The following is a 144,179-nucleotide window of genomic DNA, read 5'->3' as shown; positions in this document are numbered from 1 at the left end:
ATGAATCTCAATTTCCTGCTGTGCCTCTAATTTGCTGTGTGACCTTGGCCATGTCACTCAATGTCTGCATGATTCAATATTTTAACCTGTAAAGCAGTGGTAAAAAATCATTAAATTATACCTCAGACCCTTAATTGTGAGGAATAACTAGTAAAAGTGGTTGAAAAGTACTTTGAAAATGTGAAGTCCTGACTGACAGAAAAGGGAAAATGGGCCAGCTTCTAGTGCAAGAGGGAATGGGCTTATAGGACTTACCTGGCAGGGACAGATTTAAATTAGACATGAGGAAAAATTTCCTAACACTGAGTTGTTAAAATAGACTACTTCTTTGACTTCCATGGCTTTCCTGCTGCTTCACATTTTATTAAATAAACGTCAAACCCCAGGCAAGGTTTGTGTAGAAGCTATAGAAGTCTTGTCATTATTCATAAATCTTACATAAGCCATGGCCAGGGCAGAAACAACTCTAAGTAAAGGTAGACATGTCCTTTATCACTTGTCAGGTTAGTCTCTACTGGGTAAAGTTAGTCTTCTCCTCAATATTTGACCAGTTCTCAATTCTTTTCTTTTCTGTAGAGCTCTGGTCCCCCAAAGATATCCCCCTCCCCTGTTGTTACTTTTACTTCTTTCCCTTCACTGCCCTAGAAAAGAATCTGCCAAATTCTTTCACACTGAAGTGTTTATCATTAACAAGGCTTCCAAGAAGTATTTACATTCCAATGCAAGGAGAGCTTTGTCATAATATTTAATTTCTGATTTTGGAATCAGGCATTTATGAGCAATTAGATATCAAAAAGGAAATATTTTATCTGAATTCTTCTGTAAGAGGGCAAATCACACTATTAGTGGGGTGCCTTCTCTGCCAACACACTGCAAATCTTGGTCTGTTATCTCCTATATCCTTTTATTATCAGGTTTATCAGATATTTTCCTTGTGTATAATGTAAAAAATTGTTAACTACTTAAATGACCTTCTTCTTAGAGAAAAAATAGCAGTGATGATAAAGTGATATAGAAAAAAATTTTAAATGCATGTCATAAAGGATGAAAATTATGCATTTAGCTTCTCTTTACTATATGAAGCATTTGTACTTGCAAACCATTTACTGGAATTGTTAATACTGACTTCTTGTATCTTAGCATTTAACTCCATTACCACTAGAAGTTTTAATTCCTCCCAAACAACATATGCAAAAGCATCCAGCTAAAGTATTCAATCCGTTTCAGTGACACTGAAACAAAATTTTAGATGACTTTAGTTTTGCTAGTAATATTTAGAATTTTAGTGAGCCATAAAATATAAAGGACAATATTACCTTATCACTAAGTTAGAAGTCTAGCATTGCCTTTCTGTAGATTAAATACTGCAAGAAATTGAATAAAATGTGATGAATTGTGTAATATTTCATTTTAGATTGACAGAGTTAAAGAGCTTTTGATGTTTTATCAGAGAATAGAAGCCTGAAGCTTTTAACAGGTTTTGGTATCACAGTGGGATAAAACTATAAATTTCCATTGATTGATGCTGTGAGATCATTCTGGTCTATCCACACTTTTTATGTTGCAAAACCCAGTAGTTTTGTTTCAAGTTTAAAGCTCCCCAGTGATCCATCACACAATGAAGCTCCCCCCAAAGAATTTAGAAAAAGTATGATTCTCTGGTTAAATCAATGGAGAACACATAGTCTTTGCTGCTCACAAATCTAAAAGTTATTTTTATGCCCCCTTTTTTTTTAACCTGTTGACCCATGAGGCGTGTTATATTTTGTTTGGAAGTTCTAAATCGTGACCATTCCATTTTCCATTGTAAAGTGATAAAACTGGAAAGGCTTAAAATATAAATCACAGTAAACTTTAAGCTTCTGAACTATTGTCATGGTTAAATCCAATACCAAGGTAAGAGAGACCTTTTTGGTTATACCTTGAAGGAAGTTTCCCCCTGTTGTTACTCTTTATTTTTTTCAACTTCTCAAAACTTTTGTACATATTTATCTATCCTCTCTTTTATTGCTTCAGTTTCTGGAGAGGTGACACTTTTTCTTGACAAGATAAATCCTTTAACTTGTACCTTTGACCTTATCTTCATGTCACTTTTGGAAGACTATTCTATTTCTCTTTCTCTGTGTGTGTGTGTGTGTATCCTTCTCTCTCTCTGTCTCAGCGTCTCTCTCATTTTCTCTCTATCTCTGTCTCTCTGTGTCTCCCTCTCTCATTAATCTTCTCTGTCTCCTTATATGTCACAACTTACATGTCCAAACATACCTCAAGTACACCTGACCTTAAAACACTTTCACCTTCACTTATTCCTGTTGTTGTCAAGTGAAAACACTGCATATCTCTTTATCTTTCTCTTCTAAACTCCTAGTGTCTTCTTAGATTATTCTTATCAATTCATCATTATGCAATTATGTGTAATATGATTTCTGACCCCATTAAATCATTCTGTCAACCACTAAATCCAGTGCTGTTCTCTTAGTCTCCAACCCTGAACTAGGGCAAGATACTTTGGGCTACATTACCAGAAGCACAATTGGTAGGGGACACCATTTCCATCCTCTTGTTAGATGCTTGCCACTCAACTATCCCAAATCCTGCCTTCTTCTGGTGTATCATCTTCTGCTTTTGCATGGCCTTCATCCAGAACTGTCTTCCAAAAACCTGTTACTCTTCATGACTTGGGAAACTTGTGTTATACAAGAGGAGCTAGGATTAATGTGAAATTAGTGTAGGAGGTATAATAATGAATCGAATTGATATTGGTAGAAGAGACAGTGCATTTTGGTCAACTCTTTGACATGTCCCTACAATTAATTCTTATATATTTGTCAAATGGAGGTAATAATACTTAAACTACCTATCTCAGAACATGGTGGAAAGAAGAGTATTTAGTAAAGAGTTAATGAGTCTCTACATATATCAAAAATACACACATATATCCATACATATACACATGTGTGCATATGTAGGGACATACATGCATATACTCATGTATATGTTTACATATATATGGACTATGTGTTTATACCCACATATGCATGCATAAGAACTTTAACAGTAAGATTGTGTTTACTTTAAAATATATTTTGCTTTTTGGTTTATTATATAGACAAAAAGTATAAGCCTATATGTGTACAGTTCAGTCTATATGTGTGTGTGGCTTTTGTATGTATATGTGAATGAATACTAGTAGAACAGCTGGGGTATTCTTTTCTCATATGTGTGTCCCCTAGAAAAGCTACCTAAGTTTAAGGTATTCTATGGGACTTCAGTAACTCAATACCATAGTTTACATGCTTCAGTGTGTTTATCAATTCATTTTTTAACCAATTATCAAGAGAAAATAATTAATTCAAAGTAAAAATACTTAATGAAATTGCATAGTAAGGAAAATAACAAGGGAAAAGTTTCCCCGCCCATAAGTCCAGCATGTATGTTCATACAAATGTATACGTTATGAGTAGAAAGAGTGTACATGTGCAGGAATTAGGATGCCTACAAAGAACATATATGACTGGGAGATGTGGAGGAACAACTCATTCTTCATTGCTGCCTAGTCACTGATATTTTATTATGATTTCATCATGCTACTGCTTTTGGTCCTACTTCCAGCCAAGTGCTACCTTCTGTCGTGACTATAACATGGTCATCATGTCATATGTATGCCACTCCCCTTTGAGTATCTTGTCTCTGCCATTCCCTTATATCACTTAATCTGTAAGTCTCCTCTCTTCATTGGATGTATAATTCTGTTGGTATTGAAGTAGCTACCGGACTAGAACCCTTACGCTATTTTCTGGGCTCTATTTAGAATTGTCTACTGCCCGTTTCAACTCCAGGATGCTAGTAGTGACAAGAAAATCTCCACTGCAAAGGGCAAAGTGGGAACTCTTTAGTCATAGCACAGAGCTAGCAAAAAAGACAGACAGAGTGCCTTTAGACTAAAATCATGTATATAATTGTTATGTGTTTTCTCTCCCATTATAATATGAACTCTTTGAAAGAATTGACTATGTTTTCACTTAATACAATGCTTTGTCCATTATATACACCTAAGAAATAGATGTTGACCAATGATGTGACTTTTGGATATTGAAGTTTTCGTGTTTGCTAATGCTAAATTCATACTAAAATTTACGCACACACACACACTCATACACACACACAGACATTCTAATTTTGTTTTAAAATCATCTGATTTAAAGAGTGAATATTGTTTTCATCATTCCCCTTCTTTGTGTAAATTCAGTTGACAGGCAGAAAGGGCTTAAGGCAGGGACATGTCACAGTCACCTCCATACTATAGTGAGGCATCGCAGTAAGACTTTGCCTAGCCCAGTGATACTAGATGTTATAGAACCAGCCTAGCTAAATTCAGAGACTCATTGGCAGCAAAATAATGATTTTTTGAGGAGTTCAGTGGCTATAATGATTCTTAAAGATCATGCAAATTATAGAGGTGTAGTCAGAATTGATAAAAGGAGAAAAAAATTCTCTCTAAGAAAATCACAAGTCCAGGAGTATTCAGATAATGCTTTAGCATGAAACAATGGATAGAACATTGACTTCAAAAGTCTTGGATGCCTCAGTTTAAGTTGACTCTTCTCTTAAGGATCTCACATTATCATGGAGGAGAAAGCATGTAAACAGCTCTGTATGTATAAGATATGTACATAATAAATTGAAGATCACCACTTGAGGTAAATCAGTAGCAATGAATGGGAGGGGTGAAGAGAGAACACAGAAAGGCCTTTTGAAAAAGTTTGATTTGAGTGTTGAAGGAAGCCAGAAAATCAGAAAGATGGAAGTGAGGAGAAGTATTCCAGTTGGTAAAAAGGCATAGAGTTGGGAAATGTACTGCTATGTAGAGAAAAAGGAAGAAGGCTTGTGTCATTGGGTCATAGAGTACATGGAGAAGATATGTAAGAAGGCTGGAAAGGTAAGAAGGGGAAACATCATAAAGGATTTTAAAAGCTAGACATTTTTCTATTTGATCCTAGCTATCATATGGAACCACCAAGGTTTATTGGTGGAGAGGAGAGAAGTGGTTATATACTCAGACCTGTTCTATAGGAAATTCACTTTGGTACCTGCCCGGAGGATGGGCTAGAGGGATGATCATTCATTCAGCCATGTCAGATTCTTCATGACCCCATGAACCACAGCACTCCAGATCCTTCAATCCTGTACTATCTCTTGAAGTCTAAGTTCATGTCTGTTTTTTTCCATGACACAATCTATCCATCACATTCTCTCCCATACCCTTTTCCCTTTGCTTTCAATCTTTCCCAATACCAGGGTCTTTTCCAATAAGTCTAGTCTTCTTATTATGTGACCAAAGTATTTAAGCCTCAGTATTTGATCTTCAATTAATAACCTAAATTAATTTTTTTAACTGTTGAATGATTTGATCTTCTTTTCATCCAAAGGATTCTCAAAAGTCTTCTCTATCACCACAATTAGTGTCAATTCTGCAGCATTCAGATTTCCTTATAGTCCAAATCTCAGAAACAAACATTGTTACTGGAAAAACCATAACTTTGAGAATAGTAGACCTTTGTCAACAAGGTGATGAATCTGCTTTTTAGTATACTGTCCAGATTTGCCACATTCTTTCTTCCAAAGAGCAAGCATCTTTTAATTTCATGGATTCAGTCATTGTCTGCAATGATCATTGAGCCCAAAAATATAAAATCTGACACTGCTTCCTTTGTTTTTCTCCTTCTATTTGCCAAAAAGTGATGGGACCAGTTGCTAAGATTTTTTTTTAATGTTAAACTACAATCCACCCTTTAGTTTCCTCTTTTATTCTCATCAAGAGGTTTCTTAATTCTCCTTCACTTTCCACCATGAGAGTGGTATTTTCTGCATATCTGAGATTGTTGACATTTCTCTTGGTTACCTTAATTCTAGCATCCTGGCATTTCACATGATGTACTCTGCATATAAATTAAAGAAAAAAGGTGACTATATACAACTTTGTTGTATTCCCTTTCCAATCTTAAACCAATCAGTTGTTTCATGTTTGAGTCTAACTGTTGCTTTTTGGGCCCCATACAGATACCTCAGGAGAAAAGTAAGATGATCTGGTACTCCCCTTTCTTTGAGGACTTGTCATAATTTGTTGTGATCCACTCAGTAAAAGGCTTTAGTGTAGTCAGTGAAACAGAAGTAGATTTTTTTTTAATTCACTTGCTTTCTCTATAATCCATCAGACACTGGCAATTTGGTCTCTAGTTCCTCTGCCTCTTTGAAAACCAGGCTGCTCTTCTGGTAATTCGTGGTTCATATATTGCTGAAGTCTAACACATACAATCTTAAGCATAACTTTGCTTTTATGTAAAATGAGTGCAATTGCTCAGTAATTTGAATATTCCTTGGTGTTGTTCTTCTTTAGTATTGGGAGGTAAACTGATCTCTTCCAATCCAATGATCACTGTTATGCTGTCCAAATTTGCTGATATATTGAGTGCAGCATTTTAATTGCATCATCTTTTAGTATGTTAAAAAGCTCAGCCAGAATTCTGTCACTTCCACTAGCCTTTATTGTTAACAATGCTTAAGTTGCACTGGACTTCATTTTCCAGTATGTCTGGTTTTAGATCAGCAAGCACACCATCAATGATGATGTTAAGGTCTTTCTTGTATAGTTCTGTATATTTTTGACACCTCCTCTTAATTTCTTTTGCTTCTGTTAAATCCCTAACATTTTTTGTCTTTCATGATGCCAATTTCATATCCATCTTTTCCTTATATCTCTATTTTTTAAAGAGATCTCTTGTCTTTCATATTTTGTTGTTTTCTTCCGTTTCTTTTCACTATTTCTATTTCTTCACTGAAAAGAAAAGAGCAAACCACTCCAGTATCTTCCGCAAGAAAACCCCACAGTTAGTATTAAAATGATAAAGTAGATGGCACTAGAAGATGTGCCCCTCAGGTCAGAAGGTATCCAGTGTTCTACTGCAGAAAAGCAGAAAGCAACTCCAAGTAGCTCCAGTATTAATGAAGTAGCTGGGCCAAAGCCAGAAGGAAATTCCATTGTAGATGAGTCTAGTGAGAAAGGAAAGTCCAGTGGTTTAAAGATCAAAATTGCATAGGAACCTTCAATATAAGATCCATGAACCAAGGTAAGTTAGATGTGGTCAAACAGGAAATGCAAAGATTAAACATTGACATCTTGACATCTTGTATATCAGTGAACTTAAATGGATGCAAAGGAATGAGTTTAATACTACTGTGTGAAAGAATCCCTTAGAATAAGTGCAGTAGCCCTCATAGTCAATAAAAAATATGAGAAGAGTAGTACTGGGGTATACTCTCAAAAATAACAGAATGGTACCTGTTTCAATCCATGGCAAACTGTTCAAAATCACAGTAATGCAATTCTATGCTCCAATCACTGATGTTGGAGAGGCCAAAGCTGATCAATTCTATGAAGTCCTACAACATCTTTTAGAAATAAAACCCCAGAAGATGTCACATTCATCATAGGGGATTGAAATGCTAAAGTAGGAAATCAAAAGATAATTGGAATAAAAGGCACATTTGGCCTTGGAGTATAAAATGAAGCAGGACAGGTAACAATTTTGCCAAGATAGCTCACTTGGCATTACAAACACTCTTTCAACGACCCAAAAAGCAATTAATTCTACAAATGGACATCACTGGATTATCAATGTAATAATCAGGTTGATTATATATTTTGCAAACAAAAGTGGAGAAGCTCTATTCAGTCAGTTAAAACAAGAGCTGGAGCTGACTGTGATTCAGGTTATTAGCTTTTTTTTGAAAAATTCAGACTTAAGTTGAATAAAGTAGGGAAAAGCATCGGACTATATAGGTATACCCTAAATAATATCCCTTTTGAATATCAAGTGGAAGTGAAAATAGATTTAATTCATTAGATCTGGTAGATAGAGTGCCTGTTGTTATTTGTCCTTAATTCTCAAAGGGGACCAATGATGTCACAAGAGTGATGTCTTGACTTGAAGGTGACTGAATTAGATGAACATGAGGCAGTACTGTGCAGTGTCATTGGCCTCACTCTTTCCTCCAGTCATCAGCATCCAGTGGCAAGACATAAGTCGAAACTGCTGGTGATGACCCAGGATGCAGTGAAAGACCTTGGCTTTTTTTAAGCTCAGGTCTTTCCAAGTCTCAGTTTGTCTCATTCAAAGCTCATTCAGTGATTAAGGGCTACATAAGAATTGAGACAAAAATGACCTAGATTGCCATCACAAAAAAGTCAATTTCAGAGGAAAAGACCCACAGAGTTTCCCTCCACAACAGGAAACAATTGCTATTAACACTCATACTCAGCTATCAGCACCCAAACAAGGAACAAGAGAGGCTAGAGTGATTTGCATTTAAAGGCAGAGGAGGAGGAGGGAGAGAAGGAGGAGGAGGAGAAAAAGAAGGAGGAGAAAGAAATGGAGAAGAAGGGAGAGAGAAAGGAGAGGAGGAGGAGGAGGAGGAGGAGGAGGAGGAGGAGGAGGAGGAGGAGGAGGAGGAGGAGGAGGAGAAGGAGTAGGAGGGGACATAGCACCATTGCTGAACTTGAACTAGCTGATTGGGTCCTGGTTATCCTTCATTCCTAAAGAGGACCAGTGGCATCATGAGGGTAAATAGATTTAAGGGATTAGATCTGGTAGCTGGAGTGCCTGAAGAGCTATGGCCAGAGGTTCACAATTTTATACAGGAGGCAGTAACAACAACAACAAAAACACATTTCAAAGAAAAGAAGAGAAAGAGAGCAAAATGAATGTCTAATGAGGCTTTATAAATAGCTGGGGAAAGAAGGGAAGAGAAAGGTAAAGGAGAAAGGAAAAGATATCCAACTGCATGTAGAATTCCAGAGAATCAAGACAGAATCGAAGAAGAGATAAGAAGATACTCCTAAATAAGCAGTGGACTGGAGTAGGGAGAGACTTAAGGCAGGGAGACCTGCTACAAAGCAATTTCAATAATCCAAGAATGGGTTGCATCTGAAGAGTGGCTGGAGAGATGTTTTAAAGGTAAAAATGGCAAGACTTATCAACAGATTGGATGTATGGGGTAAATGTGAATCTGGAGGATTTGAAGATGGCACCAAGGTCAGCCAAGTGTTTGGGAGGATTATTTTGCCAGAAGGTTTTGTTTGTTCACCTTTAAACAGCTAATGCTTTCCATTCTAAGTGACTCCTTATGCCAGTACTTGGTGTTCTTGTTTATTTGTTTATTTGTTTTTTCCCTCAAAATTATGCCAGTATTCCAGCCCTTGGCACAATACCTGACAAATAATGAGAGCTTACTAAATGTTTGTTGATTGACAGATGACTTCTGAGTCTTTTTACTTATTAATTACCATGGGTCAAGTTGTTCTTTTATAACTGCTGCCAAACAGTTTTGATAATTACTACTTTGTAATGCTTAAACAGAGCAATGGGTTAGGGTTAAGTCAGGAGGACCTGAGTTCAAATTCAGACTCAGACACTTGCCTGCTGTGTGACCGTGGATGAATTATTGAACCCTGTTTGTTTCAGTTTCCTCATTTGGAAAGTGAGCTGGAAGAGGAAATGACCAACCACTCCATTATCTTTGCTAAGAAAACCCCAAATGGGGACATGAAGAGTCAGACATGACTGAAACAGCTGAGCAATAGCCACCAACAACTTTGAGTGTACTTTGAGATGTGATAATTAGGTCCCCTTCCTTCCAACTTTTTTTCATTATTTTTTGAATCAGAGTCCTTCCCACTTCTGTTTAATCCACCTTCTCCCACCACTTAAAAATGTTTAGTTATAGGTAAAATTTTGCCCAATAGGGTCATTGGTTCAGATTCATCAACTCTTTTCACTTGTAGGAAAATTGTGAAATATCAATCTATAATATTCTTTTTCACTAAGTTATAGAATCCATAAAATGGGAAAAATCCCAGCTACTTCCAAAAGAGAGTTTATTTTTTCTGACTTCATTCTCCATGTTTAATGTGCCACTCACTGGTCCTCTTTCTTTTATATTCCATTCTCAAGGATGAAACACATAGAAATCAGAAATTGCTATGACTGAATACACTTTTATCTTATTCTAGCTTTTAATATTAACTGAAAAGAAATGTAAATAGATTTTTTAAAACATAGTAACATATGATCTATTGAGCAGGGAAGAGAGGCAGGAGGAATAGGTGTGGATCGAGGCAGCAATGTCATGTTTTAAGGGATGCCCAAACGACAGAAGCTCTGCCCTCTTCCATACTTTCTCCAGTCTCTTCAGCTCTCCCTCCCTCCTTCTCTCTCTCTCTCTCTCTCTCTCTCTCTCTCTCTCTCTCTCTCTCTCTCTCTCTCTCTCCCTCTCTCTCCCATTTGAGATTTGTCATTCATGGAAAGGTTACAGTGTCTCTTTTTAAATGCAATTCCATCAAGCAATAGCCTTCAATACTGAGAATGTATATCTCCTTTGAACACAAAAGAATGCACAAGTACATATTGTATCCCTATAATACAGTAGAATTCAAACTCCTTGAGAACAGAAGCAATTTCATTTCTGACTCTCTATCCAGATGAACTCTGGTATTCATTAAATAAATGCTTGCTGAGTGGAATTATTGAGTCTGCTTGTAGGAATGATTCACTCAAATCCAGACTATGTCTCTGGAACCAAGGCCATGTAATCAGCACTCAAAACTTGTTTTCCTACCTATAGAATGACATCTGCCTTTATTGTACCTTAGAGATGATAATTTACTAGACTATTTCAATATAGATTTTTTTAAGCTAGTGTGCTCTTGGCCCAATTTGAAACTTCTAACTACATGAAGGTAAGTTATAAGGATTATGTTTAGGGAACATATGGAGAAAAATCTTTTTATATTTTAAGGAATGTATGAAATGAGGGGATGTTCAAGAAAAGGAAAAATAGAACCAATTGATTTGGAACCATATTTTACTTAGAAATCTCCGACCTGCATCAAAGAAACAGTAAATTTATGGAGTATTCTTTAAATAATATAGTAGATAGACTCCTACTGGGTCATGTATTTCTCATGTATTTAATGTGAATGTGGGGACTCATATAAGTTTGGCTTCAAGTTAGTCATAGCTACATCTCCATCAAGTGAAGTTACTGTTACTTATGGGAAAACAAAACAAAAAAAAGTAATATATCTAATACCTTTCCTTCGAGAATATTTGAAGTCTGAGACTAGATGTACTGGAAGGTATGTGTTACATACGGTGTGTACAGTAGTAATCAAGTGTACTGGGACATTTGCACCTGGCATAAGTTCTATTGGTCATTAATAATTTTGAAATTGTTGTAACTTTTATTACCATTCAGGACAAAAATATGGAAACATGAATTCTGCTATAATCCCCTCAGTGTTATACAATTGCAAATCATTTCATTAGACATTAATAGCCTAGATATAAATATACTAACAAAGTATTTTTCAGTCTATCCACACAAACCCATTTCTCTTAAAAAATTCAAAACACACAACTCTACATTTAATAATTATTTTGTAATGATTGACTAGTTGATTTCTTTGAAGCGTTTTGACATATAAAGCATGATATGTATACTAGGTCTAATAAAATGATTTTATACTCATCTAATAGTTGGTATTTTATGCAGATATTTTCATGAGAGAACAGAGCCAGAGGGAACTTTGAAGAATGTGAATAACAAAGATGTAATCTTTTCTTTTAGTCTATAAATAGAATGTTGGACGACAGTAGCATGTCAACATGATAGAACTTTACCAAGTAAACAACACTGTGGTTTAAAAACAAATCAAAACAAAATAACTTTTGGAAAAAATATTTGAAATAATTTTTTTTTGCATTCTCATGTTTTTTTCTTTTTTAAGCAAATATTTTGTCATTACTCATCCCTTTTTTCACATATACACTTGACCATGTGGAAGGATAGTTATAGAGTTGACTTATTCAGGAAAAAAAGAGAAAATGAAATTTGCGTAGTAAGAAAATGAGTAGAAAAAAAGACTGGCAATAAGTGATCACACCCTATTCAAGACAACTTGTTACACATTTTGTGGTAATAGCATATCACACTGTATGGAGACTGTTCCTTTATAATGGGTTAATATTTTTTTTTGTTTTAAGTAGTAATATGTTTTGATTTGTTCATTCAATAAACACTTACGAAGTGCTGACAAAATAGAAAGCACCGGTGCTAGGTGGTGTAGAAGATTTGACATGACTTGACTTGGTTTTCAGTTAAGGAGGGCTGTGCAGGTCACTAGCTTCACTTCTTCTCCAGAGTCATCTGAAACCAGTGACCAGATATTCATCAGGATGACTGGAGATGACCCAGAATGAGGCGATTGGGATTAAGTGACTTGCCCAAGGTCACACAGGCACTGAGTGTCAAGTGTCTGAGGTGAAATTTGAACTCAGGTTCTCCTGACTCCTGCACTGATGCCCTATCCACTGCACCACCTAGCTGTCCCAATATGTGGGTGTTCATCCTTCATTTTGCCAATGAAGACCATGCCAGCAGAGAAATGATGACATGACATGCACTTGACTTTGTTTTGAGTGAGGGAGGGCTGTGCAGGTCACCAACCTCACTTCTCTTCCAGAGTCATCTGAATCCAGTGATCACATATTCATCAGGATGACTGGAGATGACCCAGGATGAGGCAATAGGACTTAAGTGACTTGCCCAAGGTCACACAGCTAGTGAGTGTCAAGTGTCTGAGGTGAGATTTGAACTTTAAGTCCTTCTGACTCCTGCCAGGTGCTCTATCCGCTGCACCACCTAGTTGCCCCTATCTGATACGAAGTAGGCAATTATTAAATATTTCCTTCCTTCCTTCCTTCCTTCCTTCCTTCCTTCCTTCCTTCCTTCCTTCCTTTCTTTACTCATTATAAGGAACTTGTTTAAAAATGTAGACAGCCATTTTGTTCTACAACTCATATTTTTAGTGAGAGTTCTTACCTAAGGATCCATTAATTTAAAAAAAAATGATAAATGTTTTTTCACTGTAATTGAATATATTTGCAATCTTCCTGCCCATTTTATGCATAAGGACATTCTTCTGAGAAAGAATCTACGATTATAGCAAAAATAACAAGGATCTCTATCTTAGAGAGTTGTCTGGGATACTCCAAGATCAGCTCTTGATCATGATACCATGATGCTTTTCCATAGTAAATGTAAATTTCAATTGATTCTCATTGCAATTTTCAAAAATTAGTTTTATTGTTTGTAATTCAAAGAGAAAAAAATAAGTCTTTTTTTAAATCAAAAGAAAGGTTTTTGCATGACAGCCTCTATGGTACGCATTTGAATTATGCATTACATATGAAGAGCAGAGAGAATTGGGAAAAAATTACCAAGTGCTATGAGAAGGAAGACCTTCAGTTGATCAAAAAGGACATTATTCATTATTGAAATAAATATCATTCACCTTTTGACTATAGATGTTATGTCAAAAATAATAATTTTAACTCAAATATTTTTTCAGTATTTTATAATATACATAATGGTTTATTTATCTTTGTAAATCTTAGGAAAGTGTTGTGAGTGACTTTAATATCCTTTAATAGCTTCAAATACCTATAGCACTCAGAAAAAATCACAGATATTTTCATAAACTGTTTAGATTTACTAAAATGCGAATGTTCCCAGAGAGATTCTGTTCAAATAAATAATTTTCAAGTATGGAAAGATGACAAGTCCCATCTAAATGTATGTGAAGCATTTGAGAGTGAGCTACTTATTTCTACTTGAACATTTCCTATTCCAAACAAATCAGCCAAGCATGGATCCTCAACACCAAATTAATAATCAAATTCATGATATTTTGGATATCTGTTATTAAAAAAAAAAACTTTTTACCTGTATCTTCATAACAACAGTACAACTAACTGAAAAATGAAAAGTCAAGTTGATTGTTTATTTCATCTTTATAATAATAAATAATCCATTTAGCTGAATTATTTTTCTTATTTGAATTATCCAGTAATTTAGTTTACGTCAGCTCTAGGATTTGTTTTAATTCCTCTTCAAAGTGAAACCACATTTGTTTCTTTACTGGCTGATTGAATTTCTGCAATATTTGGTCAGTAGGTAGATAGATACTAAGCTTCTGTATACACACATACACACACACACATCATACAGTTGCAAGTGATTTCTGCTGCAGTGGCTTGTGTAACCTTTATGGTTGTGACAGTGATTAAAGTTTACTGAATGCCTTTGGCTACATGAACTGTCACAACCAGCAACTGACAAATGTAATTCTAGAACTCACCTTCTGGGGAAGAAGAAAACTGACCCTAAATGCTTTTCTAAACATAATGTTTTTTAAAATTGTTGAAAAACGTGCATTGAAAGCAAATCCAAGATGTGAAATAGAAACTAATCTTCCCACCTCTTCCAAAAAAGAAAAAATGAAAGAGAGAGAGAGAGAGAAAGAGAGAGAGAGACAAAGAGAGAGAAAGAGAGAGAAGGAGGGAGGGAAGAGAAGAAGAAGAAGAAGAAGAAGAAGAAGAAGAAGAAGAAGAAGAAGAAGAAGAAGAGGAAGAAGAAGAGGAAGAAGAAGAGGAAGAGGAAGAGGAAGAGGGAGAGGAAGAGGAAGAGGAAGAGGAGGAGGAAGAGGAGGAGGAGTAAGAGAGAAGAAGAGGAGGAAGAGAGAAGGAAGGAAGGAAGGAAGGAAGGAAGGAAGGAAGGAAGGAAGGAAGGAAGGAAGGAAGGAAGGAAGGAAGGAAGGAAGGAAGGAAGGAAGGAAAAAGGTGGGAAGGCAAAGGGAAAGAGGGAGAGAAAAAAAGCTATAATTACTTTAAAAATCCTTCCAAAATGAAACCCTTTTACAAAACTCTCAGTTAAAGAAAACATAGTTTTATCTGTATTTGTTTACAGGACTGTTATATGAAATATCCATATGCATTGTCATTATGAAGGCCTAACAGGAATTAAATGTGGGTATTTTATTAAGCAGCATGACAGTTTGCAAAAATACTGTCATTTGGGGGATAAAAATTACCTAACAATAGTACATTTGGATTCTTTAAAAGTGTGATAGCTACAAGATTTTGAATGAAATCATAAATAAGAAAATTAATTTTGCCTATTGACTGCCTTGTGAACTGAATGAATTTGTTTTTCATTTTAGCAATTAATTGAAATCTGTGCCGATTACCCTTCATAAGATCTTTTTCTCCTTCTCTCCTTTTGCCCACTGCATTTTGCTGATATTTGGATTTGAAGTCATGTTTATTTATTCCTTTGCACAGACTGTGGCTAGCTGCAGTTTAGTGTGCACCTATATTAAGCATTCCTGCTGTTAGATTAGGGGCACTGAAAAGAGCTTGGCTCCTGCAATAAAAACTCCACAGGGAAATTGAACACAGTCTGTGAAACTAATTTTTCTTTTTAAACCCTAGGAGTGTTTTAAGAATATCTTTAAGTAGAAACATCTAAATTATTTGTCTCTTCAAGCCTTGTTTTACACAACGATTCATCCTAACCAACAAGAATGTCAAAAGATTTCAGTGATGTGCAAAACAACTGTGAATGGAAATAACTTAAGAATGCTTGATAGCACCAGTAATTCTGGCTAATTGTTCTTAAAGGCCATATGTTAAAAATAACATCTGCAATAATGTCTTAAGAAAAGTGCTGTGCTATGGAAGACAGTTGAAATTCATCATTAAATAAAGCTCACAAATGTTATGTGTCATTGCTATGCATACACAATCTGAGTATACATTTTTAAGTACATATTTACCCAGATGTGTGATATGACAGAGGAAAGATTTTTGTGATTTTACTCTAGCAGGTTCTGAATTAGATATGGGAACTTTATTTGGAAGAAATGGATAATTCGGTCCTCAAATTATATTCACAGAAAAATCTAAGGAGAATGTGTATTTTTTGATTAATTTCAAAACTTTCTGGGCTTATCAAATGACATGGTTTTCATCTTTTATTGTTGCCATCAGCAAGCATGCACAGTTGTTCATAAAGCATCTGAGTTTGTTTAAGGTTATGGTGAAGAGACTGTTGCACCAAGAACTTGAAGATCCAGGTTCCAAAGCCAACCATGCCATTAACTTTCTGTGCAACCTGCACAAATTACCTAATCTCTAAAGGGCTCAGTGTATTCATTTATAAACTCACGTAGCTGTAGATGGCTATTTGCAAAGTGGAGAAGTGGCATGATTGTGGCATACTTGAATGAGTAGCTGTATTGGAGTCTTGAGGCCTGATATCAGATTCCCACTTTGACATTAGCTTGGTGATCTAGGGCAAGACAGTTAACTTCTCTTAAATTGTTTCTTTATCTGTAAAATGGGGATAATAAAAATTTCACTACCTACTCCACAGGGTTGCTATGAGAAAAAACACTTTCCAGATCTGAAAGTATTATAAAATGTCAATTATTGTTATTTATTTCTTATATTTTTTGGTGAGATTCAGATAGAAATTTGTTATCTCCTATTTTTCTGTTGTATCTAATGTACTGCAAACATTTGTTTTTCACTGGAGACATGTATCTTGATGTTGTCCATGAAAGTGAAGTGATTAATAATTATTTTTTGATTCATTCCTTTTTTAACTCAGAGCACTTACTGAGTTCTATTTAGATGAGATAAAAATTTATATAAGACTAGAGAGAATTTTAATGAGTTTAAACTACTTCTCTGGAGAAGCCCATGTTGCATGTCAGTTATTCTTGACATTACTGTGTTGGTGGCATGTTTGAAATAGAGAACAGTTTCCCACAGATCTCCACTTGACATCCTTTGTTCTATTTTATATATTTGCAGTATGTGAATAAGTCATGAAAACAAGATTATATTAAAGATGTTGCAATAATCAATAAAGACTTTGTGGAGCAGAAGTGTCAAACAGTGGACTGCCTGAATGAGATTAAACTGTAATTGGGAAATATTTAACAAAGTAAAAAATATATTTAATGTCATTTATTAATATTTTATATTAACAATAATATTGATATAATATGTAAATAATATTTAATAACATTATTAATATTTATAATACATAAAAATAATAAAACTCAGATATCATATTTTAAATTAAATCAATATTCAGTCCCCAGGGTCCTTTATGTACAGATTAGTGTATATTTCTATTTGAGTTCTATACAACTAGATGTGTAGATGTTGTGAGTCATTTGAATGGTTTGCTTACCAGCAGCTGAGATTTTGGACACATCTCTTTTTTTCTCCCTCAGTCTGTTACTATCCTGTAAATAGGTTTTTTTGCGACAAGAAAAATTATGCATATTAAGTACATTTAGCATATAGTTGGTGTATATTTAGAGAGCTCACTAGTATTCTATATTTTGGTATGAGAGGCAGTTAGCTGGCACAGTGGATAGTGAACCCTGCAACTGGAATCATGGATACCTGAATTAAAATCTTGTCTTAAACGTTTGCTAGCTGTGTGGCCCTGGGTAAGTCTCTCTGAACTTCTGTCTGTATCAACGGCAATTTTCTCAACTGTAAAATTTGGATGATAACAGCACCTACTTGGCAAGGCTGTTGTGAGGATTAAATCAGATAATATGTCTAAAGAGTTTAGCACAGTGCCTGGCACTAGCAATGTGTTACATAAATGTTTATTCCCTTCCTCCTTCCTTTAGTGGTAGATACCTGATGTGTTCTGTCAAGAAAGGTGGAATAAGAAATATTATTGTGCTATAAGAAATGACAAACAGGCAGACCAGAAAAACCTGGAAAGACTTATATGAACTGATTCTGAGTGAAATGAACAGAACCAGGAGAATACTATGCACAGTAATAGCCACAGGGCATGAGGACTATTTCTGATAGACTTAGCCCTTTACAGTAAGGACCTAAAACATTTCCAAAGGACTCTTGATGCAAAATGCCATTTACATCCAGAGAAAGAACTATGTAATCGGAACACAGAATGAAGCAGATCATTTTCTCTTGTGTCGTGTTTTATTTTGGTATGGTTTTTGTAATGGTTTCTCCCAATCGTTTTAATTCTTCTGTGCAACATGACTAATGTGAAAATATGTTTAATGAGAATGTATGTGTGGAACCCATATAAGATTTCATGCCATCTTGGGGAGAGAAGGGAGAGGAAGGAGAGAAAATTTAAAACTTATGGAAGTGATTGTGAAAAATGTAAACAAATAAATTAATTAAATAAAAAAAAGTTTCTCATGAAAGTAAAACAAAAAGGTGGGATAAAGCTTGTGTCTGAGAGAAATATGCTGAAGTGCTTTACAAATAATTCTTGAACTAGTGAAAAACTTTTGGGTCAATAATTTTGAATCTTATCCAGACACCACCAAATTTCAGTTTTGTGAAGAAGCTACCTTTGCAGCCATCTGCCTAGGCAAAACTGTTCCGCCATTCATTGCATTACATTACATTAATGGTTCACAAGTTTACTCTTTCCATTTTCATCCAAGTTGCACTCTGTTGTGTGTAGCTTCTTATGATCATGTAATAAAACAGATGATTTACACATTCTCTTCCTTTGGAGCGTACCCTGACTTTTGTTTTTAATTGAAGAATGAGGAAATCTAGAATTTCCAATATGTTTTTTTTCCCCTTGGATTCCGTTTGACATAATTCTTTTTGTTGCCTTTAACTTTTCCATTGAATGTGCTAGCAAGATATTGACATAAACTTCCAAGACTTTCCCACATCTTCAGTTGCTGTCTCAAGTCACCACTACCTCCTTAAGAGAATATCTTGAGAGCTCCACCTTTGCTATGGTTCTCATTATGGCAGTAGCCTCCTCTGCCTCCTCCTCCTCCTCCTCCTCTCTTTCTTCTATTCCCTTATTCAATTTCTCATTGTTGAAACAGTCTTTTGTTGTTCAAATTTCACTTCCTTTATATTTGAAGGTGTTTCTCCTATACTTAAACGGTATAGAAAAGTATAACTTGGTATTGAAACTGTTACATTTAAGTACTGTTTGGCTTGGAGTTTAAAGAACTGATTTGTTTTTAACCCTGGAGCTGAGTTGTAGTGTCTCTCAATTTAAGCTATTTTTTAAAATATATTATGAAATTTTAGAAGATTCTAACGAATTATTTCTTTTCTTTTTTCTTTTTTTATTATTTTCTTTTTTTTTCTTTTTTGTTTTTTTTGAATTGCCATGTGTTTCAGGGACATCTATTAACTTTTATTTCTTTTGTAATCTTAAAATTTATTTAATTTCAATATTCATTTGAGTTTTAGATGCTCTTTTTTCCTTTTATTTCTCCCCCACTTACTTAGAAGGCAAGCAATAGCATTTCATTTATGCATGTGAAGTCAGGAAAAATGTATTTCCATATCAACCGTATTGCCAAAAATATAATTAAAAAGTAGGAAACACAAATAATGCTTCAGTCTACACTCAGAGTTCATCAATTCTCTTTCTGGAGCATATTTTCTTTAAATCATGGTTCCTTTGAAATTGTCTTAGAACACTGAATTGATTAGATTAGTTAAATCTTTCACAATTGATCACTGTGGTAATAGTGCTTTACCATTTATAATGTACTCTTGTTTCTATTACCATCAGTTCATTTAAGTCTTTCCAGGTTTTTCTGAAACCATCCTGTTTATCATTTTTCAGAGCGCAGTCATGTATTACAACCTTTTCAGTCATTCCTCAATTGATAGGTAATCCTTTAATTTCTAATTAATTTATTATTGAAACTTCTAACTTCAGCAACATTTGTTTTGGCTTTATAATGTAATTATAATATAATGTTTTGGCTTATATGTAATTTGTGTTTAGTTTTTTTAGTTTAGTTTTTAACACTACTGCCTTTTGCTTCTCTTCCAACAGATTTTCTTTCAATTCAGTAATTTTTGTTGATCTCTTTTAGATTTAAAGATAAATTCTCCATTGTTGATTCAAAATTTTCTAATATGATAATGAAATTTCTTAACTGTGAAATGAAAGCTCTAAATTCTGACACACACATATGATGTACATATATGTATACATATATACACACACACATATATACATCCATATGTATATATGTATATGAGACCTATGTAGTCCTTTTGATTATTTATTACTCATCACATCCTCTTTTGGGATTTTCTCTGTTGATTTGCACACTCAGCATTTACTGAGGATTTTTCTCTTGAATCATTCAGTATTTTACCTTTTGGTTATATTTTCTCATCAATTGCTTTGAGTCTTTTCAGTGGAAGGATGGAGGATTTGGGGAGTTAAAATACTTTACAAAAAGGCATTAACCTACTCTCTTATTTTTTCATGTAACTCCTGCTCTGAGGAACATTTGCATCATACAGTTCATGTTGCCAATCCATTTAGTCCTATCATGAGGGCACAAATCAACAGAATTTCTGGGTTACTGCCTTGGCTTCATACATAATGGTCTTCAAGAACACAAAATCCCTGTTATAATATCACTGTGGTGAGCATCCTTTGACATTTCCACTGATCCCCTCACATACCATAGCATTAGTGTTGGATTGGATTTTGAGGGGAAATATTATTATTATTATTATTTTCCTGCCCTGTTAAACGCTTCTCTGACCTGAATTTCCATAGAGTATTGTTCAATCAGCTTTAGTCAAAATTGCTGTTTGTTTCTTTTAAAAATGCAAGTCATAGACCATAGTATTTAGATCTGGTCCATACCTTAGAAGTAATTTAGTTTAAGCTCCTTGTTTTGCATTAAGAAAACTGAGGCTCAGAAAGTTGAAGTGATGCTTATTTTCTTAAAATTCGTAAGTAGCAAGTATCAGTGTTATCTTCTAAGCTTGTGTGTATGTTCATCCCTCATTGCTGAAGAAGGCCATGCTGTCAGAGAAATGATGACATGACTTGCACTTGACTTTGTTTTGAGTGAGTGAGGGCTGCGCAGGTCACCAGCCTCACTTTTTGTCCAGAGCCATCTGAATCCAGTGACCAGATATTTATAAGCATGACTGGAGATGATGCAGGATGAGGCAACTGGGGTCAAGTGACTTGCCCAAGGTCGCACAGCTAGTAAGTGTCAGGAGTCTGAGGTAAGATTTGAACTCAGGTCCTCCTGACTCTTTCACTGGTGGTCTATCCTCTGCACCACCTAGCTGCCTCTATCTACTAAACAGAAAGCAGTTAAGATGCCAAATTTTCTATTATATTTCTTAGGGTTTGTTTCTTGTCTCTACACTTTCCTTTACTTTTCTATTTTCACCACCCTTGTTCAGGTTCTTCCCACTCTAATCTACTTTACATTTCATTGCTATAGTAATTTCCTAAGTGTAACTTATATCACATGAATTCTGTAATTTTAGAAAAATAAAACTTTGCTATATTCCCATTTTCCATTATAACAGATTTAAACTTCTTTTCCTAGATTTGAAGTCTACCTTATTTATCTAACTTTATTTCCTGTCAGGCCAGTTTCCTCTCTTTACTTTTCCACAGATCTACAATGACCATTCCTATTGTCTCCTTTACATGTGTATACTTATCTTATCCTTTTCTGTAATGACTTCTCTCCTTGTCTTCTATTTAGGTTCCAGTCATCTGTCAAGGTTTAGAGTTTACCACTATTATGAAGTTTTCCATGATTACTCCAAACTTCATTAACTTTTTCTACAGAGTTCACCTTCTTTTACAAACATTACTTCTTAAATCTCTATCATCCATAGTTTTTATAATGGGCTTAAACACAGGTAGATTCTAGGACTAATAGGTGGTGGGGACCTTAATCTATTTTATTCTTGTCATTTTACAAATGAATAGACAGAATCCTAGATATGAAGTGACCTATGGAAGTAACAGAGAGTATAGCTGGAATTTGAACAGAGATTTTTACATTCCCAATCCAGTGATGTCTCATGATACTATGTGCACTCTGATGATCTACATGTTTCCAGTGATAAGAGACATAGAAGATATGAGTTAAATATGGGTCTTTTCTGACTGGGTAAATGAAGAATGTCAATATAGTAACACATTTTTAGAATTATAATTCCTTACCTTGATAAACAGTGATCAGAAACTAAATGTTTCCATGTTCATTTAGAGATTCTGTTAACACCTATAGTATTATTGCTTTTAATATACCTCAAACTATGTCTAGAACACTAGATGATTTGTAGGTTCATTGTCAACAGAAAAGAAAAGATAGCAAAAATAAAATGGAATGGGCTTGAATTTTTGCTAGTTGAGACTTCAATATGTTCAAGTTCATACTATCTCTCATCAAAGTAGCTATTGCCAAAAGCCATGAAGCATATGCCTCTGATTATGAACAATTCTTATTTATTACCTTCCATAAATCCTCCATGAAGAAGATTCCCCCAAATAATGGAGTCTTTCCTCTGAGTCCTTTACTATCATGTGGATATCAGTGAAATTTTTCAGAAACAATGACTGAATTAGTACATTTTTAGATAAATCTAGTCACTATTCCTGAATAACTTTTTTAAAGTGTCTCTACTTGAATATAAAGGAAAGGAAGATACAAGTGTTCTTTGAAAAAGAATTGTAAAGACAAGAATGGAGAATTCCAAAACAGATTGGTTTATCTAAAATTACAACAAAATGAAGATAAATATAAACTCATCAGAAGATCTAGATGATGTCGCAATTGTACTGTGGCTATATATTGTGTTAATACATATAGAAAACATAAAATGTTTTACCTTTCTTCCCCTATTTTTTTTTTTATATTTCAAAGGTGGCTATCTACATTAATAGCCTGAAGAAATGTTTCAGGAAGATATGCACATGAAAAGTCTAGAATTCAGTTATCAGTGGAAATACAATGACCTTGCATAAGGGCTTTTTCTCCCTTCCATTCATTTGCAAAGCAGAACAAAAATTTTTGGAATTGAAAAACTGTAGGGGTTATGAATCGCAAGTGCCCTTAGTTTCCTAGAAAAGTAAGTTTTAAATGGATGGAGAGTAAGAGAATTTAGCATGTGGAAATCAAGCAGTGAATTATACAGATATTCTTATCCTAAATTACAATGAGATAGCCCTTGGTGACTAGGGTAAGTGATTCTGGCAAAGACTGAACTACCTACCTTCAAGAGAGGATTAAGTCACTAAAGATCCAGAGAGTTCTAGTTCTTGGCAGCTGAGGAAACAGACTAAGCTATCACAGGATTGATCTGTTGGGTGGCAATTTTCCTTTGCAACTGCAGTTTTTTAAAATCTCTATCGAAAGAGGCAACGTTGAGACTGAAGTGGTGAGACAGAGAATGACAGGAGCAATAAACAGATACAATAGACAGAAAATGCTTTCCAGGATTCAGACTAATTTTGTATCAGCAGGGTATTTCTACTTTTCCCCTGGCTTGCTATTTGACTTATTAAGAGAACCTAGAAGATAGTAAAAAAAACTAAGCATACTTGGAAAAGTTGCCAGAATGATGATGAACCACATCTCTCTTGGTTTCTCTCTTTTTTATTGTTGTCTGAACACTGTCAGCATTGTTTATCATTATCTGCTTTATTCTCTTTCAAAATTGCTTTATGATTGCTTGCATTTCAAGGACAATTACTGAGAAAAAGATAATTTTATTGCATTGTGAATGGTTTTTATTATAGTTAATGTACATAAGGGAACAACTAGTCAATAATTATATGGTATTCAACTGGCCAAAAAGTGAATCTTTGCCCTAATAATAGGCTTGGAGTTATTAAATACTAGACTGCTTTGTGGGCAGCTAGGTGGCATGATGGATATGAGTTCTGGGTCTGAATTTAGCCAGACTCATGTTCCTGCATTCAAAACTGACCTTAGATACTTACTAGCTGTGACCCTGGGCAAGTCACTTAACGCTGTTTGCCTCAATTCCTTGTTTGTAAAATGAGAAGGGAACAGCAAAGATTTCCAGCATCTTTGCCTTGTAAACCTTAATGTTCTCACAACAAGTCATACATGCTTGAAAAACAGTGCTATTTTGCTGGTTTGCCTCTATGGGATTGAAATAAAACCTTAGTCTTGCTTGAATTTGCATTTTTCTTATTATTTGTGCCTTAAATCATTCATTCATGTGGTTGTCAATATGTTGCAATTTTTCTTTTGAGATCTGTTCGTTCATATCATATGATTACATTTCTATTGCAGAATCCAATTAATTTTATTCATTTCTTTAGTGACCCTTTAATGCATATAATTTTTATTTTATTGTGGTCCATACCACTGTTTAATATTTCTGCTTTTCCACTTTTGCTTGTGAGTTTTAATTCCCTAATATATAATTTTGGTCTATGGGCATTTATGTGCTTTGTTTTTCTTCTCTTGGAAAGTCTGCTTAATAATCATTTGCTAATGAATGAGGCCACCCCTTTGACTGGAATGGTTCCATCACTCCTGGACCTCTTTACTATCTCTCTTTCGTGACTGCTTTTCTGTTCTTGGCTCCTGAGATAATGTTGCACTTTTTAAGTAAAAGCAGAGATCCTAAACAAGAGATCTGCAAAGCTTTTCGAGGTATGGTCTCTTGGCTAGGCTCTGACAATATGTGGCAGGAGAGAAAAAGGCAAAGCTTTTCATTCTCCTGTCATCTCTTCCAACTAATGGAAACAAATTCTTCTTTGGTTCACTTGGCTTTTTCAAATAGAAGACTGGAGAAGCTGTACCTTTCTTTCTGTAGTCAAATCTGCTAAGCAGCAGATGGCAGTGAAAGATGTAAGGTTGCTTCCTGGGGCAAAATGGTGTTCTCTTCTGAGCTCTGCTTTGCTCAGATCTCAGCTGTTCTGAGCTTTCAACTCTTCTTTGAGTTCTAAGCTCTATCATCACCCTGTTTCATATCAAGGACTCTAGTGTTATGTCTCACTTTTATTTCATAGCGATAAATCAAAATCTACATTTCTGCCAGCTAAGCCATAGCTAGGGAATATGCATGTGTCCTAGGGTTGCTAAACAATTAAGGTCTTCTAGCTACTAACTTCAAAGCCTAGAAAAGCTGAGGCTGGGAAAGAGGACTCTATACACTTTTACATTGAGTAAGTGCCTGGTGAGAATACTGAGAAGTGGGCTGCTCTCTCAATGTTTTACCTTCTTCCCATAATCAGCAAAATTCTCAAAATCTGAAAGATGCACCTTAAATCTCCACCTAAGTGAACATTTGCAGTTCTTGTAAATCATTTGGGAGAAATTAGACTACTACAGGGAATGACAACAATATATAAATAATCACACCTTGAATGTTTTTTATCATTAACATTTTACACTGTGAGTAAGTGTTAAATACTTTTCATTCACATATAAATATACACACAAAATATGCACACACATACACACACATATATATTACATGTATATAAAATAACTTTAATTTGCTATGATAGCCTCATATATGTGTGTATATGTGTATATTATATATGTATATGTACATATACATATATAATATACACATACATCCCACCCAACCCCTAGTCCATAACACCATAGCAATAATTACACCTTTCTGTTTTCTTGATTAGAATGACTGAGCATACTGGATGAAATGGTAACTCATTACCAGAATTAGCTTATGCTTTTATTGTTTCCTTCTTTTAAAAAATGTTTATTTAATATTTTAGCTCTCACCAATTATATGCAAAAATAGTTTCCAAACTTTCATTTCTTAAAACATTGAGTTCAACATTTTCACTATCCCTTCCTTCCTCTCTACCCTGCATTGAGGAGACAACCTATTTGTGGAGTCATGTAAAACATATTTCCATATTAGTCATGTTGTGAAAGAAAATACAGGCAACAAAACCCCTAAGAAACATTTTAACATTATTGAATTCTTTGTGATTTCCCTTTCCTGTTTACCTTATTAATGCTTCTCTTTAGTCTTGTATTTGAAAGTCAAATTTTCTTCTCAGTTCAGGTCTTTTCATCAGAGGTACTTGAAAGTCCTCTGTTTCATTTAATGTACATTCCCCCCCTCCCCCTTCCCCAAAATGATTGTACTTAGTTTTGCTGGGTAAGTTATTCTGGTTTATAATCCTAACTGTTTTGCCCTCCAGAGTTTCATATTCCAAGCCCTCAGATAATTTGGTGTAGAAACTGTTAAATATGTTATCCTCATTGCGGCTTCACAATATTTGAAGTGTTTCTTTCTGGCTGCTTATAGTATTCTCATTGATCCAGGACCTCTGGAATTTGTCTATAATATTCATGAGAGTTTTCATTTTGGGATCTCTTTTAGGAAGGAGGTGATCAGTGGATGTTTTTTTTTTAATTTCTTTTTTACCCTTAGGATCTAGAATGTGAGAGAAGTTTTCCTTGATAATTTCTTGTACGATGATGTCTGGGCTCTCTTTTTGATCATGGTTTTTAGTAGTCCAATAATCCTTGTGTTATCTCTACTTGATCAATTTTTCCAGTTCAGTTTTTTCAATTTGCCATTTCACATTTTCTTATATATTTTCATTCTAATAGTTTTGTCTTATTGCTTCTGATGCCTCATGTAGTCCTTAGCTTCCATGTGCCCAATTCTACTTTTTAAGGTGTTCTATTCATTGGATTTTTGTTCCCCTTTTTCCATCTGGCCAATTCTATTTTTTAAGGAGTTATTTTTTTCAGTGATTTCTTTGTGCCCCCTTTACCAAGCTGTTGACTCCTCATGATTTTATAACATCATTTTCATTTTTTCTCAATTTTCTCTCTACCTGTCTTATTTGACTTTAAATTCCCTTTTGGCTCTTCCAGGACTTCTTTTTTGACACCAATTCACTTTTTTTCTTTGAAGTTTGGTTGTGGCAGTTTTGAGCTTTTTTTCTTCTTCTGTGTTTGCCTTTTTATCTTTCCTGTCATCATATTGACTTTCTATAATCAGCATCTTCTTATTTTTGTTGTTTCCTCATTTTTTCAGGTCTATTTCTTACTTGTAAAAGTGGGACTCTGATAGGTAGTGCCAAAATAGTAAAGTAGAAACATGGACCTGCTTGAACTTTATCCCAAACCCCTCAAAAATACCTATAAAATGACTAAACAATTTCTAGAGCAGCAGAAGCCACAAAAATGACATATTGAAGCAAATTTCCAGCCCAAGACAATCTTAAAGGTTGACAGGAAGGGTATATCACATTGGGCTAGGAGTGGACTACAGTTCAGTGTAGGCCATGCCAGCACAGATGGGGCTGGAACAGGCTTTAGATGACTGAATTACTGGAAACTGTGGTGGTTTCCAGACTTCTCAGCAGAACTAATTCCAAAGATAGCTTAAAGGTTAGTGGGAAATGTCTTTCATCTGGCTGACAGAAAAAAATGGTCCAAGGGTAGCCCCAGCCCCAGCCCTGGGGAAGCAGCATCCATTACCACAGCATTGCTTCTGGAGCTCTCAGTGCTACAGATGGTGGGGAAATCGAGCACCTGATCTGGGTTGCAGACCGGGGTGGAGCTACTGTGGTGAAGATGAGCCCTGGTATGGCTGAGCTTGTGGTGGCACTGGAGAGGGAATCCTCCTCACAGCTCCAAAGCAGAAAAGAGTGTATGTGGTTGTTCACACGCAAGAGCACAGGCCAAGAGAGGTGTAAACACTTTCCTTAGATCATACCACTTTGTAAGAAGTGAAAATTTACATGTCCCTAGAGATATCTCTGAAAACAGCCATACATAATCCCTGAAACTTGGGGCAGTACACCCTCCACTTAACTAAGAGCTCAAAAGCCAAGTATTTTCCAAGGAAAATGAGCAAACGGGGGAAATATTGTACTGTAGAATCTTACTTTCTTGGTGAAAAGATATTTACTTACATCCTTGGTGACAAGGAAGATCAAAACATACAACAAGAAGAAGACAACAAAGTTAAAGCCCCTCCATCCAAAGCCTCCAACAAAAATATGAATTGGTCTTAGGGCATGGAAGAGCTGAAAAAGAATTTTGAAAATCAAATATGAGAAGTAGAGGAAAAATTGGGAAGATGAATGGAAGTGATGCAAGAAAATCATGATAAATGATTCAACAACTTGCTAAAGGAGACAAAAAATGCTGAAGAAAAGAACACCTTTAAAATTAGATTAACTCAAATGACAAAAGAGTTCCAAAAGGCCAATATATATATGTATATATATATGTGTGTGTGTGTGTGTGTGTGTGTGTATACAGATACATACATACATACATATACATATACATACACACACATATATTACATCTATCTGTTTAGATATCTACATTTATATATAGACAGATGGCCTAGAGTAAGCTGAATATGAAAGGATGGTATCTAAAAATAAAATTAAGTGTTGAAAGGAAAATACTGGGAGAAAGAGAAAGGGAGAGGTAGAATGTAGTAAATCATCACATATAAAAAGGCAAGAAAGAACTTTTACAATGGAGGGAAAGAGGGAGAAGGTGAGAGGGAATAAATGAACCTTATTTGCATTGGTTTTGGCTTCAGGACGAAATAATACACACACACTCGGCTGGGTACAGAAATCTATCTTATCCTACAGGAAAGTAGGGAGGTAGAAGATAAGAGAATGGGGATAAGAGAAGGGAGGTGTTGATAGAAGGGAGAGCAGATTAGAAAAAGGGGTAATCAGAATGCGTGATGTCCTGGAGTTGGAAGAGAGGAGAGATAGGGATAAAATTTGAAATTCAAAATCTTGTGGAAGTGTATGGTGAAAAATAAAAATATTTTTTTTAAGTGGGGCTCTGCTTCTGTTGTGGAAGGATCACTATCCCAAACTTTTGTGTGCGTATGTGTGTGTGTGTGTGTGTGTGTTTGTATGTGTATGTGCAGCTTTTCTCAGAGTTAATTCTGGGGACCTTTAAGTTTTCAGTTGTTCTAAGGTAGTATGATCTAAGGAGTAGAGAGATCTAAGGAGAGATCTATTTTCTTATGCTCCGGTTTGTGAGTGACCAAAAGCATTCTTTTCAGCCCTGGAACTGTATGCAGGGTCCTGCAGCTGCTGGTATTCTAGTGGTTATCTTCACTCCAAGATTGGGTCAGGACTGTGATCTAAATTTGAGCATGGGTAATGCAAAAGATTTCTGCACCCACTATTTGTAAAGGGAAATCTGTAAACTTGTGACCAGTCATATGATCCCCTTACTGTCTGTGGGATTAGAGCTCTGGAAGCAGCTGCTGTCCACTGTGTTCCCTGTACTGGAACATGCTTCTGTCTCATACTGGTGTGACAAATGTTTTATGTCAACGTTCTAAGTTGTCTTGGGATAGAAATATGTTTCTCCCCATATTTATGTGACTTCTCCCACTCCAGAATTATTTTTGAGGCCATCTTTAAAGTTATTTGGAGTAGAATTTGGGAGAATTCAGGCAAGGTTCTGAATTTTGTCCTCTGTCTTATCTCTGCCCTATTGTTTCTTTCTAGGAGGAAATTATAAATTGTTTCAATGGTTCAAGTTTCAATATTTTGCTCCTGCTCATATCCTTTAACTTTTCAATGTAGGTCAGCAAAAATTTCCTTTGGACACATCATGAAAGGCATATACTTTTAGCTTGCTTTAGTCAACATTTTGTGCCAGCAAAAATCTATCTTTCTGTAGTTCAAATTAAAATTTACAAGTTGGTGGAGTAGAAACATGTATCTGCTAAAATTCTCCCTCCAAAGTCCTTAATATACCTGTAAAAATGACTCTAACAAATTCTAGAGAAGCAGAAGCCACAACATGACAGAGTGAAACAGATTTCCAGCCCAAGTCAACCTAGAAGGCTGACAAGAAGGGTCTATTGCACCAGGCTCAGAAAGGAGCATAGGCCAGCATGGGACACATGGCACAGATAGGATTGGAGCAGGCTTCAGGATGCTGAATCATGGGCAGTTGCTCTAGTCTCTGGACTTCCCAACCCATAAACAATAAAGACAGTTTCAAAGGTCAATGAGAAAGCTCTTTGAGAGGTGAACTTGGTCCAGATTCAGCACCAGCCCCAGTCCCAAGGCTGTGACAGACCCATCTCCATCAGCAGTCACTTTTGGAGCTCTCACTCTACAGATGGTAGGGGAGTCAAGCAGTTGATTTGGGTCTCAGTTCTGAGTGACAGTCCTGAAGTAAGGAAGAGTACTGGTATGGCAGAGCTAGTGGTGGTTGTGAAGAGGGAATCCTACTCACAGTTACAGGACAGAAAAGAATACCTGTGGTTGCTCATAGACCAAAGAGCAGGCTAGGAGTGGTATAAACACGTCTCCTTTGATTATGCCACCTTGAAGGAACTGAGAACTTACAGGTCTCTAGAGATATCTCAGAGAACAGCTACACAAAACCTGAAACCTAGGGTAGTATAACCTACACTTGACAAAGGTCTCAAAAGTCAAGTAATTGGCTGAGAAAACCTTCCACAAGGGGAAAAATAAGACTATAGAAGGTTACTTTCTTGGTGAAAAGATATTTCTTCCATTCTTTCGGATGAGGAAGATCAAAGCATGCAACCAGGGCAAGATAACAAGGTCAAGGCTCCTAAATCCACAGCCTTCCCCCAAAATTTGAAATGGTCTCAGGCCATGTAAGAGCTCAAAAAAAACATTGAAAATCAAGTAAGAGAGGTGGAGGGAAAATTGGAAGAGAAATGAAAGCCATGAAATAAAATCATGAAAAATAAGTTAACAGCTTGCTAAAGGAGATGCCTCAAAATGCTGAAGAAAATAACCTTTTAAAATAGACTAACCCAAATGGCAGAAGAGGTCCAAAAAGCCAAAGAAGACAAGAATGCCTTCATAAGCAGAACTTACCAAATCGAAAAGAAGGTCCATGTTCATTGAAGAAAATAGCTGTTTAAACATTAGAATGGAGCAGATGAAAGCTAATAACATTATGAAAATTAAGAAATTATAAAGCAAAACCAAAAGAATAAAAGAAAATTAGAATGATGATATGAAATATCTCATTGGAGAAAACAACTGACCTAGAAAATAAATCCAAGAGAGATAATTTAAAAATTATTAGTCAACTTGAAAACCATGCTAAAAATAAAAAAAAAAGCCTAAACATCATCTTCCAAGAAATTATTAAAGAAAACTGCCCTGATATTCTAGAACCAGAGAGTAAAATAGAAGTCAAAAGAATTTGCCTATCACCTTTTGAAAGAGACTCCAAAAGGAAAACACCTAGGAATATTATAGCCAAATTCCAGTTTCCACGAAAAGAAGAAAATATTACAAGCAGTTAGTAAGAAACCATTCAAGTATTTGTGGAAATACAATCAGGATAACACAGGATTTAGTAGCTTCTAAACTAAGGGATCACAGGGCTATCAATATGATATTCCAGAGTTCAAAGAACTAGGGTTAAAACCATGAATCACATACCCAGCAAAACTGAGTATAATACTGATGGGAAAAATATGGAATTTCAATGAAACAGAGGACTTCCAATCATTCTTGTTGAAAAGGCCAGAACTGAATAGAAAGTTTGACTTTCAAATGCAAGAATCAAGAGAAACATGTGAAGGTTAACAGGAACGAGAAGCCATAAGGAACTCATTAAAGTTGAACTGTCTACATTACTACATGGAAAGATGATATTTGTAATTCACGAGAGCTTTCACAATATTAGAGTAATTACAGGGAATATGTGTGTGTGCATATAATGTAGGTGCGTATGGGTATGTATATGTAGGTGTGTCTGAGTATATATATCTGTGTATATTATATTTGTCTAGGTAAGCATATGTTTATGGGTGTATGTGGATAGGTATATGTATAGATATACATTTACACATATATCTATACACATATATACATATATATACACATACACACAGACATATATACACATATATACATACCCTTTTATACACACATATATGTATTTGTATATACATATATATCTATATGATATCTATCTATATCTCTATCTATCCATATCCATATCTATCTATCCATCCAACCATCCATCCATCTATCTATCTATCTATCTATCTATCTATCTATCTATCTATCTATCTATCTGTCTGTCTGTCTGTCTGTCTGTCTGTCTGTCTGTCTGTCTGTCTGTCTATCTATCTATCTATCTATCTATCTATCTATCTATCTATCTATCTATATGTAGACATACACAGAGGTCACAGAGTAAACTGAATATGATGGGAGAATACCTAAAAAATAAAATTTACTATTCAGTGGAATGTACTAAGAGTAAGAGAAAGGGAGTGTTAGAATGTAGGAAATCATGTCACATAAAAGAGGCTAATAAGAGCTTTCACAATGGAGGGGAAGACCAGTGAGATGAAAGGGAACAAGTGAGAGCTTACTCTCATGAGATTTAGCTTAAGGAAGGAATAACACACACTCAATTGGGTATGGAAAGCTATTTTATGCTGCAGGAAGGCAGGTGGGAAAGTGATAGGAGAGGGAAGACAATAGAAGGGATAATAGATTGGGGAAAGGGATAATCAGAAGTAAACACTATTGTGGAGGGAGAGATCAAGGGACTAAATGTATGTCAGGAGAAGACAAAGGGAAAGGTGGCTATTCTTTTGCCACATAACTGTTATGGAATTGTTTTGCATGACTACACATGTATCACCTATGTTGAATTGTTTACTTTTCCAATGAGACTAGGTGGGGAGGGAGGAAGGAAGAGAATAAGGAACTAAAAGTTTTAACAATGAATGTTAACAATTGGTTTTTCATGCAACTGGGACATAAGGTGTAGAGGTAATGGGATATAGAAATCTATTTTGCCCTACAGGAAAATAGAAGGGAGGGTGATGGAAAAAAGGAGATAATAGCAGGGAGGAGAGACTGGAGGAAGCAGTGGATGGGGTGCATGCTGTCTTGGGCTGGGGATAAATGGGTAAAAAAATTTTGAATTCAAATTCTTGTGGAAATGAATGTTGAAAACTGAAAAATAAATAAATTATATATTAAAAAATAAAATTCACTGAAGAGAAAACAAATTGTATAAAAGTAGTAAAATATGTAGCCTCAAGTATTTATATGTAATTGAGTTTGTGTCAAGTAAGTGTATCAGGGAAGTTATCTTGTATGAGGCAGCATTTGAGCTAAACCCTAAACAGAGCTAGAGTTTCCAAGAGATAGTCCCGAGAGTACATTTCAGGTAGCAGTGAGAGTTTGGGCAAAGGTAAAGGGGTGAGAAAAGGAATATCTTATGTGAGTAACAGTCAGGATCCACTGTGGATTGTAGAGTACATAAGGATGATCTGTTATTGTTCAGTCATTTTCATTCTTTTCCAACATTTTGTGATCCCATTTGTGATTTTCTTGGCAAAGACACTGCAGTCATTTGACATTTCCTTCTCTAGCTCACTTTAGAGATGTGGAAATAGGCAAACAGATTAAAATGTTTTCCCCAGGGTCATAGAGCTAGTAAATGTCTGAGGTTGGATTTGAACTCAGGTCTTCCTGACTCCACATCCAGCACTTTAATGTGCCATCTCACTGTCACATAAGGGGAATAATATACAATTTTCCCAGAAACATGAACTAAAGTCAGATTGTGAAAATCTTTATGTGCCAAACAATTTTATACTGGAAGAAACAGGGAGCAATCAGTGATTTTTTGAATGAAGGAATAACAGATTTGTCTTACAGAAATATCTTTTTGGTACATAGACAGTGGTTAGGAGATGTGGGAGGCTGGGTAAAGAATACAAATAGACTATTACAATAGTCTGAACTGAACATGTTAAAGGTTTGAAATAGGGTCTTATGATATGAGTAGAGTAAGGCCTTTCAAAATGCAACAAATTTTGCAGGTCGAATTGACAAGAAATGGTTATTGTTAGATTATGGATAGTGGAGGGATGAGCGGAAGTGAAGAACTAAGGATTATTTCTAGGTTATGAACTTATGTCACTGGTAGAAATGTGATACCTGAATTTAGATTTGGAGAGGATTTTGGGGAAATATAATGATTTGATTTTGACTGAAAAGCTGACAAAGAATCCAGTTCTAAATGTCCAATAGACAGTTAGTAAGTTGGGACCGTAATCTATGAAAGAAAATAAAGAGCACCCAGAGCAAAGTAGGAATATACTCATGAGTAAAGGATAGTACATAGATGACTATCTAGCAAAAGATGCTCATAGTGATTGATTAGACATATTAGAGAGAACCAAGAGAGCAAAGTCACACAAGCTTAGTGAGGTGAGAGCAACAAGAAGGTTTTGGTAAACAGTGATTAATGCTACATAGAATTCAATAAGGATGAGAACTAAGAAAATGTCATTAGAGTTAGCAATAAAGAAATCCTTGGTATCATTGCAAAGAGTAGTTTAAGTACAGTGGTGGGGATGGAAGCCATATTGTAAGAGTTCTGAAAATGGAGGAAGAGGTGAAAAGTAACAGGAAAGATTACTGAAAGCTTTTGTGGGATTTTGACTGTTAAAGGGAAATTGAGGATGCTAGCCTGAGGAGATAGTACAATCAAGAGATTTGTTTTTTTAGGATGGGAGAAATTTGGGCATGTTTGTAGGCAAGTTTGAAAGGAGTCATTGTATCAAGGAAGTTTACAAACTAAGGAGAGGGATGATGATTAAAGGAGCAAGGAAGGACAGTTTGAATTTCATATACTGAAATGACGCAGGTAGATCTACCTGTAATATGATCAGCAAAATTTGCATTTTTTTCAAATTTCTCTAGACTCTAAAATTCAAAATAAAAGAAAAACATGTATCCCTGTTCCACACAAGGGAGAAAATGAGTTAATTAACCTGTCCCTACCAAGCAAATGAACAGACTCACAGCATAGAGCAAATGGAAATACCCAGACTTGTGAGTCAAAATCAAACTGTTGAGATACATCATGGCACTTACTTTGCTCAAACCTCCTGCTCCCTGAAATGTGAAAGAAGTGACAGACACCAATTTTACCCAACCATTCAAAGGAAAGGAAGAGAAGTAGCATAAAAATTAAACAAGGTAGAATACTTGCTGCTCAAGGCTTTGGTAGCCAAAGGCTAAAGGGAACAAAGAACCATTCTTGACAGAACGGGAATTGGAAATAAAGCTTGAGTGAGTTCCTCTTCAACAGAAATTATTCTGGGCAGTAAATCATTAGATTTTTCAATAAGAAGGGGATATAATCTTGCAGTAGCCCACTATAGGACCTGTACAACAATAGAAGGGAAAGGGTCAGGAGAATAAAAAAGATTCCTGAAAGCAATTGAATAAGAAATTTAAAATAAAACAATAAGCTTTTATGTACAAGGAAAACAATTAAAAATAACAAGACATAAAGAATAAAAATTAGGGATTTCAACAAAATTTACTGAATATCAGATGAATTAAGAAAAAAAACATAGCTTCAATCCTGATATCAAACTAAAACAAAAATTCTCAGCATCTTAAGAGAAAATATGGAAAACATATTATGCTTAAAAATAATCCATAGAAAATGAAAATACACTGTGTCATAGCATATAATTTTACATATGAGTTATAAAAAGATATAGCAGTATAATAATAAGTGACTTTAATGGTTCCATTTTAGAGATGAATCAATCTAAAACAGTTCATTTTTAAAGAAAAAATATGGAACCAATAAACTTTTAAGGAATTTAGAATATAATGTATTATGACAACTTTTATGTGAGAACATTAAAGAATATACATGTTTCTCAGGATGCTACGGGAACTTTAATTTTTAAAGTCCCATGAACCAAGAACAGAAATTTCAAATGTGAAAAAGCAGAAATAATAAATACATTTTTACAGAACACCATGTAATAAAAATAGCAATTAGTGCAAGGAATGCAGGCAAAATATAGACTTAAGTGGAGACTTAATAATGCCACCCTGATTAATCAGTGCATGAAAGAACAAATCTTAAAAGTAGCAATAGTTTGAAAGAGAATGATAATGGTGACACAACATAACACAATTTCTGGGAAGTAGATAAATCTATCCTGAGGACAAAACAAACAAAGGAACACCTTTGATAATGTTATACATTAACAAAGTTGAGAAAAAGAAGATTAATATTCAAATGTTTAAAAATGGAATGTAGACAAGTAAATAACTCAAATATTCATAAAATAATGAATTTTGAAGCAGAAAGAAACAACATATTGGAAAAATAAAAGTGTATGTAACTTTATTAGCAGCATTTCTTTGAAAAAAGTAATAAAACCAATCAAAAATGATAAAAATAAGGAGAAAATATAATTAAAATAACAAATAAACAAGGTCACATTCCAACAAAGAGGAGTTTTTTTTTCAAAAAAAAATAAATTTTGTAGTATATGTCAACAAAAGCTGTTAATTTTGAAGTTATGAAGGATTAACCGAGAAGTGTTTAATATATCTGCATTACCTTAATACAAATTAGAGATATCTCAACCCATCTTAAAAATGTCCTTTCCTCTACTTAGGACATATGTAGAAATTCTACTTTTACCTATGTTATTTGCTATGTGATAGTGAAAAGCTTGTTAATAAGTTGCTGAATCAAGCCTGAGCATTAAAAGAAAAGCCTCAAAGATGAAAAAGGCAAAAATTGTTATACATGTAAGCCTTACAGTGGGAGAAGACATACAGCAGTTTCCAACTACTCCTATCCAAGATGCTTACTTCTGTCTATATTGTTTCTATTATTTTCTGATCTTAAATGGAATATTGGAGATGTAATGGATGAAGTTAGGACCTTGTGAGCTTTGAAAGGATGGAAGACTCACCAGAGGTGAAGCCACTAGAGTCTATTTACAGTATAGTAAACTACTGATAGTAGTTGAAGTATCTGAACCAATGTGAAAGAATTACCTGCTAGATTCCATCCAATATATTGTCAACCCAGCCACCAGTCGTTATATTCTGTAATCAAAAGGAACGACTCATCCTTTAGCTACTCTACACCCTAAAGAGAAGTGGTGAGATAAATGTTTGGTAATCATCACATTAAGTTTGAGTCTACTCTCCCTAGGCAACAAGTGGCTGGACAGGACAGAGAGTGCACCCTGTTTTAGGGGGAGTGTTTTTGTCCTTCTGTCATATATCCTTTTATAAAAACAAACAAAAACTAATGATATTAATTGGTTAATTGATATTGAAGAGAACCTAGCCCAAATTAATATTGGGTATATAACTTGTTGGGATGAATGGATTATACGGGAGATAGCTATGGTATTAGACAGAAAGCATCCAACTCTTCAGGTTTACCTTAAAAACTCGGAGAGGAATAGTAGACTTATGCTGTGGATACAATTTCTTGGATGGCGTATAATTTGAAAGGGTTTACCCAGAACTGATATGTGCTGTACTACCTATATCACTTAAGAAATTCATACTATGGATAATCAAAATACTCAGGGAATTATTTGTAGAGCTAAAGCAAAATTAAAAAAAAAACATTTGGAAAAAGAAATGACCTAAACTCTTGATGGAATAATACTTCCAAATTTGTGATATTACTACTAAGAATTAATCATCAAAAGTATTTGGCACTGGCTAAAAAAATAGAAGAGTGTATCTACACAACAGGATAGATAAGGAATAATCTGGGGGAAAGTGTTCAATAAACCTAGAAATACAAATTACTTGGGGAAAATTCCTTATTTGACAAGAACTTCCATGATAACTGAAAAGTGGTCTTGTGGATATTTAATATAGACTTACATTTTATGTGATAGACCACAAGCTAAACATATAAACAGGGCCTGAATAATTAAAGGTGATACTACTAAAAATTTTTAGAAAGAAACCAGGTCAAGTACTTTTTATAGCTACAGTTAATGGGAGAGCTCTTATTGACACAAGAGATAGAGATGATCAGAAAAAGATAAAACGGATAATTTCAATTATTTATAAATGAAAAGCTTTTGAACTAAAAAATACCAGTGCAATTAAGATCAAAAAGGAAAACTGTCAACTAAAAAAATTCTTTGCATGAAACAATCAAAATAAGAATTTGGTATCCTTGCTGTCTAGGCCACCTAGTACAAATACAAAATATCAACAGTCATTCTCCAATGCATATGTAGTTAAAGGAAATGAAAAAAAAAACACCCTCAAAACATGAATTGCAAACTATTCATCAGCATGTGAATGATTTTTCTAGGTCACTAACAATAACAAAAATGGAATTCAAAACAAATATATTTTTTTTTCTCACCCAACAAAGAAGACAGAAAAATAGCCAGTGTAAGAAACTTTCGTTAAATCTGTGAATTGATCCAAGAAATTTAGAAAATGATTTGTAACTATACTTTAAAAAAGTTAGCAAAATGTTCATACCCTTCCTTTGACCCAGATTTTCCATTGCTAGGCATATGCCCTAAGGAGGAGAAAGGCAGAATGGATTATTCTATATTTACAAAAATATTCATGGCAGAACTTTTTGTAATAGTAAAGAACTGAGAAACATTTTAAACAAGATTCCTCTGAGTAGGGGGATGGCTAAGAAAATTGACATAAATAAATATAAGAGAATATTACTTGGCCATAAAAATGAAGATTAGAGGTTTCCAGAGAAGCATGGGTAGTTTTATATTGTGCAGTGTTGTTGAGTAGAATTATTGTGCAGTGAAGAAAATAAAACCAGGTAAACATTATATGTCATGATTATAGTGATATAAATGTGGGGTAAAGAATGGGGAAAGGAGAGAAGTTGAATGTCTGTTTTTATTGTTCAAAATTGTCCGTAAAGAAGAGATGAAAACATGTACTTCCTTCCCTTCTGTGCAGAAATGAGGAAATATGGGTGTAGAAGATACTGTCCACCTTGATTGATATATTGGTTAGGATTGTTGCGCTCTCATTTTACTTGTCTTTTTGTTTTTCTTTCTTTTTTGTTACAAGGTTCAGGAAACAATGATTCAACATGAAAGTGATAAAAAAATTAATACACATTTATATAAAATCCAACAGGTCATTAGACAACAAAGGAAGAGAAACTTTTAGGAGTGAAATTCAGAGATACAAATACAAATAATACCAACTGGATATCATGAAGGTACTTCAGACTCAACATATACCCAATGAAATCTGTTCTTTCTCCTGCTAAATCTACTCTTTCACTATTTTTTTTCAGAGCTTCTCCATTCTTCTAGTCATCCGTGTTGAAAACGTTGGCATCACCTTCTATTCTTCCTTCTCATTCATTATTCATAACCAATGAGTCACCAAATACTGATTTTTCCAAAAGTATGTATCTTCCATTTTCTCTGTGTGCCATTCATTTATTCATATCTTTTTCATGGGTGAATTCATCCACTTTGAATTCACAGGCATGATTATTAATTGCATGTTTCCCTCCATCCTATTTCCATCTCTTTATCCCTCTTTCTCTCTTTTTCCTTTCACCTCTTCCCTCCTCAAAAACGTTTTGCTTCTGCCTTGTTTAATCTTTCCAACCTTCCATAAACCCCTCCCTTCTCTCATTCCCCCTCCTTTCTACTCCCCATTGGGTAAGATAGATTTCTACACCCAACTGAGTATATATATTTCAGTTTTATCAGTTTTTCAGCCAGTTCTGATAAGAGTAAGGTTCAAGCATGGTGCACTATACCCCTGTCTTTCTTCCCACTACAAAAGCTCTTTCCCATACCCTTTATGTGAGATAATTTATTCCAGTCTACACCTTTCTTCTCTCTTCACTTATTGCATCCCTCTTTTTCACCCCTTAATTTTGTTTTTCTATTTTTTTTGTAAATCATTTGATGACAATTAACTCATATATATGCACTCTTTCTGTGTAACTTTCATCTAACTGACCAATAGAGATAAAGTTCTGAGGAGTTACAGATAGCACCTTCCCATGTGGGAATGTAAAAAGTTTAACTTTATCAAATCCTCATTACTTCTTTTTCTTATTTACCTTTAAATGGTTCTCTTGAGTGTTGTATTTGAAAATCAAATTTTCTGTTCAGTTCTAGTCTTTTCATCAGGGAAGTTTGAAATTCCTCTGGTTCATTGAATTCATTTGCCCCTGATAGATTATACTGAGATTCACTGGGTAAGTGACTCTTGGTGGTAATCTTTACTCTTTTGCCATCCAGAATATTTTATTCCAAGCTCTCAGATTCATTAATGTAAAAACTGCTAAATCTTCTGTTATCCTGACTGTGGCTCCATGGCATTTGAATTGTTTCTTTCTGGCTGCTTGCAGTATTTTCTCTTTGACCTGGGAGCTCTGGAATTTGACTAATTGGCTAATATTCATGAAAGTTTTCATTTTGGTATTTCTTCCAGGAGGTGATCTGTGGATGTTTTTACAATTTCCATTTTACCCTCTGGAACTAGAATATCAGAGAAGTTTTCCTTAACAGTTGCCTGAAAGATGATGTCTTACCTGTTTTTGACCATGGCTTTCATGAAGCCCAATAATTGTTTTTTTTTTTAATTTTATGTTTAATTTATGAAATAAAACAAGCATTTCCATAGCATAGTACCATTAAAAAGATGATTTAACATGAAACTGCAAATTCAGTATGTACAACTTGCTATTCCTTTCAAATATATAGAAACATTATCATTTTCATTTCTTTTTATTCTTTCTTCCCTCACCCTACCCTAGAGATGTTCCCTAGACAGAAATAGATATATACATGTAAAATTATTTTTTACATACTATTGTCTATCAGCTTTTTTCCTGGATGCAGATAGCTTCTTTCTTCATGTCCGTTATAGTTAATTTAGGTATTTATAATAGCCAAAATAAATTCTTTGAGTCTTTCCATGGTTTTCTAAAATCATTGATGTCACCATTTCTTACATCATAGTAATATCCCATCACAATCATTCACCACAGCTATCTCCCACTTGATGTGCATCCCTGAAATTTCTGGATCTTTGCCACCACAAAGAGAGTTGTGATATACACTTAATCTGTCCTGCATCTATTTTCCAGGTCAGTTGATTTTTCAATGAGTTATTTCACTTTTTCTTCTATTTATTCATTCTTTTGATTTTGTTTTATTATTTCTTAATGTCTGTTGGAGTCATTTGCTTCCACTCATCTAATTCTAATTTTTAAGGAAATTTGTTTGTCCTTTGTTGCCAAAGAAGACCGTGCCATCAGAGAAATGACATGACTTGCACTTAATTTTGTTTTTGAGTGAGGGAGGGCTGTGCATATCACCAGCCTCACTTCTCCAGAGCCATCTGAATCCGGTTATCAGATATTCATCAGGATGACTGGAGATGACCCTGGATGAGGCAATTGGGGTTAAGTGACTTGCCCAAGATCACACAACTAGTGAGTGTCAAGTGTCTGAGGTGAGATTTGAACTCAGATCCTCCTGACTCCTACACTAGTGCTCTATCCACTGCACCACCTAGCTGCCCAATTTTCAAGGAAATATTTTCTTCAGGGAGCTTTTATGTCTCTTTTCGCATTTCAGCAATTATACTTTTTAAAGAATGGTTTTATTTAGCCAAATTTTCTATGTCTTTTCCCATTATTTTGTCCTTCCTTTTGTCAGTTATTGACTTTTTTGTGATTCTTTTGTGTTACTCCATTTCTTTTCCTCTTTTTTCCTCCATCACTTTTATTTGATTATAAAAATCCTCTTTTAGTTCTTCTAGGAATTCTTCTTTAAACTGACACCAATTCACCTTTGTCTTTAAGGCTTTGCCTGTGGCCATTTTGTCATTGTTGTCTTCTTCTGAGCTTATCTTTTCATATTCCCTATCAACACTGTAACTTTCTACGATAAGGTCTTTTTTTGTTGTTGTTCTTTTGTTCATTTTTCCAGTCTATTTCTTGACTTTAAACTCTATGGTAAAGTTGGATTCTGTTCCTGAGTTTCAGGGCACTCTCTCAGTCTTCAGGTTTTTCATCCTGCGGTTTTCAGAGCTTATTCTGGAGACCTCCATATTTTCAACTTTTTTAAGGTGGTATGTATGATGCGAGGAGAGGTGTGGTCACTGTTCTGGTCTGTGCTCTGTTCTGTAAATAACTGTAAGAATTCTTTTCCACTCTGTAACTGTAACTAGGGTCCCTGATTCCCTTTGGTTATGACCTCTAGCTTGCTAGTATTCCTCCATGTCATGGAACTGCAACCCTGGCCTATGACCTGGATCTTCCTATGGGCAATGTAATAGTCCCATGGCCTGTCTCATCAAAGTATCCCCAATAATCTCCTTCTGACCACTTGTCTAACTCCCTTACCATCTGTGGGCTAAGAGTTTCAGAAGCTTCCATTGATGATTTAGTTGCCTCCAAGCCATACTGCTGGTCTGCTGGGCATTACCTGTTTTGGATTACACTGCAGTCTCACCCCAGTGAGACAGACTTTTTCTGTTGACATTCTAAGTTGTGGTAGGCTGGAAAACTCATTCACCTCTATCTTTTGCTGATTCTGCTCCTTCATAGTTCATTCTGAGGCATCATTTTAAAGTTTTATGGAGGGGATTTGGGAAGAATTCAGGCAAATTCCAGCTTTACCCTGCCATCTTGGATCTAACCCTACCCTCTCATTCTTGATACTCTTTTTTTCTCTAAGTTTTCAGGACACAACTTTCTCCTGATTCTCTTTCTATCTAAGCTCCTCCTTCTCTGTCTCCTTTGTTGTATCCTCTTTTGATATCAAATCCTCTAACTCTAGCTGACCCTCAGGGTTCTCTTTCCATGTTATACTACTCAGCTTGATGATCTCATCAGCTCCTATGGCTTTAATTAGTATTCTTATGCTGTTCATTCTAAAATCTATCTTACTGCCCAGATCTCTGAAGTTGATCTTCAATTTTGTATCTCAAACTGCCTTTCAGACATCTTGACCTCAATGACAACTAGACATCATAAGCTCAATATATCAAAAACTGAACCCACTCTCTTTCTTCCTAAACCCTCTTCCTCTTCTGCTTTTCCTATTACTTTGGAGAATACCATCCTCTTAGTCCCTCTGGCTTACAATCTAAAATTCATCCTGGACTCCTCTCTCTCTCTCTCTCTCTCTCTCTCTCTCTCTCTCTCTCTCTCTCTCTCTCTCTCTCTCTCTCTCTCTCTCTCTCTCTCTCTCTCTCTCGGACCATATCTAATCTGCTGCCAAGGTTGCTGATTTCACATTTGCTACATTTCTTAAATACTTCCTCTTCTCTCCTCTCACACTGCTCCCATTCTAGTACAGGTCCTCTTCATCTCACTTCTAGATTATTTCAATAGCCTGCTGGTGCATCTGCCTGCCATAGGTCTTTCCCCAGTGCAATCCATTTCCTCTTCAGCCAATAAAATGATTTTTCTACACAAATGATCTGACTATATATCATTCCCATCCTTCTTTTCCCTCCACCCAAGAACTTTAATGGCTCTCTCTTGACTGCAGGATTAGAAATAAAATTCTCAATTTGCCATCCAGAGCCTTTCAAAATCTCTCCCAGGGAAGGGGGACCTGTGACCTCAAGGCCACATGTGTGGCCTTACAGTTCCTTTGGACTGAGTTCAAGTTTTCCAGAAGAAATCCGTTTTTTAATAGGAATTTGTTCTGTGAAATTTGGATTCCAAGAGCAGCACTTGAGGCCTTGGGGGCCATATATGACCTTGAAACCACAGGTTTCCTACCCCTGATCCATCCTCTTCTTCCCTTTTCAGGTTTCTTACAACTTCCTCTCTGTCATGTACTTTTTGATGCTGTGACACCGGCCTCCTTGCTATTCTATAAATAAAACCTTGTTAACTTTCTTTAAGTCTCAACTAAAATTGTTTCTTTAACTGGAAGCCTTCTAGCATCAATTAATCACTTCAAATTTATCCTAAAGAAAAACTCAAAACTCTAGTCACTTGAATTATTTTCATCTCCCCAATTTCCAAAGAATTGGCCAAATGGCATAGATTTTATCTCTACAGTTTTCCTGGTATCTCTTCCTCCCCATCTTTCATTGCAACTCCTCCTGTTCTGTTTCTTTTTATCTCTCACTTGAACTACTATACTAGGTTTGTAACTGATCTCTCCACAATGTAACTCATCCTTCATACAGCTACCAAAAATGATCTTTCTAACCTACTGGTTTGGCTCTGTCAAACTCCTGCTTAAAATCTTTCACAGGATTCATACTGCCAGACTCATTAGCCTGGTATTTATGTTACTCCTTAGGTCAGCTCCAATCAACCCTTCTAGTCTGATTTAACTCTATTGTTTTTCACATATCATGTTTTTTATTTTTGCTGAATTGTTAGTCATTCTTCAGTCTCATACTATATTCCTATTTTTTTGCATTCTTAAATGCTACCTTCCATGCCTGGGACATACACCCTCTACATCTCTGATCGTTTAAATCCTCTTCTTTCAAGGACTACTTCTACCCTTGCACAGAAGCCTTCCCTAATCTCAGCTGAAGGTGATTTTTCTCTCCTCAAATATCCGGCATTTTGTCTTGATCTATCCTATGGTTCTTTTTATTCTTATCCCATTCCAGTTTGCTTTATATTTATATATGAATATCTTTCTCCCATGTTTTACATAAGCTACTTCTCAACAGGGACTATATTATTCTTATTTATATAGACAGAACCCTGTAGAATGCCTATGAATTGTATTAACTTGGAAAGTAAGGTTTCTCTTTTGTAACTCCAACCCCTTCTCCATTTAACACTATTCTGAATTTAGGCATGCAGTGCTTTCATGTGGTCCAAGATCCCCTCTGTCACTAGAGAAAAGGGATTTGTGAACTAATTTATAACTAAGCTGTCAGAGACTTCTAGTACATGACTCATTCTTCCCAGGAGAGGGAATTGATAAGAGTAGGACTTCAGGCACCCACGACATAAGTAGGAGAGGCATTTTTAAGCAGGGATTCACATCAAAACACTTCTCTAATTATACCTGATGGGTGATTGCTTATTTTTCCAACTCATAAAACTCAGCCCTGAAAGATGCCAAGATGATGAAAAACCTCAGTTCTAAGTAGAGTGTCCTGATCTAACTGCCACCAATGCATTCAATCTAATTATTTTCTGGATTAATATAAATATGCCCCAAGATTTGTTTTTTTGTTTTTTTAAGACTAGAAAGATAATAAATGTCAGTAGAAATAAATGGAGGAAACAAGGTGGGATATTGGATAAAGTCCTAGATTCAGAAAGATCCAAGTTGAAATCTTATCTCTGACACATTAACTGTATTACTGTGGGCAAGTCATATGACGTCTCTCAACTTGCACTTCCTCATCTTTAAAACAGGGATAATAATAGAATCTACTCCATAGAATTGTGGTGGAGGGCAAAAAAATAATAAGGATAATATAATATAGTTATATATAAAATTTTTCATAAATGATGAAGTATTACATAAACGTTAGTTTTTATTAAAAAATAATTGGTTATCCTCTCAACCTTTGGAAAGTCACATTTATTGTATTGAATCTTAATGTATATATATTTATATTACTTGGGAAAGTTAATCTTTCAAAACCTCAGTTTCCTGATATGGAAAATGAAAAAGCTGATAAGATAAGCTTTAGGGTCTATATAATTTAAATATTCTATGCTTCTGAATCCATAAGTATGTCATCTAATATAAACATAAAAAGACATCCATCATGACATTTTATTATAAGTACATAATACATTACAATAGACTTAGAACAATAGGATCATTTGCCAATTTTAGCTAATCTTAAAGAGAATAAATTTCCTGTTAGTACACTAAATTTATTAGTAACTTGACACGGATTAATAAACCATGGGCATGTACTTTTAAAACTTTAGAAAAATATCTGTTGTAAATGAGTTATTCATAGAAACTCATAAAAATTGGGATGAGTTTAAATTCATCATGAAATAAGCATTTTGCAATATAGAAGATAAATGTTTTATGTTATCATTTCTTCTGTAATGGTACTTTAGAGAATTTTTAAAATATATAATACTTGTCATATAGTAATAAATGAAGAAAATGAAAGATTCATTTTTATCAATAGTGACTTTGGCTTCAATGATTAAATAAAAAGATGTATTACATAGCTACTATATGATAGCTTTATTGTCTTCAATAAAGTAATTCATGTTATTTCTGCTGTCAAAGAAGAATGAGTATAAGGTTCTAAGACTTGTTCTAGACATCAGCTTCAATTGGTCCTTTACTTGGTCCTTATTAATAAACGACTTAAGAGAAAAGGAAACTACTTAGAGAACCAAAATGTATACAACTTCATCCAAGATGTGATAAAATTTTGAAGTATATTATAGAAATTCGTGGAAAATGACTTATAATGATATTTAAGCTTATCTCCACTTTAACAGTACTAAAGAAAATGATAACTTGCTTCAGATGGCCTTGAAATGTATAGTGAAAAGTGAATGACAAGTGTGAACTTTAAAGATATAATCTGAAAGACACAAAGTTTAATGTGTATGTTGGGCAGGCGATGTTAACTCTGAAATTGCCAGTGCCATTGTTGAATTTACAAACCAATGAGCAAGAATTTTGTGAAATAAAACATCTAAAAGTTGTAAAACTTTATTTCATATTTTACTTTTCTTTTAAATACCGGGTTAAATTTGGCTATTTTCTGGGGCAATAAAATAAATATTAATTTAAAGTCATGTTTTGTACTGTCATTTTGAGCTGTTCTAAATAGCATATGGGTTTGCTTTGAGATCTAGGCATTGAGTTGGAATTATTTGTAAAAGGATATTTTATAAGATGAGATTGTAGGCACGCGTTGGTTTTTTTTTTTTTGTCTGAATAGCAATCCCTGAATTTCTCCTTATATCCTTTGTTTCCAGGCTATTTAGCCCATGTTCTGTGAACCCTGGATTTATTAGGAGGGATTAATTAATTTTTTTTAAATTATGGACACTTTTTGAATGATCAGTTTCATCAGTTATGCCATGGATTTTGTCAGTAGAGCTATAAAATACAAAATGATTAATTAATTTGACCAGATCAGGGAAACATTTGTAAATGACAAAGTCATACCTATTTGTCTTAGCATCATGTATATAAACAATCAGTTTTTCTTGATTTTCCTATTTTAGGAAAAAATGGAAAACAACCATGTTTCTATTTTATACTTGCTCTGCTAAGATTAAAGAGATCTAGAACAAGATAATCTCAAACAGTATCAAGTGGGTTTTGAATGCATATATTTCTCCTTCACATAAAAATGGTCAGGTTACTAACCTTTCCTATGTATTGTTTGGGACAAAATCCCACTTTACAATTTTGTAGCAGGTTGCCAAGCCTAGACCTATTTCTTCAAGGTCCTTCAATTTGTGGAATTCTGTGGATCAGAGAGTAGTAAGGTGCTATCATACACTACTTGATAATATACATGTATTTTCCTTAGTTAACCAATTCACCCCATTAAAATATGAATGAGAACTTCATGCATCTGCTGTGAGAAAGCAGCTGCATTTTCAGTTAATAATGTTTTGAACTCTTTCCATAGCACCTCAATCTGTGAGAAATTTTATGTCTCCCTTCTCAGTATCAAGGTTGAGGTAGGTGGCAATTAATTTTTTTTAGTTGGTGCTTCCTGTTCTACTTTATTTTTCATAGCCATCAAGATTGCCCCCAACTTTTTCCAAACAGAAGATTGTAAAGGGCACTGTGGAGTCTGATAATTCAATTCTATTTATAATTCTGTCAATGATTTTGGATGAAAGGCTGGTTCAAACCTACAATTGCAAAACTGGAAAGAAAAAGAGAAAGCTAAGAAAAGTGGACTATATCAAAGCCTTGCCAAAAATAGCAAGAACAGGGAAAATCCTTATTTGAAAAAAAGAACAAATGGCTAGTTTAACACCTTTCTCATTCTGATGCTCCCAGATGAGCCGTCTGGGTTTCTTGTCTCTGATTTGCTCCAGTACAACTGTCCCTGTGGGTTTTGTTTTTGCAGGTGGGAAGGCAGCCTTAGCAGCAGCACCTTTTCTCCAAATCAAACATTCTTTTCAGTCTCTCAGTGAACAGCTTACTCCAACATGCACAGTCATTTAATTATCAACTCCCTGATGGCCCATTAGACCTTATCCAAAGGAAAACCTATAAAGTTCCTTCAAGTGAGGAATTAGGTTGAGCTGTTAACCTTCCCAAGGCAAAAGACAACAAAGAAATTCTAGTAAGTGGGAAGAGGACAGATACTCAATCTACTGTTTCACTATTAAATTCATATCCCTTGCTCATGAAAAAAGTAGTATTCTTTTGCAGAAATATTTCTTTGGCAATTCACATTGTATTCCACCAGTGGCAGGTACCTCCTAAGCAGGCTATCACATTCTGCCTTGCTGCCTACTTCACTCAATTATAAGGTGATACAGCTCAAGATGGAGTGCTAAACTCTGCCTGTCCTAAAAGGGACTTGGAAATGTAGTGATATTAGCACTTAAACAGTAGGCTAGTATTTCTTTTCTGCCCTTATGCCTAAGGCAAACTGGCTCTTCAAGCCAAAATTGCAGGTTGATTTTTGCTTTGTAAATTAGCAGTTGGCTATATAATTGGGAATTTAAAAAAATGTCAAAATGACTCTTGGGTGTTGATTTGGCAAATGGAAATAACATACAAAGGCTACATAACTGGTTTCAGAATGGCTGTTAAAATCTTATAATCTGACTTTAGCAATTGATTTTGATCCAAATTTCCATATTGGTATTAGTCAGCTCTTGGCGAAAGACCTGAAAATGGAACTTTGCCCACTGAAACCCAGGATAAAGCTAATTGCTGAACTTCTTAGTGGAAAAAATATAAAATCTTTTTCCTAGCACAAAATTTTTTACAACAAATGAGAACACCCGTGCAGAGAAACTAGAGATGAAGACAACCATTTGATCATTTTATTTTTCTCCTGGCACTATCATATACCTCCCTCCAATATGTAGAAGATATTTTCCAGTTCATCTTTGAAAGCAGTAGAGTTTTATTTTAATGATATATCAAAAGCCAATATACCAAGAGTCAATAGCTCTTCCCATTAGAAAGTTTCCTTACACAAGGAACTCAAATTTTCTTTTGCTAAGGTTACTAGTGGAAAAGATACAAATTTTGAGGTCAAATCTGAATAATAACCGTGGTATGGAAGTCTTAAAATTTAGGATTAGCATGTTAGGATCATGGGGTTTTGATCTTGATGTGAGTACTCCATACAAAATCGCAAAATGGAACCTATATCTACCTCTTCATCCTATGTGACTCTTCTCTTTGCTTCAGGCCTCTCTATAGGCTACCACATCCTAAGTTATTAAAGTCAATTCTAAACTTTCATGAAAGTGACATTCCTGTGAAAAAATTAAAAAAAAAACACACAACAATACCTATACCTTCAACCTATTGCAAATAAGGGGTTAGGATCTTGTGACCATTGAAAACTATAATCTTTTGCGAGAGACTGCTGAAAATACCCTTTTCCATATAAAATTCTTCATATCAAAATGTTATTTTTCACAACATGCACTTTTTTTGACACAATAACCATGAAATAATCCATAAAATTTAGTAAGCAAAATAAAATTGGTGCCAAGTCAAACATTTTTTTCCGCTGGTATTTTCCTTCTTTCCATTGACATCAAACTCAGGATAGTGGTAGGAGACATACTAGGATGAAGTATGTAGAAGACCTTTATTTTCTCATGAACTTGCACCTCTGACTTTATATGCTTCAACTTAGAGTAAAAAAAAAAAAACTTGCATGAAACTTTGAAGACAATTGCAACACAAAACTTGAGTTTTAAAGGCAAAGAGTGAAACTATGTAATGAATTCACAGAAAGGTCTTTGTAAGAGTAGGGTGGGTCAAGACCAATGAAACACCTTACATAGGATACCAACTATTCCACAAACTTCCACACATGTTACACCTATTTTTTTCTTTTCTGTACATATCTGTAAATGTGTATGCTTGCCAATGCAAAAGTGAAAATGAAGTTACTAATAAAATCATGCAAACTCTTCGAGTCACAAAAGTTAAACACATGAGTGTTGAGTATTCACAGTACATTCATACAGTAATCATCCAAAACTATGTATTGAAATCACTAGCATAGAAAATCATACAACTTCCAAATTACAATGTCAGTTTATTGAATTAGCTTTATAATGTCTTACTTTAGGGAAAATAATAACAACAATTTGGCGAGGTTCATTGTTATTGTAGTTCATTGAGTGTTGGTAATGAGGTCAAGAAAGACTGGAGTTCAAATTTGGTCTCAAATTCCTACTTATCTATGTGACCTGGGGAACTCACTTAAACATTCTGTACCTTAACTTCTTCAACTCTGAAATGGGGATTATAACAGCACCTGCCTCAGAAGGTAGTAGTGAGGATCAATTGAATTAGCATATCTAAAGGGATCTGCAAACCTTAAAGCACTAATTTATAAATGCTAGCTATCATTATTATTTTGGGTGATGTTGCTTGTACTTTATTTTCAATGAGATCAAAGGCTTCAAAGGATGATGTCTTGACTTGTATATGAATTGAATTTAAGAGAGGAAAAACTGCACAAAACGGTCAGCTTCAATCTCTTCTTCAGAGTCATTCAAGTCCAGTGGCAAGGCAAAAGTTATAATGACCACTGATGGCCTGGGTGCAGTGGATAATTTGTGACTTTGGTGAATGACCAAACTCTTAGTGCTCCACAGAGGCAGTTTCAGGCATCTTCATGATTGCTAGAACAATTTGCTCTTATTTTCCCTTTCCTCACATTTTCATATGGTTGAGGTAGACATACCTTTAACTCACCAATGAATTTGAGCCTTTTGGTTACCATCAACTTTGTTTTTAGCCTGTCTGCTGAGAATGTTTTACTGGGGTGCAGATGCTAGGCTTGCTATAGCTTCTCAGAGCCACAGGTGAGAATTGGGTGACAGGTGGACACCAACAGTGAATGAGCAGCCCTGAAAAAGGCTCAACAACGCCTCCTGCCAGAGATGCTAGTCCTCCCTAAACACCCCACACACCCCTATTCTTATCAATACTATCATTAATGATTAGCATTTATATGACACCTTGAAGTTTACAAAGTTCTTCCCATGTATTATTTCATTTGCTCCTCACAACTACCCTGATTATTGTCTCTATTTTACCTATGTAAACTGAGGCCAACAGAGATCAAGTGCCTTGTCTGGGTCACACAACTGAGGGAATATTTGAATTTAGATCTTCCTGACCTATATTCAGTATTCTATCTCCTATGCATCCTACCTGAGATGTTCTGGTTTTTGCCCATGTAGAAACAGTTTTAGGTAAAATTTGACACTGGGAAAGAAGTATTTGCCTACTTTTTGAGAAAGTGTAGAATGCCACAAATGTGTGGTGGTAATTATTTCATGAGAGTGTGTAATGTAGTGGAATGAAGACTTGGCTTTTCTATCTGAGGATATTTTCCCTATTTTGAAAAAAAAAAATGTGGGGGGAAAATGGATAGAAGGAGATGGAACAAAATGGTTTCAAAGGTCATTTCCAGTGCTAAATCTATGATTCTGTGAACTGGAGACAAATGAATAATGATTGAAAATATGCAACTCATTTCACAAAGCAGGCAAATGGCTTTTTAAATCAATGAACTAACAGTAAAAGACTTCATATTCCATTGCCTCTTCCTTGAGACATTTGGTCCTATCAATTGAACCACATTTCAGCTTTCAAAATTATGTATTCAAAAACATTCATAAGACTTGCCATTTTCTTAGGGGCTATATGTATTACTAGCATTACGGTCAATATTTTCTACCAACTCTCTACATTTCCCCTTCTATTCTTATTAGAAGAGGAGATTTTATGTGTGTATATGTATACATATACATGTGAGTGTTCATACATGTATACATACATACATATATATCTATATGTATACTATATGTATATATTGAGAGAGAACTTAAATATTTCTAACATGGAAGAAAAACAACAATCTCATAATTTCTACCATTGTATATTCTCATTCATAAGAATTTTAATCAGCAAAAAAATTCACAAAAACATTTGTGGTTTATAATGACTTAAGGAATTAATCTACTTATGACGGAAAATATCATATTTCCACCTATTGGTGGTATTATTGGTGTGTATTGTTGCCAATTTTTCTATTTGAAATAGCTTTTGTTCCCTTATGAGGAGGCTAGATTAGCATGTGTGACTTTAGGAATTCATTTGCACCTATGGGATTTATTCTCCAAAGGGACTGGCAGCAGATATAAACAGGAGAGTAATCTTTTAGAGCAGAATATGACCAGATTTGCTGTAAGTGGGTACTCATTTTGTAAAAGTGATCAAATTATAGTCAGGATGTACCATGAAGTACCCACTTCAACAGAAAGACTGGAATATATTTAGGTAATATTGAATTCTATACTAACTCCATTCGTAATCTTTCACTCACCATTCTTAGATTTTTATAAAAGTGCAATGTCTAACTTTATTTTTTCTTGCATTTATAGAAACTTGTGGTTACTAAAACATGAAACTTGTAGAATTCATGTTTCTAGAGAAACAAAATTAGACAAGACTTTTCTTTTTATAGGGAACTTACCAAATTACTATATTTACCTATCAGATGGCATAGGGAAAGTCCCACATTTACCTTGACAATTTGCAAATACCACATACCTACCTGGGCAGTAATGTTAAGTTTGTGCCAGGCTTTCAAATGGTTTTCAGGTAGGCACTGACCTTCTATCATTCCTCACTATCACTCTCTCTGAGTCAGTGCCAATTTGTTGTCAAAGATTGCATAGATTTGTGGATCTATCCCATTAGACCTTAACTTTGTGACCCTGCTCACTGGTGAAACTCCACAGTCTTCCTTTAAATGCACTATTTCAATGAGCCCTAATCATGCGATTTTGACAGAATAGAGTTGCCTTTACATGAAGAGATTTAATACTTATTTCTACATTTTAGGATGCATATACTTAAGCATAGGATTGATCAACATATACCCAATAAATAATAACTAGAAAATGACAGGCAACAAAATATTATCTTCTGAGTATATATAAAACATCAGTTCTCCTAAACTCTAGAAGTTACCTAAATGTAGGATTTGTCTGGATATAGAATTTCAAGGAAATATATTTTGAATTTATTTAGTTGTCAATACCACTCCCCTTCAAGGGACAATGTAATATGTACTTGACATTCATCTGATTACATAGAGCAGTAGGAACTCTGGAAAACTTCTGGGTCATGTGAACTGTGATTTAGGAGCATTGGTGCTTCTGGTGGTTTCTAGGAAGGATTGTTGGAGGCAACTAGATCATGCAATAGATGGAGTACTGCAATCACTAGCGGAAAGAGTCAGAAAGATGAGTTCACATCTGACCTCACTATCTGTGTGACCCTAGGCAAGTCACTCAAGTTCTGTCTTCCTCAATTTCTTCAATTATAAAATGGGGACAATAATACTACTTACCTTCCAAAACTTTTGAGATTGTCAATGAAATAATATATGTAAAGTACTTAATAAATGGTTGTTTCCTTCCTTTAAATCTGCCTTGTTGCTCATGGAGGATCAAAGTCTCAGTTGGCCATGGTTAATGTATCACACAATATAGTGATACATTCAATACTTATCACTAGCAAAATGAAGCTGTCTTTTCCAGTCTTGTCATCCTTTCCTTTTCTCTTTCTTTGGCATTTATGGCACAACTGCATCACATATTTTCTTTTCTTGCTGCCTAAACCCAATTCTTCTATAGCTCTTAGCACAAAAGGAAGAAGAAATAATAGGGTAGTAGTATTACATTTAAATATAGACACTTCACCCCCCCCCCCCAAGCACATCTGGTAATTAATCCCTCCATATAATACATGATTAGGTATCACTGACATCCTATAAATGGATAAAGTATATAAGATGCCTTATTAATTTGGTGTAAGTGTGTGTGGAGGGGTCAAGGCTTGTGACTACAGTAGTATAAGAAATTCTTAGTAAGGAAAATGTGTGTACCCATGTAAGTAGATAGCTAATTGTACTATATATTTAGTTTTGGAAAGTTACCTGGGGTTATGAGTGTGATTCCAGACAGGTTGTGAAATGCAGTTTTCTTGACCTTAAAATCATATATGCTAAGTTCATAAAATGTGCAGATGGCATAGGAAAAATGGACCTCAATAATCCAGAGTTTGTTAAACCAGAAAACATAAGTTACTTGGGAAAGGACTTCCTATTTGATTAAAACTTCTAGGAAAACTGGAAACCAATCGGGCAAAAATAGACTTAAATCAACATTTTATGCTATATTCTACAATACATTCTAAATGAATGGCCTTAATATCAAATATGACAATATGAAAACAAATTAGAAGAGAAAGTTAATATATGTTTTACAGCTATGGGTAGAAGATATATTCATAAATGAGAGACAGAAGTAATTACTAAACTTTGATTACATTAAACTGAAAAACCTACACAAAATGAATGAATCTAGCATATGAAGGGAGACAGTCAAATGGGCCGCCATGGGAGGAAACTCCAAATCCAATTTATTTTATTAGAATTTATGTTACTGATTTTGGGATATAAATGTCCAAAGCCAAGTTCCACATAGATAAGTAGTCAAAGGATATGAATAAATGAATGAATAGTTCTCAGTTTATAACTGTTAGCAACCACATGAAAGAATGTTCCAAGTAACTAATAATAATAGAAATAAAAATTGAAACCATTCAGGGGCTTCCATTGATACCCTGAAAATAGCATGGTTAACAAAAAAATGGGAATAAGTCATTATTCTAGAAGTTGTAAGAAAATAGGCACTCTAAGATGGTGGAGTAGAAAGACACACATACTCTAGCTCTTCCCCCACAGCCAATAAAATACCTGTAAAGATGACTCTCAACAAATTCTAGAGCAATAGAAGCCACAGAACCACAGAGTGAAGGAGATTTCCAGTCCAGGGTGACCTGGAAGGCCAACAAGAAAGGTCTGTTGCCCCAGACATGGAGCAGAGCACAGCCCAGTCTTGGCACATGGCACTGGGAGGAGCAGGACTGGAGTAGGCCTCAGAGGTGGAATCCCCAGTAGTAGCAGAGGTTCACAGATCCCTCAATCCACAGGTGACAAAGGCAGTTTCAAAGGTCAGTGAGAGGGTTTTTTCAGCTGGGTGAGAAGGGAGCAGGGTCCCCCCTCCAGCTCCAGGCTGAGGAGGCTGCTGAAGAGGCAGCAGCAGCAACTGTGGTTGCTGCAGCAGGTAGCAGTAAGAGTCCATTGTTGGAGCCCTCAGCTTAAAGCCCCTGGGGGAACTGAGCAGGTGATCAGAATCTCAGTCCTGAGTGCTAGCATAGCAGAACTGGAGACAGTTGTGGAGACAGAATTCTACTCACAGATTCTGGGCAGAAAAGTTTCTGGTTGCTCCCAGACTGGCATGCAGACTTGATTGTGCCATCTTGCAGGAACTGAGATCTTACAGGTCCCCAGAGTATTCCCTGTTCTTGACAAAGGTCCCAAAAGTCAAGTAACTAGTTGGGAAAATGCCCTCCAAAAGGGAAAAGCAATAAGATTATAGAAGGTTACTTTCTTGTGAACAGGTATTTTCTCCCATCTTTTCAGATGAGGAAGAACAATGCCTACCATCAGGGAAAGACGTAAATTCAAGGCTTCTGTATCACAAACATCCAAAATAAATATTCAGTGGTCTCAGGCCATGGAAGAGCTCAAAAAGAATTTTGAAAATCAAGTAAGAGAGGTGGAGGAAAAATTGGGAAGAGAAATGAGAGTGATGCAAGAAAATCATGAAAAGCGAGTCAACAGCTTGCTAAAGGAGATCCAAAAAATAGGCTAACCCAATTTGAAAAAGAGGTTCAAAAAGCCAATGAGCAGAAGAATGCTTTCAAAAGCAGAATTACCCAAATGGAAAAGGAGGTTCAAAAGCTCACTAAAGAAAATAGTTCTTTAAAGATTAGAATGGAACAGATGGAAGCTAATGATGTTATGAGAAACCAAGAAATTACAAAACCAAACCAAAAGAATGAAAAAATGGAAGATAATGTGAAATATCTCATTGGAAAAGCAACTGATCTGGAAAGTAGATCGAGGAGAGACAACTTAAAAATTATGGGACTAACTGAAAGCCATGATCTAAAAAACAGCCTAGACATCATCTTTCATGAAATCATCAGGGAAAACTGCCCTGATACTCTAGACACAGAGGGAAAAATAAATATTGTAAGAGAGGTCACACATTGCATATATTTTCAGACTTCTTTGAGGTACCAATCAGTTATGCCTTTTTATTGATTTCCCTTTATATTTTTAAAAACACTATTTGTTTTATGATTCAGTTCTTTGGAAAGATGAGTGGAAGGAATACTAAGAGATATTTTTTTATATTATATTCATAGGAAGGCAAACAGGATTGTGAAATACGTTCAATCATACCACATGATGTTAAATTGAAAGGATCAGACATGATTAGTCTAGAGATGAAAATACTTGGGTGAGGGGAATGCGACATGATAACTGTATTCAAACATTTGAAAGGCTTTCATGATGAAGAAAGACTAAACTTATTCCATTTAGAATTAACTAATAGGATAGTGAGGTAAAGCCTAAAATCAGAAAAATTTGAATTCAGTTTCAGTCTCAAATACTGAATAGTTCTGTGACCCTGAGTAAGTCATTTAACTTACATTTGCCTCAGTTTCTTCAAATATAAAATGAGGAAAGTAATAGTATCAACCTTACAGTGTTATTATGAGGATAAAATGACATAGTATTTGTAAAAAGAGCTTAACACAATGCTTAACAAATGTCCTCTCTCTGTATCTCTCTCATATGCCCTCTTTCTCTCATTGTCTTTCTTTTTCTTTTCCACATGCCCGTACTGTGTATCTATCTATATTTATACCTATGGCTACATCTATCAATATATAATATTTCCCATCATTGGTAACAATCAGCAACAAAGGATAGAAAGTTGCAGTAGTAAAATTAGTCTTGATGTGAAGGAAAAAAGTTCTGAACAATTAGAGCTACCCAATTAGAAAGGTCTCCCTGAGGAGGTCATGAGTTATCTTCTCCTTCCTTGAAAATCTTCAAGCACAGACTGAAGAACCACTTGTCAGTACATTAAGAAGGGGATTTCTTGTGTGTATGGGTTGGATTAGATGCTGCTAAGGTCCTTTTTATATTCTCAACTCCATGATCTTACTTTTTGGCTCATAAAATGAGCTATTCAAAGCTGAACATGCCTAAATATGTAATCTGTCAGAAATTTTATTTTGGCCTTGAGGCACCCGGAAGGAAATCATTATGAATTTTGGGACCAGACAGCCATAAATATATACAGCAGCTGGGGCAAACTATACTTGTGAGAATCACATCGTCTGCTAGATTACAGAGTAATTCACTTCATCCAAATGTAATTAAATTGACTACTTCAAACTTTCCATTTTAGTTGGGTTTTGCTTTTCTGCTATAAATTGTCAGAACTGGCAACAAAGTGAGGGATTTGAGAGACGTGAAAATGTTGAAACACCTGTTGATCCAGACTCTATGTGGCACAAATTGATATTCATGTTGATTGGACAGCTTGGAAGAAAGAGAAATCAGATACTGGCTAAATTATGTTTCTGAAAAAGTGACTACTGTAATGTTTACATAGTTAACCTTATACTAGTTGATAATGATGTGATACATGGCAAATTCATACAATTTCAAATGCTTAACACCAACAAAAATGTATAAAATGTGTTCTGCATATAACTCTTTGATTAATATAAGACAATTTTTTTAATTAATTAATTTGTTTCCAGTTTTCTACAATCACTTCCACAAATCTTAGATTTTTTTCTCCTTCCCTCCTCTCTCCTTCCCTGAGACAATGTGCAATCTTATATGGATTCTACAGATACATTCTTACTAAATACATTTTCACCTTAGTCATATTGCATGGAAGAGTTAAAATGAATAGGAGAAACCATGAGAAAAACCAAACCAAACCAAAACACACACACAAAAATAGTCTGCCTCATTCTGTGATACAATTCCAAAATTCTTTCTAAGGATGTTGAAGGCATTTTGCCTCAAGAGTCAGCTGGAAATCTTTTAGGTGCTTGTGTTGCTGTGAAGGATTAAGTTAACCAGAAAAAAGTCCTAACATATTGTGGTTGTTACTGTGTACAAAGTTCTCCTGGTTCTGCTAAGCATCAGTTCATATACATCCTTTAAGACCTCTCTGAAGTCTTCCTGTTCATCATTTCTTGTGGAACAATAGTATTCCAATATATTCATATATCACACCTTGTTCAGTCATTCCCCAATTGATGGGAATCCCCTTGATTTCCAGCTCTTGGCCACCACAAAGAGAGCTGCTGTAAATATTTTTGTACATGTGGGATCCTTTCTCAATTTTGTGATCTCTTTGGGAAACAGTCCTAGAAGTGATATTGCTGGATCAAAGGGTATACATATTTTTGTTGTGCTTTGGGCATAGTTCCAAATTGCTCTCCAGAATGGTTGGATCAGCTCACAGCTCCACCAGCAATGAATTAGTGTTCCAACTCTCTCATGCCTTCTCCCACATTTATCATCTTCCCACTTTGTCATGTTAGCCAATCTGATAGATGTGATGCCATACCTCAGAGTTGTTTTGATTCGGATTTCTCTAATCAATAGTGATTTAGAGAATTTTTTCATATGACTATAGATAGCTTTAATTTCTTCCTCTGAAAACTGGCTGTTCATTTTCTTTGACTATTTATCAATTGGGGAATGACTTGCATTCTTGTAAATTTGACTCAGTTCTCTACATATTTTAGAAATGAGGCCTTTATCACAGGCAGTAGTTGCAAAATTCTTTCAGTTTAATTTATCAGTTTAATGTATTCATAATTATCCATTTTGCACTTCATAATGTTCTCTATCTCTTGTTTGGTCAAAAATTTCTCCATTCTGCATAGATCTGACAAATACTATTCTTTGCTCCTCTAATTTGTTGAAACTATCAATCTTTATACTTAGATCATATATCCATTTGGACTTTATTCTTGTGTATGTTGTCAGGTATTGTTCTATGCCTAGCTTCTGCCACACTGTTATCCAGGTTTCCTAGCAGTTTTTGTCAAACAGTGAGTTCTTATTCCAGAAGCTGGGATCCTTGGATTTATCAAACAGTAGATTGTTATATTAATTGACTACTGTGTCTTGAGTACTTAATCTGTGCCACTATCTCTTAGGCAGTACCAAGTGGTTTTGATGATTGGTGTTTATAATGCCATTTGAGTTCTGATAGAGTGAGACCACCTCTCCTAGCATTTCTTTTCGTTAGTTCCCTTGATATTCTGGACACTTTGTTCTTCCAGATGAATTTTGATATCACTTTTTCTAGCTCTAGAAAATAATTATCTGGTAGTTTGATTGATATGGAACTGAATAAGTAAATTAATTTATCTTAAATTTTCATTTTTGTCATATTAGCTTGGTCTACTCATGAGCAACTGATGTTTTTCCACTTACTTAGATCTGACTTTATTTGTGAGAAAAGTTTTTTGTAATTGTGTTCATATTCCTAAGTTTCTTTTTGCAGATAGTCTCCCAGATGTTTTAGAGCATCTAGCATAGCTTTACATGGGATTTCTCTTACTATCTCTTGCAGTTGGGCTTTGTTTGTAACACACACATATTTATATGTATGTACATGTATATATATATTTGTATGTATGTACATGTATGTATAAAAATATGTATGTACATATGTATGTGTGTGTATATATATATATACATATATATATACACACACACACACACACACACACACACATATACACATGCAGGTGATTTATGTGAGTTTATTTTGTAACCTGTAACTTTGCCAAAGTTGTTTATTGTTTCAAGTAGTTTTTATTTGATTCTCTGGGCTTCTCTAAGTATATAATCATAGATTATATACAAAAAATTATAACTTAGTTTCTTCTTTGTCTATTCTAATTCCTTCAATTTCTTTTTCTTCTCTTGTTGCAAAAGCTAACATTTCTAGTTCCATATTGAATAACAATGGTGATAATGGACGTCCTTGTTGCACCTCTATCTTATTGGAAATGCATCTAGCTTATCCCAATTACATATAATACTTACTGATGGTTTTAGGTAGAGATGGCTTATTGTTTTATGGAGGGCTCCATTTATTCCTATGCTCTCCAGTGTTTCCAATAAGAATGGGTGTTATATTTTTTCAGAAGTTTTTTCTGCATCTATTCAGATAATGATATGATTTCTGTCAGTTTTGTTGTTGATAAGCTCAATAATGGTGATAGATTTCTTAATAATAAACCAACCCTTCCTTCCTGGTATAAATCTTACCTGATCATAATGTATTATTCTCTTGATAAATTGCTGTATTCTTTTTGCTAATATCTTATTTAAAAATTTTGCATCTAAATTCATTAGAGAAATTGGTCTATAATTTTCTTTCTTTGTTTTGGATCTTCCTGTTTTAGGAATCAGAACCATATTTGCACCATAAAAAGAATTTGGTAGGACTCCTTCTTCACCAGTTATCCCAAATAGTCTATAGAGTATTGGAATTAACTGTTTTTTAAATGTTTGATAGAATTCACTTGTAAATCCATCTGATCCTGGAGATTTTTTGCTATGGATTTCATTGATGGCTTCTTCAATTTCTTTTCTGAGACGGGGTTATTTAAGTATTCAACTTCTTCCTCTGCTAATCTGGGAAATTTACACTTTTTGAAATTTTGAACTATCTCACTTATATTATCAAATTTATGGGCATATAGTTGGGCAAAGTAATTTCTAATTATTGTTTTAATTTCCTTCTCGTTGGAGGTGAGTTCAAATTTTTCATTTTTGTTATTGGTAGTTTGGTTATTGTCTTTCTTTTTTTAAAATCAAATTGACCAAAGGTTTATCAATCTTTTTTTGTTTTTGTTTTCATAAAACCAGCTCTTAGTTTTATTTGTTAGTTTAATAGTTTTATTAATTTCAATTTCATTCATCTTTCCTTTGGTTTTCAGTATTTCTAATTTGGTATTTACTTGAGGATTTTCTTTTTCCAGCTTTTTTAGCTGCATGCGCAATTCATTAATCTCCTCTTTCTCTATTTTATTCATGTAGGTGTTCAATTATATGAAACTTCCTCAAAGAAGTGCTTTTGCAGTATCCCAGAAGATTTAATAGGTTGTCTTATTATTGTCTCTATCTTGAATAAAGGTGTTGATTTTTTCATTGACTTATTGTTTAACCCACTCATTCTTTAGGATTAAATTGTTTAGTTTCCAATTAATTTTTTGTCTATCTTTCCATGGCCTTTTGTTATGTGCAATTTTTATTGCATTATGATCTGAGAAAGATGCATCCAATATCTGTATTTTGTGAGGTTTTAATGCCCTAGTACATGTGCAGTTTTTGTATTTGTGCCATATATCACTGAGGAAAAGGAATATTCCTTTCTATCCCCATTCAGTTTTCTCCAGAAATCTGTCATATCTACCTCATCTAGCATTTTATTCACCTCCTTAGCTTCTTTTTTGTTTATTTTGAGGTTAGATTTATCCAGTTCATAGAGGGGGGAGGATGAGGCACCCCACTAGTATAGTTTTCCCGTCTATTTCTTCCTGTAACCCCCTTAACTTCTCCTCTAAATATTTGGATGCTATACCACTTGGTGCATGCATTTTTAGTAATGATATTATTTTGTTTTCTATAGTACCTTTTTAGCAGGATATAGTTTCCTTCCTTTTCTCTTTTGATTCGATCTATTTCTGCTTTTGCTTTGTCTGAGACTAGGATTGCTACCCCTTGCTTTTTTTTTACATCAGCTGAAGCATATATTCTGCTCCAATCCTTCACCTTTACCCTGTGTATATCCCCCTTGTTTCAAATGTGTTTCTTATAAACAACATATTGTTGTATTATGGTTTTTAAACCATTCTGTTATCTCTTGCTGTTTATGGGACAGTTCATCCCATTCACATGCACAGCTATGATTTCTATCTGTGTCTTTCCCTCCATCCTATATCCCCTCGTTTATGCTTTTAGTTCTCCCTTTCCCTCCACAATAGTTTTAATTTTTGACCACCACCTCCCTCAATCTTCCCTTCGTTCTTTCAGCCCTCCTCCCTTTACTCCCATTTTCCCTTATTACTTCTTCCTCTCTTTTAACCTCCCCTCCCTTTTCTTTCCCCTTTCCCTTCCTACTGCCTGTAGAGCTAGTTAGATTTCTATACTTTACTGAGTTTGTTGTTCCCTGCTTGAGCCAAATCATATGACAGTAAATCTCAAACCATGCTCATCTCCTTCCCCTCTTTCCCTCTACTGTAATATGTTTTTGTGCCTTTTTCTGTGATGTAATTTATCTTTTTCTGCCTCCTCCTTTTCACATCTCCCATTACAATCTTTTGCATCCTTAAATCACGTTTAATAATCATCACTTCATTTCATTTATATCCACTCCCTCTATCTGTGTACATCCCTTTTAAATTAATAATAAATATACAGTTCTCAACATTAACAAATACCATCTTGCCTTATAGGGATTAAATAGTTTGCCCCTATTGAATAGCTAGTTTTCTTTTTTCCTTTTTATGCCTCTCTTGAGATTTGTGTTTGAAAATTGAATTTTCTATTGAGTTCTGACTTTTTCATTAGGAAGATCTGGAAAGTCCTTATTTCACTGAATGTCCATCTCCTTGCCTGAAATATTATGCTCAATTTTTCTGGGTAATTGATCCTTGGTTGTAGTCTCAGCTCCTTTGCCTTACAGAATATCATATTTCAATCCCTCTGATCCTTTAGTGTAGAAGATGCAAGGTCCTGTGTGATCCTGACTGTAGTTCCTCAATATTTGAATTGTTTATTTCTGTCTGCTTGCAGTATTTTCTCTTTCACTTCATAGTTCTGGAATTTGGCAACGACTTCTTGCGTGTTTTCAGTTTGGGATCTCTTTCAGGGGGTGATCAGTGGATTCTTTGGACAACTATTTTGCCCTCTGGATCTAGGACCTCTGGGAAGTTTTCCTTGATGATTTCTCTTAAGATATTGTCCAGGCTTCTTTTTTCATCATGACTTTCTGGTAAACCAGAATTCTTAGATTTTCTTTCCTAGATCTATTTTCTAGGTCAGTTGTTTTTCCAATGAGGTTTTTACATTTTCTTCTATTTTTTTCATTCTTTAGATTCTGTTTGACTGCTTTTTGATGTCTCATAGAGTCATTAGGTTCTACTTGCCCCATTTTAATTTTTAATAGATTGTTTTCTTCACTTAACTTTTACATCTCCTTTTCCATTTGTCCAGTTGTTCCTTTTGAGGAGTTATTCTCTCTAGTTAGGTTCTGCACTTCCTTTTCCATTTTTTCAGTTTTCCCAGTTAGGTTCTGTACTTCCTTTTCCATTTGTTCAATTTTCCTTTTTAATGAGCTGTTCTCTTCAGTGAATTCCTTTTTCATAATTTTAAAATCATTGGTCAGTTTTTCTTCTACTTTTAAAATTCTTCTTGAGGTCTTCCAAGAATGTTCTCTGGGCTTGAAAACAGTTCATATTCCCTTGTGAAGTTTCACATGGGAGTACAATTTCAATGCTGACTTCTTTGGTATTCATGTTTTGGTCCTTGTCCCCATAGTAAGATTCTATCATCTTTTCCTTTCTAGTTTGCTTCCTGCTCATGATGATTGCCTTTTTCCTGGCTTTTTAAAAGTGGATCTCTGCTTCTGAGGCACACGGGGCTCTGTCCCACCATTCTTGTGCTTAGAACTTAAGGATTTGTGCATTGTTGCCTCTAGTTCTTTCAATGAGAAGCTAAAATGCTGCAGTTTACCTGGTGGCAAGCTATATGGTGTGCCAAAGTAGAGACCAAGTGAATCTTTCTGAATTTCCTCAGAGTTACCCTGGAGCTAACTACATGAGGTGTGGGGGAGGGGTGGCTCTTCACAGGAGAATCCTCTCATGAGCAAGAACACAGGCAGGTTCAGTGGTTGGTGAACCCCATCTTTGATAGTGTCTTCTTGATTCTCCTGGCTGTGCTGAGGCATACCTGGGGTGCTGGTGTTGGGAATTATGGGCTCCACTCCCCCTGGGGCTCAGGATCTCCTCACGGTTTGCTGAGATGGAGCTGTCTAGGACAACTCTGATCCTGCACTGGTCTCCTTCAACCACAGCAATAAGGACCTCCTTCTGTGATTTTCCTAGCCTCATGGGCTCAGAGACTATTTACCCCTTAGTCTCATCCTACTATTCCAGGATTTTTCCTGGGGAAATATTCTCTGGGTTTTTCAAGGTCAACAAGGGGAGAAGGAGAGAACTTACAAATCACTCTGCCATCTTGGCTCCCAGTGACAATTTGTGATAACATTTAACAGTATATCAACATAGGCAACTTCTGGTTTTATTTTTCTTTAGGAAGATGTCATGTCCATATTCATATTGGCCGATAATATCTTTAAATTGATTTTTTTGTTTACATTCAAGAGTACAAGTAATTCAAAATACCTGCATGAAGAGCTTCTGAACCCATAACTTCAAGGCTTTCAGTGACATTTTATTAACATGTAATAATATTTTATTAATTAATGTAATGACATTTTATTAAATGTAATAAATTTACTTCACTTATTCTTCACAAGAACTATATTTATAATTTTTATAAATTATACTTTGTAATGGTTGTAGGAATCTAACAAAGTACAAAAGCCTATTTTTAATGATTTTATTTGGTTTGACTTTTCCTACGTAATATAACCATTATCATTCACAGAGAAGTATTACATAAGACAGCATACACTGGAAAGCATTTCCAATGATGCTTGCTGTGAAGCAAAAGAAATGGTCCCATGGAAATTCTCTTCCAGGGTGCATTTTTACACCTGACCTTGGCTCTTTGTATGATTATCACTGTGACCCGAAAGGATTTCTGAAATAAAACTTACTTTAGAATTTAATAAAATCAATAATAGCTGATAGTATACTGTAGCTAATCCACTGATAATGATTTTGACTCCACCCTTTTGTGCATGTGTTACACAAGATATATTTAGAACTTTGAACCTGGAAGGAATAAATAAATCGTCTTTAATGTTGTTTATAATATATATTTTGAACTTTTAATATTAGAAGGATGATTATACAAGGCAATTCTTGACATAGTTTTCCCAAAAGACATTAAAATAAGAGTATGCTATGAATTTGTTCGAGTGTGAAGGATGTTTCTAGAATAGTGCACTATATAGTATGTTGCTATTAACCTTCTATCATAAACTTCTGCTTTAAAAAATGAGGAAACATAAGAATTTTGTTCATTTTTTCAGGTTCTCAAGTTTCACTTTTCAGTGTTGTATATTATTTTGTTGGTGTTATTAATGCTTGTTTCTAAAATTTTCTTACTTCATTAAATATGCCAGCATTATGAAACATAGCAGTGAGAGGACCAACTCAGTTGTCTATACACTTGGATAATTAATTACAAGGTGTTTGTTTATTTTTGTATAAGAATTACTTATATGGGGGAGGCAGAGCCAAGGTGACAGAAAAAAAGGCAATGACTCACTTGAGCTCTCCCCAACACCCTTTCAAATACCTTCAAATAATGCCTAAAACAAATACTAGAGTGGCAGAATGCAGAAAAGTATGGAGTGAAACAATTTTTTATCAAAAACAACTTAGAACATTGGTGTAATAGGTGTATCACACCAGGAGAAAGTGAAACAGAAGCTGGTTCAGTCCTGGCTTCAGCAAGCCAGAAGCAGGCCTTGGGAGCAACTGAATCAGTGACAGCAGTGGTAATTTCAAGGCCTCTCAGCCAACAGATGCTGAGGGCATCAGATAACTGATTAAAAGGAGATTACAGGGGTCCCTTTGTTGTCACTGGAGGCAGGAATTTATTGTACTGCACATATTTTGATCTGGGTCCCAGTTCTACATCTCAGTCCCAGTGCAAAGAGGAGTGCTAATACACTAGAGCTTGTAGCCACAGGAGAGTGGGAACCCTGGTCACAATTTAAGGGTGGAAAAGATTGCTTGTAGTCACTCACAGATCAGTGAACAGTACAGGAGAGTAGTAAACACACCTCTCCCTAGATCATAGCACCTTGGAAGACCTAAAAATTAAAGGTCCCAGTAATTAACCTCTGAAAATGGTTGCACAAAAAATTCTGAGTTCTGGAGCAGTGCCCCCTCCACTCCAGAAGCAGAGCCCCTATTTAGCGGAGAGTTAAAAGTAAAAAAATTGGCTTCAAAATTGAGCAAACAACAAAAAGGAGCCTGATTATAGAGAATTGCTATAATGAGAGGGAAGATCAAAGTACAAACTCAGAAAAAGACATCAAAGTCAAAACTACTATATAGAAAGTTTCAAAGAAAAGTATGAATTGGCCCCAGGCCAAGGAAAAGCTTCAAAAGTATTTTATAAATAAAGGAAGAGAGATAGGAGAAAAATTGGGAAGACAAATGAGAGTGATGCAAGAAAACCATGAAAAAAAAAGTAGAAAACAACACCTTAAAAATAGAAAGAGGCACAGAAATCCACTGACAAGGAGAATGCCCTAAAAAGCAAGATTGGCCAAATAGGAAAAGATGTACAAAAATCTGCTTAAGAAAAGAACTCCTTAAAAAGTAGAATTGGTCAAATGAAAAAGGAGATAGAAAAGTTCACTGAGGAAAACAGTTTCTTAAAAATTGGAACTGGGAAAGTAGAAACTAATGACTTTATAAGACATCAAGAAACAAAAAACAAAACAAAACAAAACAAAAAGAATGAAAAAAATAGAAGACAATGTGGAATATCTCTTAAGAAAAAAAAACAACTGATCTGGAAAACAGATCTAGGAGAGATAATTTTAAAATTATTGAAAAATCTGAAAACAATGATAATAAAGAGCTTAGACATCAAATTTCAAGATGTTATCAAGGAAAATTGATATTCTAGAATCAGGGAGTAAAACAGAATTGAAATCATCCATCAAAAACTTCCTGAAAAAGATTCCAGGTGGAAAATTGTTAGAAATATTAAAGCCAAATTCCAGAACTCCCAGGTCAAGAAAAAATATTACAAGAATTCATAAAGAAACAATTCAAGTATTGTGGAGCCACAGTCAGGATAACACAAGATTTAGCAGTTTACATATGAAAGAACTGGAGGACTTATAATAAGATATTCTGAAAGGCAAAAAAAAGCTAGGATTAGTATTAAGAGTTATCTACCCAGGAAAACTAAGTATATTCTATGAAATAAAGGACTTTCAAGAATTTCTGATGAACACATCTCTCAGATTTTTTTGTTGGAGAAGATGTGGGAGAGTTGGAAGACTAATGTACTGTTGGTGGAGCTGCAAGCTTATCCAACTATTCTGGAGAGCAATTTGGAACTATGCCCAAAGGGCTACAAAAATGTTCATACCTTTTCACCCTGCAATATTGCTTTTAGGGCTGTATCCCAAAGAAATCATAGGAATGGGAAAGGGTTCCTCATGTAGAAAAATATTTATAGCAGCTCTCTTTGTGGTGGCCAAGAAGTGGAAATCGAGGGGATGTGCAGCAATTGGGGAATGGATGAATAAGCTGTGATGTGTGAATGTAATGGAATGCTATTGTGCTATAAGAAATAATGAATAGGCAGACTTCAGAAAAGCGTGGAAGGACTTATATGAACTGATGCTGAGTGAAAGAAGCAGAACCAAGGGAACTTTGTACTCAGTACCAATTACAATATGTAAGGACTTTTTCTGGTAGATTTAGCCCTTCACAGCAATGCAAGGACCTAAAAAATTCCCGAAGCACTCAATGAAAAATGCCATCCACATCCAGAGGAAGAACTATGCAAAATGAAGCAGAATATTTTCTCTTAGTTATGTTTTGTTTTGGTTTGGTTTTTCTCATGGTTTCTTCCATTCATTTTAATTCTTCTATGCAATATGACTAATATGGCAATGTATTTAATAAGAATGTATGTGTAGAACACATATAAGATTGTGTGCTGCCTTGTGGAGGGAGGAGGAAGGGAGGGGAAGAAAATCTAAGACTTATTGATATGATTGTAGAAAGCTGAAAACAAATGAATAATAAAAAATTATAAAAAAATTTCAGATGAAAAGATCAAGAGCAGAAAGAAAATTTGACTTTTTAGTATAATACTCAGGAAAAGCATAAAAACATGAACAGGAAAGAGAAATCATAAGGGGTTTAATAAAGTTGATCTGTTTACATTCCTACATGGAATACAATGATACTTGCAACATCTAAAAACTTTCTCATTGTTAGGGTAATTAGAATGAATATACATGCATACATATATACATACATACATACATACATACATAAATACATACATACACACACATATATGATATGTGTGTGCATTGAATATGATGGGGTGATTATCTAAAAAATCAAATGAAAAAGAGAGAAAGAAATTCAATGAGAGAAGGGGAAAGGAAGAGGAATAATGGGTTAAATTATCTGGAAAAAAAGTCTTGAAATGTGGTTTTACAGTGGAGGGGAAGATGGAAGAATGGGTGTGAGGTACGGCAAATCTTCCTCTCATCAGAATTTGCTCAAATTTCTTTCAAAGGAGGGGAAAGAGATAGATGAGTACTTGTTAGAAAGGAGGGGCAAATTGAGAGAGGTAAAAGTCAACAGCAAAACATTTTTGAGAAAGGATAGGGTAAAAAAGAGAAAAGACAAGATAAGCAGTAGGAAAACTGGATGGAGGGAATTACATAGTTGATAAGCATTATTGCAAAATTATAGCAATTCTCTCTGATAAAGACCTAGTTTTTCAAATATATTGGAAACTGAATCAAATTTATTGAAATGTTTCATTCGTCAATTGGTAAATGGCCAAAGGATATGAGTAGGCAGTTTTCAGATGAAGTAATCAAAGCTATCTATAGTCTTATGAAAATGCTGTAAATCACTATTGATTAGAGAAATGAAATTTAAATGACTTTGAGCTACCAACAGACACTTATCAGATTGACTAATATGATAGACAAGGAAAATGACAAATGCTAAAAAGGATATGAGACAAATTAAAGTACTAATGCATTGTTTGTGAAGTTGTTTGTTGATTTAACCATTATGGAGAGCAATATAAAACTATTTCCAAAGGGTTATAAAACCATGCATACCCTTTGACCAAGCAGTCCCACTGCTAGGTTTCTATCCCAAAGAGATTAAAAAAAGGAACATGATCTAAATGCACAAAAAATATTTATAGTAGCTTTTTTAGTGGTTGCAAAGAATTGAAAATTGTGTGGATATCCATCAATTGCAGAATGGTTGAACAAGTTGTAGTATATGATTGTGATGGAATACTACTGTGCTATAAGAAATGATGAACAGTGTGTTCTCAAAAAGATCTTGAAAGACTTACATGAACTTATACAATATAAAATCAGCAGAACCAGGAGAACATTGCACTTAGTAACAACAAAATTTTATGCTGATCTACTTTGAATAGATTAGCTGTTCTCAAAAATAAAATGATCCAAGATTCTTCTGAAGCATTCATGTTGAAATGTTCCATGATAAACACAAGTCCAGACAGAAGACCTGTGGAACCTGAATGCAGATTACCTATTCTTTTTCTTTGCCTTATTTTTCTTGATTTTTTTTATCTGCATTTTCCTTTACAGCATGGCTTACATAGAAATGTTTTGCATAACCTCTGTCAAATTGTTTGCCTTCTCAATGGGGCAGGAGGGGACAGAGGGAATTTGAAAGTCAAAATTTGAAAAAAAAAGAATATTAAATCTGTTTTTTCATGTAATTGAGAAAAATAAAATATTAAATTAAAAAAGAATGACATACTGACAGACATATTCAAGCTTCAATAACTTTCTTTTCCTGCACATAAATATATACATGTAGGTATACATATGCATGTATAAACATGCCCACATACACATACTTTCTTATCCTCAACTGAGAAAAAAGAACAAACAAAACTCTGATGAAAAATATGCATTCTTAAGCAAAGGAAATTCCAATATTGTTCATCTTCCAAAATGTATGTCTCATTATTATCAATATAATGACCATCATGATTCCAGAAGACCAATGAGAAAAGAATGCTACTTTATTCATGATATATGTAGAATGAGACAGATGTTACTGAGAATAATGCTGTTGTTTTTGGAGAATGTTCACAAAATTTAAAATAAGCATTTTTCAAATTTATTGCATACAAAATTACCTATATTGCACCATGAATACATACATGAATAAATCATCTGTTAAGTAATTACTTTGTATAAAATCTTGTCAGAAGTATTGTAATACAAATAGAAAAGAGAGTTCCTGTTCTCAGGGAGCTCAAATTCTACTGGAATGATCCCATGGTTCTTAGGGCACATACTGGTCTCAATATCAAACCATTTGATAATAGCAAGAATTTTCTTATCTATTTCTTTGATAAATGGTAGTTGCAAGGCCCCACCTACACAGTGTTTATTTCCAGGATGATGGTTGGTGGAAGTGAGATACAAGTATTGCTATTTTAAAGGCTCTTGAATTCAGAATCCTAGGCCATCTCCGTCAGAGTCAAAATGCTTCCTCCTATATTTCTTTTAGGGTGCTTTTCTGCTTTAGCTTGGTTGACTTGCCTGCTCATAAGTCATAGTTAGTTGACTGGTGGTGACGAATATTGGCCCTTTCTCTGCAGAAATTACCTTTCTGAATGATTCCTGTGAGTACCCTCTTTTTTCCCTTTAGTAGAATTTACTAAATACATGGATCATATATTGGGTTTCAAGCATAGAGAAAAAATAATAATAGGATGTAACAGCCCCAGATATTTTTTTGATATTGAGATGTGCTTACATGAAATATAAGGTCAAGTAAATGTTACTTAAAGTATGAAGATGACAATTTCATTGAGGATGGCATAATTAGCAAAATGGTTGTTCAACATAAAATGACAGCATTGCAAAGAAAATGTTAAATATGTACTCATTTTTAATTCATCAGTCAACAAGCATTTGTTATGACCTACTGTGTTCTTGGCACTATGTTAGGCAGTGAGAATACCAATACAATGAATGAAACAAACACTTATTGAAAATTCAACATGTAAATTTGTAGTTATGTTCTGCCTAATTAGACTGAACTGCAACGGTTTTCAGCTCTTGTGATTTTTTGTCTACATTTTTGTCTTATTCATGAGGAAGCAGGTTTTTCCTAGGTTAGTAGCTGTAACCAAAAGTCGTATAACAAAGATCAGAAATACTCTAGTGAAGTTTATGTTTCTGTTATGAATGGTTCTGTAATAATTCTACTTAGTAAAATTATCATTTTGGACTAACCCTTTCAGCATGTGTTACCTTGTGCTGTTATGAAATATATTAATAGCATATATATATAAATATGGTATATATGAATACCTTATTTATATGATAAACAGGGGGAAAAGTAATCACTAATATTAGACCATTAATCCTAGCCAAAATCTACAAGCTATATGTCAGACATATAATCACATGAATAAGAATAAATTATAAAGTCTGTCTTTCCATTAAGCTTTTCATTATTTTTATTGTTTGATTTACCCTCCTAGGACACAATGACATTCTAATAATATTTTAGATTTAGTTTGAGTATGAGCCTTAACAATCTGCATAATGAAGAAGAATACTTGGTTCACTGCCAAGGAATACTTTGAAACAAAATTAACTTTTTCTTTCCAGTTTCTGTTTCTGGACAAGCCTTCATTTTTAAAGGACATATTTCATAACATAGGACAAAGCCAGTGATTTTGCATTCTAACTGAAAGAAGGTAAGGACTAAAACTCTGATTCCACTGTTGTAGAGAAATCCTGGAAGAGGAAACTCTACCAATAAAGGTAAGCATCTTCTCTTCAAAGGCAGCTGGGTGGCACAGTGGATAGATACCTTGAAACAAAATTAACTTTTTCTTTCCAGTTTCTGTTTCTGCATAAGCCTTTATTTTCAAAGGACATATTTCATAACAAAGGACAAAGCCAGTGTTTTTACATTATAACTGAAAGGAGGTTATGGTTATAACTGTGTACCTAAACCAAGTTACTTAACCTTGTTGGTCTCAGTTTCCTTCTTTGTAAAATGAAATGGCAAGGAAATGGCAAACTAGCATCTTTGTCAAAAAAAATCTCAATTTGGATAATGAAGAGTTGGACATAAATGAAAAACAACTGAGCAAGAACTTTCTTTTTTGGCTTACAATCCTAGAGGGTTGCCTTGTACACTGAGAAGTTAAAAGACTTGACCAGTGTGATACAGTTAGCATAAGTCAGAGGTGGAACTTGAACCCAGGTCTTCCTAGATTCAAAGCAAGTTCTCCACACACTTTATCAAGATTTTTTTCCTGTTTTAAGTGACATGACTATTGCTTAATTTTTGCTGTACAGTCTACATACTAATTGTCTTCACTCACAATATTTTAGACATCTCAAGTCTAATATCCCCTCTATTCTATTATTTAAAGGTCACATTTATCTTACATGAATTAATTTTCTAAATTCATGTTCATGTTATTATGACACAGAATTTTTAAATTTCCATAATTAGAATTTTCTTGAACTAGTACAAATAAGGCTATCAATATCATTTTTGAACATGCAAATGATAATGAAATTCTAGTTATGACACAGAACCATAGCAATTGTCATAAGTTGAGTATGTCAAGCAATCACTCAATTCATACAATGACTTGTCTTCTTAAAAAAAAAAAAGGACTGAATTTTATGGCTGTGATCCAACAGTTAAAAACTGTCACTCACTCTCACTTGTGGCTCCAAGAAGCTGTAGCATGTTCAGAGGCCATACCCTAGTAAACCATCTCAATAGATGTGCTAAACCAGTTGGAAGGTAGCCAATAGACTTTGAAACAGCTGGTAGATTGGGATACATACCCCAAGAATGTGAGGACTTCTCCCAACAGAATGGGCTGATGAGAGCATTTTTTTACCAACAAACATGAAGGTAGCTGAATTAATCTCTGTGAAGCACTTAAAGCCTGGAAGACATCTCAGTTGCCAAGTTCATCCACTGCATCCCAGACCATCACTAAGCATCTTGACTTATGTCCTGCCATTGGACTTTGATGATTCTGGAAGAGGCAGTAAGGCTGACCATTTACATAACTCTGTTTCACTTAAATCCACTTCAAGCACAATGAAGACATTACTCATTCATCATATAATTAATTTTCTTTGAAAATGAAGAATGAATGGGCAGAACCAAGATTTCAGAGAACAAAAAAGGGCTTGCTTATCTGATAGCTGCCAAATTCCTCAAAATGAATTCCAGAGAGGCAGAAACCACAAAAGGGTGGAATGAAACAATTTTCCTGACTAAGACAACTTAGAAGGTTGGCAGGAAAGGTCTGTTGCACCAAGGGTGACAGTGGAGCACAATCTAGCACAAGCAATACCGAGGTAATCTAACATCAGGCCCTGGAGGCAACTCAATTGACAGCAACATCTTCTAGAACTGTGTAGCAACAATGCAATATTCACAGTGCCCATGGGAGCCATGCATATCATGGTACAATTCAGAATCATGAAATGCCACAGTATCTCCACGTGGAAGGCAGAAACAAAACATTTTTTCAGACCCAAATCCATCACAGCAACAAAAATCAATGCATAATAACAACACAGAGGACAACACCATCCCCAAGCCTTCCCCCTGCTAGGCTTTCCACAAACCAGGTCCATTACACTTATTACAAGCAGGCTCTCTTAAAATCACAAACAATCACAAAATCACTCCTGCTACCCAGGTGCCTGCATCCTTCTTAGTTCTGACTGCTCTCAAGACTAACTTCCTCTCAGCTCTGCTCCAGCTAGGTCTCCTCCTGCACCACCCATTCAGCAAACTCGTCCCACCACAGGCTCCATGTGCCTTAATGGGCCTATTAATGAATAAGAAAGACTTTCCAATTCAAATTACCATTATAAGCTGTCAACCGGTTAAGTGATCAGAAGGAGATTACAAGTATCCCTTTGCTGGCACTTGGCACAGGACTCTTTTCCACTGTCTATAGGCAGATTCAAGTCCCAATCCAGGGTCAGAGTCCCAGGTTGAGAAGGGGCACTAACACATGAGAAAATGTGGCTGTAGATGAACAGAGACACTAGTCACAGTTCTAGGGTAGAAAAGAGTGCTTGTTGTCACTCAAAGACCAGAGCACAGCAAAGAGAGTTGCAAACACACCTTTCCCTAGATCATACCACCTTGGAAGAACTGAAAACTTATAGACACCCAAGAATAGCTCTGAAAATAACTGCATTAAAACTTGAGTCTTGGAACAGTGTCCCTTCCACACTAGAAGTAGAGTCCAACTTTAATATAAAGTTAGAAGCTTTTTTAAAAAAAGGATGGAAAAATAAGTAAGTAAGAAAAGCAAAAAGAGCCTGACCATAGAAGTTACTATGGTGACAAGGAAGGTTACAACACAAATTCAGAAGGCAACTTAGTCAAAACTGCAAAAGCAAAAGAGTCAAAGAAAATAATGATTGTTCTCAGGTCAAAAGAGAATTCTTGGAAGAGCTCAGGAAAGATTTTTAAAGTCAAATAACATAGAAAGTTAGAGTAAAAATTGGAAAAATTAATGTGAAATCATGAAAATAGTGAAAAAAGAGTCAATAGCTTGATAAAGGAGGCACAAAAAATATTGAAGAAGATAACACTTTAAAAACACAATTGGCCTAATAGGAAAAATAGATATACAAAAATTCATAGGAAAATAGATATACAAAAATTCATTGAAGAGAAGAACTCCTTAAAAAGCAGAATTGTCTAAAGGGAAAAAGAGGCTAAAATTCACTGAAGAAAGTAATTCCCTAAAAAAAAATATATTTGACCAAATAGGAAAAGAAAAGGCACCAAAGCTTACTGAGGAGAATCATTCATTAGATATTATAATTGGGCAAGTGGAACAAATTGACTTCATGAGATATAAGAAAAAAATACAAAATTTAAAAAAAATAGAAGGAGCATGAATATTTTCTTCCAAAAATAACTGACCTTGAAAATAGATAGAGGGATATAATTTAAGACTCAAGAGAAGCATAAAAATGTAAGAAGGAAAGAAAAATAATAAAGGATTCTGTGAAGTTAAACTGTTTATATTCCTACATGGAAAGATGAAACTTGTAACTCCTAAGTATGTTCTGATTATAAAGAAAATTAGAAGTATACATAGAGGGTATGGGTGAGATTTGACTATGATAGGATATTTTAAGAAAGCACAAAATTAATAGAATGAGAAAGAAGGATGCATTGGGAGAAGAGAAAGAGAGATATAGAATGGGATAAATTATCTCACATTAAAGACACCTGAAAGAGATTTTCCACTGGAGGGCAGTAATGAAGGAGGTGTAGGAGAGCACTTGAAACTTACAGTAGTTGAACTTGTCTCAAAGAGGGAATAACATGCATTGTCAGTTGAGTATAGAAATCTATCTTACCACTCAGCAAAGTTATAGGTGAAGAAGATAAGAGAAGAGGAAGTTGATAGAAGAGAGCACAAATAGGGGGAAGCAGTAATCAAAAGCAAAATGCTTTTGACACTGGCTGTCAAAACACTGGGTAAAAGGAGAGAAAAAGTAAGATAAAAAAGGGAAAAGAGGATTCAGACAAATACACAATGATCATAGCTTTCAAAAAAGTTTTTACATCAAATCTATAAAAAGAAGATCAATTTCCCTATTGTTACCAACAGGCTTTTGTCAGACAAATAATCAAACCTATATACATATATACATACATATATACATATATGTACATATATTCATATGAAAAAATGCTCTAAGTAACTCATGATTTAGATATCAAAATACAAATTTAAACAATTCTGAGGTACCACCCCACACATATCAGACTGCAAATATGACAGAAAATGAAATGACAAGTATAGTAGGGGTTGTGTGAGAATTGAAATACTGATGCACTGTTGGTGGAGTTATGAACTGATTCAATCATTCCAGAAAGGAATTTGGAACTCTGGTCAAAGGGCTATAAAATTGTGCATAACCTTTGATCCAGAAATACCACTACCAAGTCTGTATTCCAAAGAGATTAAACAAAAAAGAAAAAGGCAAAAATATTTCTAGTAGCATTTTTGTGGTGTCAAAGAATTAAAAATTTAGGAGATGCCCATCAAATGGGGAAAGGTTGAACAGCTTGTGGTATATGATTGTAATGGAATATCATCAGACAATAAGAAATGACAAGCAGGATACTCTCAGAAAAACCTGGAAAAGATTTACATGAACTGATACAAAGTGAAGTAAACAGTTAACCAGAAGAACATCATACACTGACACAGTAATATTGGATGATGATCAACTGAGAATGATTTAGCTATTCTCAGCAATACAAAGATCTAGTACAAATCTCCTCTTTGACTCCAGCCTAAAACATACTTTTCTAGGTTGCCTGGATACACTATCACACTAAGTATTTTATTTTTAAATTCACGAGGGCTCCAACTTCTAGGTTTTGTGATAGTGGTGGCAGCAGTGGTAGTGGAAAAGAGGGAGGAGGAGGATGAAGATAAAGAGGAGGAAGAGCAGGAGGAGGAGGAGAAATCTTTATTCAACATCTGATTCTAAGAAGAAAAATGACACAGAATAGAAATAAATATGCCACATTCTTCTCCTGACCTTGCCATTTCTTGGAGACAGAGTAAAAGATAGGAGGAATATTGGAAGAAATTCTTTCCTCTTTTGCCACTTCAGTTCATGATGTCTGAGTCCACACTGTGTGTAAGCTATGATTCTCACCCTCTGGTCACAGAAGGAAGGATAACAGGAAAAAGTCTGAACTTCAGAGAGGAGCAGAAAGTGAACTATCTTTGTTTTACCAATTCTAAAGGCAGTTTCAGTTATGAAGCCAATCACATGATAGTTGGAAAAGATTTCTTCCATCTTATAATATCTAAGTAAGACCAGGCAAATCCCTGTAAGGATACCTCCATGTTGGGCAATCTGGACATTCACCAAAGGCAAGCCTTATATAATGGTAAGGAAATTTGAAGATCTTTCCTGTCCCTTAATAGGCCTGTATGACCTGCTTTGAGCTTTGGCTCAGCCCACAGCCTGAGTCACATAGAATGGATGATAGGAGGAGCTTGTCAAAAGTGTGGCACAGGAAGGGTACAGTTGAGAGAGAGAGAGTGAGTCAGAGCTGGGAGAGAGAGCAGACAGAGCAGAATAGAGCAGCTAGTGTGAGTGAGAGAAGGAGTGATTTTGCCTAAGGGAGCTTGTTTGTAGGAAGGTCTGATAGAGAGATGGCTTAGGGATGGCTGTGCTCCCTGAATTTATAATGTGTATAGATTTCTTTGTTACTATGATAGATGTAACTTTTTGGTGTTTGAATAAATGGGTTGATTTCCTCTTTGAGGAAGAGATTTTATATTTTGTGAATTTACTCTAGAAATAAACATACGTAGCCATAGCAGCTGCTACGGGTATCACATTGGTGTTACAAGTGGTGATGAGGATGAGATCATGAAATATAAAACCTCTGTTTGGAGACAGGAAGGCTCTAGGGAAGGAAATGGGTATCCTGGAATGGGAAGATTTACCTTATTCCTTCCTGGTGAGAGAATGGGCTAAATGCAGAGGACTTAGTGAAAGCTGGAAACCGAGGCTATGGAAGGGAAAACCCAGAGATTTAGGAAGATGTTTGCAAGGAATACCAATAGAACTGAGGTAAGTAAAGGCAGGGGTATATAGAAGGGAAAGGGCATTGTTAACCAGCTATTGTATTATATGTAAGACTAGAGACAAATTGCTGAAGGGAAAGGATCAGTTCAAAAAAGAGTTAGTTAATTTTCAAGAGAAGCTTTCTATACTACAGTGTCTGAACTCTTCTTTAGAAGAACAAGGTAAAAAGTATCAGGTGGTAACAGAAAAGACAGTTGTGAGAGTGGCTCAGAAAAAAATGGGGAGAAAGTTAGCAAAAGGAAAGTGTATGCAACCCTTGCATCTGCAGGGCCTGATTGGGATCCAGACTCCTGGGAAGAAGACACATAGGAAGAAAGTGAAACAAATTTAGATGAGGAGGCTTCTAGGAATATGGGAGCATGTCCAATACTATGAAGGAAGCGGAAGAACCAGAGGTCCCCACACTTCTTAAAGAAGTAACTGAGGATTTACTATTGCTATTTTAAGTTGATTTACCCCCAAATAGGAGAATTATTAGTATCTTGGATGATGAAAATCAGTGATGAAGGGGCCAGAAACTGTGTGAAATTCATAGGTATTAGAATCCTTTTGTACAACAAACTGTTAGGGATTACCATATTCAAGGAGGTAAGAATGGAACTACTCTGTTAGTTTTAGATGCTAAGGGATGCAGTATGTAGTATTCCACTGACTCTATGTGACCTAGTGGAGATAGACCTTGGTATTTACTTAGAGACTGTATGAGAAAGTTAACGGAAGAGGTAATAAAAATCTCAATAGTGGTCAGAGATGCTGATGCTTATCATAGCACTCCCTTAGTGGTTCCTCATAGAAATATAGCAGTGAGGACTGCTCCTCCTGCTTATAAGCACCTAATTCTGACCCTACTAATTGGGGAAATATGGCACCCACTTTTGGAGGTGCTGGATGAAATTTCACTATTAGTTGACTTAGGGGAATGGGGAAAAGATAAATTTCCTCAAAAGAAGAGCAAATAGCCAGTGGATTCAAAATCAGAATAGACTAACAAGGAGAGAAATCTTTACTGCTTTATTTAGAGTAGAGATGGATTTTAGAGGAATAGATTGTATTCCAACTAACAAATTATGTAAGATGTACTGAGAAAAGAGGTTTAATATTAGATGGAAGAGTGAAGTAAGAACTGCCCCTACAGATCCTTCTGAGTCATTGCCTCCAAATTTGTCACACCTGCAGAGAGAATAGAAAATTGGTCAAGCCTCAGCTCAGATTAAAGAGATGCATAGATGAGATTACGGATCCCATATCAATTTAACTATATACTGGAAAAATGGATTAACTACTATAACTAGGACATTAATAGATACTGGGGTGGAGGCATCTCTTATATATGGAAACCCTGCAGTAAGGAAGACAAGAATTAGTACAGTTCCAGTGGGTTCATGGACTCCAGAAGCATGTTTGAGGCTAAATTTACCCTGCTTTGCTCATTGTCACCATATTCTTTTTGACTTTTGTCTGTTCAACTTGTTTGCTAGATTTGTCTTCCACAGGCTTAGTGCCCTCCACTTGTAGATGACTGACTACTTATGCTGGATGTCACCCTCTGTACAAGACAGCAATGTGTCACCCCTGGACCTGGCATTGACCAAACTCTGGATACTGGCTAAAGAACTGACCAGTCAAATGGGACTTTGTATGGCAGGGACAGCTCTATGTCCAATCTCAGAAGGAAGTAGTTATAGAAGAGCAGACCTTTGCCCCTTACTCCAAGGGATTTTGGGTACCATTTATTTGAAGGGGGATGATGGAGTACTTATGCTCAAGCTTCCACCCTAAGATATTACTACATGTTTATTTTGTGTTATTCCTGTTGTATTGTTGTGAAGTTATGTCAATATCAGTTACCCCAAACCTCCAATGACCTATTAATGGACAGGGAAGATTTTGGGGCCAAATGTAATTGCAAGGGAATTTGAAAATCTTCCCTGCCCCTTAATAGGTCCATTTGACCTGCTGTGAGCTTTAGCCCAGCCCACAGCTTGAGACACATGATGCCCATGGTGAGAACTTGCTGAATAGGTAGAGTAGAAAGGGTACAGAAGGGAGAGTGAGGCAGAGCTTAGAGGGAGAGCAGGTAGAATAGAGCAGAGCATCTAGTATGAGTGAGAGGGGGAGTGATTTTTGCCTAAGGGAGCTTGTTCATGGGGGAGACCTGATGGAGGGAAAGCTTGGGGATGGCCATGTTCCCTGCATTGACAATGTGTATAGATTTCTTTGTTTCTATGATAGATTTGGCTTTCTGGTCTTGGAATAAATGTCTTGGTTTCATCATTGAGGAAGAGAGCTTATATTTTGTGAATTTACCCTAGAAATATGCATGCATAGCCATAGCAGCTGCTGTGGGTATTACATTGGTGTTACGTCTTGTTACACAAGCTTTCTTGGAAATTCCCAGCATCCTTTGCATTCTCATCAGATATTGATTCATTTTTCTTTGTCTTGCAACATTTATTTATAGATTTCTGGACTATGTTAGTGATCAGGAGCCAAAATTTCCTTCTTTTGTTACTACATTCCCTGTTGGTTTACCTGATTATGCTCAATGTCTTTAACACCTTTTTTCCTTACAAATGCTTTGGTAATTTCTGTCTTTTTATTTCGCTCATACTTTTTTGATTCCTTCTCTTTTGATGGTGGAACTTCCCCTAGAGGTTAAAACTTAAAGCTATCTCAGCCTCTTCCTATGATGGACAATTCAATTTTCACAGTCCTCAAAATCTGCCCCAGGTGATTTCTTGGAGTACATAAATGATGCCAGAGAGATACTGGTCTCTTTCCTCTATGTTTACAGGGATGCCATGCAGCTGCATACATATATCCTATGACAGTTGCCACTTTTCCTTAACTGTTTCCCTTCCCTTCCAGTCTGATTTAGTTATTCTTTCTTTTACTCATTAAAGGGGCCATTCTCTGACTATTTCTTAAAGAGAGTTATTCATTGAATGGGTATTTCCTTCCTCTAAGTGAGTACCTGAAATGGTCTTAACCTAAAAAGGCCAATGTCTCCCATTGCATCCTGGGCCATCTCCAGTCATCCTGATGAATATTTGGTTACTGGATACAGATGGCTAAACAGGAGAAAGTGAGGCTGGTGGCCTTGCACAGCCATCCCACACAGGCTTCTTTGAAAATGAAGGATGAACACAGTGACAACTTGTGAGAATTCTACTGTGGCACAGGATATTACCACTGTTTTTTCAGCCTGAGTAAGCCCTTGGGGCAGGGAGATGTAGAGTTGAGTTAAGTTACAAAGCCCTGAGTTGGTTTATTCAGTCCTACTGCCCAAGCGTGGTAGGCAGGGAGAGAGGGGCTGCTAAGAGAATGCTTTAAGGATTAAGCATTTTTTTCCTAATAATTCACTGAATTGTTGCTTAATTAGAACGCTTTGTGTTATTTCTTGAGCATAATTCCTATTTTGGAGGGGTTTCAGAGGTTGTGAGGTTTGGAGAAAATGTCTAGCCCTCCATCTTATTGGTTCTACGATTCAGATGAATCACCGCATTTCTCTTTTTATTTTGCATATCTGGCTCAAACAAATATCACCTCAGCATCCAACTTGCAAGAACTTCAAAAGGGAATTATTGCTTTCATTCCAACGCAGGATATAAGATTTAGAGTGGGAAGGTAACTTAAAGGGATTTCTAGTCTCCAATTGAAAAATTAGTAAAACAAGGTCCATGGAAAAGATATGTGTGTCTTTCCCTTTGTCACTTCATCTTCCACACAACTACGCAGATGTTTTTCCTTAAAGGGTAAGTCTGGCCATTTCATTCCTTTATTCACTATGATCTAGTGTCAACTATTTCCCCTAGGACGAAATGTAAGTACCTTTTTTAGCTTTTAAAGCCAGTCACTACCTGGCGCCAATTTATCTTCATAATCTTTTTATAAATCTGTCTCTTACCAAAATTTTATGGTCCAGCCATACTGATTTTCTTGTTTTTCTTCAGATAAGATATCTGACATTCGACAGAAGTAGGCACAAATTTCACCTAAGACATTTTCACTTTCTAGGTGTATCATAATGGGCAAGTCACTTTACCTTGCTCTACCTCAGTTTTCTCAACTATTAAATAAGGGAATTGGATTCATATTCCAAGGTCCTTTTTAGTTATGTGTCTCATATCCTATGGTTTATGATCCTTCAGTTGTGTCCTTCCATCATAATACTGGCTGTTTAGAAGAGTCTAGAGTCTTGCCTTTTCCTTCCAAACTCAGATAAATAGAACCTTCTACATGAAACTTTTCATGACACCCTATGCTGCCAGTGACCTTTAATTACTTCCATTAAATTCATATGTATTATTTACATATTTTGTATATGTTTATTTATGTTTAGGTATAGCTTCTTGGAAGTGGGTACTATTTCATTTTTGTTTTTGTGCATATAGTATTTTGTGAAATACCCAGTGCAGTGCAGATGTTTTATTAATATTTGATGATTCATTATTTATATTTACAAACAATCCTACTACTTCATCATATGCTTTGCATTTAATTTAAATAAAATAAGTTATTTTATGGGAGGTGGTAGTTTCTGTGTCTTGCTATTTAAAAGGGAACAGAGAAATCTGAGCACATTTTGTAGAGATCAAGCATTTGTAGCTGACCCTGACTTGTTTTCCATCTTTCTTATAGCCTTTCCCTTACAAACATCATAAACCATATATCATAAACCATATACCAGCTTTGTTACTGGGTTGACTTCAACAGGTGCCATACCATAATTTCCCAAGAACTGATATTTGAATAGAGAGATGCAGCTGCTGGAATTTATCTTCCACTTTAAACCCTGTTGAAAAACTGAACACCCAAGAGTAAACCCTGACAGATTGGGAGCCTGGGAGCCAACTATGGGAGGAGAAAATAGGAAATTATGAAAATAATGTCCATGAAGGGAGCTTAGTTAGGAGCATGATGATGGAAATTGAATTAGATCATATAACTGTTCAGGACTTTTCACTGAAGTATGATTATTACATTTTTGCTGATTTTTAAATTTATCTTTATTTTCTTTTTTATAATAAACAAACATCAACAAACATGAACATTTCAAAACATTAGTATACAAAGAAAAGAAAAAGGGAATTGTATATGAAACAAGTTTGAAATATGTGCAATGTGAATTATAGTCTTTTAAAAATATTCATTACATTTAAAATTACAATACCAAAGGTTTCTTGTTTATATTTTCCCCTTAACTTCTTTCTGATCTTTTCTGCATATTTGCATTTTTTAGTCAAGTTCTTTTTTTCCCATGACTGTTACTAGGCACTAACTTAATAAGAATATCATCCTAACCACCAAAAAAAAAATGAAATCCTTCTCATATGACCAATAAGCTTAAAAAAGAAAATAAAATTCAGTTACTGGACGTAGAACCAAAAGCATATTTAATTTTATAATGCTCCCTTCGGTGTGAGTCTTCTAGAATCATGACAATTACTGCATTAATCAAAGTTCTTAAATGTTTCAATGTTCTTTTCTTTCTTTTCACCTTTTTCTTCATTTTCCTTGCCTTCTTCTTTCCTTCTCTCCTTTCCTCCCTCCTTCCTTCCTTCCTATTAATTTTTTAACATTTCCAGTTCTTAATTTCCTCCTTACCTTCTGCCCCTACTCCTCTCCTTTGAGAAGTCAAGTAATATAGGGTAGAGCCAAGATGGTAGAGTAGAAAGATGGACCTATTCTAGCTCTCCCCCCATAGCCCATAAATTACCTGTAAAAAATAACTCTAAACAAATCCTAGAGCAGCAGAAGCCACAAAATGACAGAGCAATAGAGATTTCCAGCCCAAGCCTGTAAGACTGATAGGAAAGGCCAATTGCACTCAGAGTGGAGCACAGCACAACCAGGCCTTGGCCATGCGGCATGTCACAGACAGGATTGGAACAGGTTTCAGGGCATGGAATCATGGGTAGCAGCTGCAGTTCCCAGATTTCTCAACCCACAAACACCAAAGACAGCTTCAAAGGTCAGTAAGAAAGCTCTTTCACCTGCGTGGGAAGGGAGTTCAGACAAGCCCTAGTACCAGCCCCAGGGTGGCAGCAGCCACTGTGGCAGCAGGAGCATCCATTTTTGGAGCCCTAAGTCTAAAGACACTGCGGGAATTGAGCAGCCAATCTGGGTTTCATTGCTGAGCGGTGGTCCTGGGGTGAGGAGGAGCACTAGAGTGGTGGAGCTGGTGGAGGCCCTAGAGAGAGAATCCTACTCACCTGGGCAGAAAAGAGAGCTTGTGGTTGCTCCCAGACTAGAAGACAAACTCCGAGAGGAGTAAACTCCTCTCCCTTCACTGTGCCACCTTGGAGGAACTGAGAACTTACAGGACCCTAGAGTATACCCTCCACTTGACAAAGGACTCAAAAGTCAAATAACTGACTGGGAAAATGCCCAAAAAAGGAAAAAAAATAAGAATATAGAAGGTTGCTTCTTGGTGAACTGGTATTTTCTTCCATCCTTTTGGATGAGAAAGAACAAAGCATACTATCAGAGGAAGACATAAAAGTCAATACTTCTACATCCAAAACCTTCAAAAATATATGTGATATTCTCATGTCATGAAAGAGCTCAAAAAGGATTTTGAAAATCAAGTAAGAGAGGTGGAGGAAAAAATTGAGAAGAGAAATGAGAGTGATGCAAGAAAATCATGAAAAACAAGTCAACAGTTTGCTAAAGGAGACCCAAAACAATGCTGAAGAGAATAACACCTTAAAAAATAGACTACCCCAAATGCAGAAGTGATCCAAAAAAAACAATGAGAAGAAGAATGCTTTAAAAAGCAGAATTAGCCAAATGAAAAAGGAGGTTCAAAAACTCACTGAAGAAAATAGTTCTTTAAAAAATAGAATGGAGCAATTGGAAGCTAATGACTTTATGAGAAACTGAGAAGTCAAGTGTTTTTTGGTGTATACATCTCACAATCATATTATTGGGTCAAAATGTATACACTGTTTAATGAAATTTTGGGTATAACTTTTTCCAGAATCATTCAACATTTTTAACAGTTCTATCAAAAGCATTTAATGCTAGTTCACACACAGCTCCTCCAAAAACTCTCCTTCCTTCCTTCCTTCCTTCCTTCCTTCCTTCCTTCCTTCCTTCCTTCCTTCCTTCCTTCCTTCCTTCCTTCCTTCTTTTCTTCTCTCTCCCATCTCTCTCTCTCTCTGTTTCTCTGCCCATTGTTTCCATACTACAATTTTTTCCTCCTATTGGTTGGTTTACAGGCTTAACTTCCCCTTTTTTATTGCCTAAATGCTATGTCCCTCTCTTCTTCATACTGGAAGGTAGATTTTGTCTGAAATACCTCCAAGGTGGCCAGCCATACTCAACTACAATAATGAACTCATTTTTACTTAGAGACAAAAATAGCCTGTAGTCTACACGGGTCTGTTACTCTACTAAGGTTGTGAAGTAATATGACGAAAAAAGTAATGGAGTTGTGTAGTAAAAATTACAATGCTCCCTAAATTTATTTGTTTATTCAGTGTCATAGCCAATCAAATACTAAAGAATTATTTTATAGAACTAAAACAAACAAACAAAATCATATGGAGTCAGAGAAGAAGAAAAATCTTAAGGGAAATAATGAAAAGAAGCAGGAAAGAAGGGGGCCTAGAAGTACTAGATATAAGTTCTATAAAACAATTAGAAAAAAAAAAAGATCTTCATCAGTGGAACAGATTGGCACCCAACACATCGAAGCAAAATAGTACCCTAATATTAGACAAACACATCTACTAGGATAAAATTTCACTATCTGACAAAACATGCTAGGAAAATGGGACAGTAATGTGAGAAAACATCAACTTTAGTCCAGCACCTCTCATCTTATAATAAGATAAACTCTGAATGGATATTTGACCTAAATATTGAAGTTTATTTCATAAACAAATTAGAGAAAAGTGAAAACTATTATCTAACAAATCTATGGGTATGAGAAAAGTTCATAACAGCAACAAAATATTAGAGGGCATCAAAGAAGATAAATGAATATTTGTGATTATATAAGATTACAAAGTTTTTGTACAAGTTAGGATTACAAGGGAAATAATCAACAGGGGAAAAATGGCGGCATGTTTTTTAAAGATAAAAGCATCATTTCCAACCTATATAAAGAACTTATTCAAATTTATCAGTCAACTCTATTTTATAATTAATAAATGTTTAAGGACATAAATATGTAGTTCTCAATGGGAGAAAAAAACAAACAAACTATAGCCATGATGAGGCAGGAAATGTTCAAATCACTAATGAGAGAGATTTAAATTAAAATACTTCTGAGATTCCTCTACCCTCAAATCTTTGTCAAAGATAGCCAAAAAGGAAAATGATAACTTTTGGAGGGGTTATGGGAAAACAGGTACCTTGATGTACTATTGCTGGACTTCAGCCACTCTGAAAAACAATTGGGAAGTATATACAAAATGTTTCCAAAACGTTCATGCACTTTGATCTGCTTATTCTACTGCTAGGCCTATTCTTAAAAGAAAACAATGGATTAAGAAATGGTCCAATGTGTGTAAAAACACATCCACTTTTTTTTGCCAATGGTAAATAAAAATAAAACCCCTGAAAACCAGGGGATGTACACTATTCAAGGAATGGTTGATTAAGTTTATTATATGAATGTGATAAGATATTGTTATGCTTCAATAAATAAGAAAATATATTATTTCAAAAAGACAAGAAATAAATATAAGTTGATGAAACGAATTAAGCAGAAGAAATATTGCACTATAATACCAATATTCCAAAAACAAAACAAAATTGAAGACTTTTATAAAAGAATAAAGAATAGGTAGGACCAGGAGAAGAATTTATACAATAACTACAGCATGGTAAAGACAAAGAGCTTTGAAAGATGTAAGAAATATGGTTCCAAAATACAAATGATGAAGTATACTATTCATTGTAGAAAAGTGATAGATTTAGGGGGGCAGAAAGAGAGATTTATTTGTTTGTTTACAGACATCAGGGGTTTGTTTTGCTTGACTATGCATACTTTTTTTGCAAAAAATTTCTTTCTTTCCTTTTTTTCCAATGGGCCAGAGAGAGAAAATCAATTTCTATTCATTAAAAAGATAAAAATGGAGAGGTGAGGTAGATGCTACCCACATAGAAGTTGCTACACTTTCAGATGCATCATGGCATTGTGAATTTTGCTTGACTTATTTTGTCATATCAGACTTCTAATGGAATGGTGTGAATCTGTAATTTTTTTGTAATATAAACATATCAATACATCTTTTAAAAACAAAAATGGAATTTCATCAAAATGACAAAGAGAAATTCCACTCTCATACATGAGTGACACACACAAAAACAATAACAACTTTACCGTATTGTATGACCAACTTATTGAAATATCATAAATATATGCATTGTACTAATTTTAATGGATAATGTATTAAGTCCATCTTTTTCAGTCCTCATGTGAGTATTTAAACTTGGTTTTTAAATTTGAAAATTATTTAATTTGTTGATTATACAATTAGATAAATCCATGTAATTTTTATGAAAGTTAATTTAATGAACCTTTCCTTTTAGCAAGAACTTCTGAATTTTAACAGTTCTTTGGAAATTTTGGCAAAAAAATCTTTGAAGAAGGGAGATGGTTTTACTGAAAACAAATACTTATGTTTGTTTAAATTATTTACATAGTATGTTCAAAATTTCCCATTCTTTGAAAATTTCATTTAAAAATAAATATGCATGATCTTTTATTTAAAGGATGTAAATAAAATGAATTCTTAATACGAACTTAACAATTTCAATTCCTGTCTTTCTACATGCATGGGAATCATAGGCACAGCTGAGTAAATTACAGGGTGGATAATTAAGAACAAGAACAACAGGTGACTATATGGTCACAGTGCCAAAAACTAAGACAATTAATCTCTTATTTGCCTATCCCTTTTCATGTTATATTTTCCCTCTAGATATTGGATACTATAATATTTCCACATTCCTCAGTTTTATGAATACTTAAACATGGGAAATATTTGTTCATTTCAAAGGAATTCCCTCTGCTTTCAGGGAAAAAATGAAGAAACCATTGCAGAACTTAATGAGGGAAATTTGGAACCTCTGTGCTTATTCAATCAATTTTTTCCCCACTGGGAAAAGTATTTTAAGTATCCTTTTGTCTACAGAAATGTTTGCAATCTAGCAGAATATTTCCATCCCTCCTAAAGGAAAGGAAACCAAGCAGGACAGTCAATTGGGGTGAGGTCACACTGAAAACTTTTTTAAAATAGGTTTTCTAAGGGCTTTAAAATTTTAGTAAGGTTTTAATGAGCTCTGCTGTGGAGTTGGTTTCTCTAGGGGCAAATCAACTTTTAGTATTACACCAACTCTTAGTTTATGACTCTACAGTGCCACCTCCTTCACTTCCCAATGGTGATATTTCTTGAGATAGGCAAAACAAAAAGATGTAAATGTAGAGCTCTCTGAATTCTTCATCAGATTCCCTAAATGTCTTCCTTTTTTTAAAAAATAAATCTGGGGGAAAGAGCTAAGTTGCACATAGAATATCTCTTTCTTTTTTCAGTTCAGTTTGGACAAACTGAGAGGATTCTGTCGAGACTAGAAAAATATCAGAATGTCGAAAGATGTTGTCTAAGCCTGGGTAGGTTCTAGGTTTGGAGCATTATTCACTTCAGTAGTCCCTTATTAAATAACTGCTGCATGCAAGACTCTGGACATATAAACAATGAAATGAGAATAACTGACTTACAGTGATTAGAATCTATAGGAGGGATATTCTTGAATATATATGTCAGTTTTGATGGCTATAATATTATTTTAAGGAGATACTTGGAGAAGGTGAAGAGTGTCTCAGTAATATCAAAATTTCTTGAGTTCTACTTTTCTCTTTGTTTGCCTTGGTTCCACACACATTTAAAGGACTTCCCTCTCCATTGAGCACAAACTCAGAGGAGCTCCCTATGGAAATGATTGAAAAACTGAGGCAGACCAGCTAGGTTGGTCCTGGAGCTCCCAAAACACATTCTTAATTCACTAGCATTTACTAAGTGCTTTTTAAGTGGTACTAACTGTGCTAAGTGTTAGTGATCCCTAAAGCTACCCCAAAGACCAACTGTTTAGTTTGGGGTACCCCAAAGCCTAGTATGATGGTGGGTGATTTTTAAAAAGCTACATGAAAAGAAATTTCTGGTGACCATAGAAGAATTCGATTTAGAATTCAAAGCATATGCCTTGCTTTCTATTTTCTTTTAACTTCCATTTATATTTTTTTAGCTTTATATGAGGATATCTTGATGTTCAAATGAGATAATGGAAGCAAAATAATTTGCAAACCATAAAGTATTTTGTTAATGCATGTTATTATAACCAAAATAATAACTATCATTATTGTTATTATTTGCTTTCAGTCACAAGGTCTCCATCTCAAAATGATTTTATTCCTTTAGTCTTTTACTACACTCCTGCTAAGCTCAAGTAGTAGCAGGATTTACTGATAAATGTTTAACAACGGGGCTTCCTAGAGGTGGGGGAGATTTTGAGCATACACTTTTAAGTTTGGTCTGTGTAACTAACAGGTTCTAACGTCTAGACAATCAACTACATATACACACATGTGTGTATACATATATATGTACCTACATACATATATTCATATGGATCTCAATCTTGATATATGGAGATAGATGCTTTTTGAAGTGTAAATGCTCACATAGAAAATTTAACGATGAACTCTCAGAAGTCTGTTAGAGCTGGAGCCATCACTTCCTGGCTTTATAGCACCTTCTCAGACTCTGTCTTTTCCTTCTCTGCCCTTCAGTTTGTCATCCTGTGTATAAAAGAATAAAAAGAAAGAAAGCAACTCAACAAAATTAATGAAGACATGAATTGAATATGACAGCATATTGTTTTGTTTCACAACCATACTTCTCCAAATCCATAAAGAAAGGAGGAAGGCGCATTACTTCTTCGGTCAAAATTGATCCTTAAAATTATATAGTGATAAGTTTCATGTTATTGCCAGTTTTGGGTACTCCGTGTGAACAACGTTTTCCTGATTTCAGTTGTTTCATTCTGCATCACTTCCCAACTTTGCACACCTTTTTTATATTCTATTTTTAAAAATTATGAAGTAGAAAATCATTAACAAATGTGAACATTTTCATATACGAAGTCTAAAAAGGTTGATTGTAGAAGAGTAAATATAGTACATGTAACTTGCTTTAAAATTTTTCTCTCTATATAACATATGTGTGTGTATATATAGAGAATATATACTTAATATGTTGTTGAAATAACCCTCTGCTTGCATGTCCCTTTGTGAACTTCCTTCCTCTCTCTATTGAAAAAAATTGTCATTGACATCCTTTTATTTTTTTCTTCTTTTTATTTACATCACTATTACATCCCCTTCATCTCCTGCCCCAAATCTCCTATCCTTCACATCTACCAAAAAAGACATCCCTACTAACAAATAAATATACTTATGCAAACCAAATCTGTGTTATATTGATCATGCCAGAAAATGTATGTCTCTTTTTGCGCCTACTGTTTTTTTCTCCATCAAAGGAGAGGACGCACACTTCATGGCCAGTGTTTTAGAACTATGACTGGTTACTGCATGGATTAGAATTATTAAGTCCTTTAAGAGTAGTTTTTATTTAAAATATTACCATCAATGTAGAAATAGTTATCTTGGTTCTTTCACCTTTACCCTGAATAAGTTCATACACGACTTGCCAAGTTTGTCTGAATATATTTTCTTTTTTTTATTATGGCAAATAATATTCATGACATAATCAGCTCAGCCATTCCATTATCTGATGGTCACTACTTTGTGGCCAATTATCTGCTGCAATAAAAGTTCTGCTTTAAATATTTTTGTCCACATAGGTCTTTTCTTTCTATTATCTAGGCATATGGCCCAGTGGAGTGGACCAGTTTTACTGCTGCCTTTTCCAAGAAGATGATTGTCACCCTTGTTTTCTAAAATTGATGATGTACATAAAATTCTGCTTGCTGCATCACCTAATCTTACCTCTTCATGAATCAAGTGTTTCTGGAATAGATTGTTGGAATCTGCTTTCTAAACTCTCCTGTTATCCTCTTCCCTTTAATGAGTAATTTTACTTCATTTATGTGTACTGTTATGAGTACCAATTATATATTTCCCTCCATCTCTCTAACATTTTTCTCTTTTTTCCTGCTCATCCTGTTTTTGCAAAGAATTAGGTTGAGAGAGAAGTATCATCAAATCAATACCAATAATTTATAATTGAAATCATGGTCCCCCCTTTTCTTCACTAAAAGAAGTTCTTAATCTCTAAATCTTTCTATCTTTATAATCATCCTAGTTGAAATCTATTTTCCATGTGACTCTTTCCTCCTCAACTCTCTCTCTAACACTCCTCTTTCAATCTTTTTACTATCCTTGACTATTTCTCTGTGGAGTTTAATGTATTTCTATCCCAAACTACTCTGTCTGGTTGCGTATGTGCGCAATCCTCATTTATCTAGTTTAAATAAGAGTATGGTCATTAGATTCTTGATTTCCTTCCATCCCTATCTCAATGTTTTTTGGTCATTTTTAATATATACCATTTATTCAAATTAATACATTGTGATTTATTCCTTTCTCATGTATTCCTTTCCCTTTATCCTTGTTTCATTAGAAACAGAACAAGATAAAACAAAACCAAAACAGAACACAAACAATCAGGCCCTAGGTCTTGTTGAGTTCCCTCTGACTATGAAAGACATCAAAAATCTCTTCTCCCCCTATTTGAAGGTAAGTATGTTATCATTGTTTAGCCCATGATTGCACAAACATATTTATGTTCTACCTCCTCCTGAGTGCAGTGAGGTCACCTGAAGAGAGGTTTCCAGGATTCAGAGCAGTTATCTTTGATATGTAGAGAGAGTCTACCACTTACTCCAGCTGCTTCATAACTAGTGCCATCAGGTGAGAAAACCTCCGACTCCAAGTTAGCAACTGAAGCATTCCATCTCCTGCTGGACACAGAATTTTTCCTGTGGAAAGGTCACTTTCTACTGGGTCCAATCTCCCAACTGGAATGTGGAGAGCATCCAATGAAAGAAGAGCAAACCTCTCGGATTTCAGGCTGCCCATCTCCTGCTGCACTTGTCATTTGAGGGAACAGGAATGGTGTTCTCTATTCAATGATGAACGTTTTAAACCTGGCTTAAATTAGGATCCTTCACATCATAGTGTCTATAAACTGCTCTCTAGATCATCATCCAAAGACTATTTCTCAGCCTTTACTATGTGCTTCTGCATTCCTGTATCTCTCAAAATTCCCACTGTAAAGTTTCATCCTATCTCCATCTAGTCGTTCCACTGTGCCCTCTGGAATGCCTGTTCTATAGGCAAAAAACTATCTTTCATCTTCGTTCTATTGCTCTTTCATTACATCTATCAAATTAGCTCTTCCTGAAACCTGACTTCCCCTGATGACACAGTTTTCTGAGCTACTTTTTCCATTACTGGCTGCACCTTCATTCATTCTCCTCTGTTCATTGGTCACAGTGGGGGTTTTGGAATGTTCTTGACTCAAAAATGCCTCTTCCAAGTTTTCTTCCTTCCTTCATCACTCAGTGACCTCTCTTCCTTTGCACTTTATGCTATTCATATCACCACTCAATCAAAATCCTAGTAGTCTTTGTCTATAGATCCCTAGATTACTCCCCTTCCTCCTTCAATGAGTTTGATACTTGGCTGACAATGTTTTACTCCTCCCTAACTCCTGCCTTCATTCTAGAGGATGTCAACATACATATCGATTCTCCATCAAATGCCTTAATCTTTCAGTTCCCAAACTTACTTTTAATAAGTTAATTGTTCCACCCCATCTCAGCTACCTACAAACACAGCCATACCCTTGTTCTTGCCATCATCCACAAAAGTACCACTTCTAGTTTCAAGAATTCTGAAATCTCCTTATCTGATCATAATCTATTGGCATTTTCCTGTCTTCCTTTAGAAAACAACTTTTGACCTGCACCATGAACTTCAATCCCTTGACTCTCTCAGTTCTCTCCCAGGCCATATCCACTGCACTAGCCATGCCTCTGTTCTCCCTATCTTGACTTCTTGGTGAACCAGTTCAATGCCACATTGACCTTTCTCTTCAATCCACTGCTCCCTTAACATATCACCAATTACACTCAGTTTTGCCTCAGCCTTAGATAACTTCTATCATGTCACCTTTTCTCCTACACATGTGCTGCTGAATGAAGGTGGGGAAAACATACAACCAATCTGACTAGGTCCATTACTATCTCAGTCATCCCTCACTTCTAGGCAATCTTACTATGCTTCTGTTATCAGTTTACTATGCTGCTTTCCACAGTGGCTCCTCAACAACTCATCATCCTTCCTCAAATGTCCCAGGGCTCCTACTCATCTGAATTTCTCAGCTGATATCCTTGAATCATGTTTCACAAAAGAAAAATGATACCATCTGCCATGAACTTCTCCCCTCTTCCTGATCATCTAACACTCGTGTCTTCAATCAGTCCATCCTCCTTTGCTTATGTCTTACCTGAAGTAACCTTATTCCTTACCAAGGCTGATCTCTTTAATTGTTCAAGTGATCTCATTCTATCCCACTTCCTCCAACAGATTGCCCCCTGTTCAATCCCTTCCTCTACTAGCTGATTTTCTATTGCCTATAAATATGCCTGTATCTCTCTTATTTTGAAAAAAAAAACAAACCCTTATTTGACCTTTCCAACCTTGCTAACTATCATCTTCTATGTCCTCTGCCCTTTGAAGTGGAATTCCTCAAATAAAGGCCATCCACAATAAGTTTCTCTATTTTCTCTCCTCTCACTTTCTTAACCCTCTACAATCTGGTTTCTGATTTTATCATTCCACAAAATCTGTTCTCTCCAAAGAGAACAATGAGCTCTTAGTTGCCAGATGCAAGGGCCTTTTCTCAATCTTCATTTACCTTGTGACCTCTCTACAGACATCGACACTGTTGATCACTCTCTCCTCCTTGATATTTTTCTCTCTATATACTAAACTAACATTGAGAAACGTCTCATGAGTTACAAATATCAACTTTCTATGTTGGAATATAAACAGTTCAAATTTAGTGAGTTCCTCATCTCTTCTCTTTCCTGTTTACCTTTTAATGTTTCTTTTGATTTTTGTATTTGAAAGTCAAATTTTCTATTCAGCTCTGGTCTTTTCAACAAGAATGCTTGGAAGTCCTCTATTTCGTTGAAATTCTGCTTTCCCCCCTGAAGTATTATACTCAACTTTGCTGGATAGGTGATTCTTGGTTTCAATCCTAGCTCCTTTGACCTCTGGAATATCATATTCCAATTCTTCTGATCCCTTAGTGTAGAAGCTGCTAAATTCTGTGTTATCCTAATTGTGTTTCCACAATACTTGAATTGTTTCTTTCTGGCTGCTTGCAATATTTTCTCCTTGACTTGAGAACTCTGAAATTTGACTGAAATATTCCTAGGTGTTTTCCAAGATGATCAATTGATACTTTCCATTTTTATTTCACCCTCTGAGTCTAGAATATCAGGTCAATTTTCCTTGATAATTTCTTGAAAGGTGATGTCTAGGCTTTTTCTTAATCATGGTTTTCAGGTAGAACAATAATTTTTAAATTATCTCTTTTCAATCTATTTTCCAGATCAGTGTTTTTTCCAATGAGATATTTCATGTGGTTTTCTATATTTTCCTTCTTTTGCTTTTGTTTTATAATTTCTTTATTTCTCATAAAGTCATTAGCTTCCATTTGCTCCATTCTAATTTTGAAGGATTTATTTTCTTCAGTGAGTTTTTGGACCTCCTTTACCATGTGGCCAATTCTGATTTTTAAGGCATTCTCCTTATTGAGTTTTTGGACCTCTTTTGCCATTTGGGTTAGTCTATTTTTAAATGTGTTATTTTCTTCAGCATTTTTGGGAATCTCTTTTGGAATCTGTCGACTTATTTTTCATGATTTTCTTTCTTTACTCACATTTCTTTTCCCAATTTTTTCTCCACCTCTCTTATTTGATTTTCAAAATCTTTTTTGAACTCTTCCATGGTCTGAGATCATTTCATATTTTCCTTGTAGGCTTTGGATATGGGGATCTTGTGCTGGTTGTCTTCTTCCAATAGTGCCAAGCCTAGAGGCCTGTATTGGGCTACCCGAGTCTTTCCTACCTCACCTCCGAGGTCTTCGGCTGGCCACGCCGGATGCACGTATGAGAGAAAGGACGTTCCAGAGTCGAACAGGGGTTGAGCTTTATTTCAGGGTCTGGGTTACAAGTGCAGGGGGTCTTCCTTAGGAGGAAGAGAGGGAGATTTCCTAAGGAGGCTAAGCTTAAGTGATTGGAAGTAGAAGTACAAGCGGGGAGAGAGGGGGAGGGGAGAGAGGAAAGAAAAGAAGCGGAGCCCTACTATCCTCTTTGGCTCCACACGTGCTAAGAGAGAGCTTTCTGGCTTCCTCAATCCTACTTAATCTTCAGCCACACAGTTTGCATCTCAATACCATGCTGTTAGGTAACTAGGTGTGCTCCAATCCGGGACGACCTCGAGGGCAGGGAGACTCCACCCATCACGTATCTCCAGGGGAGAGGCGGAAATACCCGAGCTAGCCGAGCTAGCTCAGTCTGACCTTCTCGAACCCCCACTGTTCATGGAGGGCCTCGTAAGACTCTAAGATTTAGAAGTCCCACTTTTACCCGCCCGAGACCGTCCACACGGAATTGAGCTTCCAATCCCAACACAATAGTATCCTTTGATTTTTTTCATCATAAGAAAATATCTTTTCATCAAGAAAGTAATCATCAATAGTCTTATTTTTCCCCTTTTTGGTCATTTTCCAAGCCAGTGGAGGGTGTACTGCTCCACATTTCAAAGGTTTTGTGCAGCTCTTTTCAGACTTATCTCTAGGGACTTATAAATTTTCAGTTCCTCCAAAGTGACATGATCAAAGGAGAAGTGTTTACTCTTTCCCTGGCCTGTACTCTTATCTGTGAACAATCACAAACACTATTTTCTGCCCTGGATCTGTGAGTAGGACTCTCTCTCCACAGCTGCCACTAGTTCTGCTACACCAGTGCTGTTCCTCACCCTGGGATTGCCACCCAGGACTATGACCCAGATCAGCCACTCAATTTCCCCCACTGTCTTCAGGCCAAGAGTTCCAGAAACAGTGGGGACAACTGCACTGGGGCTGGCACTGGGACTGGGGCTGGACCTAGTGCCTCTCTTACCCAGGTCAGAGAGGTTTTCCACTAACTTTTAAGATGTCTTTGGCATTTGTGGGTTAAGAAGTTCTGAAAACTGCTACAGCTGCCAGTGATTCAGCACCCTGAAGCCTGCTCCAGGTACTCTGTGCTTCCATGGCCCATGTTAGACTGTGCTCCACTCCAAGCCCAGTGCAATAGACCTTTTCTGTCATTCTTTCAGATTATCTTGGCCTGGAAATCTGTTTTACTCTCTAATTTTGTAGCTTCTACTGCTCTGGAGCTTGTTTAGAGTCATTTTTACAGGTATTTTAGGGGGTGTGTGTGGGGAAAGCTCAGGCAGGTTCCTGCTTCAACTCTGCCATCTTGACTCCACCCACAAAACATTTCACTTTTTGTAAGGATCTTTTGCAACTAGTTGTGTCTCCTGCTTCTCTTCTGACAGACGAAAGGCAGGATTTGGTTTCAAGTGTCAAATTCAGGAGCTAGCATTGGCTTCAGAGACCAGCAGTCAGATTATTCACTCACTATTGGCACAATCCAAAAAGTTATCACTGCTTCCTCTGCTTTTTGCCTTCATGAGTTTCTCATTCATTTACTGGAGTCCCAACAGCGTCTGCCTTTACCTAAGTTGGAGCTGGCTTCCCTAGTTTCAGCTCTTGCCTAACTTTCCTATCTATTGCCTATTTTTTTTTTTTTTTGTACAGTGATTGACTCAGTGGAGGATGTTCTGTTTCTTTCTCTTATTTTTTGGAAGAATTTCCTTATTGGTCTTTATAGGATTTTTTTTTTCATGCATTTATTAGAGTTTTGTGGAAGAACTGTGCTTTCCTAAGGCTTTGCATGTTATCCTATTTGTGGTCATAGAAATTCACTGTATTGTTCTCATTCTTTGTTTCTCATTGTAGAGTAATGATCCACTGCATGAATGAAGTCCAATTTATTCTGCCATTTCTCAATTAGTGGAATATCTTGATTTCAGTAGTTTTTCTTCTACCATTTGTAGGCATTTGTGAGGGAGTGGATATAGGTTGATAATTCTGTGTCTTCTGCAAACAAACTCTAGCTATGCCATGCTTATGCACTAAATACGTGAACTTGTCTCATACATCCTACCTAAAGGGTGAAAGTCAAAGTATGCTTCTTTCATGGTCCTATGTTCTTGTGAGATCTTGAAACAGGGAAATTATATGTGACAGTAAAAGAAGCAATATCATTTCCCAGATTGTTTTTTTTAGTTCTGCCTCCTAACATAAAAAAATCGTAGCAACATATATTTGTATATTGTATTAAGGTTTGCAAAATACTTTATGTATGCCATAAAATATGATTTGATTCTTACAACAACCCTGTGAAGTAGGTGTTATTATTATCCCAATGAAGAAACTGAACTGGAAAAAAGGCAAGTGACTTGCTCACAGTCACACCTAACAAATATCTGAGATAGGTTTTTCTTATCTTTTCTTTCAATCACATCTTCAGACTGTGGCTCTTATTGGTTTTTCTATCTCCCATGTCACAAGCCAGCTAGTTTTCTAGTTGTAGAATAGTCTATCTTATAAGTAACCCCAATTTTATCTTCTGTGATCCTTTATTTTCCCCCTTACAGCAAAATAAGTATTGCTTATATGTGTCTCATATCTTCCTCTTCCTCCCCATCATCCACATGGGGGCTTCAATAGAGTGGAGGATAAGCTTTATAACACTGCCTATATCACTCAATCCTGACTATCATCAAAAAGTACCCAGTATGATTAATTTTTCCACTTCCTTGCCACATAGAGAAGGACCAAGCTGAAATAAAACATCTTTGGTCTCCAGAAGTTCATTTTATAGTATTTCTTATTGTTATCTGTAGAATTCTATCTAGCCTTTTTTTGAACCCTTTGAAATCTGCTTTACTTAAATGAAGGTGATATGTGATAACATGCCTGGCTTTCCCCTCTATAACATATATAGGAAAGAGTGATCCCTTGTTCGTAATGTTCCTATACGTTTTATACTCAACAATCAGTTCCTCAAAGCAAATCCAGGAGAAGGCTGATTCCTTCATCTTTTGAAAAGTGAAAGGCAAGTCAGGACATTATTAGCTTTACTGTATTTGACCAAAAGAGAGGAGGCTTTAGCTGGTAGCTGCATCATTTCTTATATCACTAATATATCATGCCTTTCCGATAGACTGGTGATTTGTTTCCTAAATTCCTCATTTCTTTCCTTTGTTCAGGCGATCACTGCAGAATAAAATCTGATGACAAAGTTATTTTCCCCCCACTGACATTTGCCCAAATTCTCTCCTCCATGCTTCATGCTTGAATTCCTCTGGTTCTCCACATCAGTGTGTCTATATCCCCAACTTTCTGTCTTTCTCTCTCTGTGTCTCTCTTTACTTATAAGAAGAGGGCTGGCCAATAAGACCCTAATTCTTAATGAATGTGAAATATACTCTATTATCCTTTCATATGGAGGTTTGATGGGCATACTTTTAAGAAATGTGTGATGAAGAAACTCTTCTTCCTTCATATCATGTTCAGCTATTGTTAATTTCCTGCGAAACCATGACATGGTTACTACCCTTTAATACATGGCTAACAGAATTCAGTGTATGTCTACAAGGTCTCTCTTCTACCTGAAGGCTTTTAAGTGAGGAAAAAGAAGTAATGCTATAAGTCTCCAGATGGAGAATGGAGGTAATAATAATGGTCACTACAACCTGCCAGTTGCCTGTTCTCTCCACCCTGATACTGTGTAGTTATTAATACATGATACTATCTGTATTTTTGTCTCTGTTGTGTATAATTTCATGACCTTAGATGAATGAGTAAGACAGACATAATAAATTGCACATTCATGAACTTTGGAAGGTTGCAAGAGCCATCAGAAGTCCAGAAACTGAACTCTTGCACAGAATCTAATGGTATCTACAGCAGCTGAACCCAGTGCTGAGGAGAGATCTGATTGATCTAGCCCTGTAGTAGATTGACCTAGAAGCTGAGACACTGTCCTTCAAGGGCACTGTGTTAAATATATCAACTATGCCAGACACAGAGCTAAACTTGAGGGGAGTAATATTCAGCAGTCTTGCTTTATACTTGTATCCTCTCTCTCTAGGGCATGTAGAGGGTAAAGTACATATTCCCTGTTTAGGGGATGTTGTATTCAGAACTTGCCATGCATTGTAAGTACATCTCCCTTTGCAAAAAACTACCTGGTCTTAGGGCAGCTCAGTGGAACAGTAGATAGAATTCTGGGTGAGGAGTCAGGAAGACCTGAGTTTAAATCCAGCCTTAGACACTTAACAGCTGTGTGACCCTTGGTAAGTCATTTATCTGCTTGCCTGTTTCCTGATGTGTAAAATGAGATAAAGAAGGAAATGGCAAAGCATTCCAATATCTTTGTCAAGAAAATCTCTAAAAGGGGTCAAGAAGAGTCAGACAAAACTGATAAGGACTGTACAACAAAAACAAAAATTGACATTAAGTGATTAATTGTTATTGAGGAGATATTAATGAACTGGTACTGATGAGATGATAACTGATCAATTATATCTGAGGAAACCCTTTGAATAGGGTTTGACAGACACACCCTGGTCCTTCAAGGTTACTCCTAGAATCTTGAAAGTAATAATAGTCTTGCTCTGGTAACCACAACTTGCTAGTCCAAGAAGGGTTTACAAGAGTGAAGCTAAAGCTTTTCCAAAACATTATGTATCTATCATCTGTCTGTCTGTCTGTCTGTCTGACTATCTATCTATCTATCTATCTATCTATACACACACACTCTTACATAGATATATACATAGATATAGACAGACAGATATTCTTATAGATATTTGCATGTATGTGTGTATGTATATATGCATATATATGTATGCATGTATATGTTTATATACACATATATAAACACATGCACACACAGAAATGTGTGTTTTTCTTTTTGAAAAAGTTGTGCTTATCTAGGGCCATATTCTAGACACATATTATTCTATCAGGTGTCATCTATATCTATGAGGTAAAATTTGCTTCCTTATTTAAGAAGCTATAGTTCTTCTTGCTTGGTTCAAAGAAATTTGGGGTCCATGGTGGTGCAATTGGTGCCAGAATTAGAATTTAAACTCATCTCCTGATTCCAGGTTCAGCATTCTTTCCATTATCTTACACTGTCTCTCTCACTTTGTGTTGCCCTCCTTAGGCACCATTAAAAATACAACTCTTCACTAGGAGTGATAAAAAAAATTAAGTAAGAACTCAAAATGAATGAGTTCATCACATTGTCTTCTAACCTAAAGTGGAACCAGGGATAAGCGTAGGGGTGTGGCTGTGGGGAAGAAGTGTGGTGTGAAGATGAAGAGGAAAAGCCCATGCAAAATGGGAAAAAGGGGCACTGAATAGGAAAATAATCTTTACCTACTTCAAAAATTTCCTTTTATTGGCTTTATTTCAATATGAGAGCATTCTTGCATAATTAATCTGCATAATTAATCTAGCATCATAATTTAAGGGTATACAAGGATATCTCAAGCATTTGTTAATGTCTTGGTCATGGTATTAAAAGGGAAGCCTGGGTATTTGTGACTACATGGGGGTGGAACTGAGGATTGACTGAAAGGGTAAAGTATCAATTCACCCCCAACTTAATATATAATATGTGCTCTTTGTAAGTCCATTCCCAACCCTGTATTCTGGCATGGAACAGGACAGTACCTTCCCTGGTGTGGGATAAAGATGTGCTTTGATGGAGGGAAATTTATTGCTGACAGCTAAGGGAAAAAGTAGTATGGAGGCCATGCACTCTATTCAAAGAGCAAATCATTACCTCTACACCACTGTGGTCCCATTTAATGAGCACAGAAAAGACACAGGTTTTGCTCTGAATATCAGCAAAATCCATCAGATATTCAGCACAAATGTAACATATAGAGGTGCAGGTACACAGATGATGACCTTTTTTAAATTATAAATGCTTTGGAGAAAACTTCTTTAAAAGGGGTTACTCTGAGATCATATTAACAAATGTTCACCCTTATTGTAGCTCATAGTTTTCCAGTGGATGCTAAAGAATAAACTATTACTCTGATGAAACAATCATTTGTCAACCAAAAATATAAAAACACCCAATGACCTCTGGTCTTCTTCTATGGATAGAGACCCTCTTATACATTGCTTTGCTGACCTACAAAGCAATAAATGACTCCTATGATTACTTGATTCAAAGCTCCCTTTGTACCTTGGCACTTATACCTTGAAGGCAGATGATGTAATAACCACATGTCAAGCATTTGAGAATGGATTGAATACCTCTTGTATTTAGTTTATTTCATCCCAAGGCATGTCATCCATTCCCTTGAAAGGTGCTAGACACATTGAAAATTGTGTTTCCTCTAGAGCATCTTTTGCCTTTAATACTGTAGTTTTAACTTAAAAGTTTGGAAAACTTTTCTAAACATTGTAATCAGTTTCTAGGAATGAAAACAATGACTAGTTGCATTTTTAGAATTTTTCTATGCAACAGATGAGTTTTTTTTTTTAAGCAAATAAGTATTTGAAAATTATTTTTTCCTATTGATTCAAAGTAACCCAGTATTTTCCCTCCAGAAGTTTTTCTTAGATATGTTCAGTGGTCAGTATCATAAAACTCCATTTTCTCCATTTAAGTATTGGTGCTAAAACAATTCAGAACCGTCCAAAAAGGAGCAAATTTTCACTTCTATCTTCTTGCTGACCTCAGTGTCTTCACATGAATGTGTGATGTATTTGTGTTAGCTGATCTTTCAGGTCCCTTCCACCTCTAAAGTCATACTTAAATTCCCAACAGTCCTTTGAAATCAAAGGAATGGATCTCAGAAGCAGTATATTTAATTAACTAACCAGAAAGTTGAAAAAAAATGTTGCTTGGAATTTGTATTTTGTTAGCCATCCTTTTGTCTTAAAAAGCATCAAATGTTCACTATAAACCCAGCATTATGACCAGGAAGAAGGATGGGTAGCTCTACATTTTACAAGATTAGGGGACAGAATTTACAAAGTATAAGTTTCTGATATTGAAAATTAGAATTTCCAATTAGTAGAAAAAATACAGATACATAAAATATTTAAGAGATAAAGATGTTGGGAAAGAATTAGGTAACTGATTTTTTGAGAGGATTACAATTCTTTAGAGTAAGTTTGATAAGAAAAAGTCTATCTTAAAGAAGATTTTAAAAGACCAAATGGTATATGCGCCATAAGAGTCTACTTTTGGCATGTAATAATAACACAGTAAAAAAGTGTGAGTGGTCTTTTTTGTAATGTAAAAATATACTGTAGTGAAAGGAATATTGGAGTTAGAGTGAGAAGAACTGGGTTTAAAACTTGTCAGTTACTGCCTTGATTTCATATTTATAAAATGAGGGTGGTTGACTAGTTGGTAATATCAGACCCCAATAGTGATGGATACCTACTGGCTGCATATTGACTTGAAAACCACAGATTAACATTGTTAATGTTATATTATATTTTTGAAAACTTTTCTCAATTATATTTTAATCTGTTTCTGTACATACTAGGGGGATACTTGCTAGCAATGAGTTTGATACTTCTGGGTTGGATGACAATTACAGTTTTCTTCCAAGTCTAAATCATATTGTATTCTCTGACATCTTAAATCATCCCAGGAAGAAAGATTATCAGAGAAAGAGGTTGGTTCTATGATTTTAACTGAACCATCCTGAGGCTTAATAACTCTCTCTGTAAGGAAAGTATATCCTATATCTAACCTAATCTCCTTGTATTACAATTTATTTCTTCTATTATAGGTCTCAGGGGAGGTGGAGAACAGCTGTTTGGATTGGAATAATGTGAAACTCATGTGGTCTAAAGAAAAGAAAATCATATTCAATTCCAAATCTCATTCAACAGAAAATTCTTATTGTAATTGAATTTATATGTTTAATAGAAAGAGGACAACATAGACATATAAAATTATGGTAATTTCTTTTTCAGAAGGCACTTGGGAACTAGTGGGCTAATTTGAGAATATACATGATTTACTTTATGTTCTGCAGCACCCCTTTCTAAAGAGCCTTCATATCTATTTCATTGTTTCTGATAATTCATTTTCTTATCACAAATTAGTCATGATGAATATTGAACTCATATTTTTGTCATCCCTTTTTTGTCACTTATTTTGAGTGAATATAACTGTTTTCCATCTCTTTTGGATGTAGCCTCTTTTGGAATTAGTCTCTTACCAGCCTTTTCCATTTCCAGCTTAAGAACTGACTGATGTTCTGAGATTTTTTAGTTTGAAGAGACAAACAATACCTCTCTGTTTTAAGTGTGGGTTGGAGACTATGAACATCCTCAAGCAGGGTGGTATACTTGAATAGTATTTGGGAGTACTGAAAGAGACACACTGAGTCTGTGAGACATGAGACAGGAAAGAGTGGAGACTTAGAAAACTAGGCAGGAGCAGTTGTAATGAGATAGCTATCCCAAAATTTAGCCAGGTGAGGCAGAAAGCACAGGCAAGAGGAGAGAGCAAGAGGAGTTACATCAGAGAAGGGAGAAACCAAAAAGGGTCACCTGTTCTTTTCAGGTATCTACCAGCAAAAGACTAGGAGTGAAACTACAGTCAACCTCTGTTCAATGAATGAGGAAAGTTGAAAAAAAACTCCTCCCCATGTCTGTCTACCAATAGACACAGTAGGGAACTTTGCACCTTTTTAAAAAATCTATTTTCTCTGCCTCCTGAGTTTTGCTAAAAACATGAAGTCAGGAGTTAGCTAGCCATAAACATAAATTTAAATTGGGCTCAAGAGTCAAATCTCTCCTTAACCATTAGAAGTTTACCTCACTGAAGAATAGGAGTTATTATGATTGTGCTACAAATGATCTGAGAGTCATTATATTTTAAGTTAAACAGCTAGAAATGTTGTAAAAGAATCAGTCAGCAAGCATTTGCTAAAATCTTCCTATGTGTTAGGCATTGGGTCAAATTCCAGGGATAAAAAGAAAAAGAAATATAATGGGTGTCCTCAAGGAGATACTGGAGGAAACAACATTCAGACAGCTATGTACACCCAAGATGCACAGATTTAGTGGAAGTTGACCTTGAAGGAAAGGCAGTATCTGCTGGGATTGCCTACAAAGGCCTCCTACAAAAGGTAGGATATAAGCCTAATCTTGAAGGAAAAAACGAAAACCAAGAAGCAGAGAAAAGGGAGTTAATGCCTAGGAATGGAGGGCAATCACCAAAAACATACAGAGATTCATTAGAGATGGTAAATAATGTTTTAAAACTGCAAGGAAAATTACTGAATTATAGAGTGAGTAGAGGAAAAAGAAGAGGGAGCTTCAAGATAAGAGAGAATGGGGAGGATAGTGGGAATGAACTCCTAAAGTCCTAAGGCAGATGGGATCAGGGTGTGGCTAATGAAATGGCCCGAGGAAAAGGATTTATAGAATCAATGGAGGTGAATGGAGAAAAGATCACATCTAAAACAGTCGTGTCAAATTCAAATAGAAACTAGACCATCAAACATAGTAAAAGATCTCTGCAGACTATACTGACTTAGAACAGATATATATGTTCTATTTAATTTTTATTTATTTTGTTCAATATTATCCAATTACCTTTTAATCTGGTCTGGTAGCAGTCCTCTCCAGAAAGTAAATAGGAAAGTCCTGGGAAGGATCCAATTCTACTCATATTTAGCTGGAAGGAGGGAACAGAAAGGATTAAGTACCAACTGGTCAACTCTATATTCTATAGCAATTCCTATTGGAGTTATATTTTCCCCTCTACATCCAAATTACTTCAAAATTTGCCTATGTTTTTTATTTCCCAAGAAATTTAAGCATGTCCATTCCTCTCCACTCCTTTTTCATAATGTTTAAGTATTTTTTTCTATATCCCATCTTTACTTCAAGTCAATTAAATTTAACAAGTTACATTTATATGCACATATAAATAAACATAAACACACATGGATATAAACATATAGAAATTCATAGAATGTGCTCATATATACGCATATATATGTAATAAATATGTTGGCATAATTATTTTTTCTACTTTTAACAGTTCAAAATATTGCCTTTAAAATGATGTCTTTCTTAGTTTTTGAACAAAATTGCACATTCTTCTCCTTCTCTCTCTTCATCCCTAGTTTTCTTCAGTGATTCCAAGTATTTTGTTCCCAAATTAAATTACCTTTAAGGCTAGGATTCACTCTGATTAGCCTATGTGCTTAAACACGCATGCACCTATAATAGTACCACTTATCAGATCAAGTTTCAGCCTAAGTTTTATGGTACATAAGATCATCAGTCCTGATCGAGACCTTAGAAGCCATCTAATGCAACTCCTCATTTTACAGATGAAGAAACTGAGGTGTAGGAGGTCAAGTGACTTGATCATTTTCATATAGCTACTAAGTTATCTATAATGTGATTCGAACCCAAATCTACTGCCCAATTCATTACATGACACTGCTTCCTGTATCCATGATAATACACCCCAAAATTCAGATCAGAAAAGTGTCCAGAAAGTAAATGGGAAGCATTGAAACAAGAAACCAGATACCAACACAGGGACTCAGGAACCCACAGTAATAGTAACAACTTCCCTATCTCTAGATTCTTACATTGTGTAGACACTTTCTTTACCTTAGCAACAGTGTTGCTCAGGGAACAGATTGGGGAGGATACTGTGGCCGCTACACAACATACTTGTGTTCTCTCTCTAGGCCACTACTAATCCACTGAAATGTAAAGTTAAGCACTTGGTTGTTATGACAAATTATGCATTTAAATAGCCATCAATTGTGCCTATAAAGAGGTGAGATTTCCCAAGCATTTTCTTTGTTATAGATATCACAGTTATTGCTAGGTACTAGTAAATTTGGTAAAGTTGGTGTTATGTATTTGCCTCCATGAATGTAGCTGAGGAATGGTAGCATTAATAGTTTTAGTAAAAGCTAAAATTAGAAAGAAAAAATAAAGATTAGATATTGATAACTTTTGGAATAATTCATTCTATATTTTTCTCATCTAAATAATGTTTGGGGAATATGATATAGACAACCCTGCTATTACCTGCTTTTCTTTCTCCCTTCAGGATGGTTCAGTAGGAGCTTTGCTGTATTTATTACTTCATCAGTGTTGGTGCTGCTTCAGGAAATGTAGATTTCAACTGGTCTATGCCTTTACATTCAGTAAGATTTTTGCTTATTTCCTCCCCCCCTCCTACACCCATAAATCTTCCATATGGGATTTACTGAATCATAGTACTGTCCAGGTTGTGTGTCCATTGTTTCAGTCATTACCGAGCTGGTTCTTGTCATGTTATAGTCATACGTAGAGTTGATAATTTCCTTTGCTCCATTGTTTTTTCATGTTGAAGTTCATTGTTGAATATGTGCATCCTGAACTTGGTTATGCTCTCCATATGCCTTTCCACTGTCTTTCGGACAAATTGGAACTTTATTTTGATCTATGCTATGGAAACTACGGGGCACTCTAGCTAAATATATTATTGTTAACTATAATTCTATTTCATTTTATTAAAGTTTCTTTCCCTTTTTATGTCATTTCCTCATATCTTTCTTTTTAGATCTCTACTGAGGATATACACAAATGTGTCTTAAAAAGGTAGCTTGTACTCAACCAACAAGCAATGTTAAGTAACTGCTACGTGCCAGACGCTATTCAAGCAACTATGGATACAAAGACAAAATGATTTCAAGGACCTTACATTCTCTTTGCCAGGACAGGAACAGTCAAATCCTAGCTACTAAATACAGAATATCTGCTAATGACAACATATTCAAGTTGGCATTAAGAAAGAAAAATATCAATTCAGCATGTTACAGAGCTCAAAGGCTGCCACCACAAACTCCAAAATGATGACATTTAAGCAACCTAAAAGCCATGACACTGGGAAATGAGAGCTCTACGCCTCTTAACTTTGGCCCACCTGCAAATCATTATATTCAGTAACCACAGTTGTAAAGGCCAGAACATGTTATTTATAGAGCTTGACCAACTTGTCAGAAAGTAATAATAACCCTTTGCACTTCTGTTGTGCTCTGGATCTCAAAGTTTGTTCCCTGCATCAATAAATTCTCATATCACTTCTGTGAGTTACTGGGTAAATATTATGACATTGAATTTTACAGATGGGAAATTAGAACATGATGCACAGACATTAAATCATTTTCTTTCCATCTCAGACTTTAAGCCATACAATGTCTACATTTCTAATACTCTGTCAGTGCTACAGGTTGATATTTTTTTCCCATAGAATAACTGTTAAAAAGCTTTACAATTCATCCTTTCATCTTTTTGGATCTCAAAGGACTTAGTTTATTGATTCATTTATGTGTCTATATTAACAAAGTGCATTTTCAGTTTATCAAGTTTGCAGATGTCATGAAATTGAGAAGCATATCCATAACATTGAATGATTCATTCAGGATCCAAAAAGTCACTGAAAGGACAAAATAACCAGACAAATATAAGTAAAATTTAATAAGAATAAATGAAAATCCTATACATCAAATGTACAATTATAGGATAAGGGAAGAGGTATAGTTTGACAGTATTTCATGTGAAAAACATGGGGGTTCTGGTATACTGTATGCTAAATATTTAACAAGCAAAAGTGTGATTTATAAAAAAAGAAATTCCATGTTTTTAAAAATCAAGACTATAACTTTATTAGGGAACTAACAAAAGGAAAGGAAACTATATGATGTGTGTGGTGTATGTGCTTGTGTGAACAAGTGGTAGTATATGAATGTAATAGAATACTTTTGTGCTATAAGAAATGATGAACTGGCAGAATTCAGAAAAAAAAAACTGAAAAGACTGAACTGATGCTGAGTGTATTAAGCAGAACCAGGAGAACATTATACCAAGGAACAGCAACCCTGAGCAAAGATCAGCCATGGCAGACTTAGATCTTTTCAGTAATACAATGTTCTAAGACAATTCCAAAGGAGTCATGATGGAAAATGCTCTCTACATCCAGAGAAAGAACTATAAAGTCTGAATGCAGATCAAAGCATACGATTTTCACTTCTTTGTAATTTGTTTTTTGTAACTTTTCACTTTTGTTCTGTTTCTTCTTTCACAACATGATTAATGTGGAAATATGTTTATATGATTTCACATGTATAACCTGTAACAGATTACTTGCTGTCTTGGAGGGGAGAGATGGTTAGAAGGGAGGAAGGGAAAGAGAAAAAAATTTGGAATTCAAAATCTTATAAAAATGAATGTTGAAAACTAGATTTACATGGAATTGGAAAATAAAATAAAATACTATTTATAAAAATTTTAAAAATTAAATAGAAACATATCAGATATAGAACATACCCTAGACTTAGGGAGCTTTAATGCCTCAGATGCTGGGCATTCTCATCAGTTGTTCCTCTTGGCTGAAACACTCACCCTTCTCATCTCTGCCTCCTAACTTCTCTGGCTCTTTTGATGTCCTAGCTAAAATCTCATCTTCTATGTGAAGCTTTTTTAATGCCTCTTAATGCCAGTGACTTCCCTCTACTGAGTATCTGAAATTTATCCTTTAAAAATTATATAGTATTTACTATATCCCAGGCCTTGTGCTATGCACTTTATAATTATTTTCTCATTTGATCCTCATAATAAACCTGGAAGATAAGTACTATTATTATCCTAATTTTACAGGTAAAAAAACTGAGGGAAACAGAAGTTAAGTGACTTGCCCATATTCACATAACTAGTAAGTGTCTAAGGATGAGTTTGAACTCAGGCTTTACTGATTCCAGGTGTGGCACTCTATCTACTGTATCATCTACTATATATCCTGTATATAACATATTTGTACATTGCAGATTTTGGGTTGTCTTCCCCACTATACTGTTAGCTCCTTGAGAGCAGGGATTGTCTTTGCTTCTCTTTTTAACTGCAATGCTTAGTACAGTTCCTAGTACTTAGTGGGAGCTTAAGAGTTGTTTTTTGACTAATTGATTATTGACTAACTGGCATGATATATGTATATGGAACAACTAGAATTAAACGATTAGAAACTATCAGAAAACTAAACGTTAGAAAATAATTGTTACAAGAGGTCAGGTTAATTATTTTGTCTAGAATTAGTATAGGGAAGCTTTGCAAATGAGACAGCCTTGGAGAGGTCCAGGTGGAGGGAAATGCATAAACAAAGGTATACAAGAGGGAATGAAGTTGGTTTTATGGGAGCGATGCGAACATTACTGGTTTGACTGGCTGTGGTTATGTATTGGGCACTAGTAAGTGACAGTATTGAATACTAACAATAACAGCTAAGACATATAGTTAAAATTTATGTTGCACTATACCTGTATTATCATCTCCTTTGATCCTCAAACAACCCTATAAAGTAGGTGTTATTACTATCCCCATTTTATAGTTAAGGAAATAGACTAAAAAAGGATGAGTTACTTGCCTAGTTATCAAACAATGTCTGGGGCAAGTTTTGAACTCAGATCTCTAACTCCAGTTCTCTGTCCAAAAAGCCAACCTAGCTGCCTCTAGTAATTAAATGAGATTGACATATTTTCTGGAATTAATTCCAATAGGTTAGAAGATGCTAAATTTTGAAAAGCATCTTAAAATAAAGAAACTACATGCCAGTTTTTTTTAAAGAATTTAATACAAAAGCAAAGGTAAATTCACTGGATAATTCCATAATTTAAAAAAAAAATCATTGTCATGCCTCAATTTAATTTCCAGCTGTATAAATAATGTCATTCATAAATATACTTCAAGCAAATTCAATTCTGTTTCTATTAACATAAAATGTGTTAAATTTTACACTTTTATTTGCACAAGGAACATGTATATTTTGGCACACAAAAATTCACTTGTGTTCATATGAGTGTAAAAAAAAATTCTCAAGCACTCAGGGCACTAAGCAAGAAGTCATCCTTTAAAAGTGGTCTGTATTTCCAGACATGACGTGCATTACTGATTGAGGAGAAAAATCCACCATATAATTTCTGATGCTGAAAGAGCAGTTGGGGTGGGAGTGTCAAGACAAAGGTAGGGGGCAACTTACTAGCTGCTCTTTCTTCTTATTTCTCTGAGTAATTTATTTTCACCATATAAGCAATACAACCGAAAAAATAAAAAGGGGGTCGTGAGGGAATTGTTTAATGAAGAATGTTCTGTTGTCTATGAGTACTAAAGTGGCCTAAACACTGAGCTTTAGAATGTGATGATACCTGCTCTGTGGAGCCCTGACGACATAAGTCATGGAATACATCTATGAGTTTATGGGTTTCATGGTTAGTAGTTCCAGATGCTGTGCCGGCACTCAGGCTGTGCACTATGTGTAAATCATCTCAAGCAGGATCAACATATATCCAGGAGCCCTCTAATTTAAAACATTTCCCCTAGTTATTTATAGCATTTAATAGAACCTCATTCAGAGAAACCAAATTGCTTAAGAATCTGTGTAAGTGCATACCTCTTCTAGAAAGGAGTTAGTTAGGTGGATATAGGAAACCATGCTTCTTTTAAGAATTTAGTAAGTTTGACATGATTGTTGAAACTTTTAAGGAATATGTCTATAGCATCATCCTCTGTATATCACAACCCTCCACCTTCTGACCAATTGCTCTTTCTTATTTAAAAATCACAAATTATGGAGCTGTTGGTTTGTCTTAGGAAAAAAAAAATCACTGTGAATGCTTTGTGCTTTGTATTAAGCCTTAGAAACCATCATCACTAATCTTAATTATAAAACTAAAATAGAAGGGTTTTTTTTTTTTTGTTATTTTTACCACTTGAAATTAATACAGGACCTAATTGGGATTCAGATTTCTAACTGAACTCTTTGTCCATATGTGTTTAAGATTGTGTTTTTGACCTGCCAGTGCCAATATAGTTTTAGTTTCAGGGAAAAGAGCAGTGACTTGACTGCCACTAGCATAATGTGTGGTGATGAGAAGCATTAATCTTATTCAAAAAATCAAAATGCATTTTGTCAAAGAAATGAGGCTTGATACCACCACCAAAAAAGAATACATCCCCTAAATGAACTAATAATGGAAAGCTTGCCTTGAAACTATTCATAGTTTCCAAAGCACTGAATTTCATTAAACAATTTGGAGTGCTAGGATAGTTTGAGGTTCTACTCAACAACAAATAGGTTTGACTATTTAGAATTAGCAAAATGTTTCCTCCTGTTAATGAGAGTCCATAGTGTGCCTCCCTGGAGGAAATATTTTGGTAAACAAGAGATTAATTTGTAGCACTCCACTGAAGATCCTACAAACAAGTTGTACGAAGTCATTCAATCCAATGCTGAATTACCAAGGAAACATCGGAAATAATTTCAAGTCACATTTTACTTGAAACAGTTCATCCAAACATATTCAACACAGAAGTGATCAAGAGGGATGCTAGCTCTGGGATAATCAATGATTTTATTTGTTATTATTCAGCTTGGTATTGAGAATTTCCTATGGGTATGTCTAGATAATTCTCAGGAGGTTGTAGAAACCAAGTTGGATTTTTTCTGTATAAGTGTAGCAATGATAAGCTGGGTCAAACAAACAACATGTACTATTTGATGACTTTTTGTATATAATTTGTTTTCAGGAAGGCTTATATTAATTCAAAAGTCTACCAATGATCAATTAATGCATCTGTTATCTAACAATGCCTCCAGCTCTTATCATTTCCTTTTTCTGGGGTCATCTTTGTCACTCTACTGGGTGTAAAGTAGCATCTTTGAATTGCTTTAATTCCAATTTATCTAATTAGTAGTGATTTGGAACACTATTTCACATGGTTATTGATAACTTACATTTCTTCCTATGAAAACTGTAGTCATGTCCTTTGACCATTTGCCAAATGAAAACTAGAACAATTATAACATCCATATTATGAAAATGAATATTTTTGAGGACTTTTATAAATTGATGATGAGTGAAATGAACTGAAACAAAACAATTTACACAATCCCAACAACATTAAAAAAAATCTTTGAAAAGTGTAACAATTATGATCAACACATTGACCATTCATGATTCATGACAGAGGACTGATGATGAAACATACTACCCATTACAGAGAAGTGATGAATTTAGGATTCAGAATGAGCTTAAGAATTTTTGTTTGATGTCATTTAAGGTGATTTGCTTCATTTACCTACAAATATTTACTTTAAGATGTTTATTTTTCTTTTTTCTCTTTTCCTCCCAATGACATATGAAGTGAAGGAGAAAAGAAAATAGATTTCTATTCATATAACAAAAAATTAGGTATGAAGTGTCACAGATGTGAAATGTCACATATACTTTCAGATAAGATCATTGTCTAACTTGGTTGTTTTATTTTAAGAGATCTCTCTCAAAGTGGGAGTACTCTATAAATGTTTGTAATATAAAAACACAACACTTAAGAAAAAAAGAACACATTAGAGTGCTCTTTTTGAACTATTTTTTTGTTGATGGTTGGTCATTTACGATGTCTTTGGCACTCATTTTTTCTGTACTATCTCTTCAATGTGGTTTAGAGTAGATATAGTCCTTTGTTAGAAGTAGACCATGCTTCTAAAATAAATAGCTTTTTACTTTCTTTTTTTCAAAGACATAATGTGAGACTTGGAGAAACAAGTGGGATGAAAATAGTTTAAGGATCATTATTATAAGTTTAGTTTTATCTATCCTATGTATTTACAGTTCACTTTGTGCTTGGATTTCTATTTTCTCTCTCTTAATAAGACTAAATTCCTTGAGGGAAGGGATGATAAGATATTTTTGTGCTTCCGGCACTGGTTTTTTAGAAGGTGGTGACTTCCCAATATTTTCATATCTTAGAATAAACGTTACTTAAACTTCATTCACAAATATAGTCCCCCTAGTTCCAGTCAGTCAGAGATTTCTTTTATCTCTAAGTTTAGTCTGGCTCTTAACAATTAAGAGATTAAGAAACCAGATTTCCCAAAAGCACATACCGACCTTTGGGATTCAAAAACTCGCTGTAGCTGAGCTGCATTTCTTAGCCTTTGAAAGGAGATGTGCTGCTGTGTGTTCCCAATCTATTGTTTTTCAGTTGTTTTCAGTCATGTTTGACACTTTGGGACCCCATTTGGGGTTTCCTTTACAAGAATACTGGAGTAGTTTGCTATCTCCTTCTCCTGTTCATTTTACAGATGAGAAAAGTGTCACAAATGTGATTAAGTAACTTGTCCAGGGTCAAAAAGTAAGTATCTACAGTCACATTTGAACTCTGGAAGCCTTACACTCTTTCTTCTGTACCACCTAACTACGCTAATGACTATATATTTGGCTATTATGTTTATATGGACAATTCTTTGAAAAGGAAAGTGTCCATCATCAAAATTCCATGAAACTGGTATTAAATCTGGCACAGGAAACTAGAGGTGAATGAACAGAGGTATCATTTCATAGAATCAGTGTATGAGATCTGGACAAGTTGGAGACCATACCCAAAAGGAACTCCTGCTAATTGCATAGCTGGGAAGCGATCATCCACCCTGGACTTGTAGACCTCCCTAGTGATGGTATAGCTACCACTTCTTGAGGTAGTGCAATATAGTTTTAATGGTTTAATGGTTAGCAAAGTTTTTTTCAAAGCATTTGTTCTGACTCATGCAGCTAAACTGCACAAATCTAATATGCATGACATCCTTTAAAATACTTATGATGCCACTCCCACAACCCCAGTCTTGTTTTTAAGATAAATGTTTGTGTTGCTGTTTCTTACTATTTAGTTTTAGACAGTTAAGTTTGCTGAATACTGTATTGCTAAGTTCTTGATTTGACAACTAAAACCTTTTCTAGACTACCAGTCATTGACCCTAAAATGAGCAAGCATCACCACTATAAATGGCATCTGTAGGCACCTAGTTTTGTATATCGTTATCACTCCATGTTTCATACTACATTCAATTTTGTCTTTGTCTTCTCATCTTTGGTTATAAACTCCATTGAAACTGAAGAGGAATTGTGCTGCTAAGCACAATAAATTGGAAAAAGGTCCTTTAAATGTTGATTTTAGTGAATAGTTCTGGCACCAGGCAAACACTTTGTAATAAATTTGGAAGTATAGTACTTGAAGTGGGAAACACACTAGCCTCTGCTTTCTTTTTTCCTTAGACTTATACCCTGTGAGATTTTAAAACTGAAGCAAAGTCTCAGAAGGAATCTTGGCTGTCCCCGAGGTAATCCCCGCAGTAAATTCTCTACCATATGTAGAGAAATACTGAAGCCAAATTGCCTATAGTGGTGAATTCTATGTTTTTCCTGTCTTTTGGAGTACTCTTTAGCATGGTCTTTTCTTTTGTAAGATTATCCAGTGAACTTGATTAGAAAATAAAGTTTTATAGTGTTTCAGGGTTAATTTTTAAGTAACTTTCATAGTGGACAGGTTTTGTTTTTGTTTTTTTTAAATACATTAGCTAACCAGAACAGGACTTTCCAAAGTGGGGAACAGAATCCCCTAGAGGGTTGTGGTAGGATCCCAAGAGATGTGTGACTAGCCAATCAGAAGGTGTGAAGGATTAAATCTCACCTTCTCTTTAATCACAGGGTTTGCTTTCAACACAGACACACCTATCCTTGACTCATTAATTCCCAACACTCTCAATCCTTGAACTCCTGCTGCAATGTAAGCTCAGACCTCTCCCTTTCTTCTCTGGTCATTGACCCTGTTAAGCAGTTATTACCGAACTGCTACTTGGGCACCTAGGCATCAGCTACTTTGGTAAGATGGATCAAGTTCTTTCTTCCTCTCTTTATCAGAATAGCTTATTTCTGTCACCTTTCCTCATCCACTCCCAGGTGAATTCATTGCTATAGCAGTGACCCCTCAGAGAGCAGGCTTTTCAAGTTGGGGCAAAGACGGGTAAACAAGGACCCCACTTCCCTTTTTATTTTTATTTGGGTTTGGGCACAGTGAATCCCCTAGTAGTATACATAAGTAATTTGAATTTAACAGTTCATGCACATGACAGTCTAGCTTGCTTATGATTAACCATTTATACTGCCTCAGATGCATAGACATTTTGGGGACAAAGAAGCTCCTGACATACTATCTCAGTCATGTGTGATTAAAATTCTCAGGTGCTTTTGGTATAATGAAGCATTCTCCTCATTTGCCAATGAACATAAAGAACTATACCCTGATTTTGACCCATCCCTCCATTTTTTTTCAGTTCAGTATATGAATGAGCACTCTTACAGCCACCTGACCTGAAAGATTGTGGCGAGATTGGTGTCTTTACCCTACTTCAATAGCATGTCTACTACTGGAACACAGTAGCTAACACAGAGGAATTCAGCTACATGAGCTTGTGTCCTCTGCTTCGTTGTAGGTGAGTGAACCTAAACCTAAACCTAAAGATGAATAGATCACAGCCTGGAGACATTTTATGATTTTGAAAACTTTGGTGATTATGTGTCCTTAGTCAACGCATGCTGCTTTTAGGTAAGAGTCCCCAGGAATGACTCCAGCATTCCTTAGAAAATATAACCCCTTCTGAAGGATACCCAGATTTTGATCTAGTGTCAAAGAAGGCAGAAACCTGGAAGGACAGTGTAGACTCAAGGTTAAATTGAACAATATTTATTCTGCATCCTTGTTAACTGCTTCATATTCTAATGTTTGTCTTAATTGTCCAGTAGAGCATAATAGTAATTGATGCTGTTTCTTATTGAAACTTCTGTCATTGCATATTTGTGAGAATCTTTTGAAAGTAGGAAATAAATACTTGTCCCTTAACTTCTATACATTATACCTTGATTGTCTTCCCACTCTCCCTTCAGGGATTCCTAGATATGAGCCAGAACTATAACCAAAAACTCTAAGTAAATCTTACCTGGATAATATGTATGAGACAAGTAATCTAATTGTTTTCTTGTGTGGTTACACTCTTCTAGGGCTTCTAGGGCTCAACCCAGTTGCCATGTACAAGAGTCCAGATTATAAGGGGCACACATTACTGGTGAGGGAAAGAGTGCAAAACCAGAGTCCTTTTGCCTTAATAGCAATTATTTTAAAATACGTGCAAATAAATATATACATATTTGTGGGTGCTCAATTTTTTTGATTGATGAGGCACATTTTAAAAAACATTTAGAGTACACTGAACTAAAATATTATATAATTTAAGATTTTCCTTGAAATAAGGAAGAATTGAATGCTTCCTATAGAGTGAAACCAAACTTCTAGTTTTCATTCTTAACTCTGTAGTTAATTATTTAACTTAATTTTTCTGAGTGACTTTATTTAGTTTTTGAAATTCAGAGGAAAGTTGAATTTATCCAAAGAGGATAAGTTTTTTAATATGCACACCCTGTCTAAAAATAAATAGCTTTTAGGAAAAAATTTTGAACAACAATTTTCCATTGAAAACTTTGGAAAATTGAAATAGCAGAGGAGAATGTACATTTTAGTTTGAAGAAATAAAAGATCCTTAAAACGATCCAGTGAACTATTCTTTCAGACAACATGTGATTAACAAACAAAAAAAAAGAGATTTGGTAAATTATCTGTATATCAATTGTGTAAATATGACTGGAGAAGAAGAAAGTAAAATTGGATTCAGGTGACAAGGAGGAATTATCTATAACACAAACCACCTCAAAGGTACCAGAGATCCCTGGGAAAGGAGATCTACCATTTAGAACATTTAAGTAACAAGGACCATGGTAGTCAATGTTATATGTCCAATTCCCATTTCCTGCTCCTTCAGTTCCAAAGCTACCAAAAACCCCTCAAAAGAAAGTTGTCATTTCCATAGTCCTTGTCGACAACAGAAATTGAAATGGTTTTTTAAATGCACATGACATTAAAAAAAGATTCATTGCTACCTATTCTGATGCACTGTAAGAGCATCTGGGCTTTTTCATTTTCTCTCCCACTAAAAACCCCAACCTATGTAACAGTCTGAGAGACAGGTATTATATCATAGACAGATAGGAAGTGGTAAACTCATATAAGGAGATCAGGGCTTAGAATATTGAAAACTATGACAAAATTAGAATATTAAAATTGTGACTTTCTTTGAAGATGGAAAAAGTATGCCAGATTCAGTTATAAAATACATTCAGAATGCTTTGAAGGATTATGGTGTTACTATATCTTTGATAGTTTGGCACCCCTTCATTTATTTTCTTAACATCTTTCTCCTGTGACTATAGTGAAACTATTTTCACTAGCCCTTCATTACAGTTATCCCTTTCACATAGTGACTTTCCCCATCCTAGGTTTGATATATCACAGGTTGGCATAAGAAATTAAATGAGAGATTTTTAGGACTTTTGCTGAAGCTGCAGATGACATGCAATGGGCAGAAGAGGACAGTGTAAAAATTTAGAAGCTCAGAAATGAATAAAATATATGTGTAGTATTATATGATATCAATAGTAAGGTAATGTAAACACTTCAAAAAAGAAAAAAGAAAAAAAAGCAAACTAAAACTTCACCTCTGGTACAAAAGGAGGACCAAAAAATGTTATTAAAATTTTCCAGATCATGGGGGTACCTCACCTCTAACCTCTGTAAGGGATAACTGTATTAATGTTTTTTGAGGGGGTAAGGCAGTTGGGGTTAAGTGACTTGCAGAGAGAGTCACACAGCTAGTAAGTGTTAAGTATATGAGGCTGGATTTGAACTCAGGTCCTCCTAAATCCAGGGCTAGTGCTCTATTCATTGCACCACCTAGCTATCCTTAACCGTATTAATTTTCAAAATGAGAAAATAGGTGGAATTTTAAATGTATGTAGAATTTAACATATGAAAAAGATAAAAAAAAGAAGACAGTAGAATAATATATTAGAATGAAACTGAAATAAATAATTAAATGCATTTAAAAGTAAATCATATTAGAATGTGAGAACTTCTAAGGGACTAAATAAAGTTTCAGCTTCAGAAATTTTTTTTCAAGTTTGAATCCAAGACAGTACTTTACATCTCATATGGAATCAAAAACACCTAGTAGACTAAAAGCAATCTATAAACATGAAGAGATATTCCTATTCCTGAAGAATCAACTAGACTCTGTAGTTAAGGGTACCCCCTAGAATCATGGTACCTGTAGGGGGAAAGTCATAATTTTCCCTTCATATCCCTTTAATGGATTTTTTTTAGAACAGAGAACCTCTGGGTTCTAGTTAGAAGCTTGAGTCAAAGTATTAAAAACTGATGTATGTCATTAAAAAGATAATAATTATCCTCCATATATCAAGTGTAATATTTCTTTTCATTGCCCTTCTTCTGAAAACCATATAGTTTTTCTAAAAATGTGTCATACCATCAAGGAACTTCAGGAAGACAAATAGAGCTTTTTGCACAAGTTAAACTGAGGTATATTATAGCTAACACAATTTCTTTAACTAAAAACATAAAAGTATGTTCTCTGCCTTAATTGGAAAACCTGTCTCTTCACTGAAAAAAGAAAGATAATTCCAGGAGTTCCATCTATAAACTATGTTGCAGATATCACAATTCATTAAACAAAATATGATGTGAATTCCTAGAAGCATACAGAAATTGAACTGACTTCAGGAAAATCATTATAGTTCATTATAAAAGGAAATTTAGGCATTGACTGTTTTTTTCTTGGATCATTGTTTGCAACCTTATAATCTCTTAAACAGAAGTAATTCATTAATAAAACAATGTTAATGAAATAAAAATATTGATTTATTTCAAGTCCCCTATATTTCATATATTTATGAACACTATCATTCTTCAGAAAAGGTACAGAGTGGCATGTGGCATAATAGCAAGAGAAAACCACTCAGAAGCCCATTGTAAAATACAACCATAGGACATAATGTCTACAGCTTGAGGCATTATTGCACCCAAAGGTATTATTTTTTCAGTCCTAGGGACAATAGATTCTCCCACTAACTAAAATCTTCTAAAATATGAATTTTCTCCATACATTCTGAGAGATTTTAAAGAAAAACCTATAGACTTTTGTAAGCCTGATTGCAATGATGAAGTGCTAAGATATTTGGTCAATTTAACCACAAAAGTATTAGCCACTTTAGAGAAAGTATTAGTTAAATGATTGTGTTTTTCTCCCCGTAAAATGATAAATGAATCATAAATGATTCAGTGTTTTGGAATCACACAGTCAACATCTTAGTGAATGGATTCTGGTTGTAATGCATTAATAATTTACTTTTTTTTTTTATTTGAAAATCATTTATCCCATGCTTTAGAAAAAAAAATATCCACTCTATCTAAAAATAAGCAAAAGAGGAAAGAGGAAAAAAGACAAATTCTCAAGCGCGAGGTTTTGGTCGTGTTGAAAATCAAATCCCTCTATGACAAATTCCATGAAATGTGAAATATACAGAAGACTTCAGTGAGATGATAGCTACCTTCATATATCTGATGCATTGCCTTATGGTAAATAAGTTAAACTTTATTGGTGCTAATATAGCACTTTTCAAGATAAAAGTACCTAGTCACTTTTAAATAACCTGAACTGGAAGAGGATTGCAGACCAGATTAAAATAGCTTTTGCAAATTTTGAAAGTAATACTCTCTACAATTTATTTAGTAATATCTTTATTTACGGTAAAAAGAGAGTAGGAAGTAAAGTCAGCAGATCAAAGTTCATATCTTTTCTCTTCCACTCACTACTTATGTAACCTTAAGCAAATTTCAATCTCTGGGCCTCAGTATTTTCTCCTGTATTATAAGGGTATTGTACTAGATGAACTCTGAGGTCTATGATCCTAAAGTTCTATGGAGAACATTATTTTAATGTGTTAATTTTGTCTCCTTAATTGATTCACTTACCAGGATGGAATGCCCTATGCCACTGGCATTCTACTTTACAAATAATTCTCCTTGAATTTGGTTGATAAGAATTTTTTTTTCCCTAGAAACTCCTGTGGAAAGGATATGGGAAATCCCTCTTGAACTCTCTTCATGGTTTACTCTCTACTGTCATTAGCAAATCTCCTGTAGTTTGTTTGGAAAAATTCATGGCCTCAAAACTTGGGCAGCTCTCTAGTGCCTTAGAGAAGTTCCTTTCTACCTGCTTCCCCCAGTGTCTTGCGCTGAAGAATCTCAGAATCTCAATTCATAATCAGTTATGGTAATTCATATTCTTTCCTATCCAGAGAGGTTTTAAAACTTGTACTGGTGAAGGCAGGGCAACACTTTTCCATTTAATTCTGATTTTCCCAAGCTGAGATGAAATATAGTTCCCAGGATCTTTAATGGCTTAGCCACTCATTCTCCTCTCTTCCAAGGAAGCCAATCATAGCCTTGCTGGATGGACTGTTACATTGCTCTCCAGGGGTTTGAATTTTTGCAGTTCTTCATAAAATCATCTATGGTAAAGTAGGCTTCTGTAATTATAATATGTTAGGAATATGACAGATTTTGGAGAAACTGTGGGAAAACAGGCACATTAATGGACTGTTAGTGAAGGTGTATTTTGGTACAGTAATTTGGAACTATGTTGGAGAAGATATTAACTGTATGTACTCTTTGACCCAATGATAGAAAGTATGTCCTCCAAAGAGATCAAAACAAGAAGTAAAGGTCTCATATGTACAAAAATACTTATAGCAGCTCTTTTTGTAGCAGTAAAACAACCGAAAACTAAGGTGTGGGGATTATCTATCATTTGGGAAATGTCTGCATGAAATATGGCATAGAAATGTAGCAGTATACTATTATGCTATAAGAAATGCTGAAATAGACATTTTTAGAGAACCCTGGGAAGAGTTGTATCAATTTAAAAGGAATGAGATGAGTATAAACAGGGCAAAAATTTATATCAACTTTGTAAAAATGCACAATTTTGAAAGACTTAAAGACCTCAGTCAATGAAATGATTGATTATGATTCCAGGGGACCAATAATAAAGAATACTATTTACCTCCTGATAGAAATGTTAAAGTGTATATACATAATGAGACACAGTTTTGGATATGGCTAATATGGGAAATTCTTTTGCTTGACTATGCAAATATGTTACAAGAGTATTCTTTTTTTATAGTGGGAGTAGGTAGAAGGGAGAAAAATCAATTATTGATAATTGAAAAAGTAATTTAATTTTAAGTATGCACAGCAACTTTTAACAAAATAAAGATGACTAGTTTAATGTCTCAGTTTCAAGCCCTGGCTCTGTGGTGTTACACACACACACACACACACACATCCATACAAATATTCATATATCTATATACATATATACATACACCATATATACATATACATACACATTATATGTAGCATGTGTATACATACACATATATATGTATACACACAGCACAAAATAGCAAAATGTAAAGTATGATTTGACAGATTGCTTCATTGGCTAATGCTGTAATTACATGCAGAATATATTATATTTACATATTTAATAGTATATACACATCCTTATATTGTAAATGCATATTTTTATTATTTTACACATTTATTTAATTATTTATATTCATTTTTATTACATTATATTACTTTATATGTTTATATTTTAATTTAATTTTAAACATATATTTGCTGGACAATCATGCATGCTGGTAAGTGTTGAACAACCTGCTCTCTGGGAAGAAAATGCACAGACAACACAGTTTTAAGAGTAATCTGCATTATTAGTATTTTCTTCATCATTTTCTTAATTTTAGACCTTCAACAAAATAATAAATCATGCCCTGATGTGTAGTGTTTGCCAGTTTCCAAGGTCATGCTCATACTTAAATACATGTTCTTGCTAAAATTTTAACAATCAGTGAGCTTGCATGAACTGGTTCCAGGACATCCTTGCAGCAAAAACAAAGTGATTATAATGTTTATAACTTTGCAAAAATAGCTAAGTTCTGTGTAGTGTTTGGCACACATAACTAAAAATAAATATAGGTAGAAGATAATGTAATACTCATAGTAGTAATATGCAGCAAATAATTCCTTAGCTAACCCATGTATTCCAAGTCATAATGTATTTCTTTCAGAGTCATTGAGCAATATACTTAGACTGGTGACAACTGGTACCTGGTGTTTCCCGTTGGAACAGTTATGGTATTGCTTTTCACAGCTCCAAAGTGTCTTGAAGGGTATATCACTGGAACCCTCTGACATCACCATTTGTATTACTTCATAGTCCTGTAATTGATGACATTTTCTTTTTGCTAGCCAATCATAGGCTACAGAGGCAAAGAGAGCTGGTTCCATGAACTGAGACTCATGTACTGTTGCCATGCTGTGCAAGTTGTAAACTTTTTACCTTTAACTGCCATTTGCTTGTATTCCCTCCTCTTGTGTGATTTATGTTGTTTTCATCCTTTCTTTAGATATTACTATGATTTCCAAGTCATGTGACCTTCTAGATAGGACATCTGTATCCACATGAGTCTTGCTTGGATGGGTATGTATGCTAAATTCACAGCTGACTAGTACTATTACCCACCTCCACAAATAACACCCATCTTGGTACGAATTTGAATATATCTGGAGCATTGTCAGTCTACACTTGTAACCTTGTTCCATACACATGGTCTTTAAATTTCTCAAATACTGTGTATTACATAGCAAGAAACTCTACCTTGTTATTCAGGTAACAGGTCTTATTTTCATCTAGGCTTCTGTTAACAAATGGAATTGGTTTTAAATTATTTTTTAAACTTTACAAAGCTATCCAAATGTTATCGTGATCATCATCATCGTCACCATAATCATCAGTAAAATGTTAAAATAATATTTTTTCCAGGATCTTTTGAGTTTTACATTAACTAAGTGGATTTAGAGATATTTCAGCACAGTGTATCCATTTGATATGCTGAAAACTATTTGACAATTATTGAATTATATTAAATTAACATATAAGACTACAAGTATAGTAGATGTGCATTGTTTTACTGTCTGATCAACTAAAATTATTATTCTCCAAGTGTTCTGTATGTTTTTCCCTTCCAAATATTATGATATCCAATCAGAAATTCATACCACTATTGCTGCATAAATCTGACAAAGAGTTAATGTTTTTAACTGATGTTATTTTGCAATAAGAACGAGCATGCAATATTATATCAGAAGGTGATGATGTTACTCTGAAAAGAAAGCTCAAAGAAATGGCAGTGTATTGCTTAACGTATTAGACTTTTGAGTAATTGGTAATAGTATTACTGTACATCTTTTAGTCATATCCCATGTTTCTTGCAAGATGAACTGATAGCTGCTGAAAACATGAAAAAAATAACCTTTTAAAATATATTAACATCTTAGAATTAAATTTTCACTATATTTGTCAGAGGAAATTATAATAAATTATAAATAAGTGGAATTTATAGAATTTAGCCCTGGCAGGGATCTTAGAGACCATTTTAGTTGAAATCAAACATGCAATGAATCCTTGCTATAACATATCTGATCTATGAGTATTTACTCTCTACTTCAAGACATCTTTAAGAGGCAGAAACTCTTGTGACAACTCATTCCTTTGTATAGCTCTTAGTGTTAGCAAGCTTTTGAAGCCTCAAGGCTAAATTAGCCTCTTGACAACTTTGATCCATTACTCTTGGCTCTGACTTCTGGGGAAAAAAAAGTATAGATATTATTTCAAATCCTTGAAAACAGTTATCATATTCTAGTTGAAATTTTTGTTTTATAGTCTAAACAAACCCAAATTCTTTAACTAATCTTCATGGAACATAACTTTCAGATTCTTTATCACCTTGGTTTAAAATGTTGTGGCCAATCAAAAGCTTTTTTAAGCTACGATGACCAGAACTGAATGTAATACACCAGTTCCTTGAGAGCAAGTATTATTTTTTCCTAGCTTCATATCCCTATTGCCTAGCATCGTCTCTGGCACATAGGAGACACTAAATAAGTGATTCCTGACTTCTCTAATTGTGATTGCACAGTTCATTGTTTAGCGCTCTCTGAATCCATTTTCCTTTATAATGTTGTGACCACTATAGAAATCATTATCTTATTTCATTTCCTTTCATTCTGTATCAGTCTATTCAAATCTTCCCAGGATTTTATAAACTCAGTACTTTTATAATTTCTTATGAAACAACAACTTTCAAATAAATTTGTATATAATTTGTTCATCTACTTCTGCAATTGAAGGCCACAATTCATTTCCAGTTCTTGGCTTTAATAAAAAGTGCTGGTTTAAATGGTTTGGTGTGCGTGGATTCTTTCCTTCTTTCTTTGATCACTTTGGAATATTTGCCTAGAAATGTCATCACTGGGTCATTAGAGTTTCTTAATGTTTTGGGGTATAGTTCTAAATTGCTTTCCACAATATTTGAATCAATTCAGAACTTCACAAATAGCACTTTACTAGTCTCCTCGTTCTCTTGCAGCCCCTCCAAAAATAGTAATTTTCTTTATTTTTCATCTTTATCAAACCAATGATTCTGAGTTAGAAACTCAGAGTCATTTTAAATTGTATTTCTACTATTAATAGTTTTTTTGGAGCATTTAAAATGGTTTCGATTAGTTTAATTTTCTTCACTTAATGTTGACCTTTCCATATCCCTTGGTCATAGCTCTGGTTTATACATTTGTAATCAATATATATATATATATACATATATATATATGTATATATATATGTATGTATGTATATGTATATGTATATGTATATGTATATATATATCAAGTCTTACCAGAGAAATTTGCTACAAGGACTTGTTCCCATTTATGTTTTCCTGCTAATTTTAATTGCATAACTTTGTTTTATACAAAATTTTTTAATTTCATATAATCAGAACTGTCTATTTAACTCCTGTGAATTTCCCTATATACTGTTTGGTCAAGATCTTGTCCCCTATCCATAGATGTAAAAGGAATATTCCATTCTCCTTTAGTTTGTTCATGACATTGCTTTTTTATATCTAGATCATAATACCACTGTATAGAGCTCATTTTTTTATATGATGTGAGATATTGATCTCAGCCTTTTCTCCTTCCAGACTGATTTCCTAATTCTCCTAGTAGATTTTTCTTTTTTAGAAAGTCATCCTATCTACCTCTGTCATGTTTTATTTTTGTAACAAATGGAAAGATTAATGATATTTGTGAGTTTATACTGCTACTTTAAAGAACTTCCTTCGATTAATTTTTGGTTAAATCTCTAGCTTTCCCTAAGTAAACCTTTGTGGCATTTGGAAAGGAATAATAGTTTTGTTTCTTCTTTGCCTCCATGTATTCCATCTAATTTTTCTTGTCATCACTATAGCTGTTATTTCTGTGAATTGTACCAAATAATTGTTTGCAACAATGGACATCCTTACTTTACCTTTGATCACATTAGAAAGTCTTCTATTGTTTCTCCAACACAAGTGATTATTGAGATAGATACCATCAACAAGGGAAAGTCAATGTTTTGCTCTGTTTTCTTGAGTTTTTCAAAGGATGAGTCAGGATTTTTTTTGTCAATATATTTTTCTGCATTTATTGTTATTATCCATACAAGTTCTACAGGATAACTTCTTTCACTTTTTTAAATAACATATTTAATTATTCTTTTATATTTGATATAATAAATTTGTAAATATACCAGGTTCTTCTTTATTTTTTCCTTTGGGAGCTCATTTGTTTTTTATTTAAGTTCTTAATTTTTTTCCTCTTCAGTAATTAGTTCCATTTACATCTACTGTGCTCTAAATAGGTCTCAGTTCTATACTGGATGTTAAAATGATTTCTAGTTTCCTTCATAGGTCTCAAGTTTTTCCCCACCATGCCTCCACACTGCTATAAAAGTCATTTTGTTTTTAAATGCAAGTCTGAACTTGTCATTTCTCCACTCAATGTGCCGCAGTTGTTCTCTATTACCTCTAGGATAAAATAGAAACTATATTTAGCTTTTAAAGTCTTTCACAAGCTGACTTGAATCAGTCTTTCAAAACTAATTGTACATTATTTCACCTCCCATAGTCTTAGATCCAGTGAAATTATCCTCTCTGTTCAACACACACATCACATGTCCTCTCTTTCTATTTTGCTTTAGTTATTCTTCATTCCTGGAATGAATTACTTTTCACCTCTCTTTATGGAATCCCTCCCTTCCTTCAAAACTTTGCTTAAGCATAACCTTCCCAATGAATTCTTCAATGACTCCCCCAACTGCTATTGCCCCCCTTTTCGAACTAATTTTAGCTTTTGTAATATGAAAATATTTTATATTTATTTTGTATTATAAAATTTATGTTGTTTTTTATGCTATTAGAATGTATGCTTCTTGAGATAAGAATTTTTTTATGCCACGATACCTAGCACAGTACTTGGCACATAACGGGTTGATCCTAAGTGCTCATTTCTTGGTTTTTGCTTAACTGTTTTTCTTTGCCATAAACAAGTCTCACCAGCATTGCATTAACCAGAGGGATATCTAGAAATGACTGTGATATAAAACCAAAGACATTATTACTTTATTTTATTTTAATTTTGAAAAAATTATTTCATTTCTTTTCAGTGTTCTACAATCACTTCCATATATCTAGATTTTTTTCCCCTTCCTCCCCCTCCTTCCCCTCCACCTCCCCACTCCATCTCTGAGATTGCATACAATTTTTTATAAGTTCTACACATACATTCCTATTTTCACCTTAGTCAACACTATTATCTTAAAAAGAAATATACCTGTGAGCCATATTTCCTTTACCTACATTATTCTTATGTCTTCTGATTTATCATTACTATATCTATATTGATCATGTTTTCTAATGACATCTAATAAGTTATCATTCTATCAGTTATTAGACAAAGATATTATTCCTTGAGATTCCACATCATTAAATATTTATTGATGATATAAAATCTGTCTTTTTCTTCACCTCCTCTGCCATTCCACCATGGTGTGACTCAAAAGAAAATGTGTGAAACAGTAGTCATTTTTCCCTTTGTTTCATAGGCTTTTATGTGCAAAGAATAAATCCCCTTCTTATTGATCCATTGGTGATGACCTTCATAATAATTAGCTAAGTTGATCCTGGACACTTGACTTACTTTTACTTATCATATTCTCTAAGCCGTTCCTGGATTGTAACACTTCTCAGAGCTTATAATATAAGAAAATAATATTTTATGTACCTGGGATCATATCCATGCCACAGCAGAACTTTATGTAGTAATAGTCTATTTAGCATATGTGACACACACATATGTACATATGTGTATGCACATCTACATACACACAAATACAGTAATTATTACTACCCAACTGCTGTTATTTTAAAATCAGATTAAATACTGTTAATAGGAAAAAAAATTAATGTGATTTCACAAATATGCACAATATGTTTTTTTTTGTTATTTACTATTGTTGTTGGTTAAGTTACATTGCAATTGTCATGGATGGGATCCAGTTTAGAGTCCAATTTAAAAAGCGATGTATTTTAGAGACCAAAATCTTCCTCATATTTCCATATATTCTTTTATGAAGTTGACACTATGATAGTCGAATAAAACACCAGAAGACTGTATAGGCTCTTAGATAAGAGCTATAGCTCTTCAAAAGAGTTTGATCTCATCCCATACACAGGAAAAAAAATGAATGAAATGATGTCAGTTAGGAAATTAATCTATAGAGCTCACCTATCATAATTTATAAATACACACATTATTCAAAGGGATATTCACTTTAAGGGGGATCAAAATTCATTTGAGTAGTTGAATATTTCATACACTGAATGAAAATGTTTCCTATGATACCTCATAGTATTATTAATTAGGTCACCAGTTTGGAAATTTTCTTACTAAGCAAAACAATATGAGTTTACACTGTAACTGCAGAATTTATATGATCAAAAGCTATGGCAAGTGCTATTAACAAGGTTTGGAAAAACTCCCTCATGAGAAGTAAAAAAGATTTCTGAGTTCTCTGATCAAACCTTATTTAAATTGAGAATTAGATATGTTTGTCTTCAGCCATCCTCATCTGAACTATAAGTGGTATTCTCTGTGTTATTTTTCTTACCATCAGCACCTTCTTGAACACACACATGCTTAAAAGTCATCTAATGTTCTTCCCCATTTTGCCTCCTATTTGACTAGTATATGGTTCCAACTTTTGAGTATATTGTTCCAATTAACAACCTTTTGATCCTTTCTCTATGTGAATTAAAATGCATTGTCTTGCCTTTCATTTCCTCAAAGTTATGAACTCTGTTAACTAATGCTATCTTATAATTTGTGCTGTGGTTATGTGTCAAGAGAGTCAGATACTTTTGGCTAGGAGAGCCTTGTGATCATTTAAATTATACCATATTGGAACTGTCTGGAAATTATTTCTAGGATATCTGGCATTCTCAATTAGAATACCCCTTACCAATAGCTTCTAGATAAAACATGTGAAAAAAGACTTTTCAGCCTTTAGTGAATTCACAGGTATCAACAGAACTGATTTATATTAATAAAATAACAATACATATACCAAGGTATTATTCATTGATCCTGGAGAGAGCTCAGCAGATTCCCTGAAGTTCTTTAAAAAACTTGTTCTAGTTATATTTCCATTTAAAAAACTCATTAAATTTTGCTTGAAAAAATTTTTTAAGGTTATTTGCCAAGCAATGGAATATTGATCACTTTGAGAAGGCAGACTTCTGATAGCAAGTGGCATCTGCAAATATAGTTTTTCCTAATTTCAACATTTTCTGCTATGCAACATTCTGTTGTATTTAAATTTCAAACAACCCCTAACTTAGTACTTGTTTCTACTAGAAGTTCTTCCCAAAGAGGGAAACTTTATATTTTTTCTTAATAGAAGAGTAATTATCTTAAGTAACCTGTGCAGACAGGGAGAAAATGACGTCACAAGTCTATATGCTGAAACATAGTCTTACACTATGTGCCTGAAAGATGTCTTATACTTCATAGTATCTTAACTTTCAAGCTGGAAACAATTCTAGAGATCATTTAGTCCAAGCCTTTTTTATTTGAAGAATGAATATTTTTGTAAATTTACATATGCTTATTTTCTTTTCTTACTATCCTACCTTACTATGAAAAAAATAATAAAAGGAAAACAATATCAGTTATGCATAGCCGCTACAAAACAAATTCCCAAAATGACTATGTCCAAAAATAGATTTCTCAATCTGCATTTCATGTCCATTACTACTCTGTTAGGAAGTGAATAGAATGATTTCTTGTCAGTTCTCTCTAATTGTGTCTGGTCATTGAATTGATCAGATTCGTAAATCTTTTAAAATTTTTCTTTTCAATGTCGTTATCAAATAAATTGCTGTCCTCTTTTTGCTTACTTTGATTTACATAAATACATATATTTTTCCAGGTTTCTCTGGAAATGTACACTTCTTGAGTTCTTATGACCATTTTTTAGGTAAGGAAACTGAATCTCAGAGATATTAAGGGATTTATCCCAAATCTCACAACCAGCATTAAAGATTTGAAAAGAGATCCTCTAGCCCCAAATCCCATTTTTTCCACAGCACCACACAGTCTCTTTCAAATTAAAAGTCAACCAATGAAATGGAAAACAATGAATAAAACAAAAAAGCAATGAACTAAGAGTCAAAAGATATTTATATATGCCCCCTAATGTCATAAAGAAGTTAAAGATCAATTAGTTACAATAATTTTCCCCTACATCAAAATGGCAGAACTTTTGGGGATTTGAAACTTGATTTCCTGGCTTCAAATTTATTGCCCTTTTCCCTACATCATGAAGTGGTCCACTTGTGCATCCAAAGGGTGAATTAGAAGATTCAACCAAAGTTTTTCCTTTGATGAGCACCCAAAGCATAAGCAGATGCAGGGGGAAGAAAGTTAATAGCTGTAAGAAATTGTAATAGACTTTTGATACAAGCAAAATCTTGATGTTACAGAGATTTTTGTAAGTTGTACAGCTTTAGAGTTTAGAAGAGTTATAGGATGGAGAAGTTAAGGAACTTTCCTAGGGAAAACTGGGATAATACAACTTAAGAAAGTGATTGAGAAAATGTTAGGAATGCAACTTAAATTTAAAAGTGCTTTGTAAGTACTTTTTTCAGAGAGCTGATAGTTAAACAATGAAATTTTAACTGCCAGATAAAATGAACTTTTCTCAATGCTCTTCGTTTTTGTCCTATCTATACCATTTAACACTTGCTCACATTTTCTTCCTAGATATTTTCTTCCCTCTGGGTTTTCAAGGCTGTGCTCTTTGTTGGCTCTCTTCCTGCATGTTTAAGTATTTCTCAGTCTCCTTTGCTGGATCTTCACCTGTCATATTTCAACTAACTGTGGGTATAACCCAGTACTCCTTCTATATGATCTCTTCTGGTTAACTTATAAGCTCAAGTCAGTGTAATTTTCATCTGTCAAGATGATCACACACACACACATATATACACACATACATACATATACCACAATACATATACACATATGTTTGCATGTATGCATGTATATATTATAATTGTGTCCAGCTCTTCATAGTGCCCCCAGGGTTTTCTTGGCAAAGATACTGGACTGGTTTGCCATTTTATTCTTCAATGAGTTGATAGAAGCAGATGTTAAGTGACTTGCTCAGGGTCATGTAGCTAGTGCCTGAGGCTGCATTTGAACTCAAGTCTTCCTGACTCCAGGCCCAGTGCTCTATCCACTTGAGCCATCTCTCTCTCTCTCTCTCTCTCTCTCTCTCTCTCTCTCTCTCTCTCTCTCTCTTTTTCTCTGTATAATATTTTATGTATGTGTAGGTATATAGACATATGTGCATAGCGTATGAGTGTATATAAGTATAGTAATTGTAAAAATTTATGTTTATGTGTATAATAGATGCATATGTATATATTTATATAAAATTATATGTGTATATATGTGTGCATGCATCTAGCTCTTGTCTCTCTCCTGAGCCCTATTCCCATAGCACCAAGCACTTTCTTTGCCACATGTTAATCACTAGTTGCTCACTTTTTCTAGATATGTACCATTTCAGGCCAGTAAAATATTTCTTACTAAGTGAAGTGCACTGTTTTGAGCCAAATGTAGAAAGGCAACATTTAATTCTGTCATAACAATAGAACAAAAATGCCTTGGGTAGCACTAATAACTGCTGAGTACTATCAAACATTTCAAATTAGTTATGCAGTCGGAATCTGAAATTCAATACATCCAGTAGAGAAACTCCGTATCTTTCCCCCAAATCCTCCCCTTTTCTGAACTTTCCTATTACTGTTAAAGATACCACTATTCTCCAAGTTGTCCAGATTAGTAGCCACAAGGCTATTTTCAATTCTTAACTCTCTCTCTCACCTTACATATATCTAATCAGTTTCCAAATCTTTTTACTTATTTCTTCATCTCTTATTTCTTATCTCATATATATATGTATATATGTATATATATGTGTGTGTATGTATATATGTATATATGTGTGTGTGTGTGTGTGTGTATATACACACACACACACACACATATATCCACTTCTGTCATTCACATAGTTACCACCTTAAGTCAGGTTCTTGTTATCTTTTGTCTTTTACTTGTTCTCTATACCTTAGCTGAATCTTCACTTATGTTATTCCAACTAAGTTCTCATTGGTTCAGCCAGCATGATGATTCCCAAAAATATAGCACTCTCCACTGCAATCCCCTCTCTACCCTGATACCAAATTGATCTTCCTTAAATGTAAGCCTCACTATGTCAGATCCCTACTCTATAACCTCTGATGGACCCTTATTGTATCCAAGGTCATATACAATTCTTTCTTTCTTTTTCTAACACTTAAAGCTTTTCATGACATATCACTTTTTACTTTTCCAATTTCCTTACACTTTGCTCATTTCCACGAACTGTTTCTTTACTTCCTTTTTTTTGCAAGTCAGATATATTGTACTAGTTCTTCCTTTTTAATGTACTTTTAGTGTACCATATTCCATCTCTTTGTCTCTGTGCATTTGACTGTACTCTATGCTTCTGTCTCTTTCCCTATTCACTTACATATGTTAGAATCCATGATTTCCTTCAAGACTTAACTTAAATACTATTAACTGTGTGACCCTGGGCAAGTCACTTAATACTGATTGTCTCATAAAAAAAAAGACAGCTTAAATCTGATATTTTGGTAGGAGACATTTCTCAATGCCCTACACTTTCTAGAGCTTTCCCTTCTAAGATTATCCTTTATTTACTCTGTATATATCTTGCATGTAAGTATTCACATATTGGACCTCTTGTGAATAAAAATATATTTCTTGAGGTAGAACTTTTTTCTTCATCAATTAGCATAGTGACTGACACATAATGATCATGTAATAAACATTTGCTCATTGTTCTATCCCTTATACCATGCCACTTCTCATGAGCACAAATATTTAAGTGAAATAAATTTCTGGAAAATAATCAAATTTTACATTGAATGTGACAACTGACATCAATAGCGCAAAGCAAGGTGAAGAGTTAGTGGAGAACTCTTGAGCAAAAAGACTGAATATCCTAAATTCCTTAAAAATAACAAAAGAAATACAGAAAAGAAATAAACCCTCATAATGAAAATTACAAAGAAAAATAAACAGACCAATAAATGAATAAGTATAAAATATTTTCCAATACATTGAAATAATACAACAGCATAAAACAATATGAAATGAAATATTCAGAAAAAAGGAAATAATTATAAAATAACTAACATTGGACCCCCAGATTGAGGATGATTGGGAAAAAAAATTCAGTATGTCTCTGAGTAATCGAGCTTAATAAAGTAATAAACAAAATGAAAAGAGACAAATTTGGAGGTCTTGAATATTTTGAAAAGAATTTAGTAAGGCAATGGACATTTGATTGAAACATCACAAGATCTTTATGAGTGACTAGAAAACACAACAAAATTGAAGGAAAATGTAAGGGGTGAAAGTGCAAGTTCTAATGAAAAACTTGAAAGATGTATAAAAACTGGCTTAGAACAGATCCAAGGAAGCTTCAACAGAACAACAGATTCCTGAAAAAGAAAATGGAGAAAGTAGAACTAAAAAATGCAATATTATCAATATTGGGGAAAGGGTCAAGTTTCATATATGTAAATAAATAATAGATGAATGAAGTAATGAAAGAATAAGTAAATGAATGAATAAAATAAGAAGACCAGGTATCTAGAGCTAGAACAGAAAAGCCTAAGAATAATTGAACTCTGATAAATGCTGAGGATAAGCAAATTCTAAATAGCATATTTTAGAAAATCGTATTTGAAGTTCTCAAACTTAGGATTCCCCAGGGACAGTAATATGTGGATCTACTCTTCTGGATTCTTGTCAAAGTCAATATTTTCTTATATGACTTGCTTTTAAAGACTCTATCTTCTTTAGAGTGGATGGTAGGAGAGAATCCATTTACTGAGAAATATTTCTTCCACAGCATTCTAGAAATTCTGGATGCTTTTCTATTTGACACTACTGTATACTTGACTAAATAGTCAATCACCATGAACCGTATGTTCTTATTTCTTTCCAAACACGAAATCAATGGGCACAAGTTCCAAAGACTTGCTGGTGCTTAAAATTTGTTAGCATATATCACAGTTTGATAGTGTTTTCCATGGTATATATCCATCACAAGTTGCAAATTTTTCTAGATATGCACCACTATTTGGGACCAGTAAAATATTTCTTACTAACTAAAGTACATTTTCTTGAACCAGATGTACAAAGACATCATTAATTTTGTCACAACAATAGAATGAAATTGCCTTGGATAACACTAGGAGCTCCTGAGTACTATGTGCAGGATCATTTATATTCCAAGACAGCATTCTGTTGAACCATTTCAACTTCTTCCTTTCTAACAAAAGGAAGATAATCCCTAAGGAATTAAATTTAAGTTCCTATGAGATAAATATCCTTAGTTTTGCAGAGGTATACATCCTTGAAACACAAAAAATGTATTGTGGTTTTCCCTTATACTATTTGTCCATGTAAAAGAGTCTTCAGTAGAGTTGATTCAACATGAACATTTTTACCTGTAAAATTATTATACACTCTGGTGAATGTCCCAGGCTCAAGTACATTAACATGTGACTAAGACCCTGTCTTTCAGTTTGTTGCACTGTTTGTTTCCCCTCCTGAATATTTTACCATAGTGAATCTGTTTTTTTAATAGCCTAAGGGACAGGACATCAGCATCTGTATTAGTATTCCCTGGCTAATACTGGACTCACAGCTAATCAAGCTGCTCTCTATTTCTAACAAGGAGTATTCACCTTGGATCTGTCTAAAATATGAGTCAATATCTTTTTGTGATCATTTAAAAAACTTAATTCCTCATTATATAGTCTTTGACCTTCCCAGTGATTGTCCACTTCAAAGCCTAAAACTCCATTTTGTATATAGAACAATGAACCTCACTGTTAGTAGTAGTTTCTGGATACTTAGGGTTTCCCAAAAGGAAGTTGCCAAATCATTAAGTTATACAACACAACTTGGCATCTCTGTCTACATTCACAAACGAGGTGCTTGGTGACCTCAATGCCACTAACATGGAGCTTTTATAGCTACAATTAGTCAGCTTTTCCTTCTAGCTACCCAATGTGGGGGCTTGTGTGGATATAAGCAGTGAACAATGAACACATGCACACACATCCCAGATAATTCAGAGATGATTAATCAGCACATCTCTTCCATCCAGTGGGTTTTGAAATTTCCCTGAGTGCATTTGGACCTGGTTAACCTTTTGACTTCCCAATCTATAGTGGATAAAACATATTCTTACGCTTTGCATCACATTATGTTCTTTTGGGACTTTTTGCTTGCTCTTATATACATCTCATCACTTGGGTAGCCAATCACTGCAGAACCAAGTATCTGTATTGTGTGAAGCCACATAGTTTAGTGAAACTTTCTATTGTTTCAAAGGTGGGAATAATTATAGATAGTAAAGTACCCAAAACGAATCCATTTTATAAAGTTTCTCCATTTTGTTCCAGACTCTTTTCTACCTCAGGTCCTGCCCTCTTTTATGGCCCCACAAATGTTACAACAGACAATGCTTTTACTAACAGATGTTGCGACTTTTCTTCAAACCATAGGATGTTTTAATTGTGTGCCTTTCTAATAAACATGGGACAACCTGGAGCCACTTGGAAAGTCCCTCACTTCTTTACCTCTGCTTATAAAAGTCCATCTTACCAACACCATAATCATAGGCCCAGTTTATTGCATGTGCTCATATACCCTTTGGTGATTGTTATTTGTTGAACTTTATAGTAAAGTTTTTCAAATTTCCTTTCAACTTTGGTTGAAATATTAGTTATACAAATAAGACAAGAAACATTGATGGAGTGAGCAAAGGAAAGGAATGTCATTTTTGAAGGTGACATGAAGATGTACTAAAACTAACACGTATCAATAAAATTTAATAACCAAAAGTTATAGGATATAAATCTAGAAAAATATTCATAATTTCCATATTTTAAAAAGAACATGCAATAGAAAGAGACAGAAAGAGCAATTCCATTTTAAATTAGATCAGAATTTATTAAATATTTAGGAGTCTAACTGTCAAATATAATTATGAGTCATGAATGTGAATGGGATTAATTTAACCAGAAGATGTAAAAGGATGACAAAATGTATTAGAAAGAATTCAACAATATACTATTTACAGGAACAAAACTGAAACATATTACTGAATATGATTTAAGATGACGGGTATAGAGTATAATCTATTATGCGAAGTCAAAAAAACCTCAAGGGTGGCAATCATGATTTCAAACAAGTATAAACATTGACATGGTTAAAAGAGATAAGCAGGAAAATTAGATTATTTTGAAAGACACTATACATAATGAATTAATGCAAAATCTAATATATTAAAAGACTGCATCAAGCAAGGCACAAGTGCTACTAATAAAAAACTAAGAGTTGTATTATACTCTGCCCTCACCAGACCACCTTTGCAGAAATGTTTTCATTAATGGACACTGTAGTTTAAGAAGAATATAAGTAAATGGGACCAACCAAAACAATGAAGGGTATAAACTCATTGTAAGATAAGATTCAGATGAAAAAATTGAGTAGGTTTATGTTAGAGAAAAGAAGGCTCAGAGGGACATTGCAATTGTGTTCTACTATTTGAAGGGCTGCCATGTAAGGTCAAGTTTAGTCAAGTAAAGAAACATTTATCATCTACTATGTTTCAGGTACTGTAAGAGAACATGATTCTTTTATTTGTCCTTAGAGGGCAGAAACTGGAACAATAATTGGAAATTGCAAATAGGTCAATTTAGATCTTCTTTCAGGGGGAATAAATGACAATTTGCTAGCAATTAGAACTATACAAAAGTGGAAAGCATTGTCTTAAGAAGTAGGGGTGCTCTCCTTCCTTTGAGATAGTTAAGAAGAAATGGAACTACTATTTGGGAAATATTGTCTGAACTATCTGGTCACCAAGGGCCCTTAATTCTCAGACTCAATGATTATGTAATTCCCTTCTCGTAAATTTGTTTATTAGAAAAATGTTTTGTTTAGACATGCCTTTCAAACATCTAGCAAGTAGGTATCTGATTCCCCTGAATCTTCTTCAGGCTTAAGAACATTTCATTGATCACCGTGGTGCAATCTTTTCCTATATAAAATCCAAAATGACTATAATTATCCCAGGGCTAATGAGACTAGTCAGACTCACATAAAATTTTAGGAAGATACAAGGTTTTATTTGGAGGAAGGGGGTATAGACCATTCTACAAGATCCAATCAAGAAATAAATTCTTTGTTTATATGGTGTCCCATTCTAAATTTTAATAATCCTCTCCCCATTACTGGACTGTTTTGACAGAGTGTAGGAAAAAAAAACGACACCTTTTTGGGGAGCATATAGAATCATATATATTTTATTTTGGAAGGTATTTTTTTCATATACCAGGAACATTAAATCCTTCAAAGAAGATATTGCAGATTATTAAATTAAAATAGGGTTTTTTCTCTGACTCACTCTGTTTCTCTCTCTCTCTCTCTCTCTCTCTCTCTCTCTCTCTCTCTTTCTGTGGGTGTGGGTGTGGGTGTGGGTGGGTGGGTTTGTGTATGTGTTTCTGCCACTCTGTCTTTTTATCTTTCTCAGGCTCTTTCAGTATCTGTCTCTCTTTGTGTCTCTGTGTTTGACTCTGTCTCTCTGAATTTGTTTGTGTGCCTCTCATACTTTCTCTTTTTCCCTTTACATATGAAAGAAAAGAATTTTTTTTTTTTAAAAAGAGGTAGACGTTCTCAGGGAATCTCTTAAGCAAAAACCTTTAGTTAAATTGCTTGCCACAATGAGAATAAAAGGTGATGTCTGAATGGTGCCTAAAGCCCTCCCTCTCTTTCTATTTTATGGTTAGTTTGGGGAACATATGTTAATCTATTCTAATTTTTTTTCCTTTTTTACTTAAAATTAACAAGTATAGTCATACAAAAGGGATTCTTCACACTGTCTTATGGATAAAGGATACAGGAGTATTTGATCTGTGTAAACATGGAATCATTTAATTTTAAGACAATTTATACTTTACCAGTGAGGTTTGTATAGGTTCATAATTACAGTGAAATTAAGTGCAGTTTGACATCTTTGTCCCCCTAAAGCCATACATATCTTTTAAAAGCTTTCTAGAAATGGCTTAATTTTGGCTATGCAAAATAATTTAGAAAAATCACTTCAGGAAGGAGTCAAATTTACTCTGACCAAGAAGATAAGAACTTTAGCCTGGGACATAGGATAATAAATAATAGTTTCAATATGATTCTAAAAGACATCTCTATTTCTTTTGCAAAATGCCATTTGTCTTGCTGGATACGTATGTTGAAACAATGCTTATAATGGGAGACATCTTGCTCATTTTGATTCTCTGCACTGTTCATCACTTACTAGCTTGGCATTTATTTGGTGATAGCACATGAACTCTAAAGTAGATGGGAGGTTGGGGTAAGGGGGGCCTGAATGTACATCAAGTGGCTGGAAATGATATAATAGCAAATCATCAACCATCATACTCATCCAAGGTTTAAGCGGTTGCTATTTCCGTGGTTAAAAAAATAGTTTGAGGAGATTGGACTTTATCCAAAATCAATTTACAACTATCAAATTTTTTAAAGCCCTTCAAAGAGGGAGACATGGATTTGACACCTCTATTAGAGCTAAACTTCCGAGAAGATCAAGGATCGACACATCAGTTTAATAAAGAGTGTGAAAAAAAAATCCAATCAATGCAACATCAGGGTTTGGATGGAATAGCGAGAGTTGGGGAATTTCTGTCAGAAGGGTTATAACAGACACTGTTAGCTCATAGCTCGTTGACAGTTTTTAGAAAAAGAAATAGAGAAATACATATAGCATATAATAAAAGCAATATATATTTGACCTTTCTGTGGAGTAAAAGATTTTATGTAATTTAGGAACCCTTAAAGTTCTTACTATTCACAAGTAATGAAAAATATTTCAGATAATAAAGATTATCACACACCTCGATTCAACAGAAAATTTGGACAGATTGGCAAAAATCAGTATTCAGAACAGATTCATCTGCTTAAAATTGTTAACTACATATTATATTTAAATTGCATTGTATCATAGAAAGAAAGAAAGAAGGAAGGAAAGAATGGAAAAATTATGTGGTTTTCTATAGGAAATTTTCCTACAGATTTTGTCACTATTTTGAAAAAGATAGTCTTACGTCAATCAGAATGTTAGTTTCTATTTTAAAGGAGCACAATTTTAATGCTATAATTGGTAAAAAGAAAAAACAAACAAAAAAAAAACCAACAGCAACACACATATAAATTAAAATTATATGTGTATTAACCTCTTTGACAGCCCAGGCAACTATCTAAGAATATAAACTTTACAACAGTTGGTAATCTACACTGGTAGAAGAATTTTCCTTAACTGTAGCTCTTTATATCAATGCAATCACATATACAGAAAAACTCAGCTATGAGTTAAAGTAAAGCATTATAATTTCAGTTTTGTAAAATGAGAAGACAAGGTGTTGTTAAAAATAGAACTTTAAGAGACCTTAAATACCAACTCCTTTTTACAGATGAAGAGGAATTATGGAGTTTGCCAAAAGTCACAGAGCTAGTCAGTGACAGAGGTGAATTTGAACCCAGCACTTCCTGACTCAATGTTCATTACTCTCACAATTATATTTAATTTTTTTATGAGTATACAATTGTATCATAAGCCTTTTTTTCTTAAACCCAGCCTAATTTCACCAATGTAAAGGAATTCTCTTCATTTTTTCCCCTAAATCCATGTATATGAATTAATCAGCAACTAGTATCTCTATCCTATCTATCTCAGTCTTTATAGTCATGGATAATAAAAGCTAATTGTTTTGCACATTTGAAATATTTTAAAGGATTTCTTTCCTTTTAAAAAAATTTTTCTCACCAGAATTTTGAATCACATTTGGGCCATAATTCATTTCTGATTTATTACTCTAGCTGGTGTTGGCACACCTTTTGACTATCCAGATTTCTTCAGGGCAGGATCTCAAAATGTCAGATTTTAAAAAAAGTCAAATGGCTTAAATGCAGGATCAACACCTGCTTGAAAAATGAAATCAACATGAAATACTTGTCTATGAGTAAAACTTTTTAACTTTCTTTAGGCTCCTTGCAGAGCATCAAACAATTATAGTACCTAAAACAATTATAGCGCTGTCTTTTTAAGTGGTCTGTTAAACTTTATTCTTCTAATATGAAAGAACTTAGTGTCAAGTATAATCTTTAACTTCATTTTTGCTATCTATTGATACAAACTATGATATAGTTTATTTTGGTCTTTATTTTATTTTCTCCTATCTTTTCATATTTTCAATTAAGCTTAATGAGAAGAACTTAGCCATGTAAATTTCATCAACCTAGCCATTTCAAAGAAAAGTGGTATGTTTTGCCAAGTAGGTTTTATGAAGGTCATCTAGCTCTAATGAGCAGCATTTTATTAGGTAGTTGGAGAGAACATAAAGTCATAAAACATAGGAGGTGGTGGAAAAAACCTTCAACTTCTAAAAATAGAATTGTACATTTTTTCAAGTCTAGTCATGTTAACTATTATAATACTTTGAAATTATGTAGTATTTGATTATTAACTTTTATAAAATCCATTCATTGATGTAAAACAGTAATAACTGATAAAATATATTACAATGGAGTGAAGAGGGATATGTGTATGAAGAGAGGGGCTGTTTGTTAGCTAGTGCTTATGGGTAGTAAATAACTTGAGGCATAAATATATCTAGAAAGTTTTGTTCTTGGGAAAAGAGGTTACAAAAAGTATCCTCATTGGAGGAGGACAGAGACAGAATATCAAGAAAGCCAGTGTAAGCGAGGGAATTTCATGCATCTCCTCTGCTAGCTTCCAGTTCCACTCAATAAGGATTTATTCAAAATTTGCTTCATGGAATGAACTATTCCAGGAGCTGAGATATGAAATAAAAACAAAAACATAGCCCCTTCTTTCAAGGAGCTTATATTATACTGGAAACACACAACCCACTGATAAATAGATCAAAAATACGTTGTGCATTGATGATTAACAGGGTGATTCTTACATCCTATACATGAACCAAATCTTGAATGAAACTAAAGAGTCTAACAATTAGAAGGAAGGTAAGAGAACATAACAGATATCAGTGATAGTTTAAAGCCAAGAAGTCTAGAGAGGAGACAGGGGACAATAAGCATAATTTTTGCGGGAATATAGCATATATGAAGGGGAGTAATGTGAAATAAACCTGGCAAGATAGATTAGAACTGATTTCTGAAGGATTTAAATGCTACATATGTAGTTGGTATTTTATTCTTGAGGTAGCAGGAGGATATGAAAGAAAAGCATGATATCTTGGTCATACATGAGTTTGTGTATTATTGTCTGTCATCCATTATATTGTTCATAAAACCTATTATAATGCTGCATAAATCTAACTTAGAATGTTGCCCTGACCTCAGTGAATCTCCAAGAACGTAAAAGATGGCTACAGGGAAATCACTCAAACCCTGGATCCACTGAAAACATTCTTGTTTTGGGTCCCAAACCCAGGTATTATTTTGGGTCCACTCAAGCTTGTGATTTGGTTTCTCTTATATTCTGGGTAATTTTATTGGATGTTTATATTTATTAATATCCATTTCAATCTATCTTGCTTTCAAACTGCCCTCTCAGCCAAATTGCTTAACTACAGACACATGGCTTGTGTACGGTTTTTTTTTTTGGTCTAAATTCTATATAATGTAAATCTTTCGGGTCCTAGATGAGAGACAACTATCCTTTCTTCATGGATCCCTCATACTACCAAATGACATAATATATTTCTTTCTAAAAGTGTGTAATATTTTGGGAATTTGTTCTCAGAAACAACAGTCTTCAGGATAATCCTTTCTGTAATGATGTAAAGGATGAATTTATGAGGGGAGAGACAGAGAGGTGGGAGTTCAAAGAAGAGACTGTTGTTTATTATTTGAACTCATCAAGGAGGAGTCTAAATAAGAGTCAATTACAGCTCTTTGGGATCATATTAGCAACAAGATGGTAGAGTTGCCATTTTCTCCTATTCCAAGAACTTCTCAGACTTCTCCAAAACAGAAATTATGAATCAAAGGTAGTGTTATTTATATGACCTAAGACTCCCAGAATAAAAAAAAGAAAAATGGTTTAAAAAAACCCTAGGAATTGATGTTCACTTTCCCTGAGTTTAAGCAGCAGTCTTCTTCCTTATTCTAAGTTACTGGTAATTATACTGAAATCATATTTGAAGACCCAACACCATCACACAGTCACATCAAAATTTACCCCTTCAGCTTCTTCCCCACCACTCTCTTTCCAGTTCCATGGAGATGCTGGATCTAGGGTGTAGAAGTTTGTAGAAGTTTCAAGCCTTAACAGCCATCTTATCCATAAGATCTAAAGTCATCTGGGGGTTGCAACCCAGAAGTACAATTGCATAAAACTCTGAAAGTGCTGGAGAAAGCAGGTTTCAGCACAGTTCAGTACCACAGAACTAAAGAATATAGGGAATGGGACAAATCTTGAGGACAAGGCACCTAATATGTGGAGAACTGGGCAGCTCTGTACTAAGCCTGAGAAAAGGAACATAGCATCCTGCCAGAGCCATTCCTGACCACATAAAAGTTAGTTGGAAGAGAATTGCCCAGGGTAGGAAGAGCCTAAGATGTTTTGCCTACCTGAGGAAACCACAATTAGAAGTGAAGAAATCAGGAAGTTAGTGATAAGGAAAATAAGGTGAAAGAAAAGGAAGATCTTTGGAAGAAGAAATCTCAAAGACCTTGAACATAAATAAATATCTCAACTAGAAAAACAGTGGCAGAAGGCAATATCACTCCTCCCCCCCCCCCCCCGATGTAGTAAACAAGTTCAGGCATCTCTAAATAAATGCTGTAAAATGAAGAAAAATCACCTAACCCCTGATGAGACACAAAACCCTGTGGAAGTTGAGGAGAAAATGGAGCCAAAACATGATGTTCCTGGGTGATTTTTAAAAAGAAATGAAAATCATGAAAGCAGAATTTATCTTCTTGCACAGCAAAAATAATGAACAGAATAGAGCCACTTGAATCTGCAACAGCAAGCTTCACCAAAGAAATAAAAGAGAGCAATATTTTGGGAATATAAATTCAATGAAATGAAAGGCAACCTAGAAAAATGAAAGCAAAGAGCAAAAACCTTAACAGAAATATGTTCACTGTGCAAGCAAAACACGAGGATATCAAAGACAGGATGCTTGGAGTCAACCTAAGGATCATAGGTCTCCCAGAAGAATATGATATAACAAAAAATTTTAACATCATAAGGAAAGAAATAATAGAAGAGAATGACCTAGAACTTTTGAGCATAGAAAGTGAAATCCCAGCTCAAATAATCATAGAGCACCTGCAGAAAAATAGACCAACAATCAAAACCAATGGATGGCAAACTCCAAAAGCAAAAAACAGTTGTTAAATTGAATCCTTCCATCCAGAAGCAAGTTCTGCAAGGCCTTAGGAGAAAGACTCTCAAAGACAAATGAAAGGATATTCAAATAACATCATAATATTTCATATCCACTAGAAAAAAAGAATGATGGAATGGAACAATGTGGTCTGAAGGACAATATAGTTTAGGATACAGCCCAGATTGGGGTAATTCTGCAAATCTAGGTTTAATCATACAAGACAAAAGATGGATTTTTAATAACAAAGAAGTTTGAAATATTTTATTGCAAAGAAGATGAGAATTGAAGAAATTATTTGTTTCTCAAACACCTCAAATAAAAGAGTTGCAAAGCGAGTGAAAAATGCAGACCATCACAGCAACAAAACAAAAATAGAAAGATCGGTATGACTTCTTTGTAAAGGTACAAGAGGAGACAGGGGCAAAGACTGAAATCTGGTAGAGGTAAATGTTCCTGTGGTAGAGGCAGCATTATGGAAAGAACCTAGTGAAGTGACCCTGTGCCTACAGGTGAATGCTTCTTTTATGGAATTAAGTTACAACATGGGAGGGAAGAAGGGAGACAGAAAGAAATGAGTGATGTGTCAGGGTTAGGGTGGGAGAGTTGTGACGAGGGGAAGGTGACCTCTGTGATCTCAGAAAGAGAAGAACCTATATGGGAGTGGGTAAGAAGAAGGGGAGAAAGATTGGAAATGGGAAGAAAGGGAGCATACCTTACTTTGGACCTGGAGGTTCTACTTATAAATAAGTGAAGTCCATTATGGGTGAAGACAAGTAAGATCCTTATAAGGAATGAGACCTAGCAGATTTGGTGCCTGAAAAATCTACTTGTTCAGGTGATGTAAGAAATACAATATGTCAATAAAACTTTAAAAAATAGTTAAGGAGAGGGTGAACTAGGATAATGACCTCATGAGTACAGAGGACAATTTGAGAAAGGAGAAGAATCAATAAAACTCAGCATCTGATCAGATATGGGGTGTGAGAGAGAGGAAAGAGAATTAATTTGAGCCTGTGAAAAGGACTGACTGAACTGATGGTGATGCTTAAAAAAAATTTTGGAGGACAGGTGTTTTCTAAGGCATAGAATGATAATTTTCTTTTTAGATGGATTGAATTTGAGATGGCTGTGGAATATCTAGCTGGTGATGCTCAACAAGCCCTCGATGATGATTATATTATTTATATTATTAATTCATTTAGGAGTAAGGATATGAAAATATTATGAAGACTACAATTAGTATCCCTAATCCCAAATACAGCAACATGAACACAGTAACTACTTAATTACTGTGTGTTAAATTGAATTTAGTAGAACTCACCCTTTGGTGGACCTATTTAACATTAAATGCTAATCCACAAATAGGTACCTCATTATATTTTTATCTGTCTTTTACCCTTTGTCTCAGATTATCACATTTTCTTCTATTTGCCCTTCCCCTCCAACTCAAAGACCCAATTCTTTTCACAGCAATCTTAGTGCAAAATTCCTTTGCAAAATATCTTCTAGACGCTATTTATCTACGTAATTTTTAATGTCAATATTCCCTGTGAGTATTGACTTCTCAGTTAGCTTATATGTCTTAGCTATTGTCCATTTGAACATTTCATTTGCTAAACAGACATTGAGCCTCCTCCACAATTCCTCTCTCCCTCCCAAATCCTACAGTAGCACTAACAGGTTTTTCCTTTCACGCTATAAACTGAGTATGAACTAAATACAACTAAA

This window comes from Notamacropus eugenii, chromosome 3, assembly GCF_028372415.1.
Source record: "Notamacropus eugenii isolate mMacEug1 chromosome 3, mMacEug1.pri_v2, whole genome shotgun sequence".
Classification (NCBI taxonomy): domain Eukaryota; kingdom Metazoa; phylum Chordata; class Mammalia; order Diprotodontia; family Macropodidae; genus Notamacropus; species Notamacropus eugenii.
Note: the sequence above shows the minus strand (reverse complement) of the source record.